Here is a 144,179-nt window from a genome sequence, read left to right as displayed (position 1 = left end):
GGTGCAGAGGCGGGCTACAAAATTAATTAAAAAAAATGGAATACTTTAGTTAAGAAGAAAGGTTAGTTAATTGAAATCTGTTTACTTTAGAAAAACAGCACCTCAGAGGGAATATGACAGCATTATATAAATGTATTCGGGGCCAATACAAACCATTGTGTGGAAATCTATTCATAAACAGGATTATGAATAGGATACGTGGTCACGCATTTAGACTGGAAGAAAGGAGAATTCTCTGCCTGCAGAGGTAGTTTTATCAGAGTCTGTACAGACATTTAAACAACAATTGGATGTATACTTGCAAAAACATATTTAGGGATATAATTTTTAAATTATATCTGACTGCCATTCTAGGGTCAAGAAGGATTATTTTTCCCTAATTTGTGCGCAATTGGAAAGAGCCACAACTGGGTGTTTTGCCTTCTTTTGGATCAACAGCAAGAAATTAACAGATATGGAAAAGGCTGAACTTGATGGACGCATGTCTTTTTGTTTAGCCAATGTAACTATGTAACTAACAGATGGGCAGTGCAGCCTAAACTAATTGACAAGTGCCTTAAGATTGACGGATACTTTTACTGCAGCGTATATGCAAGCCAGCAGCTGAGAGAGGAGCAGAAAAGGCATGTCCACCACCATCTGTATCAGGACATAGTCATCTCCAAATTCAATAGTTTGCCATAAAGATGTTTCTTAAGCCAATGCTAGCGCTGGATGAAATGTTTGTTCAGAATTACTCCTAAAGCCCAGGGTAATGCTTCCTTTAACAATAATGAGCATGCATCATTATATAGATGATTACAGAACTATTATTTTCTTGTACATTTTAGAATGGCTCCTGCCTTTTAGTACAAAAACTAGTTAGTGCACAAAAACTGTAAAAATGAATGTAAGAAAGGATAACCATCTTCTAAAGAGATTTACTCAAGCAAGGTAGATTGGATACAAGCAAAGGAATCGGTAAATGTTTAAAGTGTTATGTACTCACAAGACAATGTATTTAGTTTTATTTACGGTTTCGTTAAAATGTCTTAGATATCTGTGTGCAGGGCCTGACTGGGAATGAAAAGCAGTCCTGGAAACATTTGGAGACCAGCCCCATATATTGTATCTCGTGGTCGAGCTCTTGTACCCACACGCACCCCTTATACATACCCGAGTCACACTATTTGCCATACAAATAATTATAAAACATTCTTTGTATCACATTATTTGTATTAAAATGCCAGAAAGCAAAAGTGTTAAAAGTCCCTAATAAATTAAATTCATTACACATAATGGAATCAAAACATTTGCTACTGCAAGGATTTTTAGATGAAAAAGTTCCATTTTATTCACATTTTAATCACATTATTCTTCACGATATTCTTGTAAGAAACTTTCGGCTATTAATACCAGCACAACTGTTCTAGCACTGCATCATCCAATGAATACCTCATCCCAGATACATTTTTTTTTATTTTTTTTTTAAAGGACACAGTTCATGGTGCCAAGTGGTTGGCCAGTATGTTTATGTAAAAAGTCCTCTCTTAAGGGGGAAGGACTGTGAAACCAATGGGAATAATGAAATCAGTTCTTACAACTAAATTGGTTTTAACACTGAAGATCCCAACCACCATTTAAGTTTCTGAGATTAATCCTCTGTGATAAAATATGCAGATTGAAATAAGAGTAAATAACAACAATACCTTTACTTTTCCTCTCACTGATTTCTGGGCCTAGAAAGTTATGTCCTCTGAAGTGACTACTAATTCAGGAGGGCGTTTTATCTCTGGATAAGTAAACATTAAATACATCAATTTATTACTACAGTAAGTACAGTGCACACACCGACACCCAGGATTTCCTTTACCCCCCAATTTTTTAGTAACACTTACATTTTTGTGTTTTTTTTTCCTGCTCTCCTCCGACGTGACAATCCTCTCCCTGTCAGGAGGAACTCTTGACAGCCGCTGAGCGAATGCGAGCGAGATAGAAAGCGGCCGTCGCAGAAATTAAAGTGGGCGGCGTGCACACATGGTGCTGCCCAATGGCCATACCTCAGCGTTTCGTCCCACCCGACACAACAGCCTTCTCTAAACACAGTATAAGTAATAACATGTTTTCTAACATGCAAACATCTTTGAGGATTCAGAAAAAATGAACCATGCAGCAAAAGCTGGGATGCCATAACATACAAAACAATTTGCGGATGACAAATTTCTTTGCAATAAAATGTTACTTCTGAACAGAAGAACAAGCAAGTGCCTCCTGAGACAAGTCATGGAGGGTCCTTCACTTTGCTAGTGCTACACAAGTTAGCTGTTCCTAGGACCTGCACTGATGTCAGATCTCAAGGCCTCAAGACCTGCACCACAGCCAATTAGATTAACCTGAAAGAGAAAAAGGGGTGGACAAATCCTTGTAGCAAACTATCCAAAAAGGACCTCATGTGCCACTCAAGATTGGATCCAGATTTAAAGAACCCAAACCTATATTCTGTATGATAAATAATTGTCTCAACATTCCCAGAAACAACTCTGACCACCTGAAATGCATGACAAATGCACGCACTCCACAATGAATAGTATGAATTTAAAGCCCTTGGAAAAGGAAAGAAACTGAGTAAACTTTTGGGTTTGGCTCTCTCCAAGGACAGATTTCTAGTTTTGGGCAACTTGTTGTCTACAGTGCCTGTATTGCCTATCTTAACTGCATGTTGTGAGAGAGGGTTCAACTTAATGAACTTTGTAAAAAGGAAATACGTTCAGATCATCAATGCTGGAATAAATTGATTTGTTAATGATCAGCATGAATGGGCAATCAGTGAAGGAGTTTGTTCCTGCAAAGGCTGTGGACCATTGATATTTTGTTCTAAAAAAAAAGTTAAGTGCCTGGGATGTTTGGTTGTAGTCTTTTTTATGTGTATATTTAAGATCTGTTATTTTTGTTGTTGAAAATAAAGGTTTGAAAAGCTCTTTAGATTTTTTTAAAGAAAATTTAACTGAACAGTGAAAAAATAAAAAACAGAAGTAATAAAAAACAGTAGAACAAGAGTAAAAGAATCCTGTAGTTCTGTATGATCGCATTATGAATCCAGGTGGAATTGGTTGACATAGGGTATCTTAATATATATATATATATATCCCAAGGCTTTCATACCTGTCGGAAGGCAAAAACTATGTCTGCCACTGTATGTGCCATATATTTGTATGTTCTTGTAGTGGGAAAGGGAGTAGAGGACATCATGCAATGTAGGTGGGGTCCTGGGGAAGAGCACTTCCATGCTCTAGCTAAACAAGTTTTGGTTGCTGGTGGAACATGTGAAATCAATTTTTATTGATGTCTGTAAATATCTTCCAGAAACATATCTAGTAATGAAAATTCCACTGTGTGTGGGACAGGGCGAGAAAGGAAAGATTCTGCAAGACCAAAAATCTCTGACCACAATTTAGAAATTACTGTACACTTCCACAGTCTCTCCAGCATTCCTTCACAGTGTTGGGGAGTATTTTGGATAACTTAGCTGGAACCAAATACCATCTGCAAAATATTTTCCTTGTTATTTCAAAATGTGAAACATTTTTTGGATACACGGTACCATGTATCAGTGGCAAATGTAATTCCCAATTCCCAATTTTTTGCCACTTTGTCATTAATGTTAATTTAGAGTTCATTTTTGGGTTCATAAACAGAAAATAACATGTAGAGGTGGCTCCAGGGAGATATGGGTATGGAGATGCTGCGCATGATCTGTGGCTAACGGCTAAAGATCTGGAGAACATGTCAAAGTTGAAGGTATTTTTTGTAGACTAAAAAGTTCAATTAGCATTTTCTGGTACATTTAATTGTAAAACATTCCTTCCTAAGCTTACAAATGCCCAACATGATGTTTTCAATGAGCCATTGTATTATCTGCAAGCCCATTCCTCTCATTATCAGTTTTATGTTGTTTTGTCCCATGTTATATGATAAGAATGGTGGTCTCATTTACCGTATTTGCTCGATTATAAGACGAGGTTTTTTTCAGAGCAAATGCTCTGAAAAATACCCCTCGTCTTCTAATCGGGGTCGTCTTCTAATCAGACCTCAAATAGAGTCTGATTAGGAGACTAAGATCCAGATCCCCCGCACCGCTGCAGGGGACCTGGATCCTCCTGTCTCACACCCCCCCCCCCCATCATACACACACTTACCGGTGCTTCCTGCTGTATTGCCGGGGCAGCGGGTTGACGTCTACGCGATCCGCGTAGACAACGTCCGCTGCAGCCGGAAGGAGGTGTGGCTAGCAGCGGGGGTTGTCTGCGTCCGTCGCGCAAACCTTCCCCGACTGTCAGAGATCAGAGTTCCCCGCACCGGTGCGGGGAACTCTGATCTCTGACAGCCGGGGAAAGTATACGCGACGGACGGATACAAACACCCGCTGCCAACTCCACCTCCTTCCGGCTGCAGCAGAAGGCGACGTCAACCCGCTGCCCCGGCTGGAAGCACCGGTAAGAGAGGGCTGAGAGGGGAGGGGAGGGGAGAGTGTGTGTGTGTGTGTTAGTTAAATGGGGGTATAGGGTGTGTGTGTGTGTGTGTGTGTGTGTGTGTGTGTTAAATGGGGGCATAGGGCATTTCTGGAGTGGCGTTAAGGGGGCATTTAATAGAGCACTCTGCCTCCTGAAATGCCTTATACACCTATATGCCACTCTGCCCCATAATATGCATTTTAACCCCCTAAATGCCAGAGTGGCATATAGGGGTATAAGGCATTTCTGGAGGCAGAGTGCTCTATACAATGCCTTTTAACTCCCTTAATGCCACTCTGCCTCCTGAAATGCCTTATACCTCCCTATATGCCACTCTGCCCCATAATATGCATTTTAACCCCCTAAATGCCAGAATGGGATATAGGGGTATAAGGCATTTCTGGAGGCAGAGTGGCATATAGGGGTATAAGGCATTTCTGGAGGCAGAGTGGCACATAGGGGGTCAAAAGGCATACCATGGGGCACAGTGGCATATAGAGGGTTAAAAGGCATATCATGGGCCACAGTGCCATATTGGAGTGGCAAGCCTGGGGGCAGATGTGCGTAACTGGGGGACAGGTTGGAAAATACAAGAAATAAAAACAAAAAAAATATTTTTCTCAATCATAGCTTTTATTAAAAAAAATAGTTTACATGAATTAACATTTACTGGTAAAACTTTTTTCCTTTAGGGTCGTCTTATATTCAGGCTTTTTCTTTTTTTCCTAAGTTAATATTCAGATTTTGGGGGGTCGTCTTATAATCAGGGTCGTCTTATAATCGAGCAAATACGGTATCTTCAAGCTCATGGGACAAATATTCTAGAGGAGACCAACCAGTGATCTTATCATGCTAGTTAGAAGAGACTGACTTTCATGATCATATATGACAGCATATCTCCTGGTAAAAAGTTGGTACATTTATTCTGATTTTTAGAGTGCTAAGACAGGCACACATATGTACTTGATCTAATAAACCTGCATTTGGCTTGTTATGTCAGATATGTTCACGTTTGTATTCTCTTGCACTACAATCAAATATACAATGAAAATTACACATGCATGTTTAGTCCTCTGAAACCATGCAATATTTTGACAAACTAAGATGGGAAGTGTTAATATCTTTTTTATGACATATATCAGTATTCATCACAATGTCTTCATCCTTGCTGTCAATGTCTTTACTTACTTTGAAGCGCTTTGAACTTTATGATCAGACCAAAGCAGAAGCAATGCTAATGACATAGGTTTTCATGTTGCCTTAACAAGTCTCTATGGGCTAACAAAGAAGGTTTTCTTTTAGTTACATAATCTAAAGATCAGTAACAATTTCAAGTGTGTTAACCTATAAAGAGCAAAAAATGTATTGGAAAACGCACACTGTCTGACAAGTAACAATTATTTCATAAGTCAAATATCTGTTGTTCCATTTCTGTGTTCATCAGTACATTACATGTATTTAATATATAACATTTATTGTTGATAGAATCAAAGACTTTACTATGATCTTTAAGTGAAGAAAAGATTTTAAAGATAAAAGCAAGAAAGTTACATACTCGAAATTCTTAAAAATATTTGTATGTAACCATAATAACCTAATACAGCTAGATAGGATTTGTTCTCTCATATTGGTATAAAACCCTGAGCACTCTTAGTTTGTTTTTATTGTTAGCTCCACATGTCTTTTTATTTACTTGTTAGGTGATATCTTAGACTACAAAATAAAGCTGACTACAATGACTTAAAGCTGAAGTGCAATGAATCTGAGAGGTGGATAATCTCAAAATAGTGGGGTTTTTTTAAGTCACCTTGAAAAATAAAAAACATATAAAACATTGCATATAATAGCAAAAATATATATCAGAGCGCAGATTCCATGGTGCTATTGCAATAGGGGAGAACGCTAAATTAGCAGTTGGACAGAGTATGACAGAACATTGGAATTCTGTAGATTAGGTACAGCACATGTGGTACCCTGGAAACACTTATGATAAGAAGTGATAACGGGTGAAGAGAGAAGCAAGTGGTTGGCAGAATGAAGAATGGTTAGCAGGGTGATGTTAATGACTTTTAGGTAAGGGGCAAGAGTAAAAATGATAATCTAGAGAGTATAGGAAGCCCGTTAAGGGACTGACATAATAGAGTAGCAAATAATCTGGCATAGCTGTTCAGAAAAAAGAGGAGGTCAGTTATAGGGAGTTGCCACAATTTACTTGGGATGTCACAGGGGAAAATCACAGTATTTTAGTAGTGTCTTGTATGAGTATTGGACAGCAAAGACATTTTGCACATAGAGGCAACAGGATTTAATGGGTGACTGGATATGAGAGATGATGGAGAGAGTGGAAACAATTGTAACTCCAAGGTGTGTTAAGTAGATTTTTTTTGTATGAATTGAAAAAAGTATAAATAGAGGAGATGCAGGGGTGCCTAGCAAGTATCACTTTTAGATGTGAGTTAGAAGAGAGAGTAAGAATTTGGGAAAGGATTTCTATGAGGTGGTACTGAATCAAAAATAAGAGATTAGATTAGATGTAATAGGGGAGGTATATGTATGTATATTTTGTCAAAGTCCAGTGTCCAGAGGATTGTTTGTGTGCATCATATATAGTGTATGTGATATTCCCATTAACTATTTGCCTTGTACCAATTGCAAGCTATACCATTCTGCATATTGAAAGGTTTTTAATATAACATCACTAACCTGTTTGTCTTGTGTACTAATTTAGTTCTTGCAAGTATTAATACATTTCCTGACCATATCCTCTTATTAGTAATAGAGTGTACCCAATCCATTTTATACAGAAAGTATAGTTTATATACCGTATTTGCTCGATTATAAGACAAGGTTTTTTTCAGAGCAAATGCTCTGAAAAATACCCCTCGTCTTATAATCGGGGTCGTCTTATAATCAGACCTCAAATAGGTCTGACTATGAGATGACTAAGATCCAGATCCCCCGCAGCGGCAGGGGACCTGGATCCTCCTGTCTCCCACCCCCCCGGCGCCCCACTTACCGGTACTTCTGAGTCCCCGATGTGTAGCTGGGGCAGCGTGTAGATGTCTACGCGATTCGCGTAGACAACTTCCGCTGCAGCAGGAAGGAGGTGTGGCTAGCAGCGGGGGTTGTCTGCGTCCATCGCGCAGACCTTCCCCGGCTGTCAGAGCGGGATGGACGCAGACAACCCCCGCTGCTAGCCACGCCTCCTTCCGGTTGCAGCGTAAGTGCGTGGGATCTACACGCTGCCCCGGCTACATGACAGGGAAGTCAGAAGCACCGGTAAGTTTGGGGGGGGGACTGTTAAATGGGGGACATAAGGCATTTCTGGAGGCAGAGTGCTCTGTGAAATGCCTTTTAACCCCCTTAATGCCACTCTGCCTCCAGAAATGCCTTTTTAACCCTCTATACGCCACTCTGCCTCCTAAATGCCTTAAACCTCCCTATATGCCACTCTGCCCCATAATATGCCTTTTATCCCTCTAAATGCCAGAGTGGCATATAGGGGTATAAGGCATTTCTGGAGGCAGAGTGGCGCATAGGTGGTCAAAAGGCATATCATGGGGCACAGTGGCATATAGGGTTAAAAGGCATATCATGGGGCACAGTGGCATTTAGAGGGTTAAAAGGCATATCATGGGGCACAGTGGCATATAGGGGGTAGAAGGCATTTCTGGGGTAGATGTGCATAACTGGGGGGCAGGTTGGAAAATAGAAGGAAATAAAACCAATATATTTTTCTCAATCATAGCTTTTATTTAAAAAAAAATAGTTGAGATGAATTAACATTTACTGGTAAAACTTTTTTCCTATAGGGTCGTCTTATATTCAGGCTTTTTCTTTTTTTCCTAAATTAATATTCAGATTTGGGGGGTCGTCTCATAATCAAGCAAATACAGTATCTTATATAGTGTGCTTATTAAACCCCAAAATTGTCATTGTCATTTCTTTTAAGTAACACACTAACTCCCCACCAAAAGATTTTTTCTGTGTGGCCATAACCACAGTCCCTGCATAATGTCAGCATTTTGCTGCCCACATTTGTCTGGTCGTATACCCCATTTATGGAGTTCACAGGGGAGATATATGTCTGGCGTGGGATCTTATAAGTTATTTCTGCATACGAGGCCATCTGCAACTCATTTCCATTGTTAGGAAGGTTTTCCATGAAAGTGTGTGGCCCGATATTTTACTCCTGTTGTTTCATTTGGAGGGGCTTTTGGGGTCTAAAGGATCTGGTACAGTCTAAGGGTGTGGTCCGTGTGTATCGTGTTATTTATGAAGCTGTCTAGGTCATTATTCCAATCTAGTGGTGTGAAGTAGTGTATCACTGACCTTACATAACTTTGAGCCTGTAGGTAGGTAAACCATGGCATGTTAACACCTGGATACAACACTGACAGTCCAACCTACGTAATCAATAAAGTTCAATATTCTCCTAAGCCCTTGGGCATCCCAATGCTGAAATATGTGATCTGGAGTGCTGTGTTGAAACTGTGGGTTGTTGAGAAATGTAAGGTGAGGCAAGTACCGAAGTAGATCACAATCAGTTCTTGCTAGCTTCCAATTTGTAATAATTGGATCAATGATAGGGTTATCTTTAATGTGGGGTGATATTTCAGTGTAGGGTGCATGCAAAGACAGCCCTCCGGTGACTTGCTGGCCCAATAGGACCAGTGTGAACTTGTTAGTGTCACATCCAATCCAGGGCATATCTCAGAAGGGCAGCCCTGTTATAGAGTTTTTTTTTTTTCAAATGCTGGATCGATCCCTTTGTTTTTTTTGCAGCCCTGTTATAGAGTCTAATATTAGGGACATTGAGACCAAAATTGGACTGTCTTTGTTGTAAGATTAAATTCTCTTTTTATCCCAGAAAAAACGGCTAAATTGCTTGTTCAATCTCCCTATATCCCCAGGGTGTAAGAGCAATGAGAGCTGTTGTAGCGGGAAAAGGAGACTTGGGAACCTAATCATCTTAAGTTGAGCTCTACCTTCAGAGAGTTTAAATTCCTCAATCACATTTGTAATGGTCTCTGTCCATCAGGGCGATATCCTTTCGTACTTTAATGCCTAAGTAAGTGATATATTTCACACTGCAGACCAAATGAGGCAATTCCCTAGGGTTCTCTAGCAGGGCCTAAACATAGAGCCTCACATTTCGATAGATTAATATGAAAACCCATGTGTAAAAAGGAAGGCATGATTGACAACCAACTGTATGCCAATGAAGTGAAATGGTGTTCTGATGCAGAGATCCAATGGGCAAAGCCTCTCTATACAAGACCTTAAAATGGTCTCAAACATTAATGGAGATTCTTCTCTGCAGAGCACATGGAAAATCAGTTAGGACATTTGGTCACCTTCCACTCCCTCCCCCAGTGCAATGTCCTTTCCCTTTTCTATCACCTTGGTCTCTAAGGGTCACTGGAGAAGATAGGTTACCAGGGGAGTGTCCAGCAGAAGGAGGACTTATTGTGTTTATAAAGTCCTGCCAACTCTCTCTCTCTCTGAGTCTGCATGGAGATGATCACAAGGGAGTGGTAATTGTATTACGTGTTTACAGGCTTATCCTGCTGTTTCTTTGTTATTTCCATTCAATCAATGAATAGATAGTTTGGTAACAGCATATACTAACTTATAGTAATTTGTATATGTATTGTTAGTTCGTTTAGCCTCTCTTAATAAATATTGTTAATTGCAGAAAACAAGGAGTGTGGACTCTGAGTTTACACTCAATAGTTAGTGGTTATTGATAGCATAACAGTGTATATATATATATATATATATATATATTCATACATTAAATGTTATTCAGTAATCACAGTAAGATACAGACACGTTTTTATATTTATAACATTTGGCGAGCCAGGTAATTATTTTTTTACCACTTTTTGCTCGCTTGCAAGGGGGGACAATCCAGTTTTCTCCAGATACAAGTGAGTTAAAAGGGACAAAATAACCAAACCGATTTTGTTTTATTTGCTGGAATCGTTTTCTGCAATACGTCTCGGGCCAAGACGTGAGAGATCCTAAGAGGCAACCAGAGTGAGACGCAATTAGTAAGCCGGACATCATTTCTGGAGGATCGAGTTTTATCCAGACCGAGGATTCAAAGTGGGGTGCACACCATTTGATTGCCTGCAGTCTGAAGACACAAGTCGTGTGAGTAAATTATAATTTGTTTTTTGATATATAAGAATGGAAATTGTAGCACAGTATGCAGAAGCTAGCACTTTTGACCCATTAATGATGGAAAATGAATTTAAACAAATGCATAGCTTGTGGTTGCAATGTGAGAAAGAGAATTGCAGAGTAGACAATAAGAAGTTGTGCCTGAATAAAGATAGACTGAAAATCCAGAACTGTATGAAGTTGCTGAAGTTATTGAGGAATCAGTTGAACCGTATACTTGTGGGGCACACTCCTGTGGCCTCCATAATAAACAACACAAGTAAATATAGTGATTGTCCAACCTGTGGATTAAATGGAGATTATGTAAACACATTAGAGGACAATTACGAAGCGAGAGGAGAGTTGATATCATCCCTTAGAACATGTTTAGCCACGCAAACCCCAGTTGCTGTATGCAGCCAGGGGGAAACATGTGCAGAAGAAGAAGAGGCACAAAGTATTGTAGAGAATGAGAACCCAGGAACAAACATAGGAAACCGTATACTGGATGAGCTAGATAATGGTGGTATTCCTGTATTAACCCCTCTTGTAACAAAGCCAACAATATCACATTTTATGGACCCTTTATCTGTTTCACCTAGTGTTAAAAGCAGGACATCTGCCACCCTGCAAACTGCTAAAATTCTACAGCAGCAGGATAGAGATAAGGTGATGAAACAGCTGATGAAGTTAAAACCCCTCTTTCCCCCATATGACTGCAAAACAGATGTCCTTTCAAACATGTCCAATTTCGAATCAGCAGTTAAACAATATATGCTCTCTCCTAAAGAGGCATGTATGATGCTTGAAATGTGGGCTCCAAGCAGCATTGCATGTAGATTTAATCCACCCATAAATGGCCCTATTAATCGAGACCGAGATTGGTTTAAAGATGATAAATGGGGTACAGAGGGAGACAGACTTAGAGCTGTCTCCAAATTTGTAACAGGAGACAGAGATTCAGATAGTCATTCACTTGCTGAGATGAAGGTGAATTTACAAGATGATCCGTGGGTTTTTGCTTCCAAATTCGAGCAAGTCTATCGGCTAACCCACCGCATTCCACCAGATCAAACCCCTCCTGATCTATTGCAATACCTGGTAAAAAAATTCACTTACTTAGACCCCGGAGTGCAAATGATGGCTGAGGAAAAAGATACTTTGGAAGGGGTATTGACCATCATAGGGAAGGTCAGGCAGAATTTAATGAGGAAAGGAGTCATAGGACAGTGTAAGGTTGCGATTGTAACTACCAATGAAGGGAAGCAATCTCTACCTGAGATTCCCTTCAGAGGTATTTGTTATTATTGCAATAAACATGGTCATAGACAGAAAGAATGTAGGAAGGCCAAGAGAGACCAAAGGGTGACTGAGGGATGGCATGTTAGTCCATCCCCCTCTTGGTCTGTCAAAGAAAGTGATCAAAGAGGATCTGTAAAGATGAAAATAAATAACAGTCCTGAAAAGGCAGGTCAGGAACATCATTGTAACCCTCTGCCTAGGACCAATCTGTATGGTCCGGCGCGGGAGGCTCTGAGAATGATGGCAGTACAGGGAGCGGTTACTAATGACCACAAACTGAAACCAGGGGATGAGGCTCCTCTAATTTTATTTTCAGATTGACTAGCACTGGACGATATGGTTCCTATTTGTAAAACATTAAGGGACCATTCCGGACGTCCATACGTGCATGGTATTATGGCAGGACATCACACTAAGATTCTGATTGATACAGGAGCTTCAGTGACATTAACCGATCTACCATTAAGTCCTCCTTCTGGGGCGAAAAAGACATTTCTTGTAGGACTTGGTGGCTCCCAGTCTCAGGCATTTCTTATTCCACAAGTGACCTTGCCTTTAAGTGCTCAGTGGAGTAAGGAAATACTGATCTGGCAAAGTAAAAACACTGAAGGTACCATACTGGGTGCAGATGTAATGAGAACAGAAGGAATGCTGGTAGACCTTTGCAATAATGTTTTGTGGAGAGATATGCAAAACCTGTGTTCTCTATTAGGAATACAGCAGAGATTTCATATACCATATCATCCCCAGTCATCCGGTATAGTGGAAAGAATGAATCGTACTCTGAAGTCCAGGTTATCTAAAATGCTGGTACAATATGGCAAATCATGGGTTAACCATCTCCCAGCAGTACTCATGGCTATCTGTCACGAGCTGAGAACACAGGTTGATAAGGAGCCCAGGTGCAGGGGATACGAGGGGCTCTGTCTGTACCCCACGATGCATGATGGCCTGGGGGTTGTTACAGACAGGCGTAGGAATAATCCACAGACAGAAGATCAGGATTTAAGAGTTGTGTTGTTATACGGTGGTACAACAATATTTACAAAGAAAGTCACTCGACAGGAATCCCACTTGCGGGGCACACGGCAGGAAGCCCACTTGCGGGGCACACGGCAGGAAGCCCACTTGCGGGGCACACGGCAGGTACTGGAACAAGGCAGGTACTGGAACAAGGCAGGTACTGGAACAAGGCAGGTACTGGAACAAGGCAGGTAGTCCTCAAACATTAATGTCAAGGCCCAGACTGCAGGGCTGGGCAGGTTTATAAAGGCTGACTTGATCAGGTAAGCCACTGCGGCTGGACCTGATAATTAGTCTGAGAGGTCCTGAATGTCAAGGGCGGCCACTAGTGGCAGGAAACGTGAAATGAATAAGGCAAAGTATAAACAAGTCCAGCCAGCGCATGGTGAAGCGTTACATACCCCCACCGCAAGGAGCAGCCTCCGGATGCTTACAGTACCATGGAACGGTGGTCTCACCGTCTGCGGTGAGACTTCTTTTTCTTCTCCTCCTCTCTAGCACGTAGTGCTTTCTCATACGCTTCCAGATCTACACGACATATTACATTGCCGTTGGATGTCACTACACGATCTGATGGCAGAGGTTCTGTTGTGCTGAGTTGGGCTGGAGAGGCCTCAGCTACTGGATACACAGATGTGATAGTCCCGGCATGTGCTTGTCTTGTCCTACTTCTACTCCTGTGAGTGGTAGGAGTGGTGCTTCTGACTGCACAAACAGCCGGGGGGTTGATCTCCATGGATGTGTCCATGACCTCTGCATCAGATGACGCACTGTCCATATAGGACCACTCGGGGGTGTCAGACAAGGTCTGGAGGTCTTCTGGCTTTGTGATGGAGGGCGTAGGAGTCACAGGTACCGAGGACTGGTTAACCCCTGCATCACCTGTCTGTGGATTAGACAGGGTATGCTCCTGCTTTGTGATGTTGCTGGCGTCATGTGCAGGTTCCGGGGCATGGGGTTTCTCCAGGTGGGTTGCAGACGGTTTGACTGGTTTGTGCGGACAATACGTTATCCTGTGGCCAGTCTCTCCGCAGTAAAAACATAAGTCGTCCTCTTGTCTTCTTTGTTTTTCTTTTTTGGTGAGCGGCTCTCGCTTACGGCTCTTTGTAGCAGTCTTCTTACTTATGGTCTGGGTCTTGGTCTTTATGTCCACGCAATCAGCTTCCAACACAGTCCTTACTGACTTGCATAGGTGGAGTACACATTCTGCCAACAATTCCAGTACTGCAGGTATCCCCGCGAACTCCTTGTATGGGCCTTGACATTCTGTCACGAGCTGAGAACACAGGTTGATAAGGAGCCCAGGTGCAGGGGATACGAGGGGCTCTGTCTGTACCCCACGATGCATGATGGCCTGGGGGTTGTTACAGACAGGCGTAGGAATAATCCACAGACAGAAGATCAGGATTTAAGAGTTGTATTGTAATATGGTGGTACAACAATATTTACAAAGAAAGTCACTCGACAGGAAGCCCACTTGCGGGACACACGGCTGGAAGCCCACTTGCGGGGCACACGGCTGGAAGCCCACTTGCGGGGCACACGGCAGGAAGCCCACTTGCGGGGCACACGGCAGGAAGCCCACTTGCGGGGCACACGGCAGGAAGCCCACTTGCGGGGCACACGGCAGGAAGCCCACTTGCGGGGCACACGGCAGAGTCTGGAACAAGGCAGGTTCTGGAACAAGGCAGGTTCTGGAACAAGGCAGGTTCTGGAACAAGGCAGGTTCTGGAACAAGGCAGGTTCTGGAACAAGGCAGGTTCTGGAACAAGGCAGGTACTGGAACAAGGCAGGTACTGGAACAAGGCAGGTACTGGAACAAGGCAGGTACTGGAACAAGGCAGGTACTGGAACAAGGCAGGTACTGGAACAAGGCAGGTACTGGAACAAGGCAGGTACTGGAACAAGGCAGGAACCAAACAGGTAGTCCTCAAACATTAATGTCAAGGCCCAGACTGCAGGGCTGGGCAGGTTTATAAAGGCTGACTTGATCAGGTAAGCCACTGCAGCTGGACCTGATAATTAGTCTGAGAGGTCCTGAATGTCAAGGGCGGCCACTAGTGGCAGGAAACGTGAAATGAATAAGGCAAAGTATAAACAAGTCCAGCCAGCGCATGGTGAAGCGTTACACTATCATAGCTACACCCTCTAATGCTACTAGGTGCTCTCCATATGCATTAATGACAGGGAGAAAAATGGCACTAGGCCATCCAGGTGAACCACAACTTTCAACTCTACTGAGAGAATCTGTATCTATAGACCAGTATCTCTCCCAAATTCAGGAGCAATTAAACTCATTGCTTCACTTTGCTGCCTCCAATATGGCCCCAACAGATTGTAAAATGTTATCCACACCTCAAACTCTGTTTGAAAAGGGGGGATTGGTAATGATTAAAAATTTTCAGAAAAATTCTCCCTGGGATGCAAATTGGGAAGGGCCCTATGTAATTCGAGACACACCGGGCACAAAAGTTCTACATGTACAGAGGTCTAACCCCAAAAAGGCCAGAAGGCAGCCTGGATATAAGTGGGTGCATGTAGATCAGTGTAAATTATATAAAGGGACTTGTGCTCCAGATACAGAGTTAACTGCTAAGGATTGATGCTTCTGCTTGATCTTTTTAGGTGCCCGAAGTAGAATAATATTCTAAGAAGAATGAAGCTCAACATCTTTCCGGTCATGTTGCATTTCCTTAAACAATTCAGGACATGTGAATCCGATAATAATTCCCTATTGGAACTGAATGCAACTCCATCCACTCAGCAACATAATGGAAGTTATACAGATACCAAAAATGAATCTTCCAATACTTGAACTTAACACAAACTCATTTGACCAACATCCTGAAGGCAATTATACTGGAAACAGCTCTTGGACTGATCTAGGCATCTCTCCGCCCTCTCGAGACCGCAGAGGGAATTACGCCAATGGAATAGAAGGATGGACTAAAATGGAGTGGTGACAATGTATATGATCTGTGTTTATATGTAATACTCAGTGGGGGTTGGGGTGTTGTTGAACTTTTTGGGGAAATAATAAATAATTATATTCTGGGATTTTGGGTAGATAACCAGGGCAATCAAGATGATTGGGAATGTAAAGGGTCAGTTTGGAGAAAATTTACTGTAGTTTTAAGTGGTAGGGATGTAAAACGGACTGATTGGTTAGTGTCTACACGTTTCAAATTTCTACACATTTTCAAAATTGTTCCATAATCACCTATACTATAGAAAGAGCTTTAATAAGGTGGGCAGAAAGAGGTAGAAGTAGATATAGAAGAGGGTTGTGGACACAGTTCTGGGAGGTGTAGGACCTGGGTTGGGTTAGTGAATGCAGTAGACATAGCCAGTATGACAGCAGCATTACAGTTGTTAACTGACACTTCTAGTGCAACTTGGTGGCAAAAGTTAGCTAATACTTTCTCTAATCAATATGGGGTACTGCTCTGGGGAACCTATTCATACATCCATTTATTATTATATTGTGTGTTTCTGTAGTATGTATTGTTATTCAAGTTTGTATGTGTTGTTACCTGAAGTCATTGATTGCCAGAGTATATCACCTCCATTATGGAATGCAAATGGAAAGAACTCTGTGAATAGCGGGCTGGGTATGCATACATAGTAGATACGCTGCGAGGTACACTCTCCCTCTTGTCTCCAGTGGGTTTTATAGAGTCCAAGAGTCTCATCCACTTCATTGTCAAAAGGAGGGATGTAAAAAGGAAGGCATGATTGACAACCAACTGTATGCCAATGAAGTGAAATGGTGTTCTGATGCAGAGATCCAATGGGCAAAGCCTCTCTATACAAGACCTTAAAATGGTCTCAAACATTAATGGAGATTCTTCTCTGCAGAGCACATGGCAAATCAGTTAGGACATTTGGTCACCTTCCACTCCCTCCCCCAGTGCAATGTCCTTTCCCTTTTCTATCACCTTGGTCTCTAAGGGTCACTGGAGAAGATAGGTTACCAGGGGAGTGTCCAGCAGAAGGAGGACTTATTGTGTTTATAAAGTCCTGCCAACTCTCTCTCTCTCTCTCTCTCTCTCTCTGAGTCTGCGTGGAGATGATCACAAGGGAGTGGTAATTGTATCACGTGTTTACAGGCTTATCCTGCTGTTTCTTTGTTATTTCCATTCAATCAATGAATAGATAGTTTGGTAACAGCATATACTAACTTATAGTAATTTGTATATGTATTGTTAGTTTGTTTAGCCTCTCTTAATAAATATTGTTAATTTATTGACTTTACACTCAATAGTTAGTGGTTATTGATAGCATAACAGTGTATATATATATATATATTCATACATTAAATGTTATTCAGTAATCACAGTAAGATACAGACACGTTTTTATATTTATAACACCATGAGTTCTCCATTTGTTTGCAAAATATGTATTAAACAAAGTATAGATGTCTCTAGAAAGACATTGATATATTGGAGTCACTGGAAAGAATAGGCACCAAAATTACTTATAGCCTTAACAAGTAATGTTAAGGCTATCAGGATAAATGTAAAGAGAATAAAAAATTTTATATACATACGTTTAAACAGACTGACTGCGTGATCTAATGACTGTTCTTATGAATGGGAACTAAAGACAACTCATTTGGATAGGGTAATCAATATTTTAAGAACTATAGATGGGGATTTAATGCTATCAAAACTAATCAACTCAACAAAACCTAGCATTAGTGATTTTAGCCAGGTAAAGTTAAAAAAAAAACATTTACCTATATTTGCAAATATTTGCATGCAAGGCAAGCAACTAGATTTGGGTCTGGTCAGTTGAGTTATCCCATAAGTCAACTGATCACTCAATTTCTTAGTGAATAAATCACATTTATAAAGGCCATCCTATGATAGGGGCCCCATAAATCATTAGAAGCCCTAAGCAGCTGCTTACTTTGCTTATGTAGTGGTACCTCTGAGGCTAATATTTAATGAAATGGTCCTAGTATTTAAAAACTAGTCATGTGCATGTTAGAAATTGTTATGGGATTGCTACAACAGAATAAAGAATACATGCAGTGGAAATTTAAATTAAAAATGAAATTGATTCAGAAAATGCTAATGTTGCAAAATATATTGTACACTGTAATGCATTATCTGACTTAATGAGAGTTGGGATTTAACTTGGTTATGTGACATTCATATCTAATAGACCTTTTAAAAATGTATATACTCTTTCTGACATTAGAATTGGAAAAAAATACATACCAATACATAATACATTAATAATGGCATTCAGTTTATGTAAATCCCCTTTTGCAAAGCCCCAACAAAATTATATAATGTGAGAAATAACATAAACCACAATGTTGACATAACAGTTTAACCCTGAAGACAGATGTTCTTTGGATTGATGCTGGGGGAGCCTAATGGCATCTGGGTGCAGAATTTCCTCAACCCCCCAGTAAAACACACGCACATACTAAAACACAAATCCACTCCATTGCCAGTCACAACAAATCCTTCCCTCATTCTCCTTGTAGTATAACCCTAGGCTCACCCCTGAACCTCTAACACTGTGCCCAGTGCTGGTAGGAGCTTGCTTATGCAGGTGTTATGGGCACATGGCTTCTTAGAGCATTTCTGCAAGATGGTGAATCCTCGGCGTGCACCACATGGAAAGCTTGTCCCCTGTTTCTCCAATCAGGGGACAGGGTGTGCACAGAGGCTTCACTCTTTTGAGGCGGTGCTCCGGAAAGACTAGTCAACTGAGCTGATACAAAGTGGACAAAGACAGAAGACAGGAAAAAGAAGACAGAAGAACAAAGGTCAATGGAGAAGGTAGGAAGACATTGAGAGAGAGCTTTGCTCAGTTGCATTTACAAGAGGTCTGTCTGAGATGGCATGAAAATATGTTAGTCGACATTACATGTGAAAAAACTGCGTGTGGCTCATGTGCCATGGTTTGGTCACCTCTGGTATAGGCTATCAATATCAATGCAGTGCATTAAAAATACGTGAAAAGAGCAAGACACTGTGTATTTCTGACATTTAGTAGAAGTGAGTCTATAATAGAAAGTCAATATTCTGCCACATACAGGTTCTATGGATTAAAAGATTAGTCTTTGGACCTTGTGATTTATTGGCCCTGAAAGATGAGAGCTCTCAATTTTTCTATTTAATAGACAATTGATCAAAACACTATCTTTACTTCCTATTTAAAAATATTTAGAAGTGTATTGTCACTAATAAAAGATCCTTGAGGGACCTTTGAACGTATACATATTTGTGTCCGTTATAGGATCTAGGTGAGAAAATGCATGATTTTAACTAATTCTGCTATCAGGATTTTCTAACTAAGCCGTCAGAAAATTGTATTGGGTTTTATGCTATTCTTTTATTACTATTATTTCAGAATTGTATAGTGTGTAGAATTAACAGATGTTATCGCCTATCAGTACAATACAAGCAAGTTGTGCAATGCAACATCAACATAAGCACTAATGAGAACAACAAAATAGCTTGTGTTATCTCTTTAATTAATGTATTATTTTTCACACTAACGTGTAAATTAAGAGAATAACATCTGCTACTACTATACAAATTAAATAACATAAAAGGAAAACCGAAACAATCACACTTTTCTGGATACGTTATACCATTATACAATTAACTATTTTGTAGTTAATTGTCATGAAATGCAATCATGAAACCGTGTCTTAAATATCAGTACCAGGCATTTAATAGCGGAATGACAAAATTAAGCTTTACATAGAACAGATGCAGCATTCTATTAACACTACTGAGCCAGTAGAGAATGTGTTTTGGGGCTATGTTAACTGTATATTCTTGTTTGTTTGGTTAACCTCATCACTCAAGCAATATTGATTAGGAATGGGTTTTTTTGTAAAAAAATTTATAAAAAAAAGAATGTTTCTGGATATTGAAATATAAAAAAAAACAAAAAACATAGAGAGGATATTTTTTAATACTAATGAAGCCGTAGGAAAACCTCATGTAGCGAGCCCAAGCAAAATCATAAGATTTTTGTAACAGGGCCCCACTGGACATGACTAAGTGACCCTGGCACACACGTTACATTTTTATTCTCTTGTAACCTTGAAGAATATAATTTGCCTCTGAAGCAGCAATATCAGTTACCATTTCTTCCTATCTGGCACATTTGCCCCGTGTGATGGATTGCCATTCCAAGTCTCTTTATAATCTTTTTTCCTCTTACGGTCTAATAACATTCATAATTATGCGCTTTTTATTTAACCAGTTGCTTATTTTGCTTGTTTGCTTGTTGTTTTCAAAACCCATGTAACAATGATTACTTGGTATGAAAACCTTTGCTTCTTAAAGTAATATAATAGGTTTTTTTTTATGACAATAAAATATTTGCAATATTATCTCAACCTTTTGTCTCGCTGTCTGTCTATCTATCCATCCATTAAATAGTTTAGTACTCTGCTCCTTAATTTACCTCAACATAACATCTAGATAATGAGCCTAGGTTAATGTACATTTTTAAGATAGCATGCTTAGAAATTCCTGTTAAATATAATAATTCCTGTTTGAGTGACAGGCCACACTGAGAGATCAAAATGTATCACATTATAACCATACCTGGGAAGTTTAAAACTAGGGCTACCTGGATCCCTCACTTGCAGGATGCGGGCAGGAAGTCCAGCTGATGTCATAGGACACACATATGTTTAAGTGGGAAATGGACGGGGAGAGTTCCAAGGTCCAGGTACGCCTGGGCATGATAGGATTGCTGTTAACAATCATTATATATATATATATATATATATATATATATATATTAATATCGTTATAAATTTTTTGTCTAATTTTGGTGTGTTACTTTTAATAAAAGTGTTTGTTTTTAAAGGTGGGGGGGTCATTTTCAGTTTCGGCCAAGTGAATGCCGAATTTTCATTTCGGTGCATCCCTACTATATTTACTAAGCCAGACACTGAAGTGGTAGGCCTACACCACATCAATGTTTGGCTTAGTATATAGTGATAGGGGTTATGCTGCATTATTGTCAATGTCTGGCTCAATGTATAGTGATAGGGATAGGGATTATGCTGTACCACCGTCAATGTGTGCCTCAGTATATAGTGATAGGTGTTACGCTGTACCCCATCAATGTTTGCCTTAGATATAGTGATAGGTGTTATGTTGTACCACCGTCAGTGCGTGCCTCAGTATATAATGATAACAGTTATCCTGTACTACTGTCAATGTCTGCCTCAGTATATAATGATAACAGTTATGCTGTACCACCGTCAATGTTTGCCTCAGTATATAATAACAGTTATGCTGTACCACCATCAATGTTTTCCTCAGTATATAACGATAACAGTTATGCTGTACCCCTGTCAATGTTTGCCTCAGTATATAACGATAACAGTTATGCTGTACCCCTGTCAATGTTTGCCTAATGATAGAAACTATGCAGTTTTAAAGTGTGGGTGCCACATACAGGATCTGCCCCAGGTGCCAAATACTGTAGGGACGCCCCTGATATCATCCCCACTGTGAAGCATGGTGGTGGCTGATGTTTTAGGTGTGTGAGCTCTAAAGGCACAGGGAATCTTGTAAAAATTGATGGCAAGAATGCAGCATGTTTTCAGAAAATACTGGCAGATAATTTGCATTCTTCCGTACGAAAGCTGAGCATGAGACCCTCTTGGACTTTCCAGAACAGCAATGACCCTAAGCACAAGGCCAAGATGACCCTACAGTGGTTACAGTAGAAAAAGATGAAGGTTCTGGAGTGGTCATCACAGTCATTAAGATCATTAAGCCACTCTGGGGAGATCTTAAACGTGCGTTTCATGCAAGACGACCAAAGACTTTCCATGACCTGGAGGCATTTTGACATGACCAATGGGCAGCTATACCATTTGCAAGAACAATGCTGTCATTGATACTAAAGGGGGCAATATACAGTATTAAGAACTAAGAGAATGCAGAATACTAAACAGGGGTAATTTCATTGTTTTCTTTGTTGCCATGTTTTGTTTTATGATCTGTTATAACCTACAGTTGAATATGAATTCCATAAGAAATAAAAGAAATGTGTTTTGCCTGCTGACTCATGTTTCCTTTAAAAAGGGTACATATATTACCAATTCTCCAAGGATATGCAAACCTTTTGCTCGCGCGCGGCAGTTACCGGGGGTGTCAGAAAACAGGATGAGGGGACCTTGCTGCCGTCCGGCATCATAATGCCCGACGGAGCATTGATCCCCAGTATTCAGTACTCACTCACCCGCTCCCGGTCCAGCGGCGTTCCTCCTGTCTGTGATGAAGGGGGCATGGTTAGACTGGTCCGGAGGCGGGGTTCTGGGAGGCTGTCCAGAACTGCTGTGATGTGGTCCAGGGGGCGGAGCTTGTGATGAGCGCTGCATTTAAAAACCCCGGAAATGCTCTATTCAGTACCCTGTTGTGGTCTTCATTGCCTAAGTGATTCTCTGAAGTTCGTTACCTACGTTTTTCACCCTTTGCCTGTCACTAAGAGTCTCCTTTGGTGGTGGGCTACTGGGCAGAAGAACTTCTGCGGTGTGTGCCTTGGTGTTCGTGGTCGTGACATTTTTTAGCACAACTGTAGCTTTAATGAACTTGATTTTTACTTTTGTCTAACTTGCAAGCACTAGCAGTGCAGTGAATAAACCCACTTGTCTTAGTATTGCTCTCTTTCATGAAAATGTCTGTCGGAACGAAACATTAATTGCACTCTCCAGTATGTTAAGCAATTCAACATTAGTAGAACTGACTTTTTTTTTTTTACTTGCTACATTTTATCATGTAAAAACAAGCATCACATAATAAGTAAGTTTTTGAGGCAGAGTTATGAATGACACAACATTTTATATGATGATAAACCTATGGGAAGAGTTTGGGCATTCAACGGTATGAATGTTGCATTTATTTATAAAAAGGGTAAATTTAAATTCACATAACTCTCCTGATTTGACATTTTCACTTAATTGATCCGGTCTGTGAAAAGTGACGGGCTACTGCGAATATTCTGTTTCCCTGGCTGCCAGGTTTAGGATTATCATGGATGTCTGTTAAGTAAGAGGTAAATGCAGTAAATTTTAAAGTATGCCAAGATTCTAGTAGAAAATCCATGACGGGTGAATTAAATAAATGGATAATGATTTCAAATAAAAAACATTGATTCCTTTATGATACAACAAAGCTGTCAAGCAATTAACATGTTTTAATTATACCCATTGCTTGTTTATATCATGATGTAATGTTTCATACTAAAGTATAATATATATAATTGTGATCATGGAAAAAAAATTTCAGTTTATAATTTTCCATGTAAGGTGACTGAAAGTCAACTTCAAAGGTCTTTAGTGGTGTTTCCGATGACATAAAGGCATTTTGTTTTTAAAAGTAGAACAGTTTTTTCTCTTCTGTGGTACAAATTCCCCTTGATGTGTGTCCTATCGCGGGGTAGGCAATCTTCGGCTCTCCTGATGTTGTGGACTACATCTCCCATAATGCTCTTACAGTCATAATGCTGGCGAAGCATCAAGGGAAATGTAGTTCACAACATCTGGAGAGCCGGAGATTGCCTACTCCTGTCCTATGGGATCTTAGGTTACTTTAGAACCGTTCTGATTTCAAAATGTACTGTTCTATGGTTGGAATATACGGTATTTACTAGAATAGTGTAATATTGGGGTAATAGGTTGAACAAAGAATCACTGCACCAAAATTCTAATTTTAAACATAATTAGTGAGTTAATAAACAAAATAAAAGTACATTTCTGAAAACAAGTTGAAATATTTAAGGCTGTATTAAACCATTTGAGCTTCAGAGCATTGCTTTCCTTGCTATACTGGTATTTAGGTGGTTAAAATGATAAACAGGTTACACAATATTATTGATAATGCACCTTTAGGTACTTGTTTTCAGTTAATCAGAATAATAAAGAACAATAGCTTTCTTTTAAATCTAATAACATAAATTATTTAAAGCGCACAGATATGTATCAATTTATCACATATTTTCTATATATTTTACATAATTCCAAAATTTTACCAGCCCTAAACATTTTCATACAATGCAAACATCCAGTGATCATATCTTTCTACATTTCATATATTTATCAGTTTTAACTCTTGTCTTTTTTATAGTCTTTTTATAGGCATTGCAGAAACATAACACTACGGATATATCAAATATGTGCATTTGGAATACAGTCCATCATCAGGACTTTCAGTCTCAATAAAATGTGTGATGACTAACAGATACAGATTGAGAGGAATAGATTTTTTATGGAAATCAAACTGGTGCAAAAGTATCGCTATGCTTATAGAAAAGCAATTTACTCTAGTGCTACATTTAAAAGGGCAATTATTTTTGATACAGGTTTATTATATAGAATATGATGTGATACGTGATTAAACTTCTGGCTCCTCTGTATAAATAGCAATGTTCTTTTAGGCATGGAGACTGAAATAAAATCACATGATTTCTTCACTGCTTTTGTAAACCTGCCAACACTATTTGGGTCTATACGACCTGGATGCGAGGTTGAAAACTAAGCAGAAAATTAAGAGGATGGTGTATATGCTGGGAAATAAAGGTATTTTCCCAGGGTCAGTTACTTTACTTAACTGTAAAAATCAGACTGTTTATTACTGAGACAACAAACAACCTAATTTACTTATGTGTTAGCCAATTTGATCATGCTTCAAACGTTTTTAATTAAAAGAAGCCTTTTGTGAAAGCTAGTGTGGACAATGTGTGCATGATTCTAAAGAAACATTGATAAAATTGTACTTTGATTTAAAACTCTTCAGGTCTTTAAAAAATGTCAAAGTCAGTTAATGTTTGGAACTGCTGTTTAAATACTTAGTTCCATATGTGAACAAGTTGATCCTATCGAGCTTAGTGACCCACACATGGAGCCCGTGCCTTCAAATGCATAATGGTGCATAATGTCAGGTGACAAAACACTTAGGTCTGTATTAGCCTCTTCTAATTTCTCGGAAAGGAATTCTCTAAATTCAACAACATCAGGACCAAGCCTCAAAGACATCCTATAAAGGCTTGGAATATCTCTTATGATCTTTTTGTTAAGCTTAGGTTCTCTCATAACTGTTTGATTTCGTAGTCCTATAATATCGAAAGCTTCTGTGTCTTGTTCTCCTCCTCCTTCATCATCATACTTGACAAAGTTCTGTCTACATTCTTCTCCTTTCTCTTTTAATTTTTCATGTTTTTTCCTATGCTTTAAGAACATTAGGATAGATAAAACTGTAAAAAAAATGAAAAAAGTTAATATTCAATGACAAACCCATATACAAACTTAGAACATTAATGTAATTAATATACAGTGTAACATGTAATTAAAATTAATGATCCTTTAAATAATGTGCATCAATATTAGTGAGCGTGTCATGTTTAGTTTTCCTACTCAAGTAATAATAATAAATAATATTTCATCATGCTGAGGAAATACAATTACAAGACCACACAATCCAGTTTTTTTATTTCATATCTACCTATTCTCATTTCTCTATTTCTCTGTACCTTTTTCTTGTGTATCTTTTTTAGCATATGCTAAAGTTGATGGTATTTTGCAGAACTCTTACATTTGCATTTGGGCAATTGACAGCAGGCATACTCTGCAGATTCAAAATTTGCAGAGCAACTTCCAGCTTCCATAAGTCATCTCAAATATATGAAAAGCTGAACAAAGATTCTTATGTGAGTTGCTGGACACTGAGGTTATGAGGGAATCCAGTATGTGAAATCTGAGTTATCATCTACAGCCTTAGGTAGCAGATTGTTTAGCCAACATAGTTTATGCACATATTTTGCCAAACAAGAGTTTATCATACATTTGTCTACAGCTATATGTGTAATAACCTATTAACCTATTACAACCTATTACCTATAATGTATTACCTAAAATCAAAAGTACACCAACTGAAATGGCAATGAATGCTCCACCATTGATTCCCAGAGAGGATAAGAATCCTTGTGCTTTACAGGACTCGGCATTGCCATTCTTTCCACAGTCACAAACTCTGATAGTCAGTGTGTTAGTGCTGCTGAGCGAAGGTGTCTCATTGTCACTTATTACTATCACCAAGTAAGTTAACGGATTGTCTTCATAACTATACATAGACTTTGTAGTAAAAATGGTAGCAGTGTTATCTGAAAAAAATAAAAAATATATAATTAAAATAACAACAACTGAACCAACCTCATCAACATAAAAATATTGAATTGAGAAAACTCAACAATGAAAACTCAGGACTGCTGGTATAAGTGAGAAACCACAGGGTTTTTTTGGGGTTTTTTTAAGTGTATTAAGGTTTTTTTTGTTAAATGCTAATTGCATTGCCAATGGCTTTATAGTGTTTGTTAGGCAAACACAAAATTATGAGTTTTTTCCCCATTTCCCATTTTTTTTACACAACTCCACAATATATTCTTATCAGTGTGAGTAATAATAATACTATTAATAATACTATAAACATTTTAAATATCATTTTAAGTATTTCCAGTTGATTAAGTATATGCAAGTCATGGAGTCAATGTAATTGTTTCTATAATGTCTATTTACTAAGAAGTTGTGTGTGTTAATTGTTAACTTGACTGACCCTAATTAACTCCAGTCACATGCCCTCACGTGCAAAACAACTTGGAGATTTAGTTATTGACAAACTTTTGTCTAACTTGTGTGTTCTTGCTCCTGCAAACTTACATTTTTAGGCAACTCGCAAGCACTTGCACTTTAGTGAAGGCACCTATCCACGATAAAAACTAAATTCCATACATATTATACGTTTCAGTTTTAGCCAAAATGATCTCTTGACCTTTTAAAAAAATATTTATGTATTGTCTTTTTTCTAACTTTTTTTAGTTGTATTACCATATTTGACCAAATATATGACAAGGTTTTTTTTCAGACCAAAGACGTTCTGACCCCTCATCTTATAATCAAGGTTGTCTTGTAATCTCACTTCAAATAGAGGTCTGACTATAAAACTAAGATTCCCCGCAGCGCTGCATGGGACCTGGATCCTCCTCTCTGGGAGCCGGTGAACATCTGTGCGATGCGCGCAGACAACCTTCACTACTGCCCAGCACTTCCGACAAGGCTTCTATGACGGAGCGCCGGCGTAACATGAAGCCCCTGTGGAAGTGTTGGGCAGCAGCGGAGTAGAAGCCCCGGTGGAAGTGCTGGGCAGCAGCGGAGGTTGTCTACGCACATCCCGCAGTCCTCCACCAGCCCCCACTAGACATCAGTTTTTGGTGTGCCATGGTTGGCGTTTCAATTGTTGGGGGTAACATAAAGTAACTGGAGCTATGCTGTTGAGAGATGAGGCAAGTGTATTGTAAAAAAAGAGGCTGCTGCGTCTGGACAGGAAAGGGTTAATATGGAAGTTAAGCGAGGTTCTAGTGAGGCTGACAGTTGGGTATAAAACAGTATGGTTTATATATATAATATTGAAAAGAAAGCTGGTATTAGAGGATCCCTATATAAATGACTGTGTATTTTTCATATGTAATCATACTATATAATATGTTATTAATATTTACATTTTTACATTTAGGCAAGGCTCGTTACCTCCGTTGTCTCTGACTGTAAAATTTGTTGTTTTGTGAGCTAAAGAATAGGAGAAATAATGGCCAAGTGCTGGGTCATCTTGATCTACTGCACTGATGGTCTGTATCGGCTATAAGAGAACAAAAATTAATAAAACTGTGTAAATTTCATGCATAATTAGTTTCAAAAAAAACATTTTAAAGGAGATCAAAATTATAATTAAGGTTAAAAGTAAAAAAAATATGAACAGAAAATACAGATTTGTAAAGCAGTATAGATCATTTTAATGATGTTATTTTAAGCTAATTTTTCACATCTTGAAGAAAAATTGGTTTAGTAGATTGCAGGCGCTAGTACATTAAAATCCATAGCTGTTTATATTAGATATACCACTGTGTGTTAATGGATCAATTTTTCAAAATGAGTCATTTTCATTTCAACTAAAGAAAAATCAAAAATAATCTACTGAATTGAATATACTTAAAGTTACTGAAATGTCTTCTTTGAAACTAGTTTGCTTTTCTTTTTAAGTTGCCAATCTATTTACCATTATTTCTGTTCAAGCTGTCAAGGGTGTTATACAATTTTACAAAATATTCAAGTAATATTTTCTTACAGAAAAAGAATAAAAGAATATATATTCTTCAGTGAGCTTGTTTTCTAGGAGAGCTGGTAAGTCAATTTCTTTTATTGATTAAGAATGAAAGCCTGCAGATAACACTATAGACCACCACTGGGTTCATTATAGTGCCCAATGGCTATGGAAAAAAATATTGGGTGCATGCTAATGTTTTCCTGAAATACAGAAGCAAAAAAGTAAGCACTGCCCCTTTAAAAAAAGATTCTAAGCATGAATGTTGTCACCATAAAACTATCCTAAACATAACAAGTAAGGTATGAGGTAGGTTTTGACAGAAGGGCAGGTAAAAAAGTACAGGTAAAAAGCTTATAGCTAACATAAAAACTATTATAAGATTTTTAATGTTCTGAGCTTTAAGTCTATACTATGAATGCTTATGTTGTCTCACTGCATTCACCTCTGCAAATTATGCTAGAAAAATATTTATGGAAACATAGAACTTGATGAACTTGATGGCAGAAAGAACCATTTGGCTCATCTAGCCTGCCTATCTTTCCTGATGTAAAGACTCTTATCGAGAGATCTTAATCAGTCCTTGGTTTTGTCTCAGAATCAGGATTGCTTAATGCCTATCCCATGCACAAACTCTAAATATGTTGCCCAGCTGTTGAAGTAAACTCTAAAGGGAATTTTGGCAGCACTTGGTAAATTGAATCATTCACTGTGTCTTACGTTATACTTTTGTGCTTTTTTCATTAGAAATGCATATGAAATTTTGAGACCTTTATAAATATTGCTACTTTTAAAACTCATATGTAAACATCTGCTGTAAAGTTGTAATTATATAATTGCATACACAATGTTTCCATTAAGCTGTTTGTGAATCTGAGTCTCAAACTTGACATGTCTGATGTTAAAACAAAGATAACAAGGTTAGGTTTAGCTTTTAGAAGACTTCAGCAGCTGTGTTATTGATTGAATCACAATGTAATTGCCATGAATTGTGTTATTTCAGGACTCATTAAACTGGAAGCCCTGAAAAGAGAATTTAAAAATCAAGATCTTTCCGAGAAACTAGCAACATATAATAGGTCTTTTAAAAGTAAAATAGAAACCACTTTCATTTTGCTGCGTATCAGTTAAGGGTTTTATTAGCTGATTAAATTTTTTAAGTATTTCTATATGTATTAATGCAAACTCTTTACAATACAGTTCTGTGCAAAAGGTTAAGGCAGGTGTGAAATGAAAAAGTAAAAATAATTTTAAAAAAGTTTACTTTTATCATTTAGCAATATTTGGTTTTACCACTCTTTTTGCTTTTAAAACAGCATAATTTCTTCTGGATACAGTTGCACACTGTTTTTAAGGTAGGTTGTTCCAAATATCTTGGATAACTAACCACAGTTCTTCTGTGGATTTAGGCAGTCTCAGTTGCTTCTCTCTCCATGTAATCCCAGAAATGTCACCTAATCAATGGTGGATTTGATTTGTGGTGAGTATATCACATGGGCACTGGAGAGTTGCCATGGAGTGTCACCTGGTTAAGACGTTTTCACTTGTCTGAACATATCAGCCATGAAGTTGGCTAGTGACATATCTGTCCCAATCACAAAGTAATGGTCATTAAATATTACTGTCTTTAAAAAATAAACTTAAAGGTAAGAATGTGAAACATTATGTATCAGTATAATATACTGTATATTTCCTGTGACAGTAAACATTATACTTGTGCATTTGGATTTACAGAATTTTGGTAAATATGGCGTATGACACAAAGCCACAAAAGCGAGGTCAGGCCCCCCCACAGTTTAGTAGAAAACTAAACAGAAAGCTCAAAATGTTTGTCTGAAATTTGTGGGCCTCACATTCTCTCACTCTCATGCCCTTGTATGCTAACACGCACAAAACAACCTGAATATTTACAAATATGTGATTTGTTTGCAAGGGCATATGAATGGGTCTGGAATTTTGCAACTGTCAAGCAAGGGCATACCTAACTTTCACGTCCCATCCTGTTACTTGTGTAATGCAGTGGTTAAAACAAAGTAGTAGCATCTCTGCATCCCCATTTCTGCCACAGGTTAATATGCCCCTTTAGATTAACATAGATAGTATCCGTATCGTTATCCAATAAAAAGCCTTACCTCTATCTACACACTTGTAAATCCCTTGGAATGTGGGAAAAGGTCAAATAAAGATCAAAAATAAATTACAAAAACCAGACAAAAAAAAAGAAAAAACTGAGGCAAAAAAATATAAAATTAATCTATTTTTGCCCCAATGTTTGGGAACTGTGTTATAACTTCTGTACACTTTCATGAGATTGTCAGGTTAATTTTCCAACTGAATTTTGCAACTAGCAGGTTAATGATTTTGCAAGTTGTCTGCTTTTTCCAAGTCTGCGAGTTGGCTTTAGTGATTTTCTGAGTTGGATTCAGGTCAAACTCATTTAAGTTTACTGCTACAACCTTCCTGATTTTACTGCTGCAAAATATTTTTTTGGCAACTCCCTGTTTTGTGAATGAGAATGACAATAGTATAAAACACTAGTTTATCAAGAAAACATTTTTTTGATAATGATCAAATAACTTACTACAAAAACTGAGTTATATGTCTTCTTCATTAGCTTAATAGTTTTGGTGTTTTGTAGTTTATAAGTAAATACTTATGTAAGGATTGAGATCTATGATTAATGGCATAATTCTACCAGAAAAAAACTATTCACAATTCTTTTTGTGCTGACAGAGCTATATTATTACTCAACTATTATATATATAATATATTGTAATATTGTTTTTATATAGACTCCTGGTCAAAGATTTGAGGTTACTTAGCTGGTTTTATGTAAAACAAGGACATTTCTAGCTATGTTTGCAAATGGGTTCTAATGATCAATTAGCCTTCAAAAATGTCTGCACTATATTTCTGATGCATTTGATGTTTTTTTATGGACAAAATTTGCGTTTCTTTCAAAAACAAAGAAACTTTTTCCTTCAAGCATGCTGCCATAACTCCTATCTTGAAAAAGCCATCCCTGAACTCAAATGATCTGTCCAAATACTGTCTCATCGCTCTACTTTCTCTTGCCTCCAAGCTACACGAAATAATTGTCTATACCCAACTAAGTTTCTTAAACCCAACTCCTTACTCAACCCACTTCAATCTGTATTCTGTTGTGGACATTCTATTGAGATCGCCCTTACTAAAGTTACTAATGACCCACTCACTGCTAAATCCAAGGGCCACTACTCTATGCTAATCCTACTTGACCTTTCTGCTGCTTTTGACACTGGAACCACCCTCTTCCTCTTCATGATCTTGGTCTTCGTGACACTGCTCTATTCTGGTTCACATTCTACATTTCTGATCATACGTTCATCATATCCTTCTCCAGTAACATTTCCCCTCTCAGTCAGGGTACTCCAAGGCTGAGTTCTAGGAACCCCTGCATTCTTACTTTACACTATCTTACTTGGTCAACTTATCTCATCCTTTAGCTTTCAATACCACCTGAATTAGACTGTGTAACTAACTGTCTTGTCTCTGTCTGGATGTCTGCACGCTTCCTGAAACTTAATCTTTCAAAAACTGAACTCATATTCCCTCCCTCCAATGCTAACATCCCCTCATCAGTTACCAAATGTCAATGGTGCAATCATCTCTCCATCCCCTCAAACTCCCTGGCTTGGAGTCTTCCTTGACTCTGACCTATCGTTTACTCCCACATTCAGTCTGTCTCAAAAAACTGCCACTTTTGTCTTAACCCCTTAAGGACAATGGGCAGTCCCTAAACCCATTGAAAACAATGCATTTTGAGCCCGTACATGTACGGGCTTTGTCATTAAGGGGTTAAAAATATTGCCATCATCTGTCTATAACACAAGATGGCACAAAGGGTATTGTCCATGCCCTAATTATCTCCAGCCTCGATTTTTTAAACTCTGTCTTTGCTGGTCTCCCTTATACCCATCTCAGCCCTCTACACTCCACCATAAATGCTGTTGCCAGACTTATCTTCCTCTCCAGTGGCTTTACTAAAACCTCTCCTCTCTGTCAGTATCTTTGCTGACTGTCTGAGCACTTCTGCATTCATTTAAAAATTTTAACTCTCACTCTTTTAAAGCTTTTCATAGCCGTTGCCCTAATTACATCTCTTCAATCTTCCTAGTTCACGTGCACGCTTAGAACACTTCTCAAGGGCTGCCCCTGTACTCTGGAATGCCCTCTCCCAGCCTATCCATGTTCCCCCCCTGCCTTCAGTACTTTCAGTCCCTTAAGACCCACTTTTTTAAGGACTCCTACGAACTTACGCCTTAACACCCTTCCTCCTATATTACTTTAACTCACCCTCCCTAGTCCCTTTCCAGAAATGTTTTACTAGTATGGCTAATCCATACCTAACAACAGAACTTTTACCTCTTGTATAATACACTCTAATCCCTGTAGATTGTAAACTCATTTGAGCAGGACCCTCCTCACCAGTTGTTTCTGTATGTCATCTTCTTATGTTATATACTAATTGTTATGTCCTGATGTCCGGTCTACCCTTTATACAGCGCTGGGGAATATGATGGTGCTATATAAAAGAATAAATAATAAAATTATGAATTACATAATTACATTATGGTTGAAACATACTATTACTCCTTTCTTGTGGCTTTTTATTTGTTAATCTTCGGTTTTGACCTCGGCTTTGTTCCAGTTAATCCTGTCTGCACCTGTCTTTGACCTCGGCTAAGCTTTCCGGTTTACCTGCCTGCTCCTGCCCTTGACCTCGGCCTCATTTTTTACTTCTCTACCGCATGTGAGTAAGCCTATGCTGTTTGGGGTCAGGCTCTGCACTGTGGGTCTCCAGCTACCTGTGCTGCCAGTTACTTGCTACCTGTGCTGCCAGTTACTTGGTTACACAAACATACACGAGCACATAATCTAGTAAATCACCCTTTCTAATGCTTCAGGAGTTTTAAAAAAACCCAGTAAGCATTACACCTTAATTCATCATTCTACTTCTTTCTTTTCTAGTTAGAATTACCAATTGTCTCCTGTATCACATCTAGTGAAAGAGTGTGTGCAATGTCTTAGAACTTGATTTACACTGCAAACCGTCAAATTAATTGTCTGTATTATAATCGCAGAGATTTTGTTCATATATACAGTTAACATTGTTGTATCTCACATGCCACATTAACAACATTTACTCAATAACCCAAAAATATGCATTCAAGGACAAGTTAATTTTTCATTATTACTAACACTTACATTATATGTACAAAGATTGTTTCAAAACAAACACAAAAATGGAACACAATAGTACAAAAGACATGATAACATAACTACTATATCATAGAATGAATCCCTATGGACATCACAAATTGATTTTTTGCTTATTAGAAATATATTTCCAACTGTTACAGTCTTTCTCCAGTAAATCATTATGGCTCTGTTAAAACAACATGTTTTTGTAACCCAGAAAGCATTTGGTGAAGGCAAACGACAATATCCACATGTGTATCAATGACTTAATTTTCATTTAGGAATCTTGCAACGTTGTTTTTATGGGATTAGGAAAGATACATGGAGCTGTGGTTGAATACAAGTACAGATCCAGCAAAACTCTTTGAAAATATATTTCATCAATCTCTCTAAGATCTGTTTACTTTTCTAAACTATGACTTACCGCGTGTCATTTCTGTAATAAAACCATATATAGCTACTGTCATACCTTTAAGCTGCCATAAAAAATATTTCCACATAATACACCAACTAAAGGAACTGGGAGTCCAAGTTAGTTAGCGTTTGACAGTTAAAGACACACACATTTGTAAATGTTTTATGCAAAGGTTTTTTAATCCCCTTCTAGAAAATGACTAATGAGAACTTAGTTGCCAACAGCCCTTAGTAAGAGGGAGACAATCCATATCATAATTAATAGACTTGCGCATTCGTCTTCGGGCGAACATGAAAACGAGTACGAAGAGGCCGTTTTTTTGTTCGTTCCGAAGACACACCGAAGAGAATACAGTGCCGGCAAAACGTAGGAGAAGACTCACAACCACGAAGAATCGAAGATTCTTCGTGATCGTCTTCGTTTTTGCCGCGCAGCCGCCAAAATTTCAAACAGTAGTGAGCTGATCTCGTCTGTCCAATCAGCTCACTCTTGTGACGTCACGCTAAGGGTCTTGTCCAATGCCTGTGCTGCTGTTTTTTGAATTCTGAAGGCGCCTTTATAAGACCAGAGCTTGCCTGAGAGATCCATTCATTTTTCGCTGTGACTGCTTTGGCAACACTGCTGTGCTGCATCCGAGCGTTACAGAGAGATTGTTCTGTTCTGTGTGAGACTGGTAAGCCTTAGCCTGCCATTTCTCACAGTGTACTTCATCCTCACTTCAGTGCTACTTAATATAATTAATAATAATAATTTGATTAATTTAATTTTTTTTTTATTTAATTTGTCATCAACTGTAGTGTAAGTGCTGTTGAGTTGACAGTGCACCCAGTGTCTCAGTGGCACTGGGGTGCCCTTGCCCTGGGCTGGCACTAGTGCCTACTGCCTGTCCTGCTTAAATAAATTAAATAGAATTTATAAATAATAATTTAATAGAGTCTATAATTTAATAGTTCATTATAATATTATATATATATATTTGTCAGTCATATATATATATACTATAGTATACTAGTGTAGAGTGTACTGTAGACATTCATCTACTAGTGTCTAATTTAAAATCAGTAATATTAATATAATTAATAATTGAATTCATTATAAAATTATATATATATTTGTCAGTTATAGTTAGTAATAGTATACTAGTGTAGAGTGTACTGTAGACATTCAAGACATCTACTAGTGTCTAATCTAAAATCAGTAATATCAATAATTCTATAATTCTTTCTTATCTTAATAGTTAATTAAATTAGCTATAAATAAAAGTAATAATATTAATTAATTACTACTAGCGTGTAGTTCAGCTAATCTTATTAGTACTGGTGCTGCAGCTCTATAGTTTGTGCTTTGTTTTAGCAACAGCAAGAGACCAAGTCAATTTTTCTTAATTAATAATCTTTCATTTTATTTCATTTGTTTTGCTCACCTCAGTCCATCAGTGAAGTGAACTTGTTGGGCTAGTGAGTGCAGCCGCATAAGTGCTGTGTTTTTTTTTGATCAGCAAGCAGTGACGTTAACTGTTTTGCAAAGATTTTCTCATTTATTTTACATTTTATTTCAATTTTATTAAAAGTACCCTTAGTGTTTTGCTCACCTCAGTCCATCAGTGAAGTGAACTTGTTGGGCTAGTGAGTGCAGCCGCATAAATGCTGTGTGTTTTTGTTCAGCAAGCAGTGAAGCTAACTGTTTTGCTATGACATTTTATTTTATTTCTAATTCTTTTCAAGAAAAATTGACTGTGACGAGCTGTACTAAGCAAAGCTTCAAGCTACTAGCTGTAGTACTAAAATAATTCTAATCTTCTTTAATCTTAATCTATAATATATTATAAATAATATATAACAATATAAATTCTAATTCATAATCTATAATATAAGTAATTCTAATTCTAAATTCTAATTCATAATCTATATTCTTCTATCTATAATACATAATATATAAGTAAATTATTTCTAATCTATTAATATTATATAACTTAATATTAATTAATAAATCATACTGAATCTGATTTAACCTCACTTTAGCTTAGTGGGTTTGAGAGCGTCTGCCTAGAGGTAGACTTATAGTAAGGAAATATAGCTTTAGGCTAGCATAGTAGTAGGCTAAGCTCTTAGGCCCGTGTAAATTCAAATTAAAAATAAAATACTGCTAGTTATTAAATAGTTAATCTTGAGTTAATAATTTAAATAACTTTAGCACTTTGCCAGATTGCACACAACAGCACAGTGCAGTAGTGCATAGTTTTACTTTTTAAGCAGTAGCACTGAAGAGAACTTCCTCTAATTTTTTTGTCTTTAATTCGTTTTTCCTTTTTTTTTTTTTTATGTTTTATTTTTTTTTTTTATAGTTTTTTAAACACTACACTACACTACACACACAACACAAAATTTGAAATGGATCCTCCTTTTGAGACTAAGGAGGGACAAGCTCCATCTACCACCACCACCACCAGCACCACCACCAGTTCTAAGATGCAGCCTTTGCGTCAGTCTAGTCGGCCAAGTAGGCCAAGCTCTCGCTTATCATTTGGGGAAGCATTGCTTGAAGGATCATCAAGTAAAGGAAAGGCACCAAAAGCAGGCAGTAGTAGTGCGGCTAGGCCCACAAGCTCTATGGTTTTTTACGGAAAGCCTAAAGCACCAGAAGCACGTTCAAAGTTAAAGGGTAGCACAAGTAGTACCAGCCCAGTGACTAAAAAGAAGTGCCTTTTGCCCCAAGCAGCATCTTCCCCATCCACAAGCAGCATGCAAGGTACCAAGCAGAGCCAAATTAGCAGCAAGACTCAGAGGGGTCCCAAACAAAAGCGATCTCATTCCTTTGTAGGGAAAACCACCACCACCACCACCTCTACCACCACTAGTGCTGCGCCTACTGTTCCCACTGGTACCGCCACGCCATGTCCTCCTAGTACCTCTAGCAAGCCACCAAGTCCTTACAAAATTTTTGTAAAGACAGTTAGAGAGAGGGCTACACATAGTGGAACTCCACCTAGCGAGGTAGCAGAGGAGCCTGAGACTGAGAGGCCAAGTGCAGAGTCTATTCTTCCTGCTCGCACTACTACTAGTCACGAGTCTCACGACGATATCAGTCTTAGCTCCAGCCTAGCAGGAATTCGATCTGGCTAATGAAGAGCTAGACTATGAGCCAGAGGAAGTAGAGGAGATGAGTGGTCAGGAATCAGATTCCTCAGGGAGCAGTGTCCAAATGACTAGTGCACAATTTTCCCCTGAGCCTCCACCTTCTCCGCTACGATCATCACCATCACCACCACCAGCAGCAGCAGCAGCAAAACCTAGCAAATCTAAAGCATTTAGCAGTCCCACTATGGCCAGTACTGTTACCACCAGTCCCACCACCACTAGTTCTGCCTCTGTTCATCCACCCCGAGCAGTAGGAGCAGCACCCAAGGCACACTCCAAGGCTATGCGCGCCCCAATTTGGGAGCAATTTGAAAATGTTGAAGAAGGGCGCTATGGAAAGTGCAAACATTGTGGGAAGCTAATAAGCAGAGGGAAAGTGTCTGGCCATTTTACCAGTGCTAGCATGAAGCATCACCTCAGCACTCAACACAACGCTGTGCTATTGGGGAAAGATGCAGAAGTAAAACTTAGTGCAGGCAGCATAGCTGGTGGCCGTGGAAAAACCCCAACAGCTTCTTCTTCTGAGCCAATAGCAGCAGCAGCAGCAGCAGCAGCAGCTAGTGCTGGCAGCCAGAGACCAAGGCAGGTTGGAGCACTGCATGTCCAGCCCACCCTGGAACAATTTGTGGCATTCCAATCCAAAAGGTCAATGCCCAAACAGCAGGCCAATAAAGTAACGCGACTGATTGGTCAGTTCATTGCTGTTGGAGGGGCATCCTTCTCTATGATCGAAGGGGAGCCTTTCAAACAATTGATGGTGGCTGTGGCTCCACAATATACAGTTCCGTCACGTTCCACTTTCAGCAGGAACATTGTCCCCTCATTGTATCGGTCCTCTGTTGCAGCAGTGAAAGAGGAGCTTTCCAAAGCTGCTGGTCAGTCTGTTCATTTCACTACAGATTTGTGGAGTGCACCTAGCGGCCAGCATCCCTTTCTTTCTTTGACAGCACACTGGTGGCAGCACGGTGTGTCTAAGGAAGCTGCTGCAGCAGGCTACCGATCTTTCCTTCTCCATGCAGAAGTGATGGATGAAAAGCACATTTCCCAAAATATTCTGCATGCAATGAGGAAAATGTTTAGCCTTTGGGTGGGAGCAGAGGCGGGCACCAATGTTGAAGTTGGTTTTGTGGTAACTGACGGAGGTGCCAATATGGTGAAAGCGCTGCGAGATGGTCATATTGTTGGTGTGTGCTGTGCAGCCCACATCATCCATCTTGTAGTGAAGGCAGCAATGTCAGAAGGAACTAATGTGGCAGCAGTAGTTCTGTCCCGCTGCAGAAAGATCGCTGGGCACTTTCACCATAGTGTTAAGGCTAGCCAACTTTTGAGGGAAGAGCAAGAGAGGTCAGGTCTTCCCGTACACTGCCTACGCCAGGATGTCAGTACACGGTGGAACTCCACGTTAGACATGCTGGAGAGGATTTTGAAGCAGCAGAGGGCAATCCATAATCTTGCCTCAGAGCACAATATTGGGATTACCTCTCCATTGAATAGGGAGGATTGGACAGTGATCGCCCAGCTAGTGGCAGTCCTTAAACCATTCAGGGATGCCACAGAAAATTTAAGCTCAAACACTGCCAGTCTGGCCCAGGTAATCCCAGTGTTCTCCCATCTAGGCAGCAAGATGGATGTGTTCCTTGAAAACCAAGAGGCTGTTCAAGGTGGCACTCTACATCCTGATGTAGCAGCCATAGTCAGGAAGCTAAAGGATCTGCTAAAAGTACACCTTCGCAAACGCATGGAAGAGAGTCCCAAAATGATGCTAGCGTGCCTTTGCGATCCAATAATTAAGGGAAAGCTAGCTTTGAAATTCAATGTTCTCAGTAGCTACCGGGAGCAATTGGTCAACAAGGTACTTGACTGGCAGCGTGAAATGGGAATGCTGTCCGAGGAGGGAGAGGTGCAGGAGGAGGAAGAGATGATGTGGTCTGCTACTCCTAGCAGCAGCATCAGCAGCAGTGCCACAAGCAGCACAACACAGCTGAGTGGAGCAGCTGCGTTTTGGGAAGAGGCACTTGGGAGTATAGTTGGACCATCTGACAGAGCTAGCAGCAGAAAGGAGAGTAGTGCTGCTGAAATGGTCAAACTTTACCTCTGTGAAGTTCCTTCTGCGCCTAATGTTGATCCTCTTAGCTACTGGGATGAAAAGAAGAGTGTGTGGCCTGCACTCTCATGGGTTGCGCAGCAGCTACTATCATGTCCGCCAACCACTGTTCAAAGTGAGCGCGTGTTTTCTATGACTGGAAACATACTGAGTCCACAGCGCTCACGCATGGCACCTCATCTGATGGAGCAGATTGCCTTTCTTAAATTCAATCTGCCCAAGTTAGGTTACCCAGCTCTTAGCTTGGAAAGTAAATTTTTTTTCTCTGTAATGTTTAAGGTAGTTTCTCCCCCTGGTTGCACGTGTTTGTGGTGTGGCAACGTCTGCTACCTCCGCCGGTGTAGCCAATTTACGCTAGGGCCTAGTGTCTGAGTTCTGGAAGTCCGCTCCCAAACGCCAAGGACTGACAGTCTTCGGATGCTTTGCCCTGGGGTGAAACAGGTGAGCGGGTCGTCAATTGCCCACTCATTCACCTTTTTCCATTTCCAACGCTGCTGGTGGTGGTGGTGCCAGTATCTTTTGCCAGTTCGCTTCCTGGCTGAAATCATGCCTCAAATGTCCCTAATGGAGAGGGTAGTTTCTCCCCCTGGTTGCACTTGCTGCGGTGTTGCAATGCCTGCTACCTCCGCCGGTGTAGCCAATTTACGCTAGGGCCTAGTGTCTGAGTTCTGGAAGTCCGCTCCCAAACGCCAAGGACTGACAGTCTTTGGATGCTTTGCCCTGGGGTGAAACAGGTGAGCGGGTCGTCAATTGCCCACTCATTCACCTTTTTCCATTTCCAACGCTGCTGCTGGTGGTGGTGCCAGTATCTTTTGCCAGTTCGCTTCCTGGCTGAAATCATGCCTCAAATGTCCCTAATGGAGAGGGTAGTTTCTCCCCCTGGTTGCACTTGCTGCGGTGTGGCAATGTCTGCTACCTCCGCCGGTGTAGCCAATTTACGCTAGGGCCTAGTGTCTGAGTTCTGGAAGTCTGCTCCTAAACGCCAAGGACTGACAGTCTTTGGATGCTTTGCCCTGGGGTGAAACAGGTGAGCGGGTCGTCAATTGCCCACTCATTCACCTTTTCTAATGCTGCTGCTGGTGGTGGTGCCAGCGTCTCTTCTCTGCCAGTTCGCTTCCTGGCTAGTGTCATGCCTCAAATGTCCCTAATGGTAAGGGCAGTTTCTCCCCCCTGGTTGCACTTGCTGCGGTGTGGCAACGCCTGCTACCTCCGCTATTGTAGCCAGCTTACGCTAGGGCTTTGTGTCTGAGTTCTGGAAGTCCGCTCCCAAACGCCAAGGACTGACAGTCTTTGGATGCTTTGCCCTGGGGTGAAACAGGTGAGCGGGTCGCCAATTGCCCACTCATTCGCCTTTTCCAATGCTGCTGCTGGTGGTGGTGGTGCCAGCGTCTCTTCTCTGCCAGTTCGCTTCCTGGCTAGTGTCATGCCTTAAATGTCCCTAATGGAGAGGGTAGTTTCTCCCCCCTGGCTGCGTCTGTTTGCGGTGTGGCAACGCCTGCTACCTCCGCCGGAGTGGCCAGCTTACGCTAGGGCCTTGTGTCTGAGCTCTGGAAGTCTAGGACTGACAGTGTTTGGATGCTTTGCTCTGGGGTGAAACAGATGAGTGGGTCGCCAATTGCCCACTCATTCGCCTTTTCCATTTCCTTTTCCATTTCCATTTCATTATTTTCCTTCTGATACACAACCAACCAACCAAACATAACACACACAATAACACAAATAACACAAATAACACATAACACACAACACATATAACACACAGTGACAACACACATAACACATACAATGCACAAATCACAAGGACCTTTCCTCTTGTTATTTGTCCTGGTCTTCACTTCTACACTCACTAGCATTAACGCTATAACTCACACTTCATACTATAACATTTTTCCATCCACATACCTGCCAACAGACCCATCTTTTTCAGGGACAGTCCTGCTTTTTTCCAGTCCTGTCCCATCTAATTTAGCTATCTAGGTATGCAAATACACGTTGGTAGTTATAGCTCGGTAGGTAGCACTAGTATAAACATTAAATAAATATAATAAAGTACTAATAATAAATCTAACTTTAAAATACATTTAAATAAACCCCTTAATTTTTTTAAACCCATTAAAATTAAAATTAAATTATTATTTAGACATAATACATCTTTAACTAAACCAGTGCACTGCTACTAATCTTAAACATAACCGTACATTAACCCTAAGCTATTTTTTAGTTCTTGTCCAACATTTTTCCATCCGCATACCTGCCAACACACCCAAGATTTTGGTGGACAGTCCTGCTTTTTTCCAGTCCTGTCCAGTAAAAGTTGGGTTGTTGCAAAGTATGCCATTGTGAATAGGTAGCAAATGTTAGGCATGTATTACAAGTGGTCCAAAATCAATTTAAAAATGTAAAATAATCCCTATTCTTTTATTAAACATCTATGGATGATGATCTTGTGTATGATAAACGGAGGCCAAGTTCCTTGGAGCATTTGTCTCTAGGTCATTTTGTGTACAGTACACCTCAGTACGTGTGTGCAGCTCTATTGGTCGTTTCGGCAGGGGGCTGGCCTGCCATCAACGAATGAAGTGCGTTCTGCAATTCACTCGTTGATGCCAGACCAGCCCCCTGCCGAAACGACCAATAGAGTTGCACACACGTTCCTTCATGGCAGCTGCTGCTGCTCCGATGTGTTGTTAACCCCGTATTAACCCCTGCTAGGCAACCGGGAAGGAAACGAAGATTAAACGAGCACGAAGAATGTCCGCGAATATTCGCCCGAAGAGAAGACAGGAACGGGCGAATATTCGCGGAATACGAAGGTTTTTTTCCCCCCGAAGACGAGCACGAAGACGAACACGAAGAGCCCCCTGGTGCCCAAGTCTAATAATTAATGTCCTACCTACAAGCTTTCCTGACCAATTTGCTTTGAGCACTGCTTCTTCCTCTCTGTATATTAAGCGTGGGTATCGAGTACCTACTTTTTGATTTGTACACCATTCAAAATGTTTTATCTATTATTTTAAGATATAATCTTTAAATAAAATGACAGTTTAAATTCAACCATTTTTATCCATGTCAACTATAGTACACAGACCACAGATTGTTCAGTCAATGATATGAGCATGATGTTTCTAACAGCAACTGCTGTTACTGTACATGCACACACCATTTGCACCATACATTGCACAATATTTGTTCCCAAACAACTTAACAGTGCTATATTTCTGTCCAAACAGCTTTCCAGTGGCATATTTGTCCCAAAATACATTATCACTGCCATTTTATTCCCCAACTAGCTTACCAGTGCCATGTTTGTCCCCAAACAGTTTAATAGTGCCATATTTGTCCCCAAACAGGTTAACAGTGCCGCATTTGTGTCTAAACATTTTAAAAGTGCTATATTTGTCCCCAAACAGCTTAACAGTGCCATATTTGTGCCTAAACAGCTTAAGAGGGCTATCTTGGGGCCAAACAGCTTAACTGTGCCATCTTCTGCCCAAACATCTTAACAACTGCTGATTGATGCTGTTGGAAATACTATAATGTCCCTAGTGACTTTTACATGCAGTGAATCTAAGTGTTTAATTAGTATTTACAGTATAGTAAATAGTACTGCATTAGTTTAAATTTTGATGAAAAAAATGAGAGCATTATAGTAATGATAAATAAAGCTCACACAATACAGCAGACAGAACGAAAGAGGGGAGCCTCTGAACGCTCTCTCTCTCCTCTGATTGGAGGAACTGGTACGAAGGTGTATAAGGAGGTTCTGCCCTTTTTGCTGAAGTTCACTGAGAGGCCAGAATAATGAAGACAGATTTTCTGAGAAAGAGAAGAATTTCTGCAGTTTTCTCTCCAAATCTATCTGTATTATTCTGGTCTCTCTGTGGACTTCTGCAAAAGGGATAAGACATGGAGACAGCCTCTCCCCATTCCAACAATCAAGGGAGAGGGTTTGCCTGGAGCCCCCACCTTTTGCAATAGTTTACCAGGAGGCCATGGAGAAGCGGATGAAAAAATTAATACTTTTTGGAGCAGCGGATGAAGTGCACAAGTCTAATATACAGTACTGTCCAAAAATATTAGGCACATGTGAATAAATGCTGTAAAGTAACAATGCTTTCTAAAATAGATATGTTAGATGTTATATGTTAGAAAATCTAAATCAATCATTTGGAGCAACCATCCTTTGCCTTCAAAACAGCATCAATTCTTCTAGGTACACTTGATCAAAGTCAGGGTTTTTGTAGGTATATAGTTAGGTGTATGAGTAAATAATTACTAAATATCAAGCTCCCTGCCCTTTGCAATCAGAAGATATCTAGCTGTGCCATCAGCTCAGCATTGGAAGAAAAGAGTGGAACCCTGGTACACCCATCTACTGTGTGGAGATGTCTTGTCAGAAGTGCTCATCATGTAAGACTTTTGGCCATAACACAATACCTCTGATGTAGAAACAAGGCCAAATGACTCAACTATTGATGAATACACAGGAACTATAAGTGTAGACAAATGGCAGGAGGCTCTCTGAACTGATGAGTCAAAATTTAAAATATTTGGCTGTAGCAGAGGCAGTTTGTTCGCTGAAGGGCTGAAAAGCAGTATCAGAATGAGTGTTTGCAGACAACAGTAAAGCATACTTCCTTGCAAGTTTGGGGCTGCATTTCTGTAAATGGAGTTGGGGATATGGTCAGAATTTGTGGTCTCCTCATTTCTGAGAAGTACAGGAAGATATTTATCATGTAATACCATTTGGGAGGCATCGGAACATACAGCTAAAGTCATTAAGAATTATCTTCAGTGTAAAGAAGAAAGAGGAGTCCTCAAAGTGATCATATGACCCCCACAGAGCCATGATCTTAACATCATTGAGTTTGTCTGGGATTACATGAAGATGTTGTTAGTGCTCCAAAGTGTTTGGAACAAGCAAGGGGTGGTCGCACCAACTATTGGTTTGCATTTTGTTAAATTATAAAAAAAAAAATAACATGTTTATTTTTTAAAGTATATTTACTCTACAGCATTGTTTCACACCTGCCTAAAAACCTGTAAAAACGGTACTACATACTGTATGTATATACACATAGATATTTGTGTGTGTTTTAAAAACCCACATTATGCTCATATCATAACATCTGCCTCCTGTTATTAACTTCCTGTTACTGTGATCTGCATGATTATTCCTCCGCAATAAGGTATTATATGCCAGTTGTTATTCATTTGTTCAGGAAAATTTTGTTTAGGGTGGAGAGAGCAGACCTCAACATTTAAACTAAATATTTCCAAAGCAATTACATGAGTACTGTATAAAGATCTGAGACACTGATCTCCATGTTTAAACCAAATATTTTCAAAGCAGAACACCCTGTGCCCTAATGTGTTCCCACTCTTCCTGCCTAGGAAGTTATGTTGTACCACTGTCAAAGTCTGGCTCTGTCAGGCGCATACCTGCCGGCAGCAGCCTGCTCCCGCTGCCCGCCTCCGACGGGGAAGGCGCCGACGACCGGAGGGGTGTCCGTCCGTTTATCGCCGGCGTCCTTCGCAGGCTGTGTCCTCCGGAGCTCCCCTCCTCGTGTCCTCGCAGGGAGCGAGGTTCGCGGGTGCCGCGGTTGCAGGAACGCCGAGGTGGGGGGCGGTGCTGCAGCATGCTGCTCCAAAACCACCCCCCTCTGCAGTCCGTGGGAAAAGAGACAGAGGGGGCGGGACAGAGGCTTTTTATACAGGAGGGGCGGTGCTCCCAGCACCGGCTCCCTCATCTAACATTATGAGAGGTTGTACTATGGGCGGGTCTGTAGGTGTGACGCGTGACGTCACGCCTGAGATCCCTATAAAACACCTGAACACCATCATGTCAGTGCTCAGATATTCTGAGATGTTCTGTGCATTACAGAGTGTCTTCAGTTCTGTGCTCCTGTCCCTATTGTGACCCAGTTACCTTGCCTATTTGATTGTTTCCGGAACTTGACCTTCCTGAACTTGACCTCGGATTACCTACTGACCTCGCTTGCTGATTGCTGCCTGAACTTTGACCTCGGATTCCCTACAGACCTTGCTTGCTGATTGCTGCCTGAACTTTGACCTCGGATTACCAACTGACCTTGCTTGCTGATTGCTGCCTGAACTTTGACCTCGGATTGCCAACTGACCTTGCTTGCTGATTGCTGCCTGAACTTCGACCTCGGATTGCCATCTGACCTCGTTTGTTGATTGCTGCCTGAACTTTGACCTCTGACTTTTTGATTTATAGTCACCCCTGCATATTGGGCTCCTCCCCCCTTAACACCACAGGTGCAAGACGGTGCCTGTCATAATATGTGAGCCTAACCATGGAGTCCGCAGGGTTGGCTGATGCTATCACCTCCTTGGTCCACCAGGTCACAGCCCTGAATAGGACCGTGGGGGAACTCCAGGCCGGGCAAGCGGACGTACAGCTCCAACTACAGGAGCTACGCTCAGGGCGAAGGCCTGCCAGTCCGTTGCCAGTAGAGACGCCCTCTTCTGAGGTATTGGAAGGGGCTACAGCACTTGAACCCTACGTTGCACTACCAGATAAATACTCTGGCGACAGGTCCCAATACCGTATGTCCCAATGACCCCCTCAAAGCCGCTACTGCCCAGAATACCTTACGTCATCTCTGACAAGGAAGAAGACCAGTGGAAGAGTACGTCACAGAGTTTCGTCAAGCAGCAGTAGAGACCACCTGGAATGAGGCTGCTCTACTGGATTAGTTCCGTTTGGGTCTGTCTGAGGCTCTGAAGGACGAATTGGCACGCACGGGTGTTCCATCATCACTAGAGGCCCTAGTTGACTTATCCATCCAGATCGATCGCCGGCTACATGAACGCAGACAGGAACGTTCCATGGGGGTTAGTCCTCCTAGGCGCCATGTGTACCAACCTTCTGTTCCATCATCAACCACCGCACAGACAACCGAGGAACCCATGCAGATAGGACTCTTCAGGGGACCTCTCTCAGTGGCGGAACGCTCCAGAAGAAGAACATTGCACTTGTGTCTCTACTGCGGCAAAGCTGGCCATGTACTCCGTGAATGCCCGGAGAGACCTAACAAGTCAAGACGTGAGCTGTTGTCCATTCACACTGCTGTACCACCTACCGTTTCCCGTTCAGCCCCTCATTTATCCATCTCTCTTCTCCTGCAGTGGACTGATTCTTCCATAACCACCATGGTGGATTCAGGAGCCAGTGGTAACTTCATGGACACTGTTTTTGCCTCAAGACATCACATACCCCGTCACACCAAAACAACTGCGCTCCTCATACACCAGGTTGACGGCAATCCATTGGCCTCCGGACCCGTGACCCAAGAGACTGTACCTCTTACGATGCACCTCGGTACCAGACACCACGAGCAGATTAGTTTTGATCTGGTACAGTCACCATTGTTTTCAGTCATCCTAGGACTGCCATGGTTGAGACAACACAACCCACACATCAACTGGGAGACTGGGACCCTCACATTCTCTTCTCACTTCTGTCTGGACGCCTGCCTTCTACCACAAGAGCCACCATTGGGTCGGTTGTTTTCTCTGGACTCGTTGCCATGTAACAAAACACCTTTGACCTTTTGAAACGCCTCTTCACCACTGCTCCCATTCTTGCGTTTCCTGACCCAGCGAAACCATACGTCTTAGAAGTAGATGCCTCTGAATCCGCCATCGGGGCCATACTGTCTCAAAGACAAGGCGCTCCGGACATCCTACACCCGGTTGCCTTTTTCTCCAAGAAGTTAACTCCCTCTGAAATGTTGGTGACCGAGAGTTACTTGCCCTGAAATCAGCTCTTGAAGAGTGGCGGCACCACTTGGAGGGTGCTGCTCATCCAATCCTGGTCTACACAGATCACCGGAATTTGGAATACCTACGCACCGCCAAGCGATTGAAGCCCAGACAGGCTCGTTTGGCATTGTTCTTCAGCCGTTTCCTTCTAACTATAACTTACCGTCCTGGTCCGAGGAATGGCAAAGCAGACGCTCTTTCACGCATAATGGACAATAACCAGAATGCAAGAGGCACGGAGGAGACTATCCTTCAGAGTGGCCATTTCCTAGCAACCTCACAATCAGTATGGGAGAAGCTCCGGTATTTTAGCACTCCTGAAAGAACCCCTACCACTCCAAGGCTCACACGCCATGACGGTCTACTCTTTTTTCATGGGAGGGTCTTCGTACCGCCGCCTATTCGTCCTGAGATTCTTCGGCTCCATCACGCGACATTAACGACTGGTCATGGTGGAACCAAGAAGACAGAAGATCTCATCAAACGCTTGTTCTGGTGGCCAGCTCTGCGTAAGGGTGTTACAGCATACGTGTCTGCATGTCAAGTGTGTGCTAGCACCAAGCCTTCTCGACAACACCCAGCCGGGCTCCTACACCCTCTTCCAGTCCCCAAACAACCGTGGACTGACGTGGAGATGGATTTCATCGTTGAGTTGCCTGCTTCACAAGGCTAGACCACTATCCTGGTGATAGTGGACCGTTTTTCCAAGATGGCCCACTTCATACCTGCCAAGGGCTTACCCACCTCTACGGAGACTGCCAACTTGTTCCTGAGAGAAGTCTTCCGTTTTCACGGGCTTCCCAACACCATCACGTCCGATCGAGGCACACAGTTCACCTCCCGTTTCTGGCGTGCCTTCTGTCAAGGACTTAATATACAGCCCAAGCTCTCCTCCTCGTTCCATCCGCAGAGCAACGGTCAGACCGAGAGGGTTAATCAAATACTTGAACAGTACTTGCGCTGCTTCGTAACAAACCTACAGGATGACTGGTACCAGTTGTTGCCTACCGCTGAGTATGCATACAACAACCAAACACAGAGGTCTACTGGGTATTCCCCATTTTTTGCCAACTGCGGTTTCCATCCTTCCTCGTTACCTGATTCCCCTGTATTGGACTCTGTGCCTAAGGCCGCCACAAGGCTCCGGCGGCTCCTTCAATCGTTTCCTTACATTGAACACAATCTCATCAGGGCACAAAAAGGGTATAAAACCTATGCTGACCGACTACGCTCACCAGCTCCCTGCTATCAACCAGGAGACAAAGTCTGGCTTTCTACCTCTCACCTACGCCTATCCTGTCCCACCAAGAAACTCGGTCCCCGGTTCCTAGGACCTTTTTCTGTCATTTCTATGGTTGGTTCTGCGGCAGTTCGTCTCCAACTGCCTCAGACCTTTTGTATTCACCCTGTGTTTCACGTGTCATTAGTCAAACCATGGGTTCCTCCTACTCATCCCTCTACGGATCCTGTACTTCCTCAACCCATTGAAGTGGCTGGCGAAACGGAATATGAGGTCCAACACATTCTTGACTCCCGGATCCGACGCAGCTGTCTTGAATACCTCATCCACTGGAAAGGGTACGGGGTGGCAGATCGTTCCTGGGAACCAGTGGATAACATACACGCCCCTGCCAGACTCGGTTCCTTCCATCGTCACCATCCTGATCGTCCTCGCCTTGGGTGCCCCCGGAGGGCATACCTACCGGCAGCAGCCTGCTCCCGCTGCCCGCCTCCGACGGGGAAGGCGCCGACAACTGGCGGGGTGTCCGTCCGTTTATCGCCGGCGTCCTTTGCAGGATGTGTCCTCCGGAGCTCCCCTCCTTCTGTCCTCGCAGGGAGCGAGGTTCGCGGGTGCCGCGGTTGCGGGAACCACTCCCCTCTGCAGTCCGTGGGGAAAGAGACAGAGGGGGCGGGACAGAGGCTTTTTATACAGGAGGGGCGGTGCTCCAGCACCGGCTCCTTCATCTAATATTATGAGGGGTTGTACTATTGGCGGGTCTGTAGGCGTGACGCGTGATCCCTATAAAACACCTGAACACCATCATGTCAATGCTCAGATATTCTGAGATGTTCTGTGCATTACAGAGTGTCTTCAGTTCTGTGCTCCTGTCCCTATTGTGACCCAGTTACCATGCCTATTTGATTGTTTCCTGAACTTGACCTTCCTGAACTTGAACTCGGATTACCTACTGACCTCGCTTGCTGATTGCTGCCTGAACTTTGACCTCGGATTCCCTACAGACCTTGCTTGCCGATTGCTGCCTGAACTTTGACCTGGGATTGCCAACTGACCTTGCTTGCTGATTGCTGCCTGTACTTTGACCTCGGATTGCCAACTGACCTTGCTTGTTGATTGCTGCCTGAACTTCAACCTTGGATTACCTACTGACCTCGTTTGTTGATTGCTGCCTGAACTTTGACCTCAGACTTTGATTTTTGATTTATAGTCACCCCTGCATATTGGGCTCCTCCCCCCTTAACACCACAGGTGCAAGACGGTGCCTGTCAGGCTCAGTATATTGTGATGGGATTTATGCTGTACCACTGTCTGAACAGCTTGCTATGTAATGATAGGAGTCATGCTGTACCACTGTCGGTGCCTGCCTTAGTATATAGGGATGGTAGTTATGCTGTACCACTGTCAATGTCTGGCTCAATATATATAAAAGTTATGCTGTACTGCCATCAATGTCTGGCTCAGTATATAGTGGTGGAAGTTATGCTGTACCACTGTCTGTGCCCGGCATTTTAAGTATTTTGTTATCTATATACAGTTGAGGGCTTACATGAAATGTTAAATTTACATATAGATATATTTCAGTGCGTTTGCACATTGGAGTATTTGTACCAATAAATTTATTTTTTGGAGTAAAAAAAAAAAGTTATTTTGGCCTAGGACCGGATTAAGAAATTAGTACACAGTTTCCCATCTATTCGGTATATTGAAATATTTAGCACTTTAATACTCTTTATACTTAATAATATCTGTATTGTTAAACTTTCTTTTTATATATTTAAATGTAAAGGCCTTTTTGGCACTTGTACAGATTAAGAATACGTGATTTAATTTTAAATTTAAGTAAATTCAATTTTTTGTCATAATAATAATATAATATTATGATATAGCTGATATTTTCGAAGTTAATCTGATACCATAATAAAAACACAAGCTAATTTATTTTAGTATTTGAATGTTTAAATAATCATGCTGTTTTAGTACTCTGGATTTCTTGTCTAAAAAATAATAGATTAAGATTGAAACATTGATAACAGATGACAAAATGGTAGGAACCCTCTAGAGAGTTCTAACTCATGGATATGTACTGTATATGTCACGTACAAGTAATAGGAGACACCGTGGTCAGGTAGGACTCCAGGACAGAACAATTCATATAAGCCGAGGTCAGGATTCCGGAGAGCAGGATAGTCATATAATGTAGCCGAGGTCAGGATTCCGGAGAGCAGGATAGTCATATAAAGTAGCCGAGGTCAGGATTCAGGAAAACAACGAAGTCAGACGAGCCAGGATCAAACACGGGAAACAGTAATCAAAACACTATCTGGGAGCTAGCACTAGGCATAGACAACCATCAGAAGGCAAGGCAACATAGAACTGAGTAGGTTTAAATAGTGAACCGCAGGGGAAGTACGAATCTCCCGCCAAAACGTCATGATGTCACTTCCGGTATCCGGGACTCGCGGCCATCATGAGTGTGGCGTAACCTCCCTTCATATAGCCCTGCAGTTCTGGGGTTCGCCACAAGAGTGCGCGGGAGCGCTGGCACAGGACGCCGTGTACCTGGAGGTCTGCCTCTCCTGCGCGGCACTTCCGAGGACGGCAGCGGCTGTGCGGTGGACGGAGGTCTCCCTCTTCCTCGTGGCGGCTGCTGCAGAGGTGGCCGTGCGTTGGAGGGGGGTCTCCCTCTCCTGCGTGGCACTTCCGAGGACGGCAGCGGTAGCGGCTGTGCGGTGGAGGGAGGTCTCCCTCTTCCTCGTGGTGGCTGCTGTGGAGGTGGCCGTGCGTTAGAGGGGGGTCTCCCTCTCCTTCGCGCCGGCTGTTGCGGCAACGTGGGAACCGAGGACGGGTAAGTAACAGTATATAGCTGTTTAGTTGTAATTTTCCTCTCTCTCTAATTTAGTATACCCACACATTACATATTGTTTTTTTCAGGACAAGAAGGGCTGCCATTATTTTGATCACATTTAATTTATTATAAAAGAAATTATAAAATATGGTGAACATTTTAAAAAAAAGTACCTGACTTTTATTTGAAAAATATTTTACCTGTCTACAAAAGCTAATAGAATAACCTGCTAAATATATTGTAATACTTGTCCTGAGTTTAAAAATACCCAAAGTTTTTATGTTTTTTGGCTTTATGTTATATGCAATAAGTACAAGTAGCATAATATTATTTTTATTTATTCAAATCTGATCATCATGTGCTCATGCCCTATTTGGGACATCATTGAATCCCGGCAATTCAATTTATCCCCCTTAAACCACATATTTGTCAAAACTAGTCATCCCAGGGTATTTTAACTTTTCCATTAACTAATTATACTACCAGCCTTTGTCAAAGTTTGTAGTAATAATTTGTTTGTGTTTTTTTACACACCTTGTACTTTTGGTATACATTTTCAGCTCTTGGTATACGTCATTGCCATACAACAGCCCAATATATGTTCAGCAAGATTTCTTGAGTACAGTGATACCACCCATGCATAGGTTTGTTGGTTTATTTGGAGGCTGAAAGGTCACATTTGGGACATGCACAATTTTACAGCCGGTCAGTCCTCGCCCAATTTGGGACATCTTTGAATATGGCCAATTCATTTACCCCATCAAACAACACATTTTTGAAAACAAGACACCCAATGGGTATTTCAAATGCTAGTATTTTAACTCTTTCAATGCCTGGATTTCTAGGAAGATTGAGCACTAATTTTAGAACTTGCTTTTTACATTTTTTTTTACCATTTTGGTTCCCCTAAACTGTAATAAATAAGCTGTAGAAAGTAAATATAATCAAACATAATAACTAAAATAGATTTGTTGATGCAATATCAATTTTAATGTAAAAATATTTATGATTTTATAAACCAATTATTCTTACCTGTCCTGGTCGTGAAAGTTCACATACAAATGTGTCATATTTCTTTGAAAATTGGGGAGCATGATCATTAACATCCATGACTTGAATGTATACTGGCACTTTGGATACATGAATAGGATTTTCTGCAAAGAAAAAGAAATAACTACGAGAAGTTGCTATCCATCATAAAAAGTATCTATCTAGCTACCATATAGAGCTGTACCAGTGCATACATTGTGACCACTTAATGACTAGGATATTTATATATATTATATCGACATGGATGTAATAGTGTGTTTTCAGGTCTTTGCACTAATGAGGATATTTCCCTGCCAGGACTCCTGGACTCTCTTCTGTCATCAGGAAACAGAATTGCTGTCTCCATGCTGACAGGATAAATGTGGCAGCGGTCAGTGGAAGTACCCGTTACACCTAAATGAAGCTGAGTTCCAAGCGTTCAGACATTTTTTGCTGGTGGGGTCAGTGCAACAAAGTAAAAGAGTTTCTAGAGGGTCTATCCAGAACTCTGATTACCTCTGGTACTGAGATAGTAAAAGGATGTCTACAACAGAGATCAAAGAAAAGGGGGAAAAAGGATAGAGTCTCTAAAAATAGAAAAAATAAATACAAATAAAATGTGAAATAAGTAAATTATAAAAAAAAGGTTTAAAAAGTAATAATGCAATTTGAATAAAAAGGCCAAACTTGGTCCCAAACTTGGACTATCCCTCTGAATCAGGTAAAGTTGGGAGAGTTGATTTACCAAAAGAGAGAGAGAGTGACAGATAAGGAGTGAGGTTAGCACAAAAACACCTAACATTTTTAAAATGGTCACTCATAAAACACACAAAAAAATGCTGTATTGTTTACTGAGCACAATTGCAAAATTGGTTTTCTTGGTGTTTTTAACATGTAAGGTAATATTATCCAAATATATATATATATATATAGTCTTATTTACTTACGTGACTCTGTGGCAGTTACTGTTATATTATGCCAAGGAGCAACCTCTCTGTCTAGAGGTTTAAGAGTGATGATAGATCCATTGTGTGCATCAATGCCGAATAATTTGGAAAACTGATTGTGTATAATGCTATACCTATAAATGTATCAATAGACAGATTATTAATAAAAATTAATATATATATATTTTAAGGTTTAGATAATACAGCTGCTGTTTATGTTAAAGGTGTTGTTCCACCTGCTTAATTTAGCCCTTATGTGACAAAATATAGTATTAAAGACTTTTCTACAACTGCTGAATTTCCAGAATATTTAATCATGTAAAAGATTATTTAACTATTTGGTCATGTGATAATTTTAGCATGGGTACCAATTCTGTGGAAGAAATGAAAAAGCCAAATTGCAAAATGTGCAAAACATGCCCAGTTTTAGTTTAGACACAAAAAAGCCAGCTGAATCTCTATATCCATATAAAAACAAATAGGCTTTTTTAAAGACTATTTGTTTTTATACGGACATTGATTTTACCTCTTCATTTTGGAGTTTTAGCTGGCATTTCTTTGTGTGTTTTCATTTAATTTGATGGAATCTTGAAGTGGGTCTTGGTACGCTACAGCGCCTGTGACTACTAGCACTATGATTTCGCATTAACTTACAGGAGCTTGAGCTACCCTTGTTAATGTGTTTCCTGTTAGTTTTGACATAATGCCTTGTGGAAAGTTGGTGGGAAATGGCTTCATATAAAAATATGGTTGAATAAACTTTGAGAAATAGCTTATGATGTCTGCATGTCAGGAATATTTTTTCTTGGGTAGATTTGGACAGAATTAGCACTATTAGGCCTATGTGCTGAATTGGGGGGTGGGGGAATGTCAGCTTACATAAAGTTCTGCACAGCTTTTAATATCTGGTTGCAAATGCTAATCAAATTACACAAATCTTACAGTTTTTCCAAACACCATATCTTGAGGTTTTTTTCTTTTTTTTCTCTTTGTCTGTATATAGTTTATAAAAATGTAAATATACTTTTCATCATAATGGATCATGTATACATATATAAATCTATATATATCTATATCTATATATTAAGAGTCTTTTTCCTTAAGGGGTTAACATCAACACTGCTGTAAAGCAAGGGTTTCTATACTTTTATTTACTTTTATAAAACTAACCATGTAAATAAAATTAGCAATGAATATATATTATATGGGTTAGTTATTTTTTTCACAAAATTGATTCTATACCTGATTGGGCTGTTGGTTATATCAGGATCTTTTGCAGTAACTGAATTAACATGTGAACCAATAGATGCATTTTCATAGATTTCCATATAATATGCATTCTGGACAAAAACTGGAGGCTCATCAACATCTTGAATATGAATCCTTATTGCTGTAGTGTCTTCAAATAAGTCTTGCTTTATAAATCTCTCATCGAAATATCTGTTTATTGCTTTGACTCGGATGTTGTACCTTCTTTTACTTTCATAATCTACAAGCTAAGCATCGGAAAATAATCAGTGTATATATGTGAATGTGTTTCTTTAAAACATTTTGCTCTTCTATTCTACATAATGTGAATCAGAAATTGCACAATGTGAGGATCAGAAACTGAATATCTATTACAAAATGCTTAAAACGTATGCACTCTACCCTAAAATATGTGACTATTACTGTCACGCACAGCATCAGATTAAGGCTCTGATACAAGTCAGGGAGCCAGAGTTTAGGAGCAACGAAGTTCAAGCCAAGTTTGGAAAGCCTGCGAGCAGGATAAACTGGAACAAGCCAAGGTCAAAACATAGATAATCAATCAACAGGCGCACTAAGGAGGAAGCACTATGAAAGATAGGCACAATCATCAGAAGGCAAAGTCCAGGTAGCTACTGATGGTATTTATGGAGTGTCTGTGCAATTGGAGGCAGTTATAGGTTTAGCTCCAAAGGTTTAAACAATCACATCACTCGGAATCCATCTTGAGTGTGGCGTGGTAAACTCCTAGACCGCAACCTACTGCTGTAAGTGATGGTATGTGAAACCAGATTAAAATATTACTCCTATTACAAATAAAAATGCAAACAAAACTTAAATGTTTTATTTTACGTTGATTTTGTTGTACCTGTATGCTTTAATTTTTTTTTTACTTTCATTTGATTCATTTACCCAAGCATTGCCTTAAGCTTTTTATACAATAACTAACCAAAGTACAAACATTGTTCAGAATTCACTCATTTCTGGAGTTAAGTATTGTGTATAGCTCTTTAATCTAGCAAAACTAACATTATTAAACAAAAAAATAACACTGCATGAAAATATTATAGAAATAGTAAATTATATTTTCATTGGCTGATAATCAAGTATTAGTTATTGCTAGCATTTAGAATAACGTTCACTTTTATTAGATTATACTTAATGGACCAATATGTCAATACATAACTGCATGAAAAATAAGCTTCCACGACACTATACATTTTACATTAGATCCATTTTTTACATCTGCTATAAAGATATCCTTTAGATTGTGCTTAAGAATCTCCAGATGAAACCAATATCTTTTCATATTAATATTTTTTAAAACACCAGTTAGCTGTTTGTAATGACTTTGAGCGCCAAGCATCTGTGTTATTCAGACACTCACTGATTTGCCAAACTGGCTCATTTAACCTCTAGTGTTTTCATTCCTGTTTAACTGTAGTAAAGAATATTTAAACTACTCATGCAAAGAAGGAAGGTTGTGTACAGAGACACCTACACAAACATCCGCTAGTGTACCTTTAAGCTATAAAGATTAAACATTAAGCAAATATTTTGCTCCATTAATCTCTTCTGAACTAAAAAATAACTCTAATTTGGAAAGAATATAATCAGAAACAACAGCTTCCATATGCAGAATATGATGTACAAAAAGAAATACCAAGCACAATCAATCAATATCGAGGCCCTATTTCAATTGCTTCCTGAGGCTAAAAATATTACATTATTTCATTAAATATTCTTACCTTGTTTAATGTAATAATGCCTTCTTGTGTTATTGGGTCTGTGTTTATATCAAACATATTGAAGTCCCCTTTTTCTTCAATAATATAAATAATTTCTGCATTCTCTCCAATATCACGGTCATCAGCTATAACTGTTCCTACAATCTCTCCAACCAAAGCTGATTCTAATATTGACATGTCATATATTTCTGCACATAAAAATGTATAAAAAATATGAAATATATACATACATTTTAGGTTATATAATATCATATAATATTCCAACTGTTAAGAGATCAATTATGCTTTATTAATTGTGCTGATCTGTACTAAAAAGCAAGCATCTTATAAGCATTCTGCCATATCTTGGAGGGAATTGAGGATGAGCATTTTTAAGTATTGTATTTTGGGAGTAAACATGTAAGTGAGAATTATATGCTATTCTCCTATAAACTGCTTTGCCTTCCTTGTAATGAAATAACTTCACCATCCTTCTTACAGGAGAAACTCATCTGGGCTGTCTCTTCATAATGTATAGTACATGATAATTAACACTAGAGCAAAGAAAGCTCGCGGAATTGCCCCTTCGGTGGGCCCACCTGACGAAGTTTATGCGCTGGCACAAATAGAAACTATTTTTTCTATAGATGTTTAGACAGGGTGTTGGGTGCTACTTTTGATTCTTTTTATGTTTTTTTAGATAGGAATGGAAGCGTTACTCACTCACAAATCAACTCTCTGTTTAGTGAATCCACCCCTGTTATTATTATTCTCTAATTTTTGTATTTCTCTAGAAAGACTGATTCTTACTTCTTATCTCTTGTATAATGCAAGATATTTCCACTTGGTAAAAATCCAAGATGCCACCTATTGAGAGTTTTCATTAGTAAATTCATTAAATTTAGTATGCATTACTTACTTTCCTTAAATTTTGGCCCATTGTCATTGACATCTGACAAGGTGATTGTCACTGTTGTTGTGGTTGATAATCCACCTACATTACCAACCATATCTTTGGCTTGAACAATGACAAAATATTTATCTTTAGCTTCTCTGTCCATTTTGGAAGCAACACGAATTATACCTAAAAATAAGTCAGAGAATGCAAGGCAAATGACGTTAAAAAGTGCATGCATTATTTCTGTACGTTAAGCAAATAAATGGACAGTTCATGTGTTCATAAATAGTCTGAAGAGCTTGCTGAACAAGTTGTATGGAATAGTATTTTCTACAGCCTATGCATGTAATTTGGTGCTACAAAGATATCTTTACCTCTACCTTTGAAATGATAATTCCCTCTTTATCAAACTTTCGATATAATTGCCTTCCAAGAACCACCTATCATTAGATTTCTCTGTGATTATAAGGCTCTAATTTTCAGTGAAACTTATATAATATATTGTTGATAATGAAGATTCCTTTTGGTACCAAAATTATTTGTGTCCACCTGTTTCCAAATTGGTTCTAAGACATTAGAGAATATTATATAATTTTCAAAACAGGTATAGGTTTTATATTCTGTTGAATTTCTTCTTGTAATTACAGTTCCAGAAGGGCTAACAAAGCCCAACCTTTTATTTAAGTTACAAAACAAGACCTATCTCCCCTGTAAGCAATGACTTATCAAATAAAGAGTACTTATATATGTAGTCCTGTGCAAATGTTTTGTGAAAAGTAAGAATGCCTTCAAAGCTAGACATTAAATGTTAATAGTTTATTTTTATAATTTAACAAAATTGAGTGAACAGAAGGAAAATCTAAATCAGCATATCTGGTGTGACCACACTTTGCCTACAAAATAGCAGAAATTCCTCTAAATACACAGTTTTTAAGGGAAACTAACAACAGTTCTTCCATGGATACACACTGTGTATGTCATGTTTTGTTGTTCATCTGAGGTTATAGTTACCTAATTTGTAGACCTGTTAAGAAACAGATGGTAGGTATTATGTCCTGATATGTAAAACCACACAACTCTATGTAAAGAGTGTTACAGATTATTAGTAGGTTTAATGTATTCAGGGTTTGTGAGGAACTTACTTGTTCTCCTATGTTCTCTCTTCTTTCTTTCTACCGGCAAACTTCCATACAGCGTAGAGGACGTCACCAGAAGCTCTGCCAATTTGATGGAAGTTACCACAGGGTTAACTTAAGGCAAAACGGCAGAGCTTCCAGTGATGTCCTTTACCTCAACCCTCCAATTTGGGCGAAAGTTTTGTCGGGAGGTCGTGTCTGCGGAGATGCGGACGAAGAAGGAAATGAGAAGGAAGAAGAGAAAAAAGAGAAGGGTGAAAAGAGCAGAGAGAAGAACAAGAAGATGAAGAACATGAAGATGCGAGACAGAAGTGGAGATAGGAGACACGCAAGCAGAAGGCAGAGACGGTAAGGGGGACATTTTGAAGGTATGAGATAATGAATGTGGATGAGAGTGTGAGAGAATGTGGATGAGAATGAGAGAGAATGGGAGTAAAGGACCCCACAATTTTTATTAAAGAAAATTCTAAGATGTTTGCTTAATTTTCATCAGGTTTGTGGATGGTCTGGCCTCATTATCGGAGATTCATATGCATTAACGAAATTAGAAAATGTTGTTAAATTTGCAATTCTTACGATTCTGAATGCACAAGACTATTATATTATACTAGAGATGCCATAATCTAGAGCCATTGCTACACATAAAAGATAGGACGTTTAATGCCATAAAAGCTACAAAATTACTTTTAACCAACCCAGAATAATTGACTTGTGTTTGTGAGAATGACTAATTAAATAATTGGCTTTATTATACAGTATATAATGAAAAATCACATTTAATATGTTTTGGATAAAACTCTGTAAACATAATTTAGTTAATTATTTCTTTTAGCTTGTGAGGTTAACAAAAATAATGCCATGCTGTTATAGGCACATACAGTATATATCTCTCAACAACAAAGTATAAGTTCATTACATTCAGCTCAAACAATAATGTTACCTGACTTTGGTTCAATAGAAAAGTGTGGTTGTCCCTGTAGAATGCTGTATATCAGTCTAGCGCTATTTCCATAACTTGGGTCATCCATATCTGTAGCAGTCACTTGCATGACAAATGTTCCTATAGAAAATGAGATTTTCAAGGCAAATTATTTTGCTTAGGTGATCACAATAATAATGTATATAATGGAACTAGAAATCAGTGTTCAAATGCATAAATATCATGCACTTTTTTTTTTGCTTGTTGCAATTTACCTTCCAGATAACCGATTGCCATTATGTTTCAACTTCCACTGGTTCCCTTTAGTTGCTTTATACTAGTGCCTGATGTCAGTCTCTGCCAGTCTTTGCCTTTTCTACACTACATACCTCCCTTTTTACTGCATATCAGACATTGGTTGACATGGTCATAGTCTTAAACAGGTCTCTCGTTTTAGAGTCTCCCTGATACTTGGTACCAGTACCTCTCTTTTAAGCACACACAAGGAGTGCAGTAAGAAAGATACATTGTAAAAACAAAGAAACTTAAAACAAATCTTCCAACTCTATAGACAGGGAGTGCACAGCTCATAAAAGGTACAAGAATAAGGTACTTTATATTTGAACAAGTTATCCAAGTATGCATGGACAAAACCTTTTCAGTGCAATGAGATACGTGGTTGGCAAACAGGACCGGAATTAGAGTTACATATCCCCCTTTATCCCCCAGTACCCTTTATCCCCCAGTAATGATCGGTATTTGAGATGCACTATTTTAATTATAGTAATGTAAAAAATGCAAATTTGGCAAGGATGACATTATCTCAAGATAAATGTATAAAACTATAAGTATGTGTTAATGGTTTGTTAAATACATAATAGGTAATTACAATCGCTCATAAGTAGCCCAGTAAATATTTTTCAAAGGCATTACTACATAAAAAACATTGCAAACTGGGAGCTAACCAAAGAATGAACAACTTGGATGTGACATAACATGGTCCATTTAAAGTACGCACATAGAATAAAAAAATAATGTTAAAAAGGTTTGCAAATACAGAATAGAACATTCATCAACTACTGGATAAATGGTATCTGCCTCTGGGAGTAATCACAATCCAATTATGTATGACTGATGACATTGCTGACACAAAGCAAAATAGAAATGTAGAAGTCTTAAAATCTGCTGTTTTCTAGGATTGCTCTTAATGAATGCAGGGACGCAACAACACACAAAAGAAATTGCTTACGTGACTACACTATGATGGTTGGATTTTTATATTACTCTCTCGTACAAACAGTGTCTGATCTTGAACCCTGGGTGTAAAATCTAATATTTGAAGATTTGGGTTCAGTATAAAAATCTCATGGCTTAAAATACAATAAGTCCTTTATGACCTTTCTTGACAAAAAGGTACTGGAAGCTTTATTTTAATATTTTCTTGGTGCATATAGCATATAACAGCCAAATATACTATACTATTAACAAGAAAAATGTAATGGTTAATTTGTTGATTGTTTGAAATCTATAAAAAACACAACAAAAAGCCCAATAACTAAAATAAAGTGTATAAGACTGAATCATTTTATAGGCCAATGGATACTGCATATATTATATCTAGAACATTTGAAACTTCATTGATACGAAAACAAAATTACTACATACATTTATATTGTGTGGTTTCAAATATGTAAAAAAAATCGAATAAATATGAAAAATTTTAGTTTTAAAGACACAAGGGTGTGAAAAATGTTAAATATATCACATTGAAATAATTTCATTGAATACTTATTTGTGTATTGGTTACAGAGAGGATAGAGTCTGCAGAACTTAGTGATAAGATTTAGTAGACCAAAATATTCAGACTAAGATGAATAAGAAGCCACACAATCAAATAGAGGCATGCAAGATACTTTTTTGTCTTCTTGCCATCTGAATGCTGCTTTGTTTAGATAAACAATACAAGGATTCATAGCTATGGCATGTGCTGAGACATTTATGCCTAGATCCGCTACATAATCAAGTAATTTCCAAGAACAGTGGGGGTTAACTATGTGCTTCTTAGTAGCATCTAGGCAGCTAGGCAGCTGTTGTATTCCTTCAAAGCAACTCAAGGGGCATGGTTCTCTGTTAATTATGAATTAAGGATTTGCGAGCAGGGCATTGTATATGTGATCCTTTGCTGAGTGCGTAATATCACTTTAGGAAAATAAAAGTGTGGCATTGAGAAAAATTAACAGTTTAAGCCACCTTTGTTCATGAATAAAACCTTTTCAAGCATCTTTGTGCAAAGCACACAGGGACTCATACAAAACATGGGGAAATAGCAGTTAGATTTTATATATCTGCAATGCATATTGTAGCAATTCACTATTTCAGAACAACAAATATTCTTTAAACAACACCAAGTTAATTAGAAAGTTGCACCTTAACTAACATTCATTGAATTATTTGTCACAATTATTAAAGATTCTATGTCCTTAAAAATATATCAAAGCAAGATACATTATATTTTGGGCCACTAAAATGTATCAGAAACATTAATGTATTCGTTAGGAAAAAACTGAATATTAATCATTACTAAATAACAGGTGATGTATTTCCTAATTTGGCCTTGGAAACTTCATCAGATATTAATACAATTAAAATAAATTATACATTTAAAAACATTTTTAAAGTAAACTAAAAGTGTGAAAAGGTTTTAGTTAAATTCCTTGGACTCCACTAATAACAAAACAAAATTTAAAGAGACTTAGATATCCATCCATAAATATTGATATGGAAAATAAAGCAATTTTCTGCTGCTAAAACCAGACCTTGCACCTTGGTCAGTAAAAAAGTCTAAGAACAACATAGAGGGCTTTAATGCATTTTATCAACATTAAAAATATACATTCTCTGAGGTAATTTTCCAACCAACACCAAGTCATCAACATCATGAACAAAATGTAAAAAAATATGCACAAATGCACTAAACCAGACACAAATAGCTACATTAGCATACACTACACTAACTACTAGTGCCCTATGCACACTCTAGATATCGCTCTCATTACCAAATAATACACATTACCTTTACAGGAAGACACTCAGACACAAACTGATCACCCACCAGACACCACTTAACATCCTGCAACATACATGACATTAACTAATAAAAAAAATGACAAATGCTATATCTAAAAATGCTTTTTTCTTTTAAATAAATAGAATTTCATCATAACTATATACCTAATAGCTAACACTTGTTATGTAGCATAATAAAGCATAATACCCAAAAGACCGTCAACCTACTAAGATGTTCCACACTTTTAAGTAAAACCATAATTGATTGTAAACTTGAATCAGCATGACTGTTACGCTCTGTAACTCTAACATGCCTGTACAACTATGTTCACACTACCGTTGAGCAGTGTGCTGGGAGTCAGAATGCTATTACTGTGTGAATAATGTCAGACACTATAACAATAACAAATGAACCATGAACAATGGTAGTGGAATGAGTCCTCTGAATGTAGGATATCTCAAGAGAGCTAGCCGATGGCAGGTGAGCTGAGCTGAGTGGGGATCAGGCCATGGTCTCCACATGGTCATATGCTGCAGCAGGTGGTGCCAAGGGTCAATGAGTGTGTGTAAGTGAGGCAACTGAGGGTGTGAGGGCAGGAAAGGTCCTGTAACACAGAGGTAGTCTTTGCCATAAGTGGTTCCAGCGGTGCATGTGTGTAAGGTCCGCTCTAAGTCAGGTCCCATTCAGGCTGCGGAGCTGCTCATCTCTAGTTTCTTTGCCTTGCCTCAGTTCCCATGTTTGGCTTTAATCCATTCCTGGATTTCCATATGCTCTGTTCTGTGCTTCTGATTCCTGGATTCCAGTTCTGCTCTTTGCTTCAACTCTGTTCGCTTTATATGGTGTGCCCCACCATCTTGGAAGCTAAGCAGGGTTGGGCCTGCTTAGTACCTGGATGGGAGACCGCCTGGGAATACCAGGTGTTGGGGCCTGGTTAGTACCTGGATGGGAAAGCAAAACATGGGAACTGAGGCAAGGCAAAGAAACGAGAGATGAGCAGCTCCGCAGCCTGAATGGGACCTGACTTAGAGTGGCACTTACACCTTCTTGCTCTTTGTCCTCTAATTCACTTTTTCTTTCTACCACCCAAATGTAGTGCTGTGTTCATACCATCTGCTACACCCTCAAACTTCCACTTTAAGACAATGACACTTACTCTTGCGATCAACCACAGACAATCACAATATTTTTGGAAAAAATGAATAAAAATGTATTGTGTTTATATAAAATGGGGTGTAGATGTTATATGGGAGATATGTGTACATGCTATGTGTGTAAACACATAAGTAGTATATCGTCCAACTTGCATAAATTACCTTTATTCTGCTGTATTTTCCTGTCTTAGTCTCCCTCTCGCTCTAGCAATGTATTATGCTCTAGAGCAGCGGTTCTCAACCTGTGGGTCGCGACCCCTTTGGGGGTCGAACGACCCTTTCACAGGGGTCGCCTAAGACCATCGGAAAAAAAAAATTCACAATATATAATTACATATTGTTTTTGTGATTAATCACTATGCTTTAATTATGTTCAATTTGTAACAATGAAAATACATCCTGCATATCAGATATTTACATTACGATTCTTAACAGTAGCAAAATTACAGTTATGAAGTAGCAACGAAAATAAAGTCGCGGCATTAGGAAGGTTGAGAACCACTGCTCTAGAGCCTTGTATGTCTCTAAAAAGTTAAAATCACAGACATAACGTAATGGTTGTGCAGGTTTAGTTTTCATTTATAATATTTTGTCTGTGAGTTGTGATTGGGTAGAATATGCCTTTGCAGTGGAAATGGAATGCATGTGAAACAATTTGAAGTTTGTCTTTAATTTAGATATGCCATTTTACAGCCTCATTGCTGATTTAAAGTATGATCACAATATGTTTTCAATGACTAGTTAATCCTCGTGACTAGAATCAGTGGTTGGTGGCATATTGTATCGTAGTAGTATATTTTTATACACAAAAAAACAAAAATATCTTTAAGATATAAATTCCAAAACAATAATATATATTTATATATATATATATATTGAGGTTCTATATATGCGATACTAGAGATGAATTGCAGACAATTTTCTGTTAATTTATCAGATAGGCCTGTATCAAATCAAATTTGCAAATATAACCCCCCCCCCAAAAAAAACAACTACTGTATCATATGCATTTGTATGCTGTAGTAATGAATTACATTATTTTGATGACTGGGGTCAAGAGCTAATATTACTATTTAATATTTATTTTAAAATAACAGATAACTTAAGTTGGAAATAATAATTTAGATATTTTTGTTCACCTGGGATCTCTCATGGCTCAATCTTGACAGCTAGAGCCAGCTAGGCTCATGTTACACCACTGTCTGGCTTGCAATCTTCTACCTGCTGTACTCTGATATTGGCTTGTAAATTATTTTAAATTATTTTTTTCTGTTATGTGAACCTAAATGCACAGCACGTACAATGCAATAGACATCCCAACAAAGAACATCAGACCCCTTTAAAATGCATGTTTTAAAAATTGTTTTTGTATTTTAAAGCATCCGTAAAATGTCTAATGTCCATGTATTTATATTCCTAACACTAACATTGATTTTCCTTAATTCACACACCATTTTCGTGTTGTCTTTTTAACCATCAGTTTCATTAATGAAAGTGAACATGTCATTCCTTTTTCTTAATGAAGTCAGAAGTTGCCTGATTCGGTAAATTGGCTTCAAGATTGAGCTTAATTATTAATCTATAGGGAATCACAACTGAATTTATTTTAATGGTCCAAAAGAATAATATATCCTATTCTAGATCAATTTCTGTGTACATTTACAATAACTTAATATTAACACAGAAATCTGAAACCTAAAATGAACAGAATATTGTTCATTGTTAACACGTTCACTTAATAACATTACTATAAATTTACATTAGTCATGGAAGGAAAATCTGCTAAGCAGATACAGAATGTATGTAGTAGATGTTGTTTGTGATGATATAGTAAAAATAAAGTCCTTGTAACTGTAAACTTAAGAGAAATCTCAAATAAAATCTCAACAGAAAATCCTTAGAACCACAAATTCCTTAAAAAAAAGGAATTAAATGAATAAGCAGGTAAAATTTTCCATTTTTCAGCACCAAAGGTAGAAAAACTGTCACTCTAAACAACTCCAGCAATGAGTAATGCTTTGGTTTCTTTCTTGCCACATGACATATGCTCAATATATTTTTATTATATTACTTTTTATTTATCGAGCGCCAGCAGATTCTATAGTGCTATGTGTGCATAATGCAAATGTGTGTCAGCCTATTATAAATAAATTGAACATGCACAGAGCTGCACAAGATGAGTACATATGGTGAAGTGTGCGTATGCTGATGCATGCACAAAGTATCTTGTGTACATGCACACATGCTTTCATTTTACTGTAACATACATTAAAATAGGCAGACCTTCCTGAACTGCATCAACGTGGAATGATGCTCATTCTGTGGTATGTGTACACCAGAGTTTTTTTTTCCTGAGATGATCGGGGGGGTTAGGTCATTTACTGCAACTTTCTAGAAAATAATATTTTAGGTACGTATTTGTGTTATACTAGAGGTACTTGGCAAACATATCAATACAGAATAAAAAAAAACCTTCAGTGCATTGTGGTTTTAAAATATTTTTTAAATATCACAGTTTTAAAACATGTCTAATACAAAAATGTAATTGTTTCATAAGAGGCTTGTTTTATTAGGATCTTGCTTCCTGTTCTCTGTACCATTTAAAAAAAAAAATAAACAGCCAATCATGTTGAGAGGTTTTAGTTAAGAAAATGTCTAGCTCAAATTCTTAAAGTATTTAGTTAAACCGTAAATTTTATAAAGGTAATAGCAAAACAAAAATGTATTGATGTAATTAAAAATGTTTAAAATCTAATTTCGTTTATGCTCATGTTATTGACATCCTTTTTTTTTTTTTTTTTTTGCAGTAAATTATTTAGCATACAACATTAAACCCGCGAAGATTATAAGAGAACATATCAGTTATACTAATGTTACTTAATAAAACAAAAGGAAATATATCATGAACAAAGAGCAACAAAACAAAACAATATGCAATCAATTCATCAAAGCTTAATAAAACATGAGTTAATATATTATGTGGCTTCAGGTGATAGTTGGTGGTAATTAATAATGTTCCTCTTCTCTAGAGGAAGGAATAGGCAAAAAATATTTTTCATACAAATGCACCAGTAATATAAGTATTTTCTATATCTATCTATCTATCTATCTATCTATCTATCTATTTATCGCAATTGGATAATATCACACCAAAGCCATTTTTTTCTATAAAAATAGTGAATTGTACTGTAGTTTATTGTACATATTAGGCCACTTTGGTACTGTATTTCCACAAATAAGGCAAGGAATTTCCTCAATATCCTGTAGATCGAAATGTTAGACGCAGGGATTTCTCTTTGGGAAATAACTTTTAAATGGATGTTTTTCTGAGGGTAGTTTTTAAGCTTCTTAGCCATATCTAACTGTGCCTTATTTATTATCAAATCTGTTAAAACACTGGAAAAAGATTATTTTTTTATTTTTGAAAGCATTTGATTTAATTTACAAACATACTATTAACTAGAACTCCTCCTCCAATGCCCCAACGTTACATTACTACAATTTACATACCTTCAGGAGACATCTCAGGCACAACGGCAACATAAGGTTCATTGATGAATTTTGGTTCATTGTCATTTATATCCTGGATTTTAATAATAAATTCAGATTCTGCTTCAACAGGAACACCAGTCAAACTGTTTATGACCTGTGCCCTTAGGGTATAAGAAGGCTTTTCTTCTCGATCAAGTTTTTTTAGAACATAGATTGCGCCTGTATTTTCATCTATGGTAAAAACTGTTTTTGCTCCATCTCCTGATAAAATGTACTTAAATGAGCCATCATGGTTGTCCAGGTCTGATCTCAGCTATTAGAGAAAAAAAAACATAAAAAATATATTTTATGCCTGAAAATATTTCAATTATATAGAAAAAACAGAACAGCTAGTTTTACAATGGTTTGTGTATTTTTTATGTTATTTTTACAAATTAATGTAAAACTTTAAGTAACATTATATTTTACAATTGATTACTATTTAGTTTTACTCAAACTAGTGGAATTATCATTTTAGATTATCATTTAGTATATGACCATCAAAAGGCAATTTTAAATGAAACTTTAGTAATGCTTTGCATACTAATGTCTAGTAGCACATCTCCCTTAGACTTCATTTCATCTTTTAAGCTTGCATTAACCTATTTACAAAAGCAAACAAAATAACTTTATTATATTGACAGTATCTCTTGGTAGACCTTTTTTGTGTAAAATGCATTTGCCTTTATAAACCATCTCTATAGTTTCTTAAATATAGGACCTCTATGATTGCAAAATGTTTAAATATTTTGTAGAATCATGCTTGCATTTTGTTGACTACATGATGTGATCAAAAGTCTTGCACATTGAAATCAGGTTACAGAGTAACATATAACTATATATATATACTAATATTGTATGCTGTACCTAGGGTGTGGAATTATAATATTGTATTTTGTTATTCTATTATAAAACTCTAAAGAAATACAGCTAAAAAGAAAAGTGCAAAGGTGCAAAAATATGTCTGACCTTAATAAGTTAGATAATGTCTAATTCTTCCCTTACAAAAAGCAATAAAAAATTAAGTTATAGGACAATTGTAAATGGATCTGCAAAGAACTTATTCACAAAACCACAATACATTGACAAAACAGCAAAAAATCAAAGAAATAAAGTACAGATCACATGTAAAATGAAACCCATTGGATCTATGTTTAGAAATGTTTAAATAGAAAACTAATGCCCACAAAATTGGAAGTCTTAATTATAGTAATGAGAGTTACTGTGATAATCCTTTGTCAATAACATTTTCCATGTGATTATTTACTTATCTGTATATTCCAATACTTATATATTAGAGTAACTGATGATACAATGCTGAAAACAACCAAGCAGACAAAATATATGCAATGTTTATCACTTGCAAAAGAGAAGGAATTCCAACCATAAAGCAAGGGCATTGCTAAGTGCAATGACTTTAACTCCGAAATTACGGTAGTTAGACTAGCACAAAAAGCATGTTGTGCAAATATAAAGTTGGATATGCAGTGGATAGATAACAAATGCTGTTTTACAGAGTGAGCATGGTGCAGGGAACAGGGGTTGTGAGGGCTACCGATATAAAATAGTTCATAGAGGCCTGAGACCTACATACAATAGCTGTCCTGACAGGAAATTCAATGTTTTATTTAGAAAAAAATAAGGCAACAATATTGCTCACTAGGTTCTTGACAATATGAGATACAAAATCCACTTTTGCATGCATTACTCATAAATCCACTATCACTAAAATGTTCTAATTGGACTGGTAACTAGAATTAATTACCAAATGAATCACACATATTCCTAAATGAAAATATGTATTTTGAATAAAATGTGGGCAAGCTGGCAAAAAGAGAATCAGACCTAGCCAGAAATTAAACAGATGCCATGGTGGTACCCCACTGTCGTGCTTTGGTGGGAAGTGGGAATCAGGAAAATTGGGACTGTTGGGATATATGCTTATGAATCTAGGCCTAGCTAATCATATAAAATCTGAAAACTGTTGGACTGTGACAAATACTCTAATACATATGGCATATTCTACTTAATTTTTTGATCAGATAATTATCTAAACTCAAATATAGTTATGCTGCAATCTGCGTGCCTAGCCGCACGCTGCATGACTATAAAAAATCAAGCGTATACAGCTGGTGGCGGACCTTAAAGTGCCAAGACTGCCATGCCATCCAAAGTTTACCCTTCCTTTTACATTTTGCCATTGCCACTCTAATGCATTTGATAGCAGAGTGGTCCTATTTAAATCTTTGTGTGAATCCCCCATATGCACTTACACCTTTCCCCATCCCCCAGTTATTTGGCTTGCAGGAAAAGCTGAGCACATTTTCTCTCACGTGATATACTTACCACCAGTCATCTCCAGCACTAGCTCAGTGAACATTCCGGAAGGGAGTCTACTGAGATCTCCTGATAGTGTTTCTGCCAATCAGCAGCATAAAACATTGGACCATGGAGCTACGTGTTCTCTTAAAGTTAAGCACTTTTTTTTTACAGGACTAATGAATGAATAATGAAAAAGTTACAAATAATTGCATTTTAATTGTTTGTTCAGAAGGCTGACACTGGAGTGTTCCTTTAAGATCATGTCATATAAAATTAAATCCTTGTTACATTTCATGTGGTAATATAATTTTGAGACAGTATTGGACATGGTGTTCATAAAAAAAAACAATGCTAATTTATTTTTGCCAATTAAAACATATTTTCAAATAATAATTACCAGATGACCAGAAGATACGTATGATTCAAATGCTTCCTTTGTTTAAGGAGACAGCCCAGTCTACTATCCTCATCATAAAGACTAATACCCTGAATTCATATCAGTACTCATACGATATACTGCAGCAAATGGTGTGCTAGTTATGGACCATTATAATGAAAAATATAGGAAATATTTCTAGCTTGGCAGTGTCTACAAATTGCATCCCTAACTGTACATGGCTGCTGTCTACAGGCCTGTCAACAGATCCAATTACACCATAAATGATCTGTGGGCATCGCACACACACAAATACAGCACTTATAGCCATATATTCTAAACCTATGACAGTAATAAAATGAAATATCCTAAAGTTAAACTTTTACTTTTCTGTACTCAGAAGTGAAAAATGGTTTCATATAAACTTTTATCAAAAGTCTACAATGATACCTATGCACTCATATACAATGGAATATTAAGCATAAGCAATTATGGTTTGACACTTAAGAGTTTTGGTGGAATACAAACAGAATGTATTACCAAAAGCAAAGCAGAGGAAACGAAGTGAAGGATCTAACCCTGACTTAGGCCCAAGATCTCAGATTGGCATGTAACATTTCAACGATGGTTGTAAGTCTGAGGTAATAGTAAAGATTTTGGCAAGCGGATAACATAAATAGTCAACCACAGAATTAAACAATCAATATGCCTTAGAGGAGACAACTTAAAGATGAAAATGTGCTCATCTCTATAATTAAATTGTTTATCTTGTGAATGTACTTGAAAACATGCATTTACAAATATAGCCATGCATATTATCATCTTTTTACATTTCTATGAAAATGCACCAAAGTAATGGATTTCCCTAAGACGGACGTAATGTAGCCATGGTTGACTATGACATAGGCTAGGTTGGAGCTTAACAATTGTACAAAACTATTCTTTTTATTTCAATTATTTCAATCACCGATTAAACTAACCAAATAATCACACATATAGCAAAAAAAAAATATATATATATATATATCATCAGTTTTGAATCTTAAGCATAATATATATATAATTTATAACTCTCACATAATAATATTAAAACCCTCATATAATGATACTCTAGTTTTTAGCACATTTTTGTAGATAATAGAAAAACTTGTAAAAACTGGACAAATATAACTTTTTTCTAGACTTCTCAATCAATTCAAAGTATGTGAGCTAAAGTGAGTGATTTGTAATGTCTCTTGTCAGAAATTGAGTTTTTTAGGTTAGGCCCGGGAATAAATAGTTGATGAACAAAATACAAAGAAGTGAGTCCAGGACAAGTTTCCAGGGAGTTTCAAACATCTCATTGCTTAAATTTAACGAAATATTGCTAGGGCTAAAAAATGATATAAGGAATGTGGTTTAAGAATTATACCTCACTACAGGCCCAGTAATGTTCTGAGAAATCCCTCAAATGGCACACATGGAACACTTCTTTTAAAACATCTACATATCTGAAATATGCATCAAGTTATATGAATGTTGCTTTTAAATTAGTGTATGTGTACCATATATCACATGGTATATCCAATTTAACATGTTCTCAATTTTCAGTGTTATTTTTTTTAAGGCTGCAATTCTCAGACAGGATAGTTAAATGTAGACTTGTGCATTCGTCTTCGGGCGAACATGAAAACGAACACGAAGAGTGCGTTTTCGTGTTCGTTCCGAAGACACGCTGAAGAGAAGACAGCGGCGGTAAAACGTAGGCGAAGACGAAGACACACACCACGAAGATCTTCGTGATCGTCTTCGTCTACCAGTCTCCCCCCCTTCTAACTTACCTTGGCATCGCCGCAGTTCACGGAAGTGGAAATCCGCAGGTTCGCCATCAGGGGTTACAGGGCAGTGCGAATGAGCCTATTGGTCGCCTACAGGGACCTCCTCTGGCATCAACCAATTGGCTCACTCGCACGGCCTTTGTAACCCCTGACAGCAAACCTACGGATTTCCGCTCCCGTTAACCCCTTCGATGCTGCGTTAGATAACGGGAGCGGAAATCTGTAGGTTAAAGGGCCGTGCAAGCGACCAATAGGCTCACTCGCACGGCCCCTTAACCCCTTAAGGTGCACCAGGAGCCTAAAAGTCTGTACGAGCGACTTTTAAAACCCCAATGCTGCAATTTACCCTGCAGATCCCACTGGTCTCCCTGTTCTATCAGTTAACTGTCCGTACAAGCGACTTTATTGGTCCTGCTGACGACCAATAGAGTTGCTCATACGGACATTTAAACTCCTGGCGCCAGAGCTGCTGCGGTACGCGTTAACCCCGTATTAACCCCTTAACCGGAAAAAACGAAGAAAAACCGAACACGAAGAATGTCCACGAATATTCGCCCGAAGAGAAGACAGGAACAGGCGAATATTCGCGGAATACGAAGATTTTTTTCCCCCCTGAAGACGAGCACGAAGACGAACACGAAGAGCCCCCTGGTGCCCAAGTCTAGTTAAATGGTAACCCTTATCATCACAGCTGATAGCACAACTTATTTTAACTACATTTGTAGCACATGCAATGTTTTAGGTATCCAGATACCTTAGTTGGATGGGGTGACTATAGACAGGATGCTATACATGGGTGGGGGTAGGGTTGCAGACAGGACCAGTGGTACCAACTTTACTCCTTAAGCGGTAATAAAGACAAACTTCAGGATATCATGTCTTGTTCCAGTTCCCTTTTTAACTACATTAGGAGGCCACACGGGAGCTATGATTGAGGTCTGTGCAGCAACGGCATAGACCTCAATCAATCTCACAACCTGCGAGGCCAGTCAGGGGAATCCATAAGACAGTGGGGCAGCTTGGTGGGACAGTAGAACACTGCTCAAAATCAGGGCTGCTCCTTGCAAAACACGACACTTAGGTGGTATGATAACATGCACTTTTGTTTTGAAATTAGTGTCATTATTTTTGAGATATTGAAAATAAGGGATTACATTACAACCTGAAAGTGGAAATATTTGACCCAACTGATATAGGTAATCTTCCTATTTCCTTCTCAAACCCTACCAAAAACTAGGTTGCATTTCATTTTCTACTGTTTGAATTTATACTTAACAAATGATATAACTTTTCTTTAAACCAACCTTTCTAAATATAATCTGGACAATTTACGGTTGCAGGTTAGCTGCAAGCATTGTTTACAGTATAATTGAGTTTGAATTACATAGCCAGTAGCTTTTTTAACACAGACCTAAAAGTAGCAATTAATTAACTGTTGGAACTATACCCATTGGGCCCAATTACACATTACACTTACTTAAAGCACAAGTCTAGTTAATTTCAGTCTTGTAAACATAGCAATACAGCAAAAGGAGTATATGGAGTAAGATGGACATACAGGAAGGAATGTCTCATAAAATAGATGATTTTTACATTAATGAAAAAATCTACACCCTATTGCTGTAGTCTAAACGTGTTAAGTGAAAATAATTTTACAATGCAATGTTTAAAATACACTCCCTTTACAAATTATGATGTTACTTTTTAACACCTTTGCACATTCTTATTGCTATTTATATTTTTAGATTATATTTATTTATTATATTTCTGGCAGCCATATATTCATCTCATCCATTTGTCAGTTATGGTGTTGCTAGTATATCACGTACACATACTATGATCTTGCAACTATATTTACCATACTACTGTTATAGCTTACAGCTTCAGTAACATTTATATAGCATTAACTGATTGATCATTAGACACACTTCTCCCACACTTGTTGCTCTTGTGTGAATACCAAAACTTTGCCTCTTGGTTATCTCATCTCTAATCATCTGTACTACGATCCCGTGCTAGAGCTCTAAAAAAAATATTCTTTTGACCTGGCAAGGATTATTAAATGATATTTAAGATCTGCCTGTAAATGATGAGCAAAATAGGATCTTAGCCTCCTGTGTAACTTTTTCTTAAGTTTAACTAAACTGATGGAGTCTTATGACTGTAAGTAAGCTGTTTCTTAAATCAACCTTCCCATGAAAGCTATATACCTACAGATATGGCGTTCTCTAATGGAGTGGATGAAATGGTATTTTCTTTTAGCTGTATGACTAGGCACCATAGCCATATACACTTATCTTTAATGGCATTATAACTACTACTGAAGACCAGGGTTAGTAGGTAAAGTCCCAGATGGAAACGGGAACAGTTTGTTTTTCATTTATTTTTTTTACCACCTTTGCACATTCTATTGCTATTTATATTTTTAGATGTTGCTATTATATTTCTGGCAGCCATGTATTCACCTCATCTATTTGTCAGTCATGGTGTTGCTAGTATGTCAACTACACATATTATGATCTTGCAACTATATTTACCACATTTTCTATATTTTCTTTTAGCTGTATGACTAGGCACCATGGCCATATACACTTATCTTTAATGGCATTATAACTACTACTACCTGTTCAGCTGTATAACCTTGTCTTCTATCTCTAACCTGTCATATGTTTTAATGTGTTAAATGGATAGTCACATACAAGAATATCCTTCCAATAAATGTCAAAATAATTTTGTCTCTCCGCTTAAAGTGATAAAAAAAGCTATAGATCAAGAAAGCTTTTGAAATGATTAAAACTAATCACAACTCTGTCGATGATGCTATGCTAAAAATAGCCCCTGCAATCTCTCTAAAAGTATTCTAAATTTCAAAAGCTAATTTGTAATGTTATTTAGCTATTTAAGTACCTGGTATTCTTTCTAATAAGCCATTGTAAAGACTAGCTAATATATGGAAAATATATCCTTTGCATTATGATTTTTGCTGTGCATACTGTAATATGCTGTAATAGAAGAATTATGAAGGCCTTACTCCTGGCTACTTCTCACATAATCCAATAAACCAAATGTAATAGATACGAGTTGCATACCACCACACATGAAATGATAGTCACCAGTACATTATAACACACCCCATAATTGAGTAACATAAACCCCAGAATATGTTAAAAAATAAGCCAGAAGATACCAAAGCATGACATATACAACATATCCTAATGTTTCATTAACAATGTTAATTTGCTATCCATTTATACAGGTAATAGAATAAATTATCAACCTTCGATATTAAATGTGAAATGACATGTGCTATAGAATACAGTAATAGCAAGTATACTTGGCCAGAAGTGCAAAAAATTAGAAAAAAAAATCTGCTAATTAGAAATAATCAAAAGATTATTTTTATTGATCATCAAAGTATTTGTTTGATGCTCGCTAACAAAGAAAATAACTGGCATCTCAGTGTACGTTACAACTACATCCTCCTTATCCTGGGCACTTTCATCACCAGGACTTGTACTTTAAGGTGAATAACTGCCTATTTTAACATGTTACAATCTACAAAAGTGATTTTTTGTTGGTTTACAATCTATTCCAAAAGAGGCATTCATTTAATGCATGCCATGGTGTCTAAAATTAAGGTCCTCTATTTTTCATCCAGTTTGATAAATAAATTGCAAACTATTTACAAAACAGTGGTATGCTCTGTTAAGAACAGTTGTCCACCAACTGTAGAGTCTGACTGTAACTGAAATGTGCTATTTCTTGTCTGTGTTCTTTTTTTATTGTTGCCTACAGCACTGCCAATTCTACTTACCAAATTAGGTAATTAGTTACACAAAGCACTACTCTATGCAGATGTAAATTCTTATAATTGAACAAAGTATGTCTGTTCCTAGACCAAAAAAGAGTTGAATCTAATTCAATCATCTTAATAACAATCCCAAATTTAGGTTATGATTAAGAAGCAGACATTATTTTTACATTTTACACATAAAACAGAGATGTACATTGCCATATTTCTTCCACAGAATTTTGTAATTCCACCTTTTATTGGGTCAACCCAGAGTGAAACATAGAACCACATAAGCATTAACATCCTTAGAGGTCGATTTGCCAGAAGAAATTACTCTACATCTTATTCTATATATATTCTGGCACACTAAAAGTATCAGAAATGTATGACTCGATTTTGTATAGTGGAATATTTATCTAGCTTTGCTCATTCAATTTCTATGAATAGTTAAACAATAAATGCTGGATATCTGCAGAGGTTAGAAATTCTATCTTTGTTTCTGAAAGAGAAAGTCTTTTTGAAATGCAGTAATGAAGTAATAATTTATATCTGTAACACTATAAATTAGATTTTCTTTCAAGAAGCTGTATGATATTTTCAATGACATTAGTGAATCTGTGTTCCACATCAAATTACATTTAAGTAATGTAATCAATATTAATATAAAAGTATTGTGCAGAATATATTAATTTTATTGTAAATGATCCTGTTGCATGATTACTAATAATATTTTTGTATTTCCTAGAAAGCTTTATTTTCTAGACAACTTGACAACCCCCTACCCCATTTCTTGGAACATGTTCCAAATATTTATTAATATATTTTTAGGTTTTAGCTTAAGAATCATTCTGAATGACTTTATACTTAAAGACTAAAAATATAATAGTTCTTTTGATGCTGTTGGATCTTCATGGTATTTAAATATGCATTGTAGAGGCTAAATTACCTGTCCAACGTATAAAGGTTCTGTTATTTCCTGTTCCTCCAGAACAAATATCTGTTTCCACATCCAACCTCTTTTAATTCTTACATGGTTCAAATGTTGATCTTGCAGAGTGGCAGGCTTGAAAATCTCAGTACTGAAGATGCAAGGCAATACTAAAAAAAGCTCCATTAAGAAAAGAAGCCAAGCAAAAATGGTTTTCCTGTTGCAAGATGTTAAAACATGTATTTTACACATTTTGAGTCTTCTTACATGCTGTAATACTCCATACCCTGTTGTTTCAACATCAGTAGACTGTAGTTTTACATCGTCTTCACACTTCTAGAACAAAAAGGGAAACAAATATAAAGAAACAGAAATTGACAAACGCGTCGCCTTAAACCTTTTATTATCTTAATAATATTGAATTCTACAAACTTTAAGTTGTGCTCAAGTGATCATGCTGCTATACGTTAGGGAATCTGAGTGAGGCAACATTAGTTTTATTTCTTTTTTGCCCCACTAAAAAATGGCAGACTAGATGGGCCAAAGGGTCTGATTTGCTGTGAAATTCTCTACAAAAAATGGAACTTTGCCACCAGGAAGATACATCTTTCCATAGTATTGAGTATTGGAGCTAAACTTACTTTTTTGTGGGCAGGGGACTAAATGCTATCAAACTAATAGATCTTATAATAACATCTCTACAGAGCATAATTAATATGCAAATGACATTTACCTCTACAGTCAAGCAAAGATTATATTATAATTTAGGGAGCTTCTATTGCAAGTGCTGTGTGCATTACACACTCCCACCCACTTCCCTCTCTCCTGTTGGTATCTTCTCTGCAGCAGCGCCCTTTCTCACACACAGACTCCCTCCCCTCTTTTTTTTCCTCTTTCCTGGCAGTATCTTTTCTGGAACTGCACACTCTCATCTCATACACTGACTAGCTCCCCCTCCTATCTCTCCTGTTAGTATTGTCTCTGCAGCAGCATAAAGAGATCAGAGAAATCCATATAATGCTGGCGAAGGTGAGTAGGCAAGTGGGGGCAGTTACAAGGCAGGGGTAGATTGTAGGGGCAGGGCAAGGAGGTCAAAAAAGGCTGTGGGGAATGAGTAGAGAGGACTAGGCCGATAAGCACAGGAGTTACAGAGAGACCTAGGGCGAGAGTGCAGGGGCAGAGAGAGACTTATTTTTGGGCAACAAGTGAATTAAAAAAAGTTCTCAAAGTTTTCATCTGAGCGAAAGGGCATGAAATTAGGCTCTTGTTGAGCCTAAATAATTTTTTTCAACCTTGTGCACAAGTCTATTTTATAATATTTTTATATATATATATATATATATATATATATATATATATATATATATATATATATATATACACACATATATATACATGAATGATACACAATGTATTGTTACAAAAGAGACCTTTTTTATTTTCCATAGTTGGAAACTTGGACTTGGAATGCTATAGATTATGATTTTGTGCATCCTGCGCACATTTATTGATATTGGAAAGCATAATGTACAACAAATAGGCATATTATATGTATTCTGTACTCCACATTGTAAAGTTCACTGATGATTAGGTAAAAGTGCACCACAAAGATCTACATCATGAATGCACATAAATATTATAAGAATTAATTCTGGGTTTGTGAAGACAATATGCAGCTGCTGCAACATATTGTGCAACATATGCTTGATTTAAAAAAAAAAGGTGATTTCATATCTTTACAAAACATGTAGTTTTTAATCTGGGAACTCATTCATATTATATGTTAAAACATTTTGCACGTATCGATGCAGTGTGTGTGCAAGAAATCAGACAAAAATATATTACCCTTTACAGTATAAATGGTTTGTTATTTGTACATATTCTATAAGCCAATGGATATTTCCAAAAACTAGAGAGACATTTTACCTCATGCAAAACAGTTGCATTAAAAGGTTCTGAGCGGATGACTCATCAATGTCATGCAAGTAACGTGGTCATGTAAGTGTTGCAATGCATGTTGCAATACCATTTTATATGACCTTCTGACACATTTAAATGCAGCTTTCCTGGTGCTTAATTGTTGGAATCTCTGCCAATTTATCTATAGACCATCCTGAGGTGGATAAAGTTTGCTTGTTCATTTGTGTTTGTAGCAAAGTGTCCCACAAAAGTGTTGGTGTCACATCTGCCCCAACTCAGTAAGCCCAGACCTCTTAACAACAAAAGTTAATTTCCTGCCCTATTACAGCTCAACACATGTGGGACTCTTCACTGATGGGTGAGATGACGGGGAGTTCTCTTCTGCCCCTTGACTTTACATTATGAAGGTCCAACCCCAGTGAGCCTCTGCTGTAGGAAGAGCTTGGCTAATCCTGTATAATATATAGTAAAATCAGTAAAATTTCTTCAACATATGCTTACACATTATGCATTAAGCAGGGCCAGCTCAGCCATTCTTGCTGAAGAAGCATTGTTGTGTTGCTCTTCCTAATGAGTAGTAAAGTAGAAGAGTTGAAACTACAGCTTTTCTGAAAACTATTATGTAAACTCTCCCTTTAGTGAATAGTTTCCAAAATCCATTACTTGAGAATCTGTGTCAAACCTGTGTTTGGAGATCCTAGGGACTGACTTTTATCACATCCTCGGGGGTTCATACACAGCTGCCACTTTTCTCACTGACATAGGAAACCCCTGTGTGTCAGAATCATACTGGGAACGTTACGCAAAACCGAGCAGAAGGGATTCCATCTTTCTTTTCTATATTGGTCCTTTCTATCTAAAGTGCTAGCAATTGGTTTTGTTTGACAGGTTGTAAAGAGACTTTAATGTGCTTGATATATATCTGGCTTTGTATTGTCTCTTATGTTAATATCTATCCAGTATCTGATGTTCACAACAAACAGCATTTTTTTCCCTTTTATTTTGCACCAAACAATTCCAGCAGGTACACCTCATTACAATAATCGACTTAACAAAGAAGCAAAAGGAATAAGCGACATCAGTATTTGAAACTGAGACCATTTACGAATATGTTGTGTAACCCTGAACAGTAATATCCATAAATGTATAGCCAAATCCGGCTTTCCTGTCTCGTTAATGTCATATTGGTTTTTAATGGTGTTAATTTCTAAATAACTAAAACATATCTAAATACAACTAAAGCTGTAGCTTAGCCTTTTTTCTGTGTTTGAACAATAGTTTAAATCAATTATGTATTTTACGTTATTATCCTATGCTTGGCCTGGAGCAGCAACCCCAACAACCCCCAGATCTCACCTAAACCCACTTATCATCTTTTACGAAAGCTTGGATAAAACCTCATGGCCATAAATGGAAACGTTCTTGGTGAAGAGGTGCTTCTTCAGTTCTCCAATTAACCATGGGTTGTCTTTGGGTCATAGGGGCAGCACTCTCTCCTTACGCGTAGCTGTTATATAGCGTCCCCCTTGCCCGGCTAACATCTTTCTTGACCACTTCTCCTCATGGCTGCCTCTCTTTCTCTCTTCTGATATTCCTTCTGTTATCCTTGGGTACTTCAACATCCCATTTGATACCCCATTAAGTCCCACGGCTTCAACATTTCTTTCTATTACCTCCTCTTTTGATCTCACACAACATATTAACTCCCCCACTCATGATGATGGTCACACCCTGGACCTTATTTTTTCTAGCATGTGCTTTCTCACTAACTTCTCTAATTCCCCTTTCCCCCTCTCTGACCACCACTTGCTTTCCTGCTCTCTAATCTTGCCTCCTACTCACTCCCCTGCACCCAACCTTGTCCAACCAGAGACCTTAGCTCTATTAACCTTCAGAAGTTCTCAACCAATTTACTCCTTCTATCTCTAACATGTTGTGCCCTAACAACGCTACCTTTCTCTATAACTTCACTCTCACATCTGCTCTTGAGGATGTAGCCCCAGTTACTACTCGCTCTTCATGATGCTCACGTTTCCAACCCTGGCACATGACTGTAACCTGACACCTACGACGTTGTTCCTGCACTGCTGAGCTTAGTTGGCGAGATACTCATTCAATGGCTGACTTTCTGCACTACAAATTTATGCTACGTTCTTACTACTCCGCTCTCAACCTTGCTTAAGAAACCTACTTCACCTCCCTCATCTCCTCCCTGTCTCATAACCCTAAACGACTCTTCAGCACTTTCAATTCCTTTCTTCGACCTATCCCTACTACCCCTTCCACTAACCTTATTGCCACATATTTCAATAATAAAATCGTAACTATCAGATATGACATCTGTACAGTCACCACCCTGCCCTCACCCTCCCTCTGACTATGCACCCTCCTTCCCACTGACCTCTTTTCCATTCAATACTAGACTTGCGCATTCGTCTTCGGGCGAACATGAAAACGAGCACGAAGAGGCCGTTTTTTTGTTCGTTCCGAAGACACGCCGAAGAGAATACAGTGCCGGCAAAACGTAGGAGAAGACGAAGACTCACAACCACGAAGAATCGAAGATTCTTCGTGATCGTCTTCGTTTTTGCCGCGCAGCCGCCAAAATTTCAAACAGGAGTGAGCTGATCTCGTCTGTCCAATCAGCTCACTCTTGTGACGTCACGCTAAGGGTCTCGTCCAATGCCTGTGCTGCTGTTTTTTGAATTCTGAAGGCGCCTTTATAAGACCAGAGCTTGCCTGAGAGATCCATTCATTTTTCGCTGTGACTGCTTTGGCAACACTGCTGTGCTGCATCCGAGCGTTACAGAGAGAGATTGTTCTGTTCTGTGTGAGACTGGTAAGCCTTAGCCTGCCATTTCTCACAGTGTACTTCATCCTCACTTCAGTGCTACTTAATATAATTAATAATAATAATTTGATTAATTAAATTTTTTTATTTAATTTGTCATCAACTGTAGTGTAAGTGCTGTTGAGTTGACAGTGCACCCAGTGCCTCAGTGGCACTGGGGTGCCCTTGCCCTGGGCTGGCACTAGTGCCTATTGCCTGTCCTGCTTAAATAAATTAAATAGAATTTATAAATAATAATTTAATAGAATCTATAATTTAATAGTTCATTATTATATATATATATATATTTGTCAGTCATATATATATATATATTCTATAGTATACTAGTGTAGAGTGTACTGTAGACATTCATCTACTAGTGTCTAATTTAAAATCAGTAATATTAAATAATATAATTAATAATTGAATTCATTATAAAATTATATATATATTTGTCAGTTATAGTTAGTAATAGTATACTAGTGTAGAGTGTACTGTAGACATTCAAGACATCTACTAGTGTCTAATCTAAAATCAGTAATATCAATAATTCTATAATTCTTTCTTGTCTTAATAGTTAATTAAATTAGCTATAAATAAAAGTAATAATATTAAATAATTACTACTAGCGTATAGTTCAGCTAATCTTATTAGTACTGGTGCTGCAGCTCTATAGTTTGTGCTTTGTTTTAGCAACAGCAAGAGACCAAGTCAATTTTTCTTAATTAATCTTTCATTTTATTTCATTTGTTTTGCTCACCTCAGTCCATCAGTGAAGTGAACTTGTTGGGCTAGTGAGTGCAGCCGCATAAGTGCTGTGTTTTTTTTTGATCAGCAAGCAGTGACGTTAACTGTTTTGCAAAGATTTTCTCATTTATTTTACATTTTATTTCAATTTTATTAAAAGTACCCTTAGTGTTTTGCTCACCTCAGTCCATCAGTGAAGTGAACTTGTTGGGCTAGTGAGTGCAGCCAGCAGTGAAGCTAACTGTTTTGCTGTGACATTTTATTTCTAATTCTTTTCAAGAAAAATTGACTGTGACGAGCTGTACTAAGCAAAGCTTCAAGCTACTAGCTGTAGTACTAAAATAATTCTGATCTTCTTTAATCTTAATCTATAATATATTATAAATAATATATAACAATATAAATTCTAATTCATAATCTATAATATAAGTAATTCTAATTCTAAATTCTAATTCATAATCTATATTCTTCTATTTATAATACATAATATATAAGTAAATTATTTCTAATCTATTAATATTATATAACTTAATATTAATTAATAAATCATATACTGAATCTGATTTAACCTCACTTTAGCTTAGTGGGTTTGAGAGCGTCTGCCTAGAGGTAGACTTATAGTAAGGAAATATAGCTTTAGGCTAGCATAGTAGTAGGCTAAGCTCTTAGGCCCGTGTAAATTCAAATTAAAAATAAAATACTGCTAGTTATTAAATAGTTAATCTTGAGTTAATAATTTAAATAACTTTAGCACTTTGGCAGATTGCACACAGCACAGTGCAGTAGTGCATAGTTTTACTTTTTAAGCAGTAGCACTGAAGAGAACTTCCTCTAATTTTTTGTCTTTAATTCGTTTTTCCTTTTTTTTTATTTTTATTTTTTTTATAGTTTTTTAAACACTACACTACACTACACACACAACACAACATTTGAAATGGATCCTCCTTTTGGGACTAAGGAGGGACAAGCTCCATCTACCACCGCCACCACCAGCACCAGCACCAACACCAGTTCTAAGATGCAGCCTTTGCGTCAGTCTAGTCGGCCAAGTAGGCCAAGCTCTCGCTTATCATTTGGGGAAGCATTGCTTGAAGGATCATCAAGTAAAGGAAAGGCACCAAAAGCAGGCAGTAGTAGTGCGGCTAGGCCCACAAGCTCTATGGTTTTTTACGGAAAGCCTAAAGCACCAGAAGCACGTTCAAAGTTAAAGGGTAGCACAAGTAGTACCAGCCCAGTGACTAAAAAGAAGTGCCTTTTGCCCCAAGCAGCATCTTCCCCATCCACCAGCAGCATGCAAGGTACCAAGCAGAGCCAAATTAGCAGCAAGACTCAGAGGGGTCCCAAACCAAAGCGATCTCATTCCTTTGTAGGGAAAACCACCACCACCACCACCCCCACCTCTACCGCCTCTACCACCACTAGTGCTGCGCCTACTGTTCCCACTGGTACCGCCACGCCATGTCCTCCTAGTACCTCTAGCAAGCCACCAAGTCCTTACAAAATTTTTGTAAAGACAGTTAGAGAGAGGGCTACACATAGTGGAACTCCACCTAGCGAGGTAGCAGAGGAGCCTGAGACTGAGAGGCCAAGTGCAGAGTCTATTCTTCCTGCTCGCACTACTACTAGTCACGAGTCTCACGACGATATCAGTCTTAGCTCCAGCCTAGCAGGAATTCCATTCGATCTGGCTAATGAAGAGCTAGACTATGAGCCAGAGGAAGTAGAGGAGATGAGTGGTCAGGAATCAGATTCCTCAGGGAGCAGTGTCCAAATGACTAGTGCACAATTTTCCCCTGAGCCTCCACCTTCTCCGCTACGATCATCACCACCACCACCACCACCAGCAGCAGCAGCAAAACCTAGCAAATCTAAAGCAATTAGCAGTCCCACTATGGCCAGTACTGTTACCACCAGTCCCACCACCACTAGTTCTGCCTCTGTTCATCCACCCCGAGCAGTAGGAGCAGCACCCAAGGCACACTCCAAGGCTATGCGCGCCCCAATTTGGGAGCACTTTGAAAATGTTGAAGAAGGGCGCTATGGAAAGTGCAAACATTGTGGGAAGCTAATAAGCAGAGGGAAAGTGTCTGGCCATTTTACCAGTGCTAGCATGAAGCATCACCTCAGCACTCAACACAACGCTGTGCTATTGGGGAAAGATGCAGAGGGAAAACTTAGTGCAGGCAGCATAGCTGGTGGCCGTGGAAAAACCCCAACAGCTTCTTCTTCTGAGCCAATAGCAGCAGCAGCAGCAGCAGCAGCAACTAGTGCTGGCAGCCAGAGACCAAGGCAGGTTGGAGCACTGCATGTCCAGCCCACCCTGGAACAATTTGTGGCATTCCAATCCAAAAGGTCAATGCCCAAACAGCAGGCCAATAAAGTAACGCGACTGATTGGTCAGTTCATTGCTGTTGGAGGGGCATCCTTCTCTATGATCGAAGGGGAGCCTTTCAAACAATTGATGGCGGCTGTGGCTCCACAATATACAGTTCCGTCACGTTCCACTTTCAGCAGGAACATTGTCCCCTCATTGTATCGGTCCTGTGTTGCAGCAGTGAAAGAGGAGCTTTCCAAGGCTGCTGGTCAGTCTGTTCATTTCACTACAGATTTGTGGAGTGCACCTAGCGGCCAGCATGCCTTTCTTTCTTTGACAGCACACTGGTGGCAGCCCGGTGTGTCTAAGGAAGCTGCTGCAGCAGGCTACCGATCTTTCCTTCTCCATGCAGAAGTGATGGATGAAAAGCACACTTCCCAAAACATTCTGCATGCGATGAGGAAAATGTTTAGCCTTTGGGTGGGAGCAGAGGCGGGCACCAATGTTGAAGTTGGTTTTGTGGTAACTGACGGAGGTGCCAATATGGTGAAAGCGCTGCGAGATGGTCATATTGTTGGTGTGCGCTGTGCAGCCCACATCATCCATCTTGTAGTGAAGGCAGCAATGTCAGAAGGAACTAATGTGGCAGCAGTAGTTCTGTCCCGCTGCAGAAAGATCGCTGGGCACTTTCACCATAGTGTTAAGGCTAGCCAACTTTTGAGGGAAGAGCAAGAGAGGTCAGGTCTTCCCGTACACTGCCTACGTCAGGATGTCAGTACACGGTGGAACTCCACGTTAGACATGCTCGAGAGGATTTTGGAGCAGCAGAGGGCAATCCATAATCTTGCCTCAGAGCACAATATTGGGATTACCTCTCCATTGAATAGGGAGGATTGGACAGTGATCGCCCAGCTAGTGGCAGTCCTTAAACCATTCAGGGATGCCACAGAAAATTTAAGCTCAAACACTGCCAGTCTGGCCCAGGTAATCCCAGTGTTCTCCCATCTAGGCAGCAAGATGGATGTGTTCCTTGGAAACCGTGAGGCTGTTCAAGGTGGCACTCTACATCCTGACATAGCAGCCATAGTCAGGAAGCTGAAGGATCTGCTAAAAGTACACCTTCGCAAACGAATGGAAGAGAGTCCCGAAATGATGCTAGCGTGCCTTTGCGATCCAAGAATTAAGGGAAAGCTAGCTTTGAAATTTAATGTTCTCAGTAGCTACCGGGAGCAATTGGTCAACAAGGTGCGTGACTGGCAGCGTAAAATGGGAATGCTGTCCGAGGAGGGGGAGGTGCAGGAGGAGGAAGAGATGATGTGGTCTGCTACTCCTAGCAGCAGCATCAGCAGCAGTGCCACAAGCAGCACAACACAGCTGAGTGGAGCAGCTGCGTTTTGGGAAGAGGCACTTGGGAGTATAGTTGGACCATCTGACAGAGCTAGCAGCAGAAAGGAGAGTAGTGCTGCTGAAATGGTCAAACTTTACCTCTGTGAAGTTCCTTCTGCGCCTAATGTTGATCCTCTTAGCTACTGGGATGAAAAGAAGAGTGTGTGGCCTGCACTCTCATGGGTTGCGCAGCAGCTACTATCATGTCCGCCAACCACTGTTCAAAGTGAGCGCGTGTTTTCTATGACTGGAAACATACTGAGTCCACAGCGCTCACGCATGGCACCTCATCTGATGGAGCAGATTGCCTTCCTTAAATTCAATCTGCCCAAGTTGGGTTACCCAGCTCTTAGCTTGGAAAGTTAATTTTTTTTATCTGTAATGTTTAAGGTAGTTTCTCCCCCTGGTTGCACGTGTTTGCGGTGTGGCAACGTCTGCTACCTCCGCCGGTGTAGCCAATTTACGCTAGGGCCTAGTGTCTGAGTTCTGGAAGTCCGCTCCCAAACGCCATGGACTGACAGACTTTCATGCTTTGCCCTGGGGTGAAACAGGTGAGCGGGTCGTCAATTGCCCACTCATTCACCTTTTTCCTTTTCCAACGGTGCTGCTGGTGGTGGTGCCAGCATCTTTTGCCAGTTCGCTTCCTGGCTGAAATCATGCCTCAAATGTCCCTAATGGAGAGGGTAGTTTCTCCCCCTGGTTGCACTTGCTGCGGTGTGGCAATGCCTGCTACCTCCGCCGGTGTAGCCAATTTACGCTAGGGCCTAGTGTCTGAGTTCTGGAAGTCTGCTCCCAAACGCCAAGGACTGACAGTCTTTGGATGCTTTGCCCTGGGGTGAAACAGGTGAGCGGGTCGTCAATTGCCCACTCATTCGCCTTTTCCAATGCTGCTGCTGCTGCTGCTGCTGCTGGTGGTGCCAGCGTCTCTTCTCTGCCAGTTCGCTTTCTGGCTAGTGTCATGCCTTAAATGTCCCTAATGGAAAGGGTAGTTTCTCCCCCCCTGGTTGCACTTGCTGCGGTGTGGCAACGCCTGCTACCTCCGCCAATGTAGCCAGCTTACGCTAGGGCGTTGTGTCTGAGTTCTGGAAGTCCGCTCCCAAACGCCAAGGACTGACAGTTTTTGGATGCTTTGCCCTGGGGTGAAACAGGTGAGCGGGTCGTCAATTGCCCACTCATTCGCCTTTTCCAATGCTGCTGCTGCTGCTGGTGGTGGTGCCAGCGTCTCTTCTCTGCCAGTTCGCTTCCTGGCTAGTGTCATGCCTTAAATGTCCCTAATGGAGAGGGTAGTTTCTCCCCCCCTGGTTGCACTTGCTGCGGTGTGGCAACGCCTGCTACCTCCGCCAATGTAGCCAGCTTACGCTAGGGCCTAGTGTCTGAGCTCTGGAAGTCTGCTGCCAAACGTCTAGGACTGACAGTGTTTGGATGCTTTGCTCTGGGGTGGAACAGGTGAGCGGGTCGCCAATTGCCCACTCATTCGCCTTACCCAATTCTGCTGCTGCTGCTGGTGGTGGTGCCAGCGTCTCTTCTCTGCCAGTTCGCTTCCTGGCTAGTGTCATGCCTTAAATGTCCCTAATGGTAAGGGCAGTTTCTCCCCCCTGGCTGCGTCTGTTTGCGGTGTGGCAACGCCTGCTACCTCCGCCGGAGTGGCCAGCTTACGCTAGGGCCTAGTGTCTGAGCTCTGGAAGTCTGCTGCCAAACGTCTAGGACTGACAGTGTTTGGGTGCTTTGCCCTGGGGTGAAACAGGTGAGTGGGTCGCCAATTGCCCACTCATTCGCCTTTCCCAATTCTGCTGCTGCTGCTGCTGCTGGTGGTGGTGCCAGCGTCTCTTCGATGCCAGTTCGCTTCCTGGCTAGTGTCATGCCTCAAATGTCCCTAATGGTAAGGGCAGTTTCTCCCCCCTGGCTGCCTCTGTCTGCGGTGTGGCAACGCCTGCTACCTCCGCCGGAGTGGCCAGCTTACGCTAGGGCCTTGTGTCTGAGCTCTGGAAGTCCGCTGCCAAACGTCTAGGACTGACAGTGTTTTTCCATTTCCATTTCATTATTTTCCTTCTGATACACAACCAACCAAACATAACACACACAATAGCACATATAACACAGTGACAAGTGACAACACACATAACACACATAACATACACGTACAATGCAAAAATCACAAGGACCTTTCCTCTTGTTATTTGTCCTGGCCTTCATTTCTACACTCACTAGCATTAACGCTATAACTCACACTTCATACTATAACATTTTTCCATCCACATACCTGCCAACAGACCCAACTTTTTCAGGGACAGTCCTGCTTTTTTCCAGTCCTGTCCCATCTAATTTAGCTAAACTAGGTATGCAAATACACGTTGGTAGTTATAGCTCGGTAGGTAGCACTAGTATAAACATTAAATAAATATAATAAAGTACTAAATAATAAATCTAACTTTAAAATACATTTAAATAAACCCCTAATTTTTTTTTAAAACCCATTAAAATTAAATTATTATTTAGACATAATACATCTTTAACCAAAGCAGTGCACTGCTACTAATCTTAAACATAACCGTACATTAACCCTAAGCTATTTTTTAGTTCTTGTCCAACATTTTTCCATCCGCATACCTGCCAACACACCCAAGATTTTGGTGGACAGTCCTGCTTTTTTCCAGTCCTGTCCAGTAAAAGTTGGGTTGTTGCAAAGTATGCCATTGTAAATAGGTAGCAAATGTTAGGCATGTATTACAAGTGGTCCAAAATCAATTTAAAAATGTAAAATAATCCCTATTCTTTTATTAAACATCTATGGATGTGTGATTGTGTATGATAAACGGAGGCCAAGTTCCTTGGAGCATTTGTCTCTAGGTCATTTTGTGTACAGTACACCTCAGTACGTGTGTGCAACTCTATTGGTCGTTTCGGCAGGGGGCTGGCCTGCCATCAACGAATGAAGTGCGTTCTGCAATTCACTAGTTGATGCCAGACCAGCCCCCTGCCGAAACGACCAATAGAGTTGCACACACGTTCCTTCACGGCAGCTGCTGCTGCTCCGATGTGTTGTTAACCCCGTATTAACCCCTGCAAGGCAACCGGGAAGGAAACGAAGATTAAACGAGCACGAAGAATGTCCGCGAATATTCGCCCGAAGAGAAGACAGGAACGGGCGAATATTCGCGGAATACGAAGGTTTTTTCCCCCCCGAAGACGAGCACGAAGACGAACACAAAGAGCCCCCTGGTGCCCAAGTCTATTCAATACATTACATCAATTCTCTGCTATCACTGAAGAGGAGGTATGTTCTCTTCTTCTTTCCTCTTGTCCAACCACATACCCCCTTGACCCGTTCCCTTCCCATCTCACCTAGTCTCTTTCATCCACTCTTGTCCTTACTCTGGCTCACATCTTCAACCTCTCCTTCACTACTGGATCTGTTCCATCCTCCTTCAAGCATACTATCATTACTTCAATCTTGAAAAAGCTATCCCTTGACCCGACTGATCTGTCCAATTACACTCCCATCTCTCTACTTCCTCTCACCTCTAAGCTTCTTGAAAGAATTGTTTATACCCAATTAACTATGTTTCTTGATTCCAACTTTACCAAATTCAATCTGGTTTTCGCCCTCGATACTCTACTGAGACCGCCCTTACTAATACAAATGACCTACTAACTGCTAAATCCAAGGGTCCCTACTCCATGCTAATCCTACTGGACCTTTCTGCTGCTTTTGACACTGTGGACCACCCTCTTCTCCTTTAAACTCTTCATGCCCTTGGTCTGGTTCATGCTCTTGACACTGCTCTCTCTCCTACGCCTCTGATCGTACCTTCAGCGTCTCTGCCCCCCCTCCGTCTGGGTACCCCAAGGTTCAGTTCTCTCCTAACCAGTCTCTCCGCTCATCCAATGATCTCCTTCTATCCTCTCCTCTGATTTCTAGCTCTCATGCATGGTTACAAGATTTGTCAAGGGCTGCCCCTATGCTCAGGAATGATCTCCCCCGGCCTATCCGTCTTTCTCTGTGCCTTTATTCCTTCAAAAAATCCCTCAAGACCTACTTCTTTAAGAACGCTTACAACATAGCACATTAACGCCCTCCAATATTCCTTTAGCTCACCTTTTCTAGTCCCTCTCCTGCAATACTTTTACCAGTGTGGCTGGTCCATCCCTAACAACGACACTTTTACCTATTATGTAATACACTCTAAATCCCTCTAGATTGTAAACTCGTTTGAGCAGGGCCCTCCTCACCTGTTGTCTCTGTAAGTCAAAATGTTATGTTACATACTACTTATGTCCTGTACACCCATTGTACAGCACTACAGAATTTGATGGCTCTATATAAAACAATAAATAATAATAATACAATTCCCCTCCCACTCGCATACTGTTTTAAGTTATCAGAGGCTAGCCCCACCCTTATTGACAACTATCCCCACCCATCATATGGCTCACCCTACCCATGTATGCAACTAGACCTACCCCTTATCAAGCCACTTCCCCAAACAGGAAAGGCACTGAGTAGTCTGACCTGGGAAGTTCCCAGGTATGCTCATGGTTCATTGCTCCGATGTACCGAGGGGAGTGCTATGGGGGCTTTGTTGTCTAGCGACAATGAAGATATTTAATTGCCCCAACCAGCACTTTGAGAAGCCCAGCTCCCCAATAAGGGATTCTATCCCTGGTAATATGTTAGATTTTATTTTACTCCCCTTCCCCAGCATTAATCAATTTCAAAATATAGTTAGTGTGAGAATTCTCTTATAATAATTCTGGAATATCCTGAGTAAAATCATAAAATAAATGTCCATCTGACTAATTTCTAATCTGTAATAGGCCCACACCAGGAATGTTTCCTACACATAATCTTGAAAGCCATTACATAAGAGCCAAGAAGGAAATGTGGAACTGCATAGACTAGGTGTAGAGGAAAGTGTTACCATTATTCCAAATTCCTGCATGATCTTTGTCTGCTTACAACACAGAGTAAATGCATGCATTATCATATAAACAATAATCAATTATAATGGGATATAAATAAACAATAACCAGTTCATTCTGTTCATCCTCTAACAGCCCAAAATGCCATAGAAATGCTATGTACTATAACTTGCAAACACAAGCAGAAGTATTACAACTTAACTGCAAGTGGTAAACATGCAGCACTAGGAAAAAATATGCCTGTAGTTATTAATCATCAATATATTTGTTTCAGCAGCAAACATTTACACACGCCATTATCTGTTTAAACAGCTGCATATCTTTATTAGGCTTAAACAATGATTTTAAATTTCTATTTCCCTGATGCACCTGCTTTATCATTTTTATTGCTTTATTCTCTTGGCATAAAGATCTCATTCTAAGATCTATCTATATTTGCTAGTACATATTCTGATAAACAGTACTATTAGATAAATACAGTAAATTATGCCACCATTATTTCTAATGTCCTAACCTTAACATCCTTCTATAAACAGACTACTTAGCCTTTTGTGCGCTCCAAATATATTTTTTCCTCTTCCAGCGATAACAGAGTCAACTTATGGGACTCTCTTTTCTGATTCAAAAATATTTTACTGTTGAATACCCATGCATAAAATATCCTAGCTTTCTTCTAAGCTATACATGTATGCAATTCACATAAAGAGAAATCTAATAAAAAAAAGTGGCAAGGGTCACCAGGATCACTGAACCATAGCCTGCAATACAAAGACAATTTAGCAAAACACATTATTGCCAGTGACACTCAAGAAAATATATAAATCGATAGAAATAATCTTATTTGATATGCTATAGGTGGAACTCAAATCCTCATAATTTTATTCAGTAATGGAAATAGCATATGTAACTGAACTTACATGAATAAACCTTTTAAGTTGTATTATTCGAAACATGAACATCTTTGTTTGACCGCCATAGCAGTAATGAAATGCAAAGAAGCAGAATTAGCTATTGCAAAAGATAAAAATAGAAAACATCCTGCCTAATGGTATGGAAAGCCAGAATCCATCAATATGGATTGGGTGGGGTGAGAGTGATGATACCATTTGTAGAAAAGCTTTTCCCCATTTTTCATTCATTTTGTGAACCACATATGGATTCATTCAAGGTAGATTGCTGGAAAGTTTGAAATTAAAAATAAAAAAAATCAATTTTAGATTAGATTTCTTTTGAGGACTACAGATCGTGCTAACAATAAAGATTATGGTGCATAAAACTAGGTTTCTGCAAGAGTTTTCAGCTTGCTGTACAGTACTAAACAGTTAGTTATCATTGAGTTGCAGTGAGATGAATTCTTGTTGAGCTTCTCCAGCAAAAAGTGTAACGAGTGGTCCCTGCATAGGGCATCATTAAGGTAGCAGGATTAAAACACTTTTTACATCTAAATTCTAATTAGATAAATTGTATTGCTCTTACTACATTTTTTCTAATTCATGATAATATTTCTGCCGGTTAGTAAAAGTATTTATATATGAATTGAATCAAGTATAAATTAACCAAAACTTGATGCAGTTTTCAAATAAGCCAGATGCCTATAGAGCTATGTTTTAGTGGTGCTGTTTTCAGGGGCGGCCCAAGACAAACTGTCGCCTGGGGCGAAGTTTCAAATGCTGCCCCCCCCTTATCTACCCTTCCTCTCCCTGATGCCCCCCCATTATCTACCCTTCCCCCCCCGTACTTACCTTTCAGCAGTCCTGCGGTGAGTCTCCCTGCTCGGTCTCGGTGCCGGCTTGTAATGCTGAGCGCCGGAAATTACGTCACCTTCCGGCGCTCAACATTACAAGCCGGCACCGAGACCGAGCTAGAGGGCTAGCAGAGGAGAGAGTGAGGGGCGCCGAGTGGGTACTGACAACATGGTAAGATAAAACCACTCGGAGCCCCTCTCTCTCTCTCTTCTCGGCTTTATAAAAAAAAAAGGGGGCTTGGGGTTGCCCCACTCGGCTCCATTGTCGGGCCGGCCCTGGCTGTTTTACACAAAAGAAGTAAAGCCAGCACCAATAAGTGCCCTGAATAATTTACCAATCTTCCCCCACTTTCACTAAATTTCCAGTCATATGCATTTCATGCCTATGTCCTTCGCACAAATCTTGTATTGGTAGCAGCACTATTTTCTTCGGTGTGCCATGAACCTAGATGATGGAGATATAGTTTTTCTGTCTAGCAGCTAATAATAAAATGTTAAAACATCAAAAAGTATGATTTTTGTCTTACAAAAAAAACAATCTTTTTTTGGATTTCCACAGAGATTAAGAATAGAAATATTACCCTGCTTTCACCTTTTTTTCATTATATCTTCCAACTAGTTTTGATTTTATTTTGGCTTTGAGGTGTTATACTCTTATATCCCTTCTAAGCATGGAACGATGTTCCTACTAATGGGAAAAGTGTAACAGAGAAACAGTTAAGAAACAACCATGAGTAAAACATATACTGGCTGCATAAAACTAATCTGTACTCACTGCTGGATGTCATTTCTTATGCTAGCTAGTTATACTAGCAATTCCTGTTTTGTGTGTCATAGATATAGTGATTACTGAGGAAGATGTATGAATCTTTATAAAAGAAGCCAACAAACAGTCAGAAAGGAAATATGAAAAACAAGATTGTCACTTAAAACATATATATCAAAGGGATCAACAGCATAATTTACAAAATACAAAGATTCTAACAACAATTGCAAAAGGGTAATTAGAATGGCAAAAGAAGAAAATGGGGAAACATTTTTAAATATGTTACTGACACAAATGTAAGGAAGAAAACTGTTGCCTCATTAAACTCTGAAATTACTAAGTTGGTAAGCAAAAGTAGATGTTTTAATCATTTTTTATTGCCTTTGTGTATACCAATGAAGGATTGATGGCAGCAGCTTTGCAAATTAATAGTACAAAATGCTAGTACTAGATAAAGCAAGGGAGCAGATAGTATATGTATCCCTGAGTATTAAGCCACGTACTTAGCCAAGAATTTTCCAGTTCATTGCTTTTGATCTTAAAGTATGCTCTCTTGTCTGGCATAGTATCAAAAGAGTGGGGTAAAGCAGAAGTGATATCAGCATTCAAAATGGGACTAAAATCTCAGTAAGGTAATTACAATAATTATGTGAGCTTGACATCTGTAATGGGGAAATCATTTCAAAGCTTGTATAATATCCAGGAATACATTTTGTCCAATAATATCATTAGTGAGAGTCAATGTGGTTTTATGAAGGTCAAAGCTTGTCCTACCAACTTAATTACATTGTTTGAAAAGGTGAGCCAAAATATGAGCAAAAATATAGATCAGGGTGGATGCGATTCATTTGAATTTTGTGAAAGGATTTTATATAGTTTATTTTTGCAGGATTGCTATATAAAGTGAAATAGATGAGGTTAGGCAATGTTGTTTGCACCTGGGTTGAAAACATGCCCTTCAGGCAAGAAGATGACGGTCCTCCTGTGTTGAACTCTGTTCCTTTGTGGTGAAGAAAGATATTTAAGGATCCGCATTTTAAGTTCAATGTTTCCCTAACAGAACTGCTTTTGCAATACATATTACCCATTGCTGTCCTGTAATGCTTTGTGTGGTATATAGTACTTCTTGTATTAAGAGGGGGCAATGAGGGAGTTCTGTGTCAGCCCTCACACTGTCTCCTGGTCCTTCAAAGTTCCACATATAAAAAGTATACTGGATATCACATGTCACTTTTATCACCTTAATACTAAGGTGGACTAAATTAACACTTGACACAAACATTTTAACATTGACTTGGTACGACTGCACCATAAGTCTGCATATAAACACCACTTTAAGGTTTGTTCTGTGAACAAAAACTTTTTCTGCGATATTTTCAGATATTTTACAGTATCTAACTTTTAAATATGAAAAGAACACATCTTGTAGACTTGTTAATTGGTCCCAAAAGAACTATTCTCCTTAATAAATCTGCTATATTAAAGTACCACACATTTACAGTACAAAGACTTTGAACATTAGGCCTTCAAGGTAACAAAGTAGGCACCAGATATGTGCAAAAATGATTAGCAAAATTATTTATTTTCATTAAAATGATTTTCTCCCTGTGGATTACCTTCAATGTACGTTAATTAGCATTGCTTTTAAAACATGTGTAAACATTTGCATTTCATATGATAGTAATACATGTTTTTAGTTTATTCCATTTCTGAATAATGCTGACAAAGCAATTACCATCTAATTTAAATTCAAAATAAACTAATTTAAAATGAAGATAAAATTAGTGTAGTATATGCAGGCATATTATTTTATGCTTTATACACTGATATATAGCATAAAATATTGAATATTATGAATGAAAAATTAATGTTAATACTGCAATTGCATTGATCTATCGTTTAATCATATTATAAACATATTTAGTACATTATATTGGATTTATTTGCTTACTTTCTAAAAGTTATTATATTGTGTAATATTCCTTTTTGTTGAATGTATATTTAATGCCTTTTTAATCAATTGATTAATATATTAATGGTAGAAAATATTATAATGTTTATTGAAAACCGAGAAGCCTAAACACATTCACAATACACAAACACAAAATAGTATAATTATATACATACATACACCCTAAGCGGTAATATTAGTTATTTCACACACATTTTGGTGAACTACAACAAGCACTCTACTTATTTATTTATTAAATGTATTTTACTTTCTATGCTTATAATGTTAGATTCCTGTGCATTCTGATGTTTTTTAAAAAAAAAAAAATTCTCTGATCCTTTATAACATATATAAAGCATTGCCCTGCAAACAAAACAAAACATTTTCATTACCACGCTTTTTTTTTTTTACAAATGAAAAAGCCAAAAGTATTGATTTTCATTGGGAGAGTTACTAAACATACATTTGTATTTATAAAAAAAAGTTAAATACTTACAGGAATTGAGATATTCTCTAGAACAAATGTATGTTTTTGTATCCAGTAATGTATATTGTTGCACAATTCAAATCATGCTGTTTCTATCCAGAAAAAAACTCTCTTCTGATTTCAGTTGGACAAAACCCAGTCTTTTACTGCATGCTATTTTGGGTTTGCCCAGTGGTAAACACTGAACACAAGAACTTTTGTGTATAACATAATAAGGCCTCTCTGATGTTCACTCGTCTCATTAGATTAAAATGCAGAAAGCTCAAGCAAGCAAAGTTCAAGCTTCAGAAAATGAATTCACTGAAAAGTTATGCATCTCTGGTATGAGTAACTTGTAAATGTAATTATGTCCTCTGTTGACTCACAAACCTGGAATTGTAGTGAGCTGAAGTCTATCTACAGATAAGTCTTGACTAAATACAAGATTGTATACTATTCTTTGTTTTAATTTTTGTTTAGATATTTTCATATGCGTTTCAGAATTTTTGTATTTAAGTATGGGAAATAAGCCTCTCTATTTAGGTTCACATTAGCACATAGGAATCTTATCTATAATGCTTTGAAAAAGTATTTCCCCCTTCCCAATTTCTTAAATTTTTGCTTATCCAAATGAGGTGCTCTGGTATGCCTCCAATGTGGCTAAATTAAAACAATTATGCGAAGAAGAGTTGGCCAAAATTCCTCTACAGCGATGTAAAAGACTATCACAGTTATCACAGCTGTTTAATTGTAGTTGTTGCCACCAAGGGTGGCACAGCCATTATTAGGTTTTTGGGGGCAATTACTTTTTCCCATGGGCAATATAGGTTTTGATTAACTCTTTACCTTCCATGAATTAAACAATCTCCTAAAAACTGCATTTTGTGTTAACTTGGGTTATCTAGGTGTAATGATAAAATTAGTTGGGTGATCTGAAAAGTTTAAGTGCATCAAATATGCAAAAATAGAAGAATTCCTTAAGAGGGCAAACACTTTTTACAGCACTGTATGTATCCTCTCTGGAATATACACTCACTGGCCACTTTATTAGGTACACCTGTTTAATTGCTTGTTAACACAAATAGCTAATCAGCCAATCACATGGCAGCAACTCAATGCATTTAGGCATGTAGACAAAATCAAGACAACTTGCTGAAGTTCCAACCGAGCATCAGAATGCGGAAGAAAGGGGATTTAAGTGACTTAGAACGTGGCATGGTTGTTGGTGCCAGACGAGCTGGTCTGAGTATTTCAGAAATTGCTGATCTACTGGGATTCTCACGCACAACCATCTCTAGGGTTTACAGAGATTGGAGAAAATAAGAAAATATCCAGTGAGAGGCAGTTGTGTGGACGAAAAATGCCTTGTTATCTCAGAGCAGAATGGGCAGACTGGTTCGAGATGACAGAAAGGCAATAGTAAATCAAATAACCACTCATTACAACGAAGGTATGCTGAATACCATCTCTGAAAGCACTCCTGTCAGCTAAGAACAGGAAACTAATGCTACAATTCGCACAGGCTCACCAAAATTGGACAATGGAAGACTGGAAACACGATTCCAGCTGCGACATTCAGATGGCAGGGTCAGAATTTGGTGTGAACAACATGAAAGCATTAAACCATCCCGCCTTGTAACAATGGTTTAGGCTGGTGGCGGTCATGTAATCGTGTGGGGAACATTTTCTTGGCACACTTTGGGCCCCATAGTACCAATTGAGAATCGTTTAAATGCGGTTGCTTGTTGCCATCATGTCCATATGGACCAAAATCTCTGAGGAATGTTTTCAGCACCTTGTAGAAAGTATGCCACAAAGAATGAAGGCAGTTCTGAAGGCAAAAGGGTCCAACCCGGTACTAGCAATGTGTACCTAATAAAGTGGCCAGTGAGTGTATATACTCAATACATTTTCTAGAAGTTGAGGTGTTATTTAATTTAACAGTTAAGTTGGCTAATGCAGTCAAGTTAATGGGAGCTGGGTTTACTGCCAGCCAAGTGTAACTGTGAGCTGGCAGTAGTGAATATGTGAATTTTGTCCAACTTGCTATTACAAATTTGCCTCAACAGCCAACTCACAATCACAAACCTTTTATTGAACAAGCCTAAAGGTTTAAACTAAGATAGATAGATAGATAGATAGATAGGTAGATAGATAAAGTACAGTGGATAGACTGCTAACCAATGTGCACAGCAGTTATGTTATCGTAAGGGTTTGCGATTGAAAAGGTTAATCCAGCTAGATGCATGCTGAGTGTTTATTTCTCACCTGTGAAAGTCTATTGCATTGCCAAGGCTGCTATAAACCTTCAGTGACCAGTATAAGAGAGTGTGAGAGCAATAACAGACCTGCTCCCCATTCACACCTGAGACCTTGTAACACTAATGAGTCACATGACACCCGGGAGGGGAAATTGCTAATTGGGACTAATTTGGACATTGGACTGTATCAAGATGACCCTGACAATGTTATGTTGTGCATGTATTTGTGTACTCCTCTGAAAAGTTATCTTATTCTGTACACTACTGAAAAAATAAGGGGATTTTGAATTTCCCTTAGGACATTTATTTATTTCTATTTATAATGGATATTTTTTGACAATATGTTAAAAGAAAGCTTTTTAATAGTAAGACATGTGCAAGTGACAAAGTCATTGTGTGATTGTATCCATACTGCCAGAATATAGTTTAGGTTACAATTTGTGATGCTCTGTATTTCAGTGATTTACAGTATATGTATATGGGTTTTATTTGCAATCTGTGCTCTGTTTATTTGTTACAAATTTTTGTCCTACATTTTTGGATCTTATCATTATCTGTTTTATTTGCTGTAAATAAATCAAATTAATATGAATATCAGCAATGAGCTTATATTTATTTTTAGTTTTTAATACAACTCACATCCAGTTTAGAGACATTTTAAAAATGTTTTGATTTTTTTTTTTTTTAACTTTACTGATTATACTGCATTACTGATTATACTGTATTTTATCTAAGTGGTTCTTGTTAGCTTTTAAAATTAATGATATATCTCTTGATATATGTGTTGAAGATAAGGTGTATTAATTTACTACATGCCCCATGGTATGATAGCGTGTTTGAAGGAGGAAGAGACAGATCCAGTAGAGAGTTTGACAATTTCAGTGAAATCTACACCACGCAATACACCATCAACGAGAACACAGTTGAATACACTGAAAGGAGACCACAGGATTTGCATTGGCGTTCTGAATACACACACAAAAAAAAAGAATGCGGAGGGGGCAGGGAAGAAGGAGATGTCCAACAAATCTCAAAACCCTCTTGGAGGAATCAACACAATTGAGTTTCATTACTGCTCAGATTCTGAGTTCACTGTTCACTTTGATTTATTTTATACATTGTTACATGTAAACATGTTTGTCAAGATACACTGAAAAAACCTTTTTTGGATATTGACAGAAAGTGTGCAAATGTGGATTTGTTGGAATGTTCAGGATCAATGTAAGATAACAAGGATTTACTAACATTTGGACAAAAAGAAGACATAACTTTGCAACTTAATATTGAATCAATTCACATTATTACACCTGCTGAGAACTGGTCAGCAAACGTAGCACAAAGTAATTTGTGCAAACCATTGAAGTTTCACGATAAATCAGTGTTCTCTATGTTAGAGAATTTACATAATGAGGGTTTGATTGAAAATTATATCACCTGATTATAAGATGACCCCCCAAAATCTGAATATTAATTTATGAAAAGAAGAAAAAGCCTGAATATAAGACTGCCCTATAGGAAAAAAGTTTTACCAGTAAATGTTAATTCATGTAAACTATGTGAACAATTTTTTTTTAATAAAAGCTATGATTAAGAAAAATATTTTGGTTTTATTTCCTTTTTTTTAACCTGCCCCCCCCCCCAGTTAAGAACATCTGCCCCCTGGCTTGCCACTCTGCCCCAGAAATGCCTTATACCCCCTATATGCCACTGTGCCCCATGATATGCCTTTTAACCCTCTAAATTCCACTGTGCCCCATGATATGCCTTTTGACCCCCTATGTGCCACTCTGCCTCCAGAATTGCCTTATACCCCTATATGCCACTCTGGCAAACAGTGTGCTGAAGACAAGCAAACTAAGGACATGGATTACTGAAACCATGTCCTGTAGTCCGATGAGACCAAGATAAACTTATTTGGTTCAGATGGTGTCAAGGTGAGGAGTACAAAGACAAGTGTGTCTTGCCTACAGTCAAGCTTGGTGGTCATGGTCTGGGCTTGCATGAGTGCTGCTGGCACTTGGGAGCTACAGTTCATTGAGGGAACCATAAATGCCAACATGTACTGTGACATACATGTGTGCCGCAGGCCAGTATTCCAATATTAAAAACGACCCCAAACACACCTCCAAGATGACCTTTGCCTTACTTAAGAAGCTTAGGGTAAAGGTGATGGACTGGCCAAGCATGTTTACAGACCTAAACCCTATTGAGCATCTGTAGGGCATCCTCAAACGGAAGGTGGGTGCAAGGTCTGTAACATCCAACAGCTTCGTCATGTTGTCATGGAAGAGTGGAAGAGGACTCCAGGGGCAACCTGCGACGCTCCGGTGAACTCCATGCCCAAGAGGGTTAAGTCAGTGCTGGAAAATAATGGTGGCCACACAAAATATTGACAATGTGGGCCCAATTTGGACATTTACACTTAGGGGTGTACTCACTTTTGTTGCCAAGGTTTAGACATTAATGGCTGTGTGTTGACTTATGTTGAGGGGACAGCAAATTCACATTGTTTATACAAGCTGTACACTCACTACTTTACATTGTAGCAGAGTGTCATTTCTTCAGTGTTGTCACATGAAAAGATATAATAAAATATTTACAAAAATGTGATGGAGCAGAGAGAATAGGTCAGAGTGAAAGTCGGGGAGAGTAGGAAGCCTACACCACCACCCTTTTTGTCATCAGGGCTGGGAGTATAAGTGAGATGGAGGATACCATAGGAAAGAGAAGTGGGATACACTGTACATGAGGTTTGCCAGGTTCTTCTCCCTAATAGCCCATGACATGAGCAAGTTTCTTGGGGATCGTTGGGTGCATTTTATTTCAGTGTTGACTTCAACTTGACTGAACGCCTGACCCCTTGCTTGCTAGGCATAAGGCTAAGCTAAATATAAAATAATACACACAGAATCTCCTCCACTCTGAATAATGAATGTATCACTTCATTTTCACGTGAAGTATTCCTCCATGAATTCCCATATGTAACACACAGTATATACCTGAAGCAAATATATTTTGTTTCTTTATGGATCTTATTTTACTTTATAAATGTCAAACTAGCTAATGAGCACATCTTAGAATCAAACAAATTTACACTTAATGTATGTGTTCAACAAGATACAATATATCATATTAATAAATCATGTTACCTTTCAAACATTATTATTTAGATATGACATTTCTGTAGGCAGAGTGCTCTATGAAATGCCTTTTAACCCCCTTAATGCCACTCTGCCTCCAGAAATGCCTTTTAACCCTCTATACACCACTCTGCCTCCTGAAATACCTTATACCTCCCTATATGCCACTCTGCCCCATAATATGCCTTTTAACCCCCTAAATGCCAGAGTGGCATATAGGGGTATAAGGCATTTCTGGAGGCAGAGTGGCCCATAGGGGGTTAAAAGGCATATCATTTGGCACAGTGGCATTTAGAGGGTTCAAAGGCATATCATGGGCCACAGTGCCATATAGGAGATGAGCATAACTGGGGGGCAGGTTGGAAAATAAAACGAAATAAATACAAAAAAAAAATGTTTCTCAATCATAGTTTATAGGGTCGTCTTACATTCAGGCTTTCTTTTTTTCCTAAATTAATATTCAGATTTTGGGGGGTCGTCTTATAATCGAGCAAATACGGTACAATATGCATATACGTTTATTGCCATAAGGGTTTCCATTATATGACATTTTTAATGGTTCAATGTAGATTTCTGTCTTTTTCAGGGAAATTCTACAGAAATTACAGTTTCAAATTTAGTGTCTTGCATTGGAAAAGTCATTGAACTGCTACAATTGGATAACAGCTGTTGAATACTGTGATGTTTTTCCAGCCCCTGGGAGAGTTTGAAAATTAAATTTAACATTAAATGGTGCATAGAGAATTTGAAAAAGAAGTACAATGACAGGTTGGAAGAAAAATGTTTGGGAGAAAATAGAGCAAACATTTTTCAACCATTCAATTATTTCTTTATGAGATTGTAATTTGCACACATTGCAATGATTGTATGTGTTCATCATACCTATAGGAGCATGACCTATACTTAATATAGCATAATAGCTCCCAGTAACTTTCCATAGTATGCATTTGATGTGTGATTGTAAAGTTCCACCGGTTGCCTTCAGCATCTTTTTCAGTGGCATTGTGATGGATATTAACATAACCGGTAGATGAGTTTGGACAAGAATATCCATTCCCTTAAATAAATGATAACCTTAACAAAAACTTAGACTAAACAAAAACATATTAATGCAAATATTACACTGTTTAGTCATCATTTAATAACTTATTATTTGACTCTACTTGCACATATTACATTTATAAAGTGGTAATATATATACATATATTCCTACTAAACATATTCAGTATGAGACATAAAGGTTTAACTCAACTAATTCATAACAGGAGTTGAGAAGGCAGAGCTATAATATGTCATACCGTACCAAAGTGCTGCATGAATTATGACATATTATATTAATACATATTTTAAATATGATATTACATTTATTAATCATATTACATTATGTTAATATTTGCATTTTATTTCATAATGTGCTATAGTTCCATATATTTTTGCATTTTTTTTATTTACCCTTCGTGACAATGGCCGTTTTAACATTTCTGCGCTGCTCGTGTTTAGCTGTAATTTTCTTCTTTCCCGTTTACTGAACCCACACACATTATATATTGGGTTTTTTCAGGACAAGAAGGGCTTTCTTTAGATGACATTGTTTTGATTGTATCATATTATTTACTATTAAAAAAAGTATAAAATATGGTGAAAAATTTAGAAAAAAATGACTGTTTCTAACTTTTAGTGGAAAAATCTTTTACTCATCTATAAAAGGTAATGAAAAAACCTGCTAAATAGATTCTACTATTTGTCCTGAGTTTAGAAATACCCAATGTTTTTATGTTTTTTTGCTTTTTTCTACACATTATGGGGCAATATGTACAGGTAGCGTTTTGCTATTTCAAAGCCATTTTTTCCAAATCTGGTAATTCTTCCCCCCATGTGCCATTTCGGGTATCTTTGAAGCCGGCCAATACAATTTACCCCATCAAGTCATATATTTTTGAAAACTAGACAGCCCAGGGTGTTCCAAATGCTAGTATTTTAACCCTTTCCAAGCACTAATTCTACCATCAGCCTTTGTCAAACTTTATGGTAGTAATTTTTTTTGCATTTGTTTTTTCACACACATTTTACTTCAGGTATAAATAAATAGGTTCTGGTATATGTCACTATCATAAAACACCCCAATATGTGTTTAGCAACATCTCCTGAGTACAGCGATACCTCACATGAATGATTTTGCCTGGCTGTTTGGGGGCAAAAGGGCCACATTTGGGGCATGCGCATTTTCAATGTTGAACTTTGGCGTTTGGCGATCAATGCCCATGCCCTATTTGGTACATCTTTGAGCCGGGCCATTTCAGTATGCCCAATAAAGCCATATATTTTTGAAAACTAGACACCCCAGGGTATTTCAAATGCTAGTATTTTAACTCTTTCCATGCACCATATCTACCACCAGTCTTTGTCAAATTTTGTGATAGTCATTTTTTTGCATTTGTTTTGTCACACACATTTTACTTCAGGTATGAATTAAAAGGTTTTCGTATATGTCACTATCATAAAACACCCCAATATGTGTTTAGCAACATCTCCTGAGTACAGCGATACCTCACACGAATGATTTTGCCTGGCTGTTTGGGGGCAAAAGGGCCACATTTGGGACATGCGCATTTTTCAATGTTGAACTTTGGCATTTGGGGATCCACTGCCCATGCCCTATTTGGTACATCTTTGAGCCGGGCCATTTCAGTGTGCCCAACAAAACCATATATTTTTGAAAACTAGACACACCAGGGTATTTTAAATGCTGGTATTTTAACTCTTTGCATGCACACATTTTACCACCAGAATTTTTTCAAAGTTTGCAGTAGTATTCTTTTGTGTGTATTTTTCCCCCACACACCTATGTTATGTATGAATTTACAGCTCCTGGTATATGCCGCTGTCACACAACACCCCAATATGTGTTCAGCAACATCTCCTGAGTACAGTGATACCCCATATTGTCATTTTTGGGGGGAACTAAAAGGCCACATTTGGTACGTGTGCATTTTTCTAATTGGAAATTAGATGTGTGGCCATCCTTCCCCCCGTGTTAATTGGGACATTGTTGAACCCGGCCAATTCAATTTACCCCATCAAATCATACATTTTTTAAAAGTAGACACCCCATGGGCATTTAATATGCCAGTATTTTAACTCTTTCCATGCGAGAATTGTTTTAAGCTAATGTGCTAATTTTAGGACTTGCTCACAAAAATATATTTTTTATATATAGATTTTATTTTTTTTGCCTTTTTTTAAAAAAAATTTTCAACTTGAAGGTTCCCCTGATAGTGACATCAGTGGGAAATTATTTTTACATTTTACTGGTTTTTTTACTATTTTTTTCTAATTATTATTAATTTTATTTTTTAATTTATTTTTACTAATCACACTGTGATTAGAAAGCTGGGCTCCATTGACTTGCATGGTTGAATGCAGTACCTGTATTCAACCTGCAAGTGGAGCCAGAGTTCTCTAGAGGGTCTGGAGACCGTCTAGCGAACTTTTTCACCTTTATTATTTTTTTTCCCGGGCCGCCGCCATCTTGCGGATGGCGAAGATCACCGGCAGCTGCGGCTGTGACCGCTCTCCGGAGCGGTCACAGTCCATCCAAAGGTAAGTGTTTGGTGTCGCTGGATGCCTCCTGATCGAGGCATTCCAGCGACACCATTTAAGTTTAGGAGGTGATCGTTGATCGCCTCCTAAACGCTTTTAAAACGGGCGTCCGCCCTGGGGAGGGGCCAGACATGGCCCCTGGTGCCGATCGTGGCGTTGCTGAATGCCTCGAGGTCGAGGCGTTATAGCAACGCCGTTTGGGTGCAGAAAACGAACGTAGATCGCTTTCTGCACCTGTTTAAAGACGTGCCGGTTCTGGCACGTCATTTGTCATAATCGACTTGTTTTTCCGTGCCGTGCCAGAACCGGCAATTGTCATTAAGGGGTTAATGAGTAATGACTTCCATAGTCATTGGTAGGGTTTTTACCTGTGACTTTACCTGTTCACTTTTGGTTGAGCCTACCAGTACCCAGGTGCCACTGTGCTGCACTACTGGACAGTAGAGTTATACAAGATTAGACATATATAATTTGAGGGAAATAATAATATAAAGACTTTATGTCACCTTGTAATCCAATGGGCACAAGGATATTACAGACCCAGGTAAATCAGACATCCAATGGAAGAAAGTTAACAAAAGGCACAATCAGGGAATGCTTTGATGAGATAGCTGACCACTTGTTTTCTCACGCGGTTAGGTTCGTTGGCTATGAGTAGTAGAGGTTGGATTCCTTGGCTTCTGCCTACGAACTTTAGACTGGAAACGATCACTTGTGCCTTCTGTTTAAGATATTTACTCTTTAACACCTCCAGTACCAGAGGCAGCAAAGCAGCAATATAACATTACCATATTTAACTGTAGGTAGGGTTTTCTTTTCATTTCTACACCTATAAACATATCGCCAGTCTGCAAAAAACTCTGAATAGTAGATTTTCACAGAATGATTGTTTGGCTATGTAGGATTTGCCTCTTTATATTTTACAGCAGTGGGGTCCTTCTTGGCCTTCACCCATAGAGCTCTTCTTGGTTTAGTGTGCAGAATATGGTACATGTTGAAACCATCACTCTAGATTGCGCTAGGTCAGTCTTCAGCTGTGCGGATGTTTTTCATTTGTTTTTTCCACAGTTGGCACCAACTTTTGAAGACTTGGTCAACTTCCCCTTTACAAATGTCTTAATAACATTGCAAACTGTTGAAATAGGGGTGCTAAGGTCTATGGAAATTAGACTTATGTCCTTTAGAATTCTTATATTTCATGACAAGAGTGTTTTCTTGTCTTCAACATTGTGAAAAAGGAACAGGGAATAAATGGCCTTTAAGCATTAAAGTTATTCATTTAAGCCTTGTGAACACTGACAATTTATCACAGGTGAGTCTAATTTCACAGCAATGACATTCTAGTTCTTCTTTTCAAACAGATTTGAATTATTCAAGACAAGAGGTTGCCAATAATCATGCCATGGCAATGTTTCAATTGTACTTTTTATCCTGTCCTGATATGTATCAAATATTTGTGTGTATATTCACCAAACGGTTTCACTACACTCTTTTTCTGCAGTTATGGTACATGATGTATACAATATTCAAGGGTGCCAGTAAGGTTGACCATAACTACAGTGGATATAAAAAGTCTACATACCCCTGTTAAAAGGCCAGGTTCTTGTAATGTTAAAGAATGAGACAAAGACAAATCATATCAGAACTTTTTCCACCTTTAGCGTGACCTGTAATGTGAACAATTCAATTGCAAAACAAACTGAAATCTTTGAGGGGAAAAAAAAACAAAACACGGTCACACTTTTACTCATCATTCTCGTTCATTCTCTCTCTCAGGCACTCAAAATGTTTCCTTACCTTCCTTACCTTCCATATCTTTTTCTTCATCCTCTATCCTTTCTCTTCTCTCTTCATTCTTTGCCCGCATCTCCGCAGCCATAACTGAGCGGAAGCTTCCGCCAAAATGACTTCCAATCAGGGAAGCGGATGTCACTGAAAGTACCAACTGAGGGCAATATAGCGGTGCTTGCTTTGACGTGCTCTCCCCGATCCTACAATTAGGGAGAAGACGTTCTCTCCCACAATTTGAAGAACATTTTGGCAGCAATTCCTACCATGTTGTGTCTGTGGAAATGCAAACAAAGAAGAAGATAGCATATTGAAGAATGAAGATAAAATGAAGAAGAGAGAAGAGAAGGGAGAAGATAGAAGATGGAAAAGAATATGAGGAGGCGGTCGCCAGAGCCAGAAGTGGTCACCAGAAGTGAAGGGGTCGGCAGAGAAGGTAGGGAAACATTTAGAAAGCGTAAGAGAGAGTGAATGAGAATGGAATTGTGAGAGGAAGTAAATTAATGTGGACCCACACATTATGGCCTAAATGTCTTCAGATTCATGGGGGGTCTATCAAAATCTGGTAAATTTGTAATTCATACAATTTAGAATGCCTAGTCTTTTCTTTAATGATTTAAAACTGTATGTTGCATGGCATTTATAACTTCTCACACTCTTTAACTAAAGACCAGTGAATTATTATTTAATGGAACAATTTAATGTTCCTATTATGTGAATCCAGTAAAGAATTTTGTGAGCACTTGAATATGCTTTCTTAAAAAATAAATAAATAAACTTACCTGACTTAGAAGCTGTAGCCCTGTTGCTGGAGATGCCCTCATCCACGGTCCGATCCAGCATCCTGTGGACTGCTTCACGTGGCACGTCGCCACCTGGTGGCCATGCACACAATACGCCCTTCCTGATGTGGCTATGGAAACGTAGTTGTGGATGAGATGATTTAAGCTCTGGAGGCTGTCCTTTGCCCCTAGATAAACCTGCCCTTATTACTGTGCATACTCCCGCCAAATGTTGCTTCCTCCTGCCGGGATACCAGCGGTTAACCCCTTCAGCACTAGACAGAACAAGCATTGTAGAGAGAAGGGCTGATGCCGCTGCTCCGGAGCTGTGCTACACAGTGTAGCTATTGTCCTGAAAAGGACAATGAAGGATCATAGCAGCCCACCACAAGCATCAGACAGCACTCATGTTGAGGTGAAAACAGGACAAGGGGTATTTAAACAGTACAAGGGGGTAATTTACATACAACAGACTGCCTAGAATAAAAGACATGGGGTATTTTTCTGTGCATTCAAGCAAATACGGTATATCTGGAAGGGGAAGAAACCTTGTTTAGGAAATAAACTCCTGTTGCAAGAGAAAAAACGGAGAATAGGTTTACCCTTAATAAACCCATTTTCTGGGGCTAATAGAGTGTTCCACATCTACATGATGCAAGTGGAGTCTTCAGGTCCAGAGGCATGTATGAAGATTGAAAAATATCTAGGGATAACAGTGCTTATAACATAACACCTAGTATATAAAGCACCTTTCTCTCAGTAGGACTTAATTAGGACTTAACTTGCTTTTTTAGCGAATGTTCAAATCAGCAGCTGAATTATAGTTTTTATTAACCTTGGAAGGATGAAGGGCTGAGTTCACCCTGATGGGATTTGAACCTGTGATCACGAGGTGTGAATAGGCTCTGCAGTCTACTTTATGGTTGCTACAAAATGAATAATTGCACCAGATTTGAAAAAATACACCTGTTACCTGGAGCCACCTAAAAAACCCCAAATTAATTTTCCAATGTAGGCTGAAAAAAGTATGGCCACTTACAAATGGATTAAGAAAATAAAAACATTTAGTAATTAAGACAGGAGGGATGAACCTTGAATGTAAGAATATCAACCACTCAGTGGTTGAATATAGCTTTCTACCGGTATCAGGATTTTTTTCTTTTATATGTAATGGGAGATAAGAATATAGATGTTAAATAAGAAATTTGAGCATGAACAATGAACTTAGGTATCCCTACAAATAATAATATTCTTGATTATATTCTTGTTTGGTTTATGTGAATGTTGTTTGTTTATGATATATATAAACAAAATATAAATAATTTACATGAAAATTAAAAAGCACACAAAGTAAGACTTTGACATCCCAAAAAAGGCACTATAATGAGATTAAATGAGATATATATAGTCATATTGTATGTAAAATACAGTATGTATGACTGCTACAGGTCATGATTAATTACTCAAGTGCTTCGTTGTACATCAAAATACTGAATAATTAGGCAACATGAGTGAGAATGTTATAGTGATAGAAGTACCCTCAGTAATCACAAAGATATAATTAATAGCAGTGCTGACAATTATAAAGCAAGTGCATGCATAATAAACACAAATAAAACTATTTTAGCTATGTTAAATGTAAAAAAGGTACATTCCTATTATTCTGATATCTGTATATATGTTTGTGCTTAGTATATTTGAAGTTGATGCCTTACACTACCACCTAGTGGTGAACTTTGGTCATGTTTCTGTCAACTTCCTGTTCCAGGTTATTCCACTGTAAGCAAGTCTGCGGACTAGTAACAGTTATGAGCTCTCCCCTTTTTTTTTTTTTTTTTTACACACAGGCCTTGGAAATATAAGTCTTTTTTTAAGTAAAAAAGTCCAAACAGTAAGAGTCCAAACAGTACCCTTGCTTCCTGGATTTTTATTGGGAAGACTTACTACACCGCGGGCCTAGCCACTGTGGTAAATTGATAGTGTACAGGATTGTGTACATTTTATTTTAAGAATTACTTATAAACTTGTGAAGTTTTAACTATTTTTTCCTGATAAGTTACATTATGATCCCCAAACCTAGATTGTCCATCAGAATTCCACATAGTGAAACATGATACATTGCTCCAGAGAACATTTCCACTGCTCCAAAGTTCAGTAGCGGTGTGCTTTACACCACTCCCGCCACCATTTTGAATAGTACATAGTAATCTTTGACTTGGGTACAGCTTCACACACACAGTGCTTATGCTAATGTTACTTCCAGAGTCAGTTTGGAACTCTAGGACAGGTCATTTTTTTACATGCTACAAGCTTCAGCATTAAACAGCCCCTCTTTGTGAGTGTGAGGTCTACCACTTTGTAGCTCAGCTGTTTAAATATTTTAAATTTAAAGTCACTAAGCTCTTCTGTACTACCCATTCTACTGTGCTTGTCTATAGAGCTGGCTGCTTATGTGCTTGATTTTATACATCTGACTCCTTAGTGAACAGATTCATCAGTAGGGTTAGATTACTATTTGAGATCCATGTTAGTTGGAGTTCTGGGTTCTCTTGTGATAAAGAATGCATTGTGTGTCTTAATTTAGCTATTACTTTTTTAGTTGCAACTGCTTTCTGTATTAGACATCACAGCAGAAACCATTACAGAATGTGAGTCTCTAGAGAAGGAACTGCATTTTGTTTGATTAACAACCTTAAACAAACTGCCTGGCACAGCATCTTGCAATTAAATTTCATGCTTCTCCATGGCATATGTGGCAATTTCTAGGATACCTTGGGGAGCTGTATGCATTTCTACCCTTTCATTTAATTTTATGTTGAGATCAGTTCAGTTAGTAAAAGTATGTTAGATTAACATTGATGTCTTGTGGACTAGCGAGGAACCTTATTAGAAAATAATCTACATGAAAATCAAGTTCAGTGTTATTCCATTATGAGTCCCCCTCTCTTATTTTATAGTGGCTTTAAAATGATGTGGAGAGAATATAAATTTTTCATCCAAAAATGATTCACACATTTTTGTAGGAAACCTAGAAATCAACAACATATTATTTATCTGTTAGCATTATCTGGTATTTATGGAAAAAGAAGACTGAAGGGCAGGAGAATAAAACATTCTACAGCATTCCAGGCCACAGAATAGCTGCACTCCTATAGAAATCAACTCCCTTACCTACATACAAGGAATGGGTTAAAATATTATTTTAAAATATATATTCATACTATGGAAGAGCTGGGACATACAGCTAGAAGTAGAGGCACACATCATGAGATGTGCTGGATGCCCTGGGCAGGCCACCTACAATCAGATTTACTCAAGACCCTCATGGCATGAGTATGGCAAACATGTAAAATATTCCCAAAATATGCTAGTAGAGTGCAGCTTAATTATCTATATTCGCTTCTTTGGCAGACCTTGACAAACCAGCCTTAGTGGCCCTTACACTCAACTTTAGATCCTCTTCTACCTTCTATCCCGCTTCTTTGCTGTTCATTTATCATGTGGCTAGATATGTCTGTCTGCCAGTGCCCGCCTACTGCCTTGCTGCATTACCTTCCCTAATCTGACAACTTTATAAAAATGGTCCAATATTTGGTTAAATTCAGTCCCCTACTATGTGGCTTGGTGTGTCTTTCTGCCTGTGAATGTTCATTGCCAAACTGTTGCCATGCTATTACCTTCCATACTTTGAGGCATCAATGTAAAAAATTGGTGTCGTTTTTATAGAAATGCAATCCCATTGCATGCTGCTGGGTGTGTCTATCCGTTGGTTTAGAGTTGCTGGTGGTGGGGGCTCTGCAATGCAAAATCTAGTCTGAATCTCTTTCTTCAGCCTAAAATACTGCTTCAAGTAAATCCTGTTGAAATGTGAGTCAAGATGATCCCATTGTACCACATTTAGATTTGAAACAAAGAAACCCTCTGAATTTAATCTGAACTCAAAGGTCAGGAAACAAAAATTGTCTGAAAAGGAATGAGCCAAAAACAAACCAAAAAATCCAAGCAAATTGATTTTGCAAACCTATACCCTTCAATCATAGCATGCATGATTTCTTTCTGTTTTTGTCATAGTCACTGTTACTTCTATATACTACGTCTTCTGATGCATTCTTTATTGTTGATGCTCTTGATCTGATAGCAAGATCAGGTTTATGGCACCCTCATTCCTGTGCACTGATGGGGGGAATATTCCCATCATGGCATACTATGACATCCTAATGTTTTTTATGTCACTTCACTTTGAATGTAATAGTATATCCTAACTCAACGAACAAGTTAAATGCTGGCATGATATGCATGAATTTGATGTTTTCATAGGATAAAGCACAATGATTATAGCCTATGGACTATGGATATCATTAACCCCTTCGAGACAAAGGCTGATTTTACTTTTTGTACCCTTTGTGACAATGGCCTTTTTAACATTTCTGCGCTGCTTGTGTTTAGCTGTAATTTTCTTCTTTCCCGTTTACTGAACCCACACACATTAGATATTGTTTTTTTCAGGACAAGAAGGGCTTTCTTTAGATGACATTGTTTTGATTGTATCATATTATTTACTATTAAAAAAATTATAAAATATGGTGAAAAATTTAGAAAAAAATGACTGTTTCTAACTTTTAGTTGAAAAATCTTTTACTCATCTATAAAAGGTAATGAAAAAACCTGCTAAATAGATTCTACTATTTGTCCTGAGTTTAGAAATACCCAATGTTTTTATGTTTTTTTGCTTTTTTCTACCCATTATGGGGCAATAAGTACAGGTAGCGTTTTGCTATTTCAAAGCCATTTTTTCCAAATCTGGTAATTCTTCCCCCCATGTGCCATTTCGGGTATCTTTGAACCCGGCCAATGCAATTTACCCCATCAAGTCATATATTTTTGAAAACTAGACAGCCCAGGGTATTCCAAATGCTAGTATTTTAACTCTTTCCATGCACCATATCTACCACCAGTCTTTGTCAAACTTTATGGTAGTCATTTTTTTGCATTTGTTTTGTCATACACATTTTACTTCAGGTATGAATTAAAATGTTCTAGTTTATGTCACTATCACAAAACACCCCAATATGTGATCAGCAACATCTCCTGAGCGCAGCGATACCCCACATGAATGATTTTGCCTGGCTGTTTGGGGGCAAAAGGGCCACATTTGGGGCATGCGCATTTTTCAATGTTGAACTTTGGCATTTGGGGATCCACTGCCCATGCCCTATTTGGTACATCTTTGAGCCGGGCCATTTCAGTGTGCCCAATAAACCCATATATTTTTGAAAACTAGACACCCCAGGGTATTTCAAATGCTAGTATTTTAACTCTTTCCATGCACCATATCTACCACCAGTCTTTGTCAAACTTTGTGGTAGTCATTTTTTTGCATTTGGTTTTCCACACACATTTTAATTCAGGTATGAATTAAAATGTTCTCGTATATGTCACTATCACAAAACACCCCAATATGTGTTCAGCAACATCTCCTGAGTACAGCGATACCTCACATGAATGATTTTGCCTGGCTGTTTTGGGGCAAAAGGGCCACATTTGGGGCATGCGCTTTTTTCAATGTTGAACTTTGGCATTTGGGATCCACTGCCCATGCCCTATTTGGTACATCTTTGAGCCAGGCCATTTCAGTGTGCCCAACAAAACCATATATTTTTCAAAACTAGACACCACAGGGTATTTTAAATGCTGGTATTTTAACTCTTTGCATGCACATATTTTACCACCAGCATTTTTTCAAAGTTTGCAGCAATATTTTTGTGTGTGTATTTTTCCCACACACACCTACTTTATGTATGAATTTACAGCTCCTGGTATATGCCGCTGTCACACGACACCCCATAATGTGTTCAGCAACATCTCCTGAGTGCAGTGATACCCCACATGCATGGGTGTGTCATTTTTTGGGGGAACTAAAAGGCCACATTTGGTACGTGTGCATTTTTCTAATTGGAAATTAGATGTGTGGCCATCCTTCCCCCCGTGTTAATTGGGACGTTGTTGAACCTGGCCCATTCAATTTACCCCATCAAATCATACATTTTTTAAAAGTAGACACCCCACGGGCATTTAATATGCCAGTATTTTAACTCTTTCCATGCGAGAATTGTTTTAAGCTAATATGCTAATTTTAGGACTTGCTCACAAAAATATATTTTTTATATATATATATATATATTTTTTTTTTATTTTTTTTAAAAAAAAATTTAACATTTTTTTTCAACTTGGAGGTTCCCCTGATAGTGACATCAGTGGGAAATGATTTTTACATTTTACTGTTTTTTTACTATTTTTTTCTAATTATTATTAATTTTATTTTATTTTTTAATTTATTTTTACTAATCACACTGTGATTAGAAAGCTGGGCTCCATTGACTTGCATGGTGAATGCAGTACCTGTATTCAACCTGCAAGTGGAGCCAAAGTTCTCTAGATGGTCTGGACTATCTAGCGAACTTTTAAAATTTGTGGTTCCTGTTACAGGACGGCGGCCATCTTCCTTGATGGCGAAGATTGCCGGCAGCTGCGGCTGTGACCGCTCTCCGGAGCGGTCACAGCCCATCAAAAGGTTAGTGTTTGGTGTCGCTGGATGCCTCCTGATCGAGGCATTCCAGCGACACCATTTAAGTTTAGGAGGCGATCGTCGATCGCCTCCTAAACGCTTTTAAAACGGGCGTCCGCCGCCATACAAAGTATGGCGGATGTTGACGCCCCGTGGAGGGGCCAGAGATGGCCCCTTCGTGCTGATCGCGGCGTTGCTGAATGCCTCGAGGTCGAGGCATTCAGCAACGCTTTTTGGGTGCAGAAAGCGATAGTAGATCGCTTTCTGCACCCGTTTAAAGACGTGCCGGTCCTGGCATGTCAATTGTCGTAAAGCACATGCTTTTCCGTGCCGTGCCAGGACCGGCAATTGTCATTAAGGGGTTAAAAAAGACTATTTTTATATTATATGTGTGCCTCTTTAACTTATTTAATGACATAGGCACTGCAAATTTTAACTGGTCTATCAGGCATAATTTTTATGCAGATATGCCTTCACATAACACTTACAGATTTTGCTTGCCATTGATCGTTTTGTTTAACAAGATGTGAATTACTATGCAAGACAGCTTTCTCCAGTGAATGTTTTTTTTTTTAATTCCCCTTTGTTATTAATTAAAATAAAATAGCATTTACAACCAAAATATTCGTGTAAACATGTTTTTACTTCTGTTAGTAGGGTGTTACAGTCTTAAACCCACAAATAGCAGGCATATACAATTTATTTTAATACAGGAAAGGATATTGGCAGAATTCCATGCAATAAATTGGAAGATATAGCCAATAAATGAATTAGAGGTTATTCAGTGAAGTCAATTGAACATCAGAGGAGACTATTTAGATACAAGCATACTATTGTATTTTTAGATTTCCTTAAAACACACAATTAGAAAGAATTCTCACATTATGATATATTACACCAAACACTTGTCTAAGTAGAAGCAAATTAACTCAGTTAATTACCTATAAATGTCATAATAAAACTGCTAAATAGCCCGGATTATTCACAAACTAAACATTTATTGCAAATCTGAGAAGGAATGACAATTTGGTAAAATGTATATTCATCTCATTTACATATGAGTCGTGTTTATGAATTACATGTTTAGTCAGATGAGGGCTGCCACAATTTGTCCCCCAGCCCCCCACCACTATACATCAATTTCCCATATAATCTTTTAATCTTACATTCACCGAAACATTATCACTTTCACACAATTTCTCTCCCACAATGTCCCCGCTTGAGCGGAAATTGTCTACGCGAATTGCGTAGAGCTCTACACGCTGCCCGGCCTAAGCACCGGGGACTCAGATGCACCGGTAAGTTGGGGGGGGGCATAACACAGGAGGATCCAGGTCCCCTGCATTGCTGCAGGGGATCTGGATCTCAGTCTCATAGTCAGACCTATCTGAGGTCTGATTATAAGACGAGGGGTATTTTTCAGAGCATTTGCTCTGGAAAAAACCTTGTCTTATAATCGAGCAAATTCGGTATTTGATTTATTTCTGTGAACTTATACATGCCACTGCATGAAAAACTAGATGTATTCTCATATGGCCACCCCACACAAAACACACAAAAAATTGCAGAAGACATGTCAAAATGATACATCTGTCCTTTTATGTTCAATCTATGTAAATGGTTTAATAATCTACATAATCAATTTTCATCTAATATGCACTGATATACCACACATTTTTGGCTACTGTGACAATGCTGGCCAATTTCACACGAAGTGCACATATTTGTGTTAAAAGGGGTAGCAATATTATAGGTGAGGGAGGTATATGGAATGTAGTATTGTATAACTGGGAGGGTTAATTTTACATAAAGCACTGAGAACTGAAGTAGATACTTAATTTATACAGAGAGCTTCAGCTACCTCCAGGATTTTATTTTATTTTTTTTTAAAAGTTGACAGTCCCAGAAGGTAAGGGATTTCTTGTCTGTCTGTACATAATGTGCAATGCCTATTGGCGTCCAGGTCCTTCATATACTTAAATTTATCGTCTATCGGTCAGTTTGATGCCACATGTCTCTACATAACATCTATTATAGCAGTATTGCGCCCTGATACCGTTCAACCATGTTATTGGTGTTAATGAGCTCATGGATAACTTTGGGATCCAGTTGGACTCCTTCACGTTGATGTTGACTTTGCCAATATTAATGTAAGATCATAACATAGTCAAGTTTTAAGGAAAAGAGCTTATCCTAGTTTACCCCCCTACAGTGGGGATCTAGGAAAAATATAGAAAAGGTATTTTACATAAAATCCTACAAACATAGTAGCTTACATAGAAGGTTCACAAAATAGTAGGGTTATGAGGCACATTGTACAGCCTATCTATGAGAAAATTGAACACCATTTGCAAACAAGTCACATCTGTTTCCGTATCTAATTGGCTAGAAAAAGGCTAATCTAAAAGAAATAGTTTATGGGAAGTTAGATTGATATATAAAGATTTTGTTGGTAGGAATTTAAATGAAGACGTTTAGGGTAAAAAAACAAAACAAAAACAAAAAATCAGATTCCATCTTCCTGAAAGACACTATCCTTGAAACAGCCTTTAAGTATGATCATTACCCACTTTACATGAATAGTAACCTTGTTTGCTTTAATTGAAATGAATTACGGTATATATTCATTATACAGCAATGGTGACACAGCAAATATCTACATTTTTATGCGTTTTATTTTAATTCATGTTATTTTTCTGGTGACTTTCTTCATTTTATAGTTTGACAATACTTACTTTGTGCTTAATGTAAAAATATTAAATAAATGCATTGTAGAATTATCAATGCCAAGGAAATGGAAGAAATTCTTAAGCTGTCCTTGAACTGACATGAACCAAAAATCCACAATTCCTCTGATATTAATGCCACCATAGCAGCACACAAGTAAAACAAAACAAGTAAAACATTTATTGAAAAAGTAATGTTTGCAGTGGAGAAGATTGTAATTGTTTCAGCAAAGAGTCCCTTATTTGGAAATGTTCACTTTGACAGTTGAGAAGCAAAATTAGTTTCTTACGTGACCTTGTTGATTTATAATCGGTAGGTATTAGAGTAAATTCTTATAATCCCTTGACATGGGCTTTCAATTTCATTACCTATTATTGTAAATGTTACCAAAGATGGATAGTCATGGCATGTGTCTGAATGCACAGAGGTAAACATCCATAGCGAGTAATTTTAGAAGTTATTTGTGTGACAAGCATTTTGATTTTTAATTTTGAATCTAACATTTGCCATAATTCCTATAATTTATAGTGACAGACTAACTATGTTTACAATTTCTCTGGTCATTATTTGCTATGTGTTTCAGATGACCTTCATGCCAAATTCAGAATGTCTCTTACTGTCTTTCTTAGCTTAGCTAAACATAGTAAACAACTGGACACACTATATAGCAGAAAATGAAATTAGGTTGTTTAGCTTCATTGCATGCAACTCTATATATCAGTCTTTTTTTCTATATTGTGTTTGATTTATATCACTTTAGTACAAGCACACATACATAAGCTAATGCATTTCATATTATTTAAAACCCCAATTTTGGTCATTATACAGTTTTAGTAATATCTTAATATTTGTTTATAAATATAGATCCATTTTGTTTTATTGATACATGAATAAATCCACTTTTCAATATTCATTAAAAAATGTTAGTAATTGTAAATGTTAGTTTGTAGATCCACAAGACATCAATTATAAAACAAACAGGTAAATTATAGTTTATTTAGGTAATTATTACTACTAGACATATTGTGTATACTGGTGCTAAGACAAGAGGCAATGTTCAGCTTATGAAAGAAGAAATAGAAATAAGGAGAGAGGAGAGACACTGAGGCAAAACCTCTTAAACACGATATATGACCATACCATGCACTAAAAATCATGTCTATGCCAAACTGTAACTATTATTACAACTCTCTACTAACTGGTCTTCCTCCCTCCCGCTCTTTACCACTCCAATCTGTCCTCAACACTGCAGCTAGACTAAACTTTCTCTGTCACCGTTTCTCATCTGCTGCTTCACTGTAGCTTCATTGGCTCCCCAACCCTTCAGAATCAAAGATTCACACCCTGACCTACAAAGCCCTTAACAGCTCTGCACCCCCTACATATCTCTCTTCTGCCATCATTATCTCCTCCTACTCCCATATTCAGGATTTCACACGTCTCTGGAATTCCTCAACCCGTTTTGTCAGACTTTATCCCTTGTACACAAATTGCAAAACCTCTCTGAGAACTCACCTTTTTCCTAATAGCGTACGACCTTTATTCTTAACACTTAGCCATGATCCTATTCAACTGAGACTATCCTCGTGTTATGCAGCCCTTAACTTCCAACTCCACCCGATCCAAAATAACATTGAAAAAAAACAATAAAAAAAGATCCTGTAGTTGGATCAAAAATGTAACATGGTAGAATATACATGTCAATTCAACAGTGCTAAGCATCCTAATCAAACCATCTGAACGACCAGCAACCATACAAGCAGTCCTCTCCTACTGTTTCACTTGCCTCTCAACCATCCACTAGATCGTAAGCTCACAAGAGCAGGGTCCTATTCTCTTTTTTATACTGGTTTGTTATTGTGTGTGATTTTAAATTATTTTACTGACTCTGTTTTAACAGTGCTACGGAATTTGCTGGCGCAATATAAATAAATGTAATGTTACTTCATTGCAGAATAAAAACCTCTCAAAAGATTATAAAATATAGTGTAGCTCTTTGCGACAGAGATTAAAAGTCCTTCTAACATTAGCCTCACTGCCAAACCTTTCCCAATAGACATGCACACTGTCTATTGGGAAAGGTTATTGTTCTTGATGAAGAGTTCCTTTTGCAGGCCCACTCCCTGACTTGAAACATCCCACTATTCCTGAATGATATACCATGATTTTCCTTAAATTCCCATTACCCTCCTCATGTCTACTTCTTACTTGCAAATCATTGCACATTGTACCTTCATCTCTTTTTTTAACATTTTCTCTAGTTTTCTCCATCTTCTGCCTCCATTTATTATTGCTTTTGTTCTTTCATTCATATACCGAAACCAGCTAAAAATAAAACTTTTGAATAAAAAAACAAAACCAGAATAATGAAGCCCATGGAGCAGCGCAGCTTAGGTGGAGTGGGCCTTGACAGAGCTAGTTGGTGTGCAGAAAGGAGTGATTTAAATTAATTGGTCCAATCTTGTTATGGGTGTGGCTAACATTAAAAGGTATATAAAGCATTTTGTAAAGGCTCACTTGGTTATTTGGTTAATCTGGTGTGTAGGAGTGTCTCAGTATGCCCCTACATGGTTTATTATTTGGTTAAACGGTCTGGTAGGGGTGTCTTGGTATGCCCCTTCTGTGGTCAATGTGTTAATGTGGAGGCACCTGGTATGTGTTGATGCTAATGTTATACATTTAATATGTTTATTATGGGGGGTCATTGTTAATAAAGAGGAATTCTGTTATATATATTAACCGTGTTGGTCTGTTTTGACAATAACATTTAAATATTGTTAATGTTAATAAAGCTGTTAAAAGTTATATTTGCACCTAATAAAGTGTGAGCTTCTTCTTTGGTTATGGGTACGGTCATCCTGGGGCACAATTCGACTATGCACATACCATATACCTATATCACCAATTACCATGCAATATGCATTTGATACGGCATATTTATATATATATATATATATATATATATATATATATATATAAATAAAAAAAGTATATGTTCATTTTTTTGTCACTAATAGTTTGCAATATTTCACACCAATGTGCCATTCTATCCAAATATCCCATTAACGTTTTAACATTTATACAAGACAAATGGACAGGAAACCCTTAATTACTGCCTTTTCCTTGTCATATGCAAATGCAAAGGTCATGCTATTTTGCTGTCTCTGAACTTTCAATCCTTTGTTAATCGGCACATTTTCATGAATTTATTTATGTTTTCTTCATCCGGACAAGGATAAGCCTGCAAAGGATATGGAAAAGGAACGTCCTGGAATATAATTTGTAATTGTATGCATCTGAAATCCATAACGCTGGAAGAAATTAAAGTACCATTCAAAAGAGTTTCAAATGCCAGTGAGAATATTGCTGAGAAGTCACTGTCAACATCTGCTAGTGCTAATGAGCCTCATTAAATTATTCTGCAAATAATTATCTCTTAAAATCTTTGTAAGTTTAGCTGATAAGATAGAAAAACACACTTATTAAAAAAATCCATATTGAATCTTTTATTTAGTGATCAGTACATAATTACACAATACTATTATATAATAAGAATACTGTATATTTCTGCTTATGTATTTGAAGTTTTTCATAGCTTTTGATTCTCCAAGTAGTATAGAAGATGGACTTGTAGGCAGCAATATAAGAAAGGAAGGCTATGTTGGGTAATACCAATGTATGGAATATTGTTACTTTACATTCAGAAGTATTGTACGCAGCAATATATTTGTAAGATCTGATTTTGTGGTTATGTGTTTAATTGTTTTCCCTATCAATAAAGTACAACTAAATATATATATATATATATATATATATATATATATATATATATATATCGAGTCAAAATTATATAACACTGCATATCCTCATTGACTGTTGATCCTGCATATCCTCATTGAGATTTTGATCCAAGGTGAACAAAATCTCAGAAATGTTTAATTTCACAAAGAAGAAGAGGGGGAAAAAAGGTGGGGGGAAAGGAGGCAAAGAAATTCAATAAGAAATGTTCAATAAGCAGTCATGAAACCAGTCATGAATATACAGCATAGTTGGCCTCCAAAAAAACATAAATAAAGCTTTACCCTCATTAAACTTTGATTATTGTGGTCACTATCTGCTGGGGCTTATAAGAATAAATTTATAAAGTATATGGGGGGCTAAAAGAAAGGTAGGCAGAAGGAAATAGAAAGAGGGAACAAAAGTCTCTCCCCCAGTGTCCAACCATAACCATGATGGGGTGAGGCGGGAGGCAGCCAACCTCTCAGAAAATTAATCACAAGGTAAGAGACTTTTGCCACTTCTTCCCTGCAGCCTGTGACCGAGCAGTGCCATGGGCTACACTAAACAATATAGGGCCTTGCATTGTCACTGCATCATCCTATTTAATTGCAAAGAGTAAGAGGGTTAGAGGGTAAGGGAGTTAGAGAGGGAGAGTATATGTGTATGTGTTAGCATTGTGTAAATGTGTGTTAGAGGTGAATGTGTGTTAATATGGCAGCATAAAAGTGTGTGTGTGAGTATGTGTAAGTGGAAGTATGTGTGTACATGTGTATTACAGTGTGTGTTTATTGGCATGAATGTGTAAGGTTGTGTAAGTGTGCATTGGTGTGTATGTGTAAATATGGGTGTCGGTTCATATCTAAGCTATCAAAAGGGGCAGCAATCCACAGAATGCAAGACATAAGCAGTATGTTTGAATACAAAATAACTGGGTAATTGAGCTTTGTTACATAATTTGTTATTTCATTGTCTTTTTCATTTCACCGGCACTTACTGCATCCCCACATACTTCATTTCCCCCTTCATAGGTTTCCTCCTCTTTATAAATGGAGCAATTAGTACACATACATTTATCTCAGTATCTCTACTGTTTGTTCGTTCAAATCAACAATTATGTAACTAGCTTTTGAAAATATTTCTATGAATTGGTAAGATTTAGATATTTGTTTTTTGGATTTCACAAAATATACAGTATATGTATGAGTATCAAAATTAGTATTTACTCAGTCTTTAATATTTCCCAGTGGCAATTTTTGAAAAATACATGTTTGGTAAATGTAATTTGAATTATCTAGTAAATCTGTTCAAGAGGAAGTCTAACAATAAGAACTTCCTTCTAAATGAAACTATTGAAATCTTTTGAAAGACAGCTTTGTCAACATGGAATAAACGGAAATACGGCAAATTTTCCTATTAAACAGAGTTCTTTTGTGCACATTGCACAGTATGTCATGTACTTTGAGGGTTAAAAATAGAAACAGATATCAAATTAGACACTATGAACATGTAAATTTATATTACAAATACTTTAAAAGTATTCATTTTAGCTTTTTTATTTTTTGCATGTTGAATGCTCTTAATACAGAATGTTTTATTTCAAGCAATAGAGGAATATAATAAAGGTAGTATTTCTGTAATTGTGAGTGCTATAACTTTGAACAGCAGCGTTTGCAGTAAATGTGTACAGTATGAACAAAAATATTCAATTAAAGTGAAAAGTATTTATTGTTAACAGTTGTCATAATTATTATTGTCATAATTCTCATTATAGATTAATCAGATGGAATGATAGAAGTGAAAATTCTTCATTAGTATTTGCAGAAAACTTAATGAATTAACAACAGGCATGCTATGTTACTAACTAAGTTTTTTTTCCCATTGTAAACCAAGTAATTAAAACTACACTAATTGTCTTACGAGAATACATTGTAATGTCATTTGCATTCACTTTTACTGTGGACCTATCTGTCATAATAACTAGTATCTTCATGGAGTCGTTTTAAAAGTGAGTCTGTTAATTAAGAAATACATAGCCTTATTAGGTGTCTGTAAGAAGATTCTCTCAATTATTTTTAATATTGCGACAAGCAATATATCATGCTCATTTACTATTTTGTAGGTTATGTGTAATAATATGCAGAGGAAATTATGAACAGGTGCTTAAAATTCTGAGATATAAAACTTGAAAATTTCACTTGACGCCCATATAATTTAGTACTATTCTACAGCGGATTCAGCATCATAATATTTTGTGTATATGTTTATAGGGAATATTACACATACAATTAAATATATATTTTACTTGTCTGGCAAATAAAAACTGGAACAGAGTAACTATACTGTATGTTAATGTGTAATAAATGTAACTAATAAATGGTACGTTTTGAAATAGTATTATTCCTTTAACCCCTTCAGGACCGGGATTTTGATACTAAGGTGTCGCTAAAGGACCGGAGCCGTTTTTGTGTTTTTGCCATGTCTTTCTTCAACTGTAATTTCTCTCTTATCAATTGGTGCACCCACACAAATCATATATTGTTTTGTTCAGCACAAGTAGGGCTTTCATTTGAAACCATAGTAAGCTGGGTAGTACATTGTTTTGTTTGAAAAAAACTGGAAAAAGTGGGGAAAAAAATGAAAAAACGCATTTTTTTTACAGTTTTGTATACATACAAATTGTACACACATTAAACCAATGGGAAAAAATTATCCCAAATATATTCATTAACTTGTCCTGATCTGGAAACCACCCAACATGGCCAGGATTTTTATCTATTTTGACCAGTATAGGGCAAATATTGCAAGGCATGCATCACGTTTTTGAAATGTAATTTTTTCAAATTTGGCATGGTAGTCTAATAACTGCAATAGTTGTCACAGATACTGATTACCCCCCCAAAATTATATGTTTATGAACAGTAGATAAGTCAAGGTGTACAACTAGGGTCATTTTGACACTTTTCAAACAGGGATTTTATCGCCAATTGCTGCCAAATTTTGAGGTATTTTTATATTTTTTTTTTGCATATGTTGCAATGTTGCTTTAGTTTTTATATTATATTTTGTATAGAATATGTGCAACTGCAGAACAAAACACCAAATTGTGTTCACCAACATCCCCCGGTTCCAACAAGGCCTCACATGCATGGTTCATGCATTTTTTGAGGAAGCTATGAGGGCAAAACTGGAACATGCGCATTTTCGTTTTCACATTTGGAATTTTCAGAAATTGGTTTCCTGGGCCCATATCCCATTTGGGACATTTTGGAAGCCCCCTGCTGTAAATTACCCCATAAAAGTATATATTTATGAACAGTAGACAAGTCAAGGTGTTCAACTAGGGTAGTTTTGACAGTTTTCAGCTAGCCTTTTCTTCACTGATGTCTGCCAAAGTTCACGGAAAATGTATTTTATTGCGTTTTTAACAAATACATTTCAATGTTAAAATTTATTTCTTGCACAGCATATGTGCAACAGTGGAAGAAAGCACCACATTTTGTTCACCAACACCCCCCGGTTCCAACAAGGCCTCACATGCATGGTTCATGTATTTTTTGAGGAAGCTATGAGGGCAAAACTGGAACATGTGCATTTACATTTTTTTAAATATTTTTTTTCATCAGATTACTTGTAAGTGACAGGTTTAGGCCGCTGACATCAATCAGGGAGACCGATCAATAATCAGCGACTTAAAATGTCACCGACAAGTGATCAGGTAATAATTATGATTATTTCATTTATTAATAATTTGTGTTTTTTCATTATTACCCTAGATGACCCCTCTCTCTTTGTAGAGCATGGTCATCCGTGGGCTGCCATAATGATCCGATCACTCCTATTGGCCAGGGGCGATCTGATCAGCCCAGCATTTGACCTGGAAGCACCCTGGACTTTCAGGTCAGTGCTGTTATTTTTTTTTTTATTATTATTATTATTTTATTAATTTTTTTAAATTTTTTTTTTTATTATTATTTTTTTTAATTATTATTATTTTTTACATTATTTTTTTTAACTCTTTCAATGCTGATGCTCCATTGAAGCACAGCATTGATTGATATTTAGTCCCCACAAGCTTGTGGGGACTAATATTAACCCCTGCAATGCTGCGATGGGGGTCATACACAATCGCAGAATTGAAGAGGTTAATTGAGGAAGAGGGGGGTAGGGGTTAACTGAGGAAGGGTGGGGGTGGGGGGGTCTGGTCTCCACACTCATGTGGAGACCAAAGAACCCTGTCTCCCTGTCCCTGAAGCTGCCTCTGGCAGCTGGGACACAATCTCCAATAGACTGGAGATTGTAGGGGAGGAGTCTCTCTGATCAGTCCTACAGGACTGATCAGAGGACTTCTGGGGGCTCGTTTTTGCTGTTGCTGGTCTGCCTGGGCTTCCAGGCAGACCACCAGCAGCAGAACCCCCTAAAAAACGGGAATTAACCCCTTCAATGCCGCGATCGCGGCATTGAAGGGGTTAACGCTGCACTGACGCTCTCATGGAGCGATCAGGCAGCAGGGGGGTGTTGGATCAGGTCCCCACACTTGTGTGGGGACCCATTCAATACCCCCCCCTTCCCTGAAGCTGCCTGTGGCAGCTGAAACAGCGATTGCAGATTTTTCTGCAATCGCTGTTTCTGCCTACAAAATCACTCCGTGGGAGTGATCGTGGGCTTGGGGGCGGGCTTAGACAGGCTGTGCTGTCTGCCCAGGAGTCCTGGGCAGACAGCAGCGCCCCCACGATCACCGCGATTGTGGTGATGTGGGGGCGTTTTTTGGAGGAGACGTACCTGGTACGTCCCGGTCTACCGGTGACTGTTAACCAGGAAGTACCAGGTACGTCCCGGTCCTGAAGGGGTTAAAAGATAGAAAACAGGCATTGATCATACTGTATAATTCATAATAATAAAAAAAAAAAAGTACAATAAAACAATTTGAGCTCAGTTTACTAAACAAGACTAAACACCTGTGGCATGTTAACTTTTGGTCAACAAAACAAATTTTAACCCCTTAAGGACCGGGCTCATTTTTCGTTTTGTACCCTGTGGGACCGAGGCTGTTTTAATACTTTTGTGGTGCTTGTGTTCAGCTGTAATTTTCTCCTCACCCATTTAGTGTACCCACATAAGTTATATATTGTTTTTTTCAGGACAAGATGGGCTTTCTTCAGATACCATTATTTTGACCGTATCATCTTATTTACTATAAAAAAATAAAATAAAAAAAAACATGGTGAAAAATTGAAAAAATAAATTTTATGACTTTTATTTGAAAAATCTTTTACTCACCTAAAAAAGCAAGTAAAAAAACTAGCTAAATAGATTCTACTACTTGTCCTGAGTTTAGAAATACCCAATGTTTTTAGGTTTTTTTGCTGTTTTTTGTAAGTTATAGGGCAATAAGTACAAGCAGCGTTTTATGATTTCCAAATCTTTTTTAACAAATCTGGTCAGTCTGCCTCCATCTCCTCTTTGGAACATCTTTGAAGCCGGTTAACTCAATTTAACCCATTCAAACCATATATTTTTGAAAACTAGACACCCCAGGGTATTCCAAATGCTGTTATTTTAACCCTTTCCATGCACCAATTATACAACTACACTTTGTAATAGTAATTTTTTTTTTTTTTTTTCACACAAATTGTACTTTAGTTATAGATATACAGGTCCTGGTATATGCCACTGTCAAACAACACCCCAATGTGTGTTCAGGAACATCTCCTGAGTGCAGTGATACCCGACATGCATGGATTTGTCGTGTTGTTTGAGATTTAAAATGCCACATTTGGGAAGTGCGCTTTTTTTGTCCATTTTGGAAAGTCTGTACCTATGCCCTATCTTTGAGCTCAGCCACTCCAATTTACCCCATCAGCCATTTTTTTTTTATATTAGACACCCCTTGGGTATTTGAAGTGCTTTTATTTTAACTCTTTGTTGAGATTTTTGAGAAATTTTAGCACTTGCTCAAAATAATAAACTTTATTTTTTTATTTTATTTTTTTAATACTTTTTTTTTTTTACACATTTTGCTGGTACTGGATGGTTCATCTAGTGACATCACTGCATAATTATCTTTAAATGTTAGCACTTTTAATTTTTTCCATATTTTGTTTTTCCATATTTTTTTTTTATTTTTTTTTTTATATTTTACTAATCACATTGTGATTAGAAAGCTGGGCTCCATTGACTTGCATGATTGAATGCAGTACCTGTATTCAACCTGCAAGTGGAGCCAGAGTTCTCTAGACCATCTAGCGAACTTTAAAAACTTGTTTGTTTCTTTTACAGGGCGGCCGCCATCTTGCTGATGGCGAAGAACACCGGCAGAGCGGTCACAGCCCACCCAGAGGTAAGTGTTTGGTGTCGCTGGATGCCTCCTGATCGAGGCATTCCAGCGACACCATTTAAGTTTAGGAGGCGATCGTTGATCGCCTCCTAAACGCTTTTAAAACGGGCGTCCGCCGCCATACAATGTATGGCGGCTGTTGACGCCTCGGGGAGGGGCCAGACATGGCCCCCGATGCCGATCTCGGCCTTGCTGAATGCCTCGACATCGAGGCATTACAGTAACGCCGTTTAAGCGAAGAAAGTGATCGTTGATCACTTTCTAAGCTTATTTTACTTTTTGACGGTTCAGGGCCGTCAAAGGTCATTTAGTGACCTTCATGTCATGACGGTCCTGAACCGGCAAAGGTCGCGAAGGGGTTAAATCAGCTGCCAGCTAAACATATCAGTGTTGTCCAAGAGAAAAGATGCAAGTTTCACAATATATATATATATACATATACACACACACACACACACTGGTATAATATATATATATTAGTTACATAAATCTGTTTAAATTCTTTCTGTTACATATGGACCCAGCCTGCTTCCTGCTGGTTGAAGTTGGGTACCTATGTCTTCCTGCATCAGCATTACAAACTTGAGGTTTTTTTTTTTTTCTAAGAAGTTTAGCAGTTAGTCAATCTGAGCTTTAACCCAACTTGACTTCAACTGCACATGCTCAAATGCCAACACTCATAAAACAACTTACAAACTTACTGTGAACTGCTTGTATGTATGTAAGCTCAATGTGAACATGCATGCCCTTGCCTGTAACTTAGAAAGTGAAAACATATTTAAGAAAAAGAATAAAAATGAAATACAGTACACACTTAATTTTTGCCAATTTGCAAGCACTCTGAGTTAATAGACCCCGGTAATATGGGAAATGTAAATTGCTAATCTCTTATAGTTTCTCAAATTGATAGATGGATAGACAGCTAGACCTTATGTACAGTAGGTATTGATATAAATAATAGAGATTATAAAAAAGAAAGATTTTTATTATACGAGTTTCTTAAAATAACTGGGTACTTATTACCTTAATTTAATTTCTTATTTTGCTGCAAATGCATTTCTTTTTGGATTGTGTTTTTCTCATTGTAGGTTCAGGGTCGCTGGCACAGCTTGGGACACAAAGTGGCAATTGATGCACAACTGACCTTGATAGTACTGTAGATATTTAATTTAATTAATTACTGCCCTTTTAAGCCCTCTCACTAAACCAGTGCTTAAAATACTTCACCAGAAAGTAATTAACTAGTACAATTACCATAAGTGCTGTAAAGGGGAATTAAAATTACTTTCCTAATTTAGAAATATATAGAACAGAAGCATCTTTTTATTTTGCAGGTGGAGCAGTGAGGATCGCAAGAATGCCTCTTTAAAAATAGTCAAAATGTTGTGTGTTTTCCCTTAGTTTGTAAAAATGAACAAGATCATTTTAATCATAAAAAAAATTTGTTATATTTTAATAATGTTAAAGATACAGACATTATTATTGCTATTATATTGTTATTGTATATAAATGTAAGAAAAATAATTTAGTTTTATCAAAAGTATTAATTTGTATTAATTCACACTAACCAGATTTTACATTAACTCATATTCCTGTGATAGCAAATATGTTTTGTGCAATGACGCAATTTTGTAATTTTAATAAACCACACAGGTAATATATACATACTGACTGAACCACTTTTTACTGAGCACTGAGTGTTGTCCCTCTGTCCCACCAAATACCGAAAGCATGACACTTGGGAGCAAGATGTGATATTGATTGAGGTCTCCCCTATTTAAACACTGCTGATGAATGCTGCAAGGTGGGCAGGCAGGTATCTGAAACGTTGTAAATGATGGTAATATTATAGGTAAGACATTTATTAGACTTATGCATTTGGATTCGTATTAATTTTAAAAGACATTTGCCTATTTTGTTAAATCCATACAAGTGTCTGAAAATGAGGAGGGAACCCCAACAAAATATACTTAAAGAATTTTGTTTACTGCACTCACTCTCTGCCACAAGCACTCTACCGCTCATACTCTCCCCCAGACACTCAATGTCTCCCTACTGTCTCCTTTTGCACAGCTCCGCTTCTTGTTCTCCGCTTCGTCTCCTCTGTGTTCTTGGCATCTTCATTCTTTTTTCTTCTGAAGTGATTCGCTCTTCCTGGTGATCCGCTATGTTACCTTGGCCTCCTGGAGAACTTTTGCAGATTGCAGGAATGTAGCGGGTCCGCCCTGATGTGCTACAAGAAGACATCTGTGGAGGCATGGAGGAGGTAGGGAAGCTATTGGGAAAAAAGGGTATAAGAGAGATATTGAGATCAACGTGACAGAACGTGTTTAAGAAAAAGCCATCCAAATTCTGTCTGAACTAAAAGTACAAGGAACAAAATTGTCCGAAAACGAGTTGACCAAAAATGAAATGAGAAATTTGAAATGAAAAAATATTTTTGTTCCATGTACACAAGTATATATTCTTGTTTCAGGAGTTTTCCATACATAATGTGTCCATAGTGGTTGTATAAAGTACAAAATGAAGGATTTTGTTTATGGACCAGGATACATCTTGAATTCACTGTTATTTCCTGAAAAGGTGTTTATTCCAATACCACAGAAAGCTGTTAAAACAAAACAGAAATTGTCGGTGAAAGCTTTCCTTAAAAAAAACCACAACAACTCAATGCAATCTAAATTTTACACACGATTAGGGCTGAAACAACTAATCGATAAAGAAAATCGTTGTCAACGATTTTCATTATCGATTAATCGAATCGATTTTTATCGATTAGAAAAATTATAATCCGACTTCAAACAGAGATCTGATTATAACACTAGAATCCAGATCCCCCGCAACGCTGCAGGGGACCTGGATTCCCCTCACTGTCGGCCGGTCTCTCGCTTCCGTCTCTCTCCCCCTCCCATTCACCCCTCTGACTCCTCCCCCCTTCCATACATCACTCTGCCTCTCTACCCGGCTCCGTTACTGACTTCATAGAAGCCTCAGCGTAAGTGAAGGGCAGTAACGGAGGCTGTCTGTGCGCATCGTACAGACGCCCACCGGCTGACAGAGAATCATCCTCTCTGTCAGCCGGTGGGGGGTCTGCATTGCACAGACAGCCTCCGTTACTCACCTTCACTTACGCTGAGGCTTCTATGAAGCTTCAGTGAAAGTTCCTGTCAGTAACGGAGCCGAGTAGAGAGGCAGAGCGGTGTATGGGAGGGGGGAGGAGTCAGAGGGGTGTATGGGAGCCACCCTCCCATACTCCACTCTGGCTCCTCCCCCTCCCATACTGTACTCTGCCTCTTTACCCGGCTCCCTGGTGTCTTGTGAACCTCCTTGGCTGACAGGAGGCAGAGTGGAGTATGGGAGGGGGGAGGAGGCAGAGTGAAGTATGGGAGGGGGAGGAGGCAGAGTGGTGTATGGGAGGGGGGAGGAGCCAGAGTGGTGTATGGGAGGGGGAGGAGCCAGAGTGGTGTATGGGAGGGGGAGGAGCCAGAGTGGTGTATGGGTGAGTTATAGTGGTGTATGGGGGTATTATGAATTTCAGGGCATATAGGGGGTATAAGGAATATCAGGGGGGCATAAAACATATCTGGGGTAAAAGGTATATCAGGGGGCTCAGTTGCATATCACTGGCATATAAGAGGTATAAGGCATATATGGGGGCAGAGTGGCAAGCTGGGGGTCAGATGTGCATAACCGGGGGGCAGTTTGGTAAATAAAAAAAAATGTAAACAAGGCTTTTTTCTCATAGTTTTTATTAAATATGAAAAATAGTTAACATATGAATTAATATTTACTAATAACTTTGTATTAAAACCTAGTTTGAGAAACACTGTTTGGGTTCTTGTAGCTTTTATTATTATGTCAGTAAAATAAGAAGGTAAATAGAGAGGCCATTGTGTTAAAGAGATGAAAGTGTAAATTGTACGTTTTTTATTACATTATTTTAAATTGAAAAATGTTTTAATTTTTTTTATCCGATTAATCGAAAAAAGAATCGGCCAACTAATCGATTATTAAAATAATCGTTAGTTGCAGCCCTACACATGATTAATAGCATTTAAAACCCTCATGCTAAATTGCTTGTTGGGAGGGTTGATGAGCTCCCATCAGTGATAGGATCTTGCACCCAGAATCTCCTTCTGCATCTTAGTTATCAGTTGGAAAAATTAGTTATCAAATGTGTTTTATTAATATTATTTCAGTTACTTTACAGATATACATACACATTTGTACATTGCAAATTTACAGAGTTTCGGTAAATTCAGCAATTTGTATGAAGGCCCAAAAATGAGGCCAGACCCCCCCCGCTCACACTCTGATTCTCGTTCACTCTCTAGAAGATTCCATACCTTCTCTACCAACCACTTCTATAGGTGCTTCATCATCTTCTACCTTCTCCATACTCTTTCTTCTGCACGGACATAACCCGCTAGCAACTTCCCCCAAAATGGCAGTGCTACAGTGACGTCCTCCCCGATCCTCCAATCAGGGAGGAGGACTTCACCGAAAGCCCAGTCATATGGCCTTTAGTTCACCTGAAGGCAAAATAACGGCACTTGCAGTGACATCCTCTCCCTCAATATGAAGATTGGAGAGAATGTCATTACAGCGCTGAGAACGAGAGAGTGTGAGAGTGAGTGGCACCAGGTAACACATTTAGTTCCTGAATCAAAAATGCCACTGATTTTTCAGGGAAAGAAGACAAAAAGTAACTGAAAAATTTGTCTGAAATGTTTTTTGGTCATTTTGCGCATGTCTGATACAAATGCACATTCTATTCATAAAGGGGCAACACAAACTGAGTCCCTATTAAAGAGATTTATGTGCATGTCATCTCTAACACTAGTTATGAACAATCATTTTATATTGAAACAAAGTTATACTAGTATAGAGAATCCATGTAAAGCATATGTATGTCTCACTGCTCTGTTAACTTAGTCTATGTGTGATTTATACCATATGTAGATTGCAGATGATGTCCAGAAAATGAGGAAATATGTTATTCTAGTTCGTATAAAATCGTTAAAGGTTAAACATTAATAAAAAGTATATAATAAAGACAGTATGATTTTATTCCATGACAGACACATACCAACAGTCCTTCAACTTCAAAAAGGAATCAGTGTTTGAAGAAGGACACAACTAAAATGTATTCATAATTTCAGCTGAAATACGTAAGTACAAAATGTATCACTGGAATTTAGCATACCAGTAGAGTAACTCATTTAAACATTTAGGAACATCATGCTGTAGAAGTCTAAAATGACAAATGTTCCTTGTACACAAAGACATTACTGGGGGGAAAAAAAAAAAATTGTGACCTTTAATTTGAATGGACTTAAATTAAATATACCAGAAACACTGCGTGACAGAAGGGAAAATAGTTGTGATGGCTATTGGACTCCATTTGACAGTTAATAAAACTCATCAACTGTACATTATGTTAGATTAACCAAGATCTGGATTCCATATGACAACTCATTATTATTAAAGGCAAATGGAGGGTATTTTCAAATACACCCTGGAGTGATGCATTGTAAAATATGTATGGCAAATTCTTGAATGTCAAGGACACTTTTGCTACGTGTAATAGAAAAATGCACGTAATGTGCAGTTTGGAAGCTGTTTTATACACCTCCAAGGAGCTGGAAGCATCACAATGAATGTTTATTGAAAACTGTCAGTCTCTTGTGTATGTCCAACTGTTCAGTAAATATTTATGAACAATCAGTATTATTCAAAACAAAGCAGAAGTATGATAAACGTCAACACAGCACATGTTCTAAATATTAAATTCCATAATTGCATACATTGGATAAAACATTTAAAAAAAAAATTATATATATATATATATATATATATATATATATATATATATTCTTTTTTTTTTTTTTTAAATGCTTAGATGTTGAGGTGGTTATGTCCTTGCATTATAACTCACAGAATGATTAGGTAATATTCACTAAAATGCAATTTAGTTATGAGTGCATGTGAGTACTTCTTAATGCAGGACTGTGTTAATAGCTTCATTTTTTTTTTTATTACCACAAAGCATTAACATGGCGGTAAGCAGCCATATTTATAACTTTAAACATAAACTCAACACTGAGGGTATAGAACAAATAAACACATGGAAACAGCACTGCAGATATTGATCAACTGAATAAGACATGCAAATACAGGGTTTGTAGGTATACATAAGTAATGTATGGAAACATAGCATATCAGATATGGATCTACAGAATAACACAAAAACCCAGCTTTGCAGATATAGATAAATTGGAATTAGCATACAAACTCAGCACATGGCTGGGGTCACATAGCTGTTTTCATGGAAAACAAAAGGGTTTTCTAGTGATCAATTAGCCTCATAAACAGGGCCGGACTGGCCCACTAATGATGTTCAAGCAGCCGGCGTGCACACACCGTGCCGCCCAATGACCGTGCCTCAGCACTCTGCCCCACGTCTTAAAAGGGGTGGGGCGAAGAGCTAAGGCACGGGCATAGGTAGGCATGCTGCATGCACACTGGCCCCTTTAACTTGATTAATGCCGGCCTCCACCCAGTGCCCTCAACAGACACCAGAAGCAAAGGTAAGTCGTGTGGAGGGGTGTTATATGGGGGCTTAAGGCTTTTCTGGAGGCAGTGCCCCATGATATGCCTTTTAACACCCTTTATGCCACCCTGGCTCTAGAAATGCCTTTTAACCCCCTTATGCCACTCTGCCTCCAGAAGTGCCTCATAACCCCCTGTATGCCACTATGTCTCTGGACATTTCTGGAGGCAGAGTGGCATATAGGAGGGTATAAGGCAAATCAGGGAGGCACCGTGGCATATAGGGGGTATAAGGCAAGTCTGGGGGCAGGTTGGCAAATAAAAGGAAATAAAAACAAAAAATATATTTTTTTTTCAATCATAGCTTTTATTAAATATGAAAAAATAGTTTACATTAATTAATAAAGAAATAAAAGTTTCTTACAAGAATATTGTGAAGAATAACGTGATCACGGTTTTGTTCCACTGAATAAAATGGGACTTTCATCTAACCATTTTTGCAGTAGCAAATGTTTTGATTCCATTATGTCTGATGTATTTCATTTATTAGGGCCTTTTAACACTTTTGCTTTCTGGCATTTTAATACAAATAATGTGATAAAAAGAATGTTTTATAGTTATTTGTATGGCAAATAGTATGACTCGGGTATGTACAAGGGTAGCGTGTGGGTATAAGAGCTCAGCCGCAAGATAAACTATATGGGGCTGGTCTCCAAATGTTTCCAGGGCTGCTTTTCATTCCCAATCGAGCCCTGCTCATAAACCTGGATTAGCGAACAAAACCTGCCATTAAAAAACAGAAGTCATAATTGCTGATGAAGGGTCTATGTATGCCTACGCACATATTCCATTAAAAATCAGCAGTTACAAGCTACAAGAGTTATATACAATATTAATAACATCCATACTGTATTTCTGATCCATTCGATGTTATTTAAATGGACAAAGTGTACTTTTCTTTAGACAATTAGTAAGTGACCACAAACCTTAAACTGTAGTATATTTCTATTTGGACTTAAGACACTTTTTGGATATACAATTGATGGATGTGCATTAATTTACACGATATTAATAGAATGTATTTTGTTTTATTAAAAATATGATTTCTATCAATGTTGATTTTAATATTGAACCACTGATTTTTACAGTGTTTAAATATTTGCTTTTCTGGCTATGCACATGTATTGTGTAATTAGAATTATAAAGCATCTACTTATCTTATGAAGTTAGACTTTGGTGCGAAACTAGTACATTCTTACTACAAATTCTTAATCAATCTACATTTATATTTTCCATAAACAACACAGAGTATATAAGAATATATTTTGAAGCAAATGTTTAATAAAGAAAATTATGTTTTAAATACAAATATGCTCAAATTGACAAGCGTGTTGCTTGCATTTGTACATTATTCCGAAAAATAACGTCTTATATGAATATTGCAGTCTATAAAAAATATGGTGTGTTTACTACTTATGGATATACATTGATATATCAAGGGGGTACAAGTGCTATATAGAATACTTATTAGAGGATTAAGAGCCTTGATGAGAAACATGTTGGGCATACTAAAAGAAGGCTTTAGACATCTCAGACCTGTGTACACTCCATCCCATTTAATTACTAAACTGTCTACTATAGTCTGAATACTCAGCATTTTACATGTGTTAAAATGTACTTGTGTGAACTATATTTTACACAGGGGTTGAGATCATATATATACAGCAAATGTGCCTGCTTTAGGAGATGGAATGCATGCACCAAGTAGAAGAAACAAAACAGTACTGTACAGTGCATTACTATGGTGGATGAAACCTGGAGGCAATGGGTTAGGGTTGGATGATACTGCTATAATGATACGGGGGGGGGGGGCATTCTTGAATCCATCCCATGGGCTATAGCTAGAAAACATTGATCTAGTATACAAATGTCAAACCATAACATTAACAGTGTGTCGCACTAACAAACTCAAGCAGCTTAGTATTTATTCATAAGGGCTTTTGTTAATAACATAGTAATATTCTGCAATGATGTAGATTCCCAACCTTACTATAATAAGGGCATCATTCATTCTTTTTATGGAAAACCTTTTGCTGTCCAGCCACCATTAAAAGTATGCTATGCTTTCTGGGTGTAAACAAACCGTGCATTCTTTGTAATCATGTAAAATGCAAGAGATACAATATAATGAGGTGGAAACATGAGATAAGTTATGCTACATTATGTGGGTGTCATGCATCTTACTGCCTTAAATGTCGCTATTTTTAGAAAACATTGCTAACCACTCAAAGACTGAAACAGTTAATGAAGCGTATATTGCAAAGACAGCCTTGAAATATACTTATGTTATACATTATTCATTTTTAGAGATTATTTACTACACACAGCTATAGACATACCAACATCAAATTCACATTTTTACTAACAAGAATTGGCCTGCAAACACTTAAATTCTTTAGTTAAAAACATACAGCAAAGTAGGTATTAATGATGAACATACCTAGAAACTTCCCATGGTAGGCATCCCAGGGCTCTCCCTTTTGGGTGAATGGCTTTGTGAAGCAACAGGGCTTGTCACTAACAGGAGCAGGGCTAATTGGTGGGAGTAGGAAGAGAGCAAAGTAGCGGACATGGCCTAATGCTGACACCCTGCATTCAGAAAAATAAGCTGACCTGGAGATCTAGGAAGCAGGGCTTCACTTTGAGTGTCCCCGGGTTGCAATCAAGTTTAAAAACACATATTAAAATGTGTAGTTATGAACACACACATGACTTGCCCACCCGTGAGAAGACTTGCTCTTTGTCCTTTTCCGCACTGTGCTAGACCTCACTTCCACCTACAGAGGGTCGTAATTCAAAACCACAGGGCCCTGGTGCGAAAATCACCCAGTGCCCCCTATCAACTGGTCTATGCCATCCTTGCCCTCCTTCCAATATAAACTCCGGCACACATATGTAAACACACCGACTCATACTCACACACACAAACAGCTACACCCCCTACAAAATTACACAACCATAACTCCACACACTCAATTAGACATCCATGCTCTCTCTCTCTCTCACACACACAGACTTACACATCCATGCTCGCTCACACACACACAGAGACGTACACATCCATGCTCGCGCACACACACAGACTTACACATCCTTGCTCACTCACTCACAAAGTAGAATTAAAGAACAATGCTAACAATCATACATACAATCGCCTCCCGCCCCCACTTACCTCTCGCCACTTATATCACCGCGTGATGTAATGTGACCTCAATACGTTCCTGTCACCCCGTGCCGGTTAAGAATAGTTTAGAAAGGGCCCTTCCAATCGGTACGAGGAGACAGGAACAAGGGGTCACACCGGCATGGGCCCGTCGCAGCTGCAGTTAGGCCAGTGCCTCTACATGTAGTTCAGGTATAGATCAAATATATACATATCCACCCAAAAAATAAATGCATTTATTCCAAGTGAGAGAGTTAACCCATTCACTATGAACTGCAGCATTTGTGGTGGTTACAAAAAATTAGAGGGTGGAACTGAATGCAAAAACAGCATTTGTTTTTTTAACTAAATTGACCAAAATCAGGGAGAAAATAGACACCTGCAACATAAGGACTAGCAAGTGTCCACAGGTCATGTCTGGACACTGGCCCAAGGTCTGCTAAAATAATGTTTAACAGCAAATTGTCCTGTTGGCCAGACATCTCAACTCACATGGGGTTAGATAGCATTTTAAATAACCCTTTCATTGCCTCAACAAATAAGGAAAACTTTGTATAGTAAAATAATCTATTTGTTGTGGGGGGGGGATTGGTCCTGACACACAGAATTACAGTGAGATGACGCTTTTTTACATGGGTTATGTATAAATATAAATGTATTTATAGAGAGACAACAGACAGACATTTTCAATGGAGTTGCAAACTTAACATATACATTATGGGAGGCCCCTGTCCAGTAGGGCTTACAATAAGGTTGTTAATAGGAGACATACAGACACAAGAAGCATTAGGAGCAAATGTGATTTATTAGGAAGTTAATTTAAAATGTTTTACTTTATGTAAAGGGTTGTAGATAAATGGAACAACCCCTGGGTCAGGATTGTGAGAATTGTAGTCAATCACCGTTTGCATGCTGTTTTATAAAGAGCTTATGCATCTTGCTGAAATCACATCCTGAGTTTCTTTCATGGGCCCTTGCGCTTTAAGCATTGAAATTACAAAACCCGACTCGATGTTAATACTTTATATAAAAATACGGAACAAATACCCACTCAGACACACTAACAAACCAAGAAACACACTCAAGCAACTCACACTTCACTCACCGCGTTGCCTCACCAAGCGCTTAGCCGCTTACTGCCGCCTCCTTGGGGTCACGTAATGACGATCGTAACCCCGCCTCCTCCAGAAACTTAAAGATGTACGTCTTTATCTCTTCCGGATCCGCCAAAGATTTTGGGGCGTCATAGTGCCGCCTAGGTCCCATGGACGAGCTGGTCTTGCTTCTTAAGCGCCGCCCGTTAGAGGGAGATGAACGATTTCTCCAAACGGCTCTTCTGCAGTGGGTGGGCTAGCCCGCCGCGGAGGAGGCGCCTCCCCGGCTGAGTACGCTGTAGGCTGGAACCTACCTTGCCTGTAGGTAACGCCGGACCTGTGTGCAACTGATGTATCCATTCCAGACGCCACAAAGTCATCAAAAATAATTATGGAGGGAATAATCATGTCTTTAATTGTGTGGGATTTTTATATTAAGACGAGCTGGTATCTTAAAAATGTTCTCACCTAATTATGTAACAATATAATATTGTACTTTATTTGACATATAAATGACTATTTTTCCAGTGCTCTGGAATAAAATATTTAATCATTTTATTGTCTCATTGAATGAGAAACATGATGTTTAATGGGATGGTTACTAGGAGTTCTCTGATCCCTCCAACTGGTCATTTACAAAATAAACTGATAAACTGCATGGAGTCCCCATCTTCTCAGATTATTCAAGCAGAATCTCTAACAGTGTCAGTATTATCCATGAATTTCAGGTGGTGAGAGCAGAGAATGATGTCATAGACACTGCTGATGACATTGTGCTTTGACAATTCACACTTGCCTTATGGAAATCCAACCTGCACACTCAGCTCCTTCAGATGCACATGGATGGAGATATTGATATTGCTAGCTACCTGGCAGTGTGTCGGTTCCGGTTGGTATATCTGAAGGCCACTTCTTCTGCAGGATGAAGAATTGGTGATCTCAAACAAATTCAGGTCTGACATTTCATTTATGGGAACTTTCTGTGTCAAAGTGATAACAGCAATGGAGACTGTCAGCCACACAGGTGCTGGCTCAGTTTGGACTCCCTGTGGAGGAGCAGGATTGGGTTTAGCACTCTGCTGGAGGCTCTGTTGAGTTGCAGACCTCTGGCTGCTGTAACTTTGGACTTTATCTTCTGTACCATCTGATTAGCCAGTGGTGGTGTCAGTGCAAAAATACTTACACTTAACAGAAAATATTTTAGCATTTGATGTTTCTAGAAATGGCTTCAAGATAGTTATTGCTAGACCTGCTTTCTGAAGCCATGAGGATGTTATTCAGTTCATGGCAGCCTGTGTTTATGGGGTGTCAGTGAGAGATGCTCTGCCTAGAGCCCTGCGCGGGACTGTTTTCTTAAGCCTGCTCCCGCTTAATTACCATTACCGCCCGCTCCCGCAACGTGTGTGTTCCACTCCCTTCTGCTCCCACAACATATGTGTCCCATCCCGCCTGCTCCCGCAAATATAATTCACAAACATTCATTCCCTCATTCACAGATACTCGTTTATACAAACTCCCTCACCCCCTTACCTGAACTTCAGATCTCCCACGCACTCCCGCGAGGCTGCCTTCGCGTTGCTCACACAGAGCGTCTCTTCTCTTGTACCGGGGAAGTTAACAAAAAGTTAACTATTGCCAACAGTTTTGTTTGTCAGTGGTTTTAACAGAACACTAATTCATGTATCAACATCAATATGGTTAAGATGTACACAAACATTGAACTTAAGACCATAGCGATAGCCATATCTGGCTGCAAATAATGTTTCTGAACATTGCTTATGTATCTTTAATGTTTGTTGGACAGGATTAGCAAGAACCAGAGCTCATATGACAACTAGTGCTGTTCATGCCAATGGACTTGAGCAGTGCACTATAAGCAGCGTAGAAGCAAATGGTTAATGGTTCTCTTTTCTTGAGGTCAATGGAAAAAACTAAGATAAAATGCTTGTCTATTCATCATTTTGTGATGCATACTCTCACTTGATGGTTAAGGTTTATGATCTTTATTGGTGATTTAAAGGGTTTTCATTGCACCAGAGGGAATTTGCTGCACTGTTATCTATACTATTTCTTTTGTACCAATAAGTGCCAATTATCACACACACTGTAATTTCCGAGAGTTAGGTAGCTTACTTGATGCATCGTTATGCGGCCATATTAGTATGGTCTGGTAAGCAGAGCAGTAGTGTAACACAAAATTCTGGCGCCTTTAGCTCTGTTATGAAGTCCTTCCCAGCATATGTATCCTCTTTTTTATTCAAAAGGCTGTGACTTGGAACATGCTGTTTTACAGCTTACTTATTGTAAGAGTTGGTATGTAGCCTTAGACTTTGGAAGTGTCTGTCTGTGCAACCTGCCAACAGCGACGGTGGTGTGGGTTGTCTGTCTGTGCAACAGGCCTAAGAAGACTCTGGTGTGGGTGTATGTGACACTGACTGAAGGTGAAGGTGATGTCTTTCTGTGCGACTGCCTAAGATAACTATAATATGGGTGTATGTGAATCAGGCCGAAGGCGAAAGTGGGGTCTGTTGGAGCAACTGGCCTAAGGCGACTGTAGTACAGTATGTGAGACTGACCGAAGGCGATGGTGGTGTCTGTTGACACAGCCGGCCTGAGGCAACCATGGTTTGGGGGTATGTAAAACTGGCCAAAGGCAACAGTGGTGTCTATTGGCTCAACCAGCCCAAGACGACCTTAATAGTGGTGTATGTGAGACTCCCTGAAGGCGACTGTGGTGTCTTTCTGTGCAACCCACCTAACGTGACCGTGGTGTGAGTGTATGTGAGATTGGCTAAAGGTGACGGTGGTGTCTCCCTGCGCAACCGGTGTAAGGTGACCGTGGTGTGAGTGTATGTGAATCTGGTGACAGTGTGACAAAGGTCTTTTTCTGTGCAACCGGCTTAAACTGCATAAGGCAAACTTGGTGTGGGTATATGTGAGACAGGCCAAAGGCGACGGTGGTGTCTGTTGGCACAACCGGCCTGAGACGAAAGTGGTTTGGGTGTATGTGAAACCGGCTGAAGGCAACAGTGGTGTGTGTTGGCACAATCAGCCTAAGGCGGACGTGGTCTGGGTGTATGCAAGACTGGCTGAAGACGACAGTGGTGTCCTTGTGCGCGACCTCCTTAACTCCTTCAATCCCCTATGGACGTACCGGGACGTCCAGAAAACGCCTATTAAGGAACCTCTATGGACGTACCGGTACGTCCAGCCCTTCGTGCAGCGTCAGGGACACATCCCTGCCACTGCACGGGAGATCAGCCTGGACTCCCCTGCCGGCTTTCTGCTGTCCGATCTGATGTAACAGCTCCTGGCATGAAAGCCGGAAAGCTGTTACATTTCAAACTGCCCAATCGCGCGATCAGCATTCCCTTCCGGGTTGCATTGCTGCTGACGTAACCCGGAAGTTCATCGGAGGAGGGCATATCCTGTCCTCTGATGAGGCATAGACGCTGCGATCTCTATGCACGTCTGCGAGGACCTGCATAGAGATCACAGTGTGATCGGTGCAGGGGGATCGCAGGGAGGGGAGTGAGAAACCTCTCTCACTCCCCCTCCCGTCCTGAAACAGAAAAGGAGAAAAAAAAAGTTTATTCATTTAAAAATAATAATAAAAAAATTATTAAAATAATAATATAAATAATAAAAAAAATTATAATGTGAGCTGTGATGTCATTGTGACATCACTGGCATGTTCAGGAGGTCCCTGAGAGGACTTTTTTTTTGTGTAAAAAAAATATATAAAAAATAAAATATTTTTTTTTTTAAAAACCTTACATCCCATTGCCCTAGCATAACATCTAGCCATTATAATCCGTCTGCCCCAGTTCACATCCCCCAAACCCGTTAAGCCATAGGCATAAAAATTATACAAACAATGTACACCTTATAGTATGCTCCCTGGTGCTGGGAAAGTATGGAAAATCTATATAAATTAGGTATTTCTGAAATCAGGACACCTGAATTGATAAACTTGGTGGGAATTTTCCATCACTTTACCTCATTTTGTGAGGATTCAGAGGGAAATTTAAAAAAAATTAGGGGTTTTTTTTGTAATTTTCGCTAGTTTTTACTAAATTTCTCATTCAAAATTTTCAGCTAATCATCCAACTACGGTATCAAAAGAAAGCTCTATCTCTCCTTGAAAAAACAATATATGGTTTACATGGGTACACTATTCACAGGAAAAGAGAATAATCGCTGAACCGACAATATGTTATGGTTTGGACGTATGTGAGATTGGCCAAAGGCGACAGTGGTGTCTCTTGGCACATTCAGCCCAAGGTGAACTTGCTGTGGGTGTATGTGAGACTGGCTGAAGGTGACGGTGGTGTCTGTTGGCACAACGGGCCAGAGACAAACATGGTTTAGATGTATGTGAGACTGGCCGGAGGCGACGGTGGTGTCTGTAGGCACATCCGGCCTAAGGAGAACGTGGTTTGGTTGCATGTGAGATTGTCCGAAGGTGACGGTGGTGTATGTTGGCACAACCGTCCTAAGGCAACAGTGGTAGGGGTGCATGTGAGATTAGGCTAAGGCGACAGTGGTGTCTGTTTGCACCACCGGCTTAAGGCAACAGTGGTAGGGCTGTACGTGAGACTGGCCGAAGGCGACGGTGGTGTCTGTTGGAACATCCGGCCTAAGGAGAACACAGTTTGGGTGCACGTGAGATTGGCCCAAGGCGATGGTGGTGTCTGTTGACACATCTGTCCTAAAGTGAACGTGGTTTGGGTTATGTGAGATTAGCCTAAGGCGACGCTGGTGTCAGTTAGCACATCCGGCCTAGGGTCAACAGTGGTAGAGATGTATGTGAAATTGTCCAAAGGCGACTGTGGTGTCTCTTGGCACATCAAGCCTACGGCGAACATGGTGTGGGTGTATGTGAGACTGGCCAAAACCAGTGGTGGTGTTGGCACATCTGGCCTAAGAAAAATGTGGTTTGGGTGCATGTGAGATTTTCCGAAGGTGACGGTGGTGTCTGTTGGCACATCTGGCCTAAAGAGAATGTGGTTGGGTTGCATGTAAGATTATCCGAAGGTGCCGGTGGTGTCTGTTGGCACAACCAGCCTAAGGCAACAGTGGTAGGGGGTTACCTGAGACTAGCTGAAGGCGACTGTGGTGTCTGTTGGCACAACTGTCCTAAGGCGAACGTGGTTTGGGTGTATATGAGATTGGCCAAAGGTAACAGTGGTTGGGGTGTATGTGAGACTCGGCGAAGGTGACGGTTGTATCTGTTGGGACATCTGGTGTTAGGCGACTGGTGTGGGTGTACGTGAGACTGGCCGAAGGCGACGGTGGTGTCTGTAGGCACATCTGGCCTAAGGAGAATGTGGTTTGGTTGCATGTGAGATTGTCCGAAGGCGACGGTGGTGTCTGTTGGTACAACTGACCTAAGGTTACAATGGTAGGCCAAAGGCGGCATTGGTGTCTGTTAGAACATCCGGCCTAAGGAGAACGTAGTTCGGGTGCACGTGAGATTGGCTTAAGGCAATGGTGGTGTCTGTTGGCACATCTGGCCTAAAGTGAACGTGGTTTGGGTTCATGTGGGATTAGCCTAAGGTGACGGTGGTGTCTTTTGGCACATCCGGCCTAAAGCAACCGTGGTAGTGGTGTATGTGAGACTGGCCAAAGGCAACCGTGGGGATTAGCCTAAGGTGACGGTGGTGTCTTTTGGTGTCCGGTCTAAGGCGACAGTGGTAGAGATGTATGTGAGACTTGCTGAAGGCGGCGGTGGTGTCTGTTTTTACATCCGGCCTAAGGAGAATGTGGTTTTGGTGTATGTGAAACTGCCCAAAGGCGACAGTGGTGTCTGTTGGTATCAGGGACGGGGTCCATGTAGATGACTGTAATGATCCGTAGCACCCAATAATGGTATTCAGGAGTTATTGCGTAGTAGCAGAGTCAGACAGGGCCTGGTGCAGGACAACCGCCCTCTCCCTCGCCCTCACCTAAGGTTGTGCAGCCACAACCAGGGCCCTGACATAGCAGCTGATGTTGTCCAGAACAAAACAAAACTTGGTGATATCCTGCAGGCACCCTGGAACAGGCATAAGATATAGCTGCAGGACAAATGTGCATGATGCTGCAGGCTGGGATTAGGGAAGCTAAGCAAAGTAAAAGCTAGAGGGTATAGAGAAACATAACAAGCAAGGGGTACAGAGTGAGCAAGAGGGACTTAGCAAGGAACAGGGAGACCGAACAAGAAACATAGAGAGAAATACATAAGAAACTGAATAAAGCATAACCAGCAAAGCTGAACATAAATAAAAATATACAGACAAGACATAACCAGACAAGACATACATGGTATAAGACACAACAAAGGACAGGGAGCAAGGCAAGGAACACAGGGGATGGAATGAGGAGCCAAGATCCTCAGATGCTTCTCCTTTAAGCAATGTAGCAAGGTGCAGGGTGGTGTTGTGGATGGCGTATACATTCCCCCTCGATTTTGCAGGGTTTTGTATGATATATAGCCCCAGGATCACAGCAAGGATAGGATTCTTAACTGGGACATGGGAAGAGAGGAACCGAGATCCTCAGATGATTAAGGGAAAAGAGGGCAAAGGTACATAAAATACTGGCACACGTAAATAGAGGACTAGCCTAGGACTATAAGATAACAATTGGAGATTTAGTCACATCATATGGCCATAGTATGCTTAGCCCACTACTATGCCAATGTACTCCAATATTCTGTAGGTCCTAGCGCTAAACCATGCCTCCAGAATTTCTAATAGGCTAAAACTAAACCTTAAATATAAACACATAACAGAGATAAAGACATACCTAGGTACTGCAGACTGAGACAAACATAACAAACAAGTGGGGAACAACTTATTAAGGAAACAGGAGCTGAAGCTAAGAGCAGGACCGAAATTCAAGAATTAGAAGTTAATGGCAGCGCATAAGGAAATCCAAGAATGGATTATAGCAAAGGGGGAACTGTAGTGAGACAGGAAAAACTAGACATAAGCAGCTCCGGAGCATGGGTGGGGCATGACAGTTGGCGAATCTGGCCTAAGTCAACAGTGGTAGAGACTGTATGTATGTAAGACTTGCTGAAGGAGACGGTGGTGTCTGTTGGCACATCCGGCCTTAGGAGAACGTGGTTTGGGTCTATGCGAGACTGGCCGAAGGTGACAGTGGTGTCTGTTGGCACATCCTGCCTAAGGAGACAATGGTATAGGTGTATGTGAGAATGGGTGACGGCAGTGTCTGTTAGCACATCCGGGTTAAGGAGAACGTAGTTTGGGTGTATGTGAGATTGGCCAAAGGCGACGGTGGTGTCTTTTGGCACATCCGGCCTAAGACGGCAGCGATACAAGTGTATGTGAGACTGGCAGAAGGCGACAGTGGTGTCTGTTGGTACATCCGGCCTAAGGCAACAGTGGTAGGGGTATATACAAGACTGGCTGAAGGTGGTGGTGGTGTCTGTTGGCACATCTGGCGTAACATGAACATGGTTTGGGTGCATGTGAGACTGCAGTGCA

The 144,179-nt window shown here is 38.8% G+C and overlaps 1 protein-coding gene across 1 annotated transcript; it reads right to left on the bottom strand.

Moving 5' to 3' along the window:
- Positions 1-24,824: 24,824 nt before the first annotated feature.
- LOC149289632 (cadherin-19-like) lies at positions 24,825-105,708 on the bottom strand. Its single transcript, XM_089490432.1, has 14 exons — positions 105,648-105,708; positions 104,222-104,274; positions 84,882-84,931; positions 75,815-75,896; positions 66,540-66,834; positions 58,833-58,952; positions 56,778-56,942; positions 55,880-56,067; positions 54,126-54,379; positions 52,884-53,017; positions 51,940-52,061; positions 27,564-27,672; positions 25,892-26,143; positions 24,825-25,237 (listed from the first exon to the last, which is right to left on the bottom strand). Exons 1-14 carry the CDS (start codon positions 105,706-105,708, stop codon positions 24,825-24,827), a joined length of 2,298 nt encoding a protein of 765 aa, XP_089346558.1.
- Positions 105,709-144,179: the final 38,471 nt, after the last annotated feature.

This window comes from Sceloporus occidentalis, unplaced genomic scaffold (assembly GCF_023333645.1).
Source record: "Sceloporus occidentalis isolate IW3139 unplaced genomic scaffold, rSceOcc1.0.p SCAF_44, whole genome shotgun sequence".
NCBI lineage: Eukaryota > Metazoa > Chordata > Lepidosauria > Squamata > Phrynosomatidae > Sceloporus > Sceloporus occidentalis.
Note: the sequence above shows the minus strand (reverse complement) of the source record. Positions and strands in the feature narration are given on the sequence as shown.

What these genes read in the sequence shown, in the direction of transcription:
- LOC149289632 (XM_089490432.1), bottom strand. Translation starts at nt 105,708, where the DNA reads ATGCGGGCAAAGAATGAAGAGAGAAGAGAAAGGATAGAGGATGAAGAA. An exon ending in AACCTTTATACGTTGGACAG is followed by an intron (nt 66,835 to 75,814) that starts GTAATTTAGCCT and finishes TTTCTCTAATAG; the next exon opens with CTGAGATCAGACCTGGACAA. An exon ending in TGGGCCAAAATTTAAGGAAA is followed by an intron (nt 56,068 to 56,777) that starts GTAAGTAATGCA and finishes TTTTATGTGCAG; the next exon opens with AAATATATGACATGTCAATA.